The following is a 130,256-nucleotide window of genomic DNA, read 5'->3' as shown; positions in this document are numbered from 1 at the left end:
GGAGGTCCACGGAGGGGCAGAGATCCCCCTGCAGCCCGTGGAGGACCCCACGCCGGAGCAGGTGGAGGCCTGAAGGAGGCTGTGGCCCGTGGAGGGCCCACTGGGACAGCTGTTCTAGAGGGACTGCACCCCGTGGAAGAGATGACCCATGCCGGAGCAGTTTCACGAAGGACTGTGGCCCGTGGGAGGGACCCCACGCTGGAGCAGAGGAGGAATGCGAGGACTTCTTCCCCCGACGATGATACAGCGGCGTAAAACAACGCGTGATGAACTGACCGCGACCCCCATTCCCTTTTCCCCCCCCGTGCTGCTCGGGAGGGGAAGGTAGTAGAGATAATGTTAAGCCCGGGAAGAGGGAGGGGTGGGGGGAGGTTATCTTGTTCCCTGTCTCATTCTCCTGCTAATTTTAGAAATAAATGAATAGTTTTCCCCAAGTCAAGTCTGTTTTGCCCATGACGGTAACTTTAAGGATTTCTCCCCGTCCTTATCTCAAACCTTGAGCCGTTTTTCTTATATCATCTCCCCCTATTCTCTCGGAGGGTGGGGGGAGCGAGAGAGAGACTGCGTAGTCTGGTCCCGATTGGGGCTGAACTACAACAAATTTATAGCATGATTGCTGGGAAATCAGAGCACAAGGCTCCAAGAGGAAAATATACTGCAGTCCCTATGGTGGCTGCTGCTAGGGAAAAATTAGACTTGGCTTCAGTACTACAACTCCTTCCTGTGCAGGGCACCTTTCTGACCTGCATCCACCTCTCCTGTTCCCCAAGGGAAGGTGAGGGAAGGGGAAGAGAGGGGAAGGGAGGGGAATGAGGAAAAATATAAAGTCTGATTAAATTCTACACTGAGCTTTTCATTACACCTGAAATGAGTGGTTGTGTAAGTAAGTAAGGGCTGAGTATTACCCATAGTGATATCAAACCCAGCAATCGTACTCAGAAAATGTGTTGATAAAAGCAGCTGAAAGCTCTTTTGACTTTTTGCAAGAAGAAGCTTTCAAGTAGGGCTGGTTCAGTAATTATCTCAAGTAACACAGACAGAGTTTCCATAGCCTTTTAAGCTGCAGAAGACAGAACTTTTCCTCCTGTTCTGCTGAGCAAGCCCAGGCTTCTATAACCCCTTGAGACATCCCATCACTGATTAACAGAGCATCAGAAAGCCAGAAACTTGTAAAGCTACCTGGGACTGGAACACACCCTCGTTATAAAACCTGTGATTGCTGCAGGACGACATCCTTTCTAGTTCATTTTCTTTAAGCACAGGGCAACAGACAGTGAGATGAAAGCGAGTCACTTAAAGCCCTCCTGCCAAAATAAGCATAGTGAGCAGCAGAGGAGCAGAGCAGGGTCGGGGTGGGGACTGCAGCATTCTCTGAGGCAGATGAACAGGGGTTCATGCTAAGATGTGGTTAATAAGGCAGAGCTGCCACTTGGGGACTGTGCTGTTGCATCAGATATTCAGGCACTTTCATCATGGTTGTTCTGACAACAAGACTGGAATTCAAACTTGTGAACTGATGCAACAGCGCTTACAGCGCTGACACCAAGAGATTAGTTACCTCTGTGATGGAAAGGAATGAAAGAAAAACTACTAAACATATAGTTTAGGCTCTGAATTAGAATGTAAAGCAGGACCTCCAAAATAAATCAGTGTTGCAAAAAAAAAAAAAAAAGTGTGAGAGAGATCAAATTATATCTGCTGTCAAAATGATAAACCGATCTTTTAAAGAAGGATAAAATCTAGAAAGTGCTAGTACTTTACTAAGGCTTCTACGTGGGGAAAGGCTCCATGGGAAAAGCCTTAGGAGTCCCTTGCAGCACAGGATGGGAGATCTTGGGGCATGGAAAGGCTCAGGTTTCCAAGATAAGTCTCCAAGAGTCTGTATTCTAATGACGTTTTATGTCTGTGTTTATATGTTCTATCTCCTGTACATCTCTTTTTGTTATCACGTACGGAATCATGGGATCAAAATACCTACCTTCTTTTAAATAGAATTTGATTAATTTGTGGGTAGGCAATGCTACATGGCTGTTCACCTACCTAGGAGAGAAAAATCTCTAAATTTCAGTTCCTGCTTCAAGCTGTGTTTATGTGTTCTTGTTAGTTGACTGTTTAATATAAATGTTTAAGTGTGCATTGAAGTAGAGGCCAGAACGTAGCTGTATATCCAAATTACCAAATAACAGAATGATGCTATTTCTAGCTCAGTATCTTAAATTCTTTCCCATGTAGTAGTACAACTTCAAACAAAGGAAGAGACCACACTGTCACCATCTGCCCCCATGCTGAGAGTTTTTTAGAGGGCTAGTTCTTAGCTCCAGTGCAGGTGCACCCTTTTCAACTGTGTGATGAAAGGTATTTTCCTTCTGCTTTGTCCAAGAATCAGTCCAGGGGGAGCAGTGCCATTTTACTGGCAAAATGAGCGTGGCAGAGCAGCAGCTGTTCACAAAGATCTGTCTCTTCCAGAGAGAGCAGGGTGCTTTGTGACAAGGCAGGCAGTCGCTGCTGGATTACCCTGTGATGAGTTCTTGCAGGAAGGCTGGAAGTGGAAAGTTACATATTGATTGAAATTTCATTTGAATATTCTTTGAATAGTTTTAAATACTGTAGAAACTGGTAGAAATCTTGTGCTATTCATAGATGTAATGAGTCTATTAGCTGTAGTAGGTACTATTTTCAAAATGTAGATTTAGAATCATAGAATCATAGAACAGTTTGGGTTGGAAGGGTCCAACTTGAGAGGTCATCTAGTCCAACCACCCTGCAAGGAGCAGGGACATCTCCAACCAGATCAGGTTGCTCAGAGCCCCGTCCAACCTGGCCTTAAATGTTTCCAGGGATGGGGCATTGACCACCTCTCTGGGTAACCTGTTCCAGTGTTCCACCACCCTCACTCTAAAAATTTTTTTCCTGATGTCTAGTCTGAATCTACCTCCTTCTATTTTAAAATCATTACCCCTTGTCTTGTCACAACAGGCCCTGCTAAAGAATTTCTCCTCATCTTTCTTATAAGCTCATTTTATTTGTATGTGTTAGTAATAATTCTTTTGAAGTAGTAATAAAAAACAGTAGATATGAACTGTAGAGGGATTCAAGTGACTTAAGTTTTTAAGTTTGTATGATCAAGGCTTCAGATATGTAGAGGGGAAGAAAAATAAAATACTTCAAATGGGCAGTAGGTGCATCTGTTTGACTGATAACACAGTGAAACTTTTGCTTTACTGGTTACCAGGCTCAGGCAGATCTTGTGTATATTTGTACAGGCACGTGTTTCCTTGTGTACGTGTGGCACAACTCGCTGTACTGGTTACCAAGTTTCATTCATGCTTGAAACAGGAATTACAGGATTGCAGGGAAATTATACTGTAAATTATACTGAATAGGTTAGAATATATAGTAGCTTAAATATTATTAAATAAACTTGAGAAAGTCCCAGAGAGAATGTGAAGAAATGTAGATGGGTTGTAAAACATTCTGTTAAGAGAGGCTGAGGGAATGGGGTTTGTTTAAACTGCAAGAAATCAGACTGTGAAACAGTCACAGTCTATCCATGGGGCAAGGCTATTATAAAAAGATCAAAAGTTTTCTCTTCTGAGTGGGAAAAGAACAAGAAAAACCATAATCTTTTGTTGTGGAGAGGGTTTGAAATGAGCAGTAGGAGATACTTCTAACTGGAGTATAACACTGGGTGTGGTTAAATGAAGACTGCTAGTTTTTGAGAGCAGGTTGGACAAACATCTGTGAAACATAATGTTGGTTGTACCTGATCTTGCCTCTGCACAGGCGCTTAGACTGTACAGATCTCTCTGAAGTCCTCATTGCTGTGATACCAGTCTAGCCTGAGCCTGGTAGAATATAAAGACTTGGCAAAAATCAGAAGGAAACAAGATGTGGGGACTAAATGAAATAGGATAAAATGAAGTGTAGATTCATGAGATGTAGATCAAGCTAAACTTGCCTTATTGTTTTCTTTCTAAATACAACTTGTCTTCTTGACAAAAACAATTGACTAGATCTCTTATTTCGTATTCAACCTGGTGTTTGGTGTGATGTCTTGAGGAAAATTATTAACTGGATTGAAGAAGATTGGTTTGTAGAGAACTGTTCAGGAGTTTGCAACACTGGTTAAAAGAGAAGAGTGGCATTGAAGGGAGGGGCTATTAGTAAAGTTCCCCACTTAAGACAAGTCTTAATAATCCTATTAATGACTTTGATATAAAAAGAAGTAAAATACTGGTTGAATGCAATGAAATTCATTTGTGCAAAGTGCAAAGTCATTGCACTTAGGGACTGATAACAAGAATTTTTGCTATAAACTGGGGGATAATTAGTTGAAAATGTTTAAAGGATGACTGCATGTAGAGAGAATGAGATGGCACTAAAGCAGTAAATGAGGTATTGGGATGTGTCAGTTGAGTATTTGGTAGCTATTAGGAAGAATTAATGTTTTTGTGCATCCCTAACTTCATCTGAAATACCATTGGCAATTCTGGTCACTTATATGTGAGACGGGTAAAGGCCCAAGTGTAGAAGAGGACTGCTAATGCAATCAGGGGAGCAGAGATACATAGAAGCAGTCTTGAAAAAATTTACGAATTTACTTAGTCCAGCCAAAAGAAGATCGAGAGGGAATACTGTAACTCAACATGGGGAGTGAGAAGAGCTACTTACATGCTAGAAGGGGTCTGAAATAAGAACAAGTGGATATAAAATAGTTTTGTAAAACAGGAAATTAAAAGGAAATTTCTAACCATTGAGCAGGTTAATAAACAGCTTCCCAGTTACAATGATAGAAATAAAAAACCAAATCCTAATTTCTTTTAAAATGAAGCTTGGTAAGTTCATGACAGGAGATGGATAATTTGGTATCAATGATAAGAGAGTGAGCTCTTGCTCTCTTGCCTTCCTATCCTCCAGTAATAAACATGCATGTCCTTTGCTTTCGTATGCTGCTGCGGTAATTGGGGACATGAGAACTGCCATCCTGGATCAGACCTCCAGTTCATTTAATTTGATAATTTGATTTTGGCAGCAACAGCAAGCCAAAGCTTCAGAGAAAGTGAAAAACTGCTAAAGAAGGCATGTGATCTAGCATGCTGGTGGGAGATTTTCCTCCTACTTGACACACAGAGACTGGTGGGTGTCCTGAGGCGTGAGAATTTCTGTACCTCTTACAAGTTTGTGTATTAATTGAGTATGAATGTTCTCATCATCTTTATAAACATGGGAACTCTTCTGGATTCTACTGAAGTCTTCACCTCAATATAATCTGAAGTAAATAATTGCAATGTGTGAATTTTCAGCTTCTCATTTCATGGATTGCCACTTGCTTCATCATTAGAAGAGAGCATAAATGGCACATTCTCCTTCCACTTAATGGAGATCTTGGCCACTTAATGTCTTCTTTAGTAGCACTCTAACTAGTTCTACTCCTTCTGTGCTCCTTTTGGCTGGAAAGTTTTCCATTCCTCCAATATAATTTCTCTTGCCTTTCTTGGAATGCCCTTTTGCTGTTGTGTAGTTTTTGAAATTATGTGGCCAAAGATGAACATTGAGGAGTTGCTATTCAGCCCATTGGAAAAAAAGAAAAAAACCCAACATAACTGTTTTGTGCTTTTGTCCATCCTTTCTGGGTATTGACTTTTTTGATACTGCATTTCTTGGCAGTAGTTCTTGGGTGTCCTTGAAAATTATAGTTGAAAGAGATATTAAGTCCTTAAATCAGAATAGTCAAAAGTGATGAGTAAGGTACGTAAAATCCAGGATGAATTTCCACATATCACTTGTACTGAGTGCTATGTCTAAAGGTAACAAGGTTATTCCAGAAAATCTATATTTTGACTATTTTTAAAAAACAGGACAATTGTGTAGCATAGTGCAGTTATTTTACTGGTTATGTATCAGAGCTGTTCTTCCACAACATGCTTGTGCACATGGGAAAGACCCATGGCAAGTTATTCTCCTGAATATTGATTGACATCTCTATACTTTTATTTCCATTTTTTTACTTTACTTGAAAAGTAAGCAGAATTCAGATGAAAATACTAGAAAGGGCCACAGGCCCTCCATCTGAAACTGTAAAGTTTCGCATGATGTTCAGACTGTGTATTATCCAAATGGGAAACTTGAGGAAAAAGCCATGCAGAGTTGCTGAAAATGTTTCTGTTTAGGACCACTAGATGTCAGGCAGAACAAAGAATTAATGCTGCCTGATTTGGGATGTGTTTCATCCTGGTGTAAGGGATTACTGCAAAGCCTATGAGTCCATTTGAAGAAGGGTGGAGGAGACAAGCTCACGGTCCTTGGACTGCCTTTCTCTGCAGAACTGTATGTCACATCTATCGCTCAGGCTTTCTTTGCAGCTCTCTGTATGGTGAGCTCTGCTCTTAGGAAGGCTGAAATTAGATATTGTAGGGACAATGCATCTTCTGGACAAAAGCACTCTTCTGAAAGGGCTTTAAACCTGTCATAATTCAGCCCCTATCGGGACCAGACTACGCAATCTCTCTCTCACTCCCCCATACCCTCTGAGAGAATAGGGAGAGATAATATAAGGAAAAAGGCTAAAGGTTTGAGATAAGGATGGGGAGAGGTCCTTAAAGTTACCATTATGGGCAAAACAGACTCAACCTGGGGAAACCTATTCATTTATTACTAAAAACAAATCAGGATAATGAGACAGAGAACAAGATAACCTCTCCCCACCCCTCCCTCTTCCTGGGCTTAACATTCTCTCTGCCACCTTCCCCACCCTGTAACCGGTTCCTAGGATTCCTATGCACAAAGTTCACCCAGCATATGATATTTAAAAGCACAGCAGTATTTATTGCTCTATTATAGCCTTGCATAAGCAGTTATTAGCATAAGCAGCCACAGTTCCTAGCATAAGCAGTTACCAGCGTATTGTTTTCCCTTTGTGAGAGTCTTACCACCCTGACTAAGCTGGAGACACCGCCGAGCAGGAGAATGGTGATCAGCGGGGTCAGAGCAGAGAAGGGAGGTAGGCGCAGCACCTTCAGGGCATCCTGTGTTGGTCGTAGAGTGTGCTCTGGGTCCTTTCTCTCTCCTCCACTCTGAGCCACCTCTGTTTATACCCTCAGCAGATTCAGTGGCAGAGTACTGACCAGGTGCTGGTGCACGCATGGCCAGCGCATGCAGCCAGGCCTGCCAGGTACGTGCCCTGCTGGCTAACAGCGGTTCCCGGATAGCAGCAACATCCTGCTCAGTAACAACCCTCCTAGCTCCCCTCTCCGAGATAACAACCCTACTAGCTCTCCTCTCCAAGGTGGTGTTCCCACAGCTGTGTGCAGCTTGTAATTTCCCACAGCGGCTCTATATGGACCATCACTGAAATCCCTCACACACGCCCTGAGCGGCACAGGGGGCAAGAGGGAATGGGGGTTATGGTTAGTCCATCACACGTTGTTTCATGCTGCTGCTTCGTCGTCAGGGGAAGAACTCCTCGCATTCCTCCCCTGCTCCGTCGTGGGGTCCCTCCCATGGGCCACAGTCCTTGGTGAAACTGCTCTGGTGTGGATCATCTCTTCCATGGGGTGCAGTCCCTCCGGAATGGCTGCTCCAGTGGGCCCTCCACGGGCCACAGCCTCCTTCAGGCATCCGCCTGCCCTGGCATGGGGTCCTCCCCGGGCTGCAGGGGGATTTCTGCTCCTCCGTGGGCCTCCATGGGCTGCAGGGGCACAGCCGGCCTCACCATGGGCTGCACCACGGGCTGCAGGGGAATCTCTGCCGGGAGCAGCGTTACTGCTCCCCCTCCTTCTGCACTGACCTTGGTGTCTGCAGCCGTTCCTCTCACCAGAAATTCTTCATAGCCAGCTCAGGCAGACGCCTCTCAGGATCTCTTCACATCTGCTCTCCTCTCCACTTCTTGCAGCCGGGCGGGGCCGAGTTGGGCCCAGTCGGCCACCCGGCGGGAGGCCAGAGGGTGAGGGCCACAAGGCCCACAAGGCTCGCGCCTCTCCCTCTCTGCCCCAGCTCAGATTCTTCACATCATCTCTTCTTTTTTTTTCTGTTTTCCCCTTCTTAAATACGTTATCGCAGAGGTGTTGTCAGGGAACATTCTGTTACCAATTGGCTCGGACCTCGCCAGCAGCGGGTCCACCCTAGGCCCAGCCGAGTCCACTGGACAAAGGGGAGAAACTTCTAGCAGCTTCTTACAGAAGCTACCGCTCTAGCCCCCCCTCACTAAATAAAACCAGAACAAAACCTCATCAATTTAGTGCAGCTTTTAGATGCAAAGTTTCTAGTATGTGGGAGCTAACAAATTCTGTGCTCCTTCTTACCTCAACCGATGTCATGGCACGACGATAGATGGCCACTCTCCAGTCTCCAAGAGGGATTTCAAGGAGCCCTCTTAACAGGCAATATACATAAATGTACAAAAAATGTCAGTCCTACTAGCTGCAGAGAGCAAGAGGCTGAAGGAAAAACTGAGGAAAGGAGAGAGATTAAATGAGCAGAGCTGCTATTCTTTAGTTTGTTATAAATGTGTGCTTCATTCTGTGATGTTAGCTGAAGGAATGTTTAATCTTGGCAGAAGCAGCTAATTGGGCCAATGAATGATGGCCCCATGATTGGGTTAAAACTGTTTACAGCCCTGACCTGTTAAAGGGAGGAAATCATGAGTGTTGTATTCCCTCAATGCTTGGTATGCTAGTTAAAATAGAGACATCACATTATACCTGGAGCCCCCAGAATTGTACCACTAAAGATATTTGTGTCTACAGTGAATTCTCACAAATAAATGCATTAGGTTCAAAATCAACTCCTAAGTCTGATTTGTCATAAGGTACAAAACTTCTGCATGCTTTTTTTGAGAACTGCTTTTCAACGCAACAAAAACTTATGATGCTCAGGACCTTGCAGGAGAGAGAGAGAGAAAACTTAGCAACTTAATAGTATGCAATTTCTAAATATCCTTATGCTGGGTTTTCTAATTGATATGTTTTTAATAAAATGCTTTCGTAGATTTCCTAATCAAACATGAAAATCCATAAAACATTTGCACAAGAACATTTTAAATAATATTTTGTATTACAAAATAATAATAATTTAATTTATTCAAATAATTATATTAACGAAATGAATTAATTAATTCTAGTTCATTTACATTGTCTTAAATTTTAAACTGAGCTCTTCAGTGATTGATACTGACAGCATTTTCATTAGTAGATGATGAATTACCATACCAAATTGCTGTCTTTCTTTATCTGTTGCTCTCTCCAATCAAAGGAGTGGGATGAATCTGGAAAAAAGTCTGTTTTCTGGTGTTTTTGTTTTCACAGTCCCAATAATTCCCCAATTTCTTTAAGACAATATTGCATAAAGTGGAGAAACATGATAATAACAATAGCAGTGTTTCAGGAAAATGTGTGTAGATGAGCTGAAGTCTCTGCACTTCAGACTTGGAGCTTTCCCTGTGTGAGTGGATTGGCTGGAAAACAGGAGAGTGCAGCTGTATAGCTTTGTTTTGACACTTACCAGGCTACTCCGAAAGGAGGCTGGATTTGCTGAAATTGATTAAGGAATAGAAAAAGAGGAGATTACAAGATGTGACATTTTGTTCACTATTTTACCTGGCCTTTTTTTTCATTGCCCAAACTGCAAAATGGTGCCAGATTTAGGAAGCGGGTTTTGCTGCTCCAGCTCTAGAAGAGAAGTCTGTGCCTGGGGAAGTCGTGGCAGTTTTGTAAAAGGTTTAACAACAGAACTTTGTAATATGCCGCAAAGGAAGATCATACATACGAGCACACACAGCATTGCAAGTGTGAAAGCTGAAAAGAATTCTTCCTGAAATATGTTAACTATCCATTTGCAGCTCCAGAGTGACTCCTTTATGCAAGATGCAGAACTTCAAGGCATGAGCCAGTGAAGTGGAAAGCCACAGAAGGAATCACTGGTGCCATCGGATACTTAGCAGCAGATAGCAGAATGGGCCATGCTGTATTGTGGGACAGGTGGAAAAAGGTAAACACATTAGATATGTCCTGCTAGGTCAGACCAGTATTCTGTTAAACCTATATTTTCTCACTTCAAGTAGTTTCTTGACTACTTGAAAGAACATAATGTCATCTGCACACCTGAAGAGATTTCACTGCACACTTCCTTCTTCAGGGACTTGAGTGTTCAGTAAAACTAGTTCCAGCACCAGTTTCTGGGAAGATTCACTTTGGACACTTTGTCATTCTGAGAAATGTTAGTTAAGCCCTACCATTTGTTTCTTAACTTTTAACAAGTTTTAAATCCATATAAAGGACCTATCCTTCAGTCCATCTTATTTTCTGTATTAATCTTTGGTGTAGGATATTGTCAATGGCTTTTTGAAAATCCCAACATACTGCATCCACTGGTTTCCCTACTGGTGTACTTACAGAAGTCCAGCAGGTCTATGAGGCAGGTCTTCCCTTCCTAAGCTGTAAAAGTCCTAGTGCAGTTTGACAAAGATATTAATTGACAGGAAGGTCGGTATTTGCTGGAGTAGCTCTTGAGGGATATTATTTACATAGGATTCAGTATTGCAAATGTCAAGTGTTTAAATGAATTGGGCCCTTTTAAGACTGACTTAAAAATACTAATTTGGAGCTCTTTTTCTTTGCTTTCTGGTCCTTTATGTCACATCATGTTTTCAGAGAGCAATGAGGGCTGGAAATGTATTTTAAGACAGCGTAAGCAAAATTCTTCTAATTATGACTCTAGGAGTCTGCAATACAATATTTAGTACTGCAACAGTTGGCAGCACTGCTGGTTTGCTAAGGAGAAGCTGAGGCCCTGGTCAGGTGCCACACAGTATTTGCTCCATGCGAGCAGAGAGCAGCCGCATAGCAGGTGGATGTGGCCCTGGAAGGTCTCGCCTGACTCATCTGAGTTCTGGGGTAGTTCAGAGATCTTGAGGCACATCATCAGCCCACCAGGAGGAAACACAAGGAAGAGAAGGGGGGTCCTCATGCTTTGTTTGTTCTCTGAGGGGCTCTGTAACTTGTCGACTGGTTAGAGCTGTTGAGTTGGGCAGCTGGCCTGGGCCAGACTCTTTCTTAGGAGAAAGGAAACGAAAAGTTTTGTATGTTCTTCTTTTCACCAGATATACTAGATGCTCTTTGGCCGCAGCTGACAGCCTGGATGATACTTTTTCAGTTAGGTGTTCATCAAAGGTTCGTGTAGAAGACCAATATTTGGCCTAACTCTCAAGTCCCTTCAGAGTGCATTTTGTTGATGTACAGTGCTTAAGCATCAATAGGGACAAGGTTTAGCAGATACAGATTCCAAGTGTGGAAATCTAGCATTTTCGTAGCACCTTGGGGAACATCAGATTATTAAGAGAAAGCTCCTTCAAAGAGAAACAATTGAGACTGGGAGAGAGATTAATAACTGTATGAAACTCCACCACCATTCCCCCAGTATCTAAAATAATGTTTCAGGAACCGTGGCAAACATTTTCCCCAAGACACCTTCATCTTGCCTGAAAGGTGCTCAGATAAAGCACGGACGAATGAACACACAGAGGAAAGAATCAATGTAAGAATGAAGGTGTTCACAGCTGAACCTCTTTAAGGCTGTGCTGAACAGAGGACAAAATGAATGAATATATTCTTTATGTGAATAAATTTGACAATAATAATAACAACAACAACAGCAATATTCTGCAGCTGAAGCAAACGTTAAGTGTTGTGCTCAACTTTTCATCAGAGGATTTAACCTAATTTTTTTAAACGTAGGGAAAATGGTACTTGTAAAAAAACATTTGCCACACGGTGGCAGTGTAATCCAATGAGACAAAAATTTTGGCTGTCATTGCTGGGAAACATTTTGCAGTTTTTAGGAGGCTGATTGTTACAGAGCCACAGTACATCTAAAAATGAAGCGCTGGCAGCACCTGAATAGCTCTTTTGCGCTGTGGAGGCTAAGTGGCACAGTGGGTTAGTACTATAGTCTTTTTCTTCTGCAGACTCAGCCTTACATCCTGGCTTAGCCTGTAAATGAAAGCAAGTTGGGTGGTCTCATCTCAGTCCCCATTTGTGCATATCACAAAACCACCAGGCAATTTGGCATGGCCAGGAGTTGCTGCCTGGGAGAGGAGCGGGATTCAAATAGGAGAGGAACTGCAGGTCACGAGCAAGGTGAACTGTCTGTGAAGGGAGGTTTGTGTAGCCCCTGCTCAGACCCAGTGTCAGTCACCATCTGTCATCAGTACTGATTTTATTCTGAATATATTTGCACTGTAGTTTATTCCCTTTTTGTGAAATCCAAGTCAGATTTTTTTTTTTTTTGTCCTTCTCCCTGTTGCTTTTCATGGGAGTTTTGCCAGTGAAAGGAGCCAGGAAGCACCACAGGATTTGTCCTGTTTTTATGCGCAATTACGACGAACAAATTCATTTAAATTTTGTTTTGAAGAGAAGGTGGTATAAATTCTTAAATACACCTTAAGTATCTACAGCAGAGGAGATATTAGTACAAAGGTCAGGTACTATGCAGTAGGGGCAGATCCTCAGGATTTGGATGGTGCATGAGTCATGACCCGGGTGTGTGTATCTCCGTTGAGGGGGCTCTCCACAATCTTGATTTTTCTGTAAACAACTGTGGTTTTAGGGCAATGCTAATGTTCCCGTTTTATTGGTCAGGAACCAAAACAGGGAAAGCTGAGTCATGTCTAGGTTTATGAAAGAGACCAAGAATACTTCTGGGACCTGAATCTGGGTTTATGAAGACCTGCCACAGTGGAGTTTGTGGAGGAGAAGCTGTAAAAATGAAGAGAAAAGGCAAGAGAGAAAGTGGAATAGATGGAGAAAGGTATATGCTACTGCAGAAAATGGGAAACTGAGGCATTGAAAAAAACCACAATGCAGGAAATGGACACAGGTTTAGGAGAAAGAGTAATAGTAACAATATTGGAAAAATATCAGGAAATAGCTGGTTTTAATAATTTTATCAAATATCAGGAGTTTTTAAAAGCTCCTTAAAAGCCAATAGTACAATGAAGAAAAAAATCTAAGCAATCAGGAAAAGCAGAAAAATGTGCAATGTCTGGAGAAAGGAAGTTGTAAAAGGCAAAGAAAAAGCATTAATATAAAAATATACTGCTGAAAAATGCAGTTTTGAGGCAAGTACTTGTGAAGCTGTGCCAGCTTCTGTAAATACAATTGACTTTAAAGTGAGGAGATATTATAGAAGAGTTTAAATACTTCATTTTGACATTTTCTTAGAAAATTGGTTCAATGTTTTATTTCTGAGTTACATGTCGTTTTGCAGCTGAGTTTTGTTTTAGTTTAAAATAGAGCAAAAGCAATCCAGAAGTGAGATAGGATGTTTCAAGAAGTGGAGAATGAAACATTTCGTTATAGCTGAAATAGTCTGTTTTCTTTTTTTAAGCAATAAGAATAGTGTTTGATGATGCCCTTGAAGAATTACTCTCCCTAGTTTTTCAGTTCTCTCACTGAAGTGAAAAATCGATTATTTGTGCAGCCCTAGTTGTGTAATGAGGCATGTTGAAGAAAAACTTCAGTTAGAGATGCAAGTGCTCCCATACTAACATTTTGGAATTTTAGATACTTCTAGGTATCTTTGAGACATCTGAGGAGGCAAATGGGGAAAGGAAAGGGCTCACCATGCAGGATGATACCATCTGACTACAGCTCTCTTTGTTATCAGAAGGAATCTTGCTGCCTCACTGATGTTGCAAGTCTGGGTTTTCAGTTTGGCATGGAGATGTACAAGTCTTTCTCCATGCTTCCAGGGTAAGCCCATCTCTTTAAAAAGATAACACAGAAATCCAGACAGGGAGTGATCTGTCAGTCCATCTCAGATTTTTATCCTGTTCTGGGAAATGGTTGATCACACTAGAAGCAAGTTGATCACACACTGTTGATCACAACTAGCACACTGTTGGTCATACTAGAAGCAAGATACAAGCTTCTGTACCATTTTCATTGTAACTTTATTAAACCAAGAGCTTGTTACAGGGTTAGTTGAAAAAAAAATGCCCTAGATTTCTTATCAATCAGTTGTGCCTGTGTTGGTAGAGGAATGTCACTTGTACAAATTCAGTCCTTTGGAAGGGAGGACAGAAATACTTTCCTGTGCCAGTAGTTGATTTTCCACATGCATGATCACTTTGCTTTATACTGGCCACACACTGTTACGGAGACATAAATTCTTGCCTAAGAATGGCATGGCTGTTTTGTACCCCAACTTCCAAATGAAAACACTGCTGAAAAATTATGGAATACCAGAGATCTTTATTCTACATAGTGGCACGGAAGAGTGACCAAGGCCAGTGTGCCACCAATATCTCCAAGTGATACACTAACCCTCTTTCTTTAGCTCTTCCCATAATGAAAGTAATTCTGGAAACACAAAGATACTTACCTGGATTGAGTGAATGAATGTGTAGATAACTAGAAAAAAATTGGGAAAAGTTACACTCATGCACTATAGAACACCATGTCTTCTCTGATTTTTTTTTTACAAAACTGGTTGCATTACATGTCATTTTCACTCAGAATACCACAGACAAATTCATAGAGGTCATTGTCTAGTGGTTTGTTGGTGTATATAAAAGAAGGCAGGACTTCTCCCTATTGCCTCCATCTGCTCCAACCAACACAACTTTCCAGATGCAAGTGATTCGTCTTGTGTCTCCTATACCTTCCCAGTCCTTCTGACAAGACATTCACTTTCATTAGATGATAACTGCTAGCTGAAGTTGTTGCCGAATGAACCCTGACACCACCACAAACCACTTCTGTGAGAAAAACAGTGGATTGTCTAGGATGGCTGTAATACCCCAGTTAGTGAGGGTTTTGGACCATCTAATCATATATCCAAAATGAACTGGCAGCTTCGCAGCAGCTGAATCAATGAAAATGTAAATACTTTTTAAAAAATGTTTTGCAGATATTAATATGAATTTATATACTTGAATTTTAATTAACTTAAGCATTGATTTTTTAAAATTTTTAATGTTACTCTCTTCCTTTACTTATTTATTTTTGATGATGAAAATGTAAACAGGTATTATAAGTAAGGAAGCCCTACTGTGTCAAAGCCTTGCTGTGTAAAATGGTCTGAAATTCCTGAAATCCTACATTACAAGTTTGTTGGCTCTGAGTTTGTGCAAAGCTTCTATTACAGAGCCTTTAAAAGAAATTCTAAATCACAAAAAAAGCAGTAATGTAAAACTATTTTTATTGAAAATACATCTACAAAGTAATATTTCTCAGTCCACTCTGGGTGCATAGCAATGCAGAACCAATTAGGAATGGGGAAGGGAATCTTTCTATAATACCTGACGTCCATAAGAGACAAAGTTAGTATAAAAAAAGATCACATTCTTTGTGACACAATGCATTTTTCTCAACTGATGTCATAGAAAGACAGCCATTTACATTGTCTTTGCAATGTATTTCCAAACAAAATCTTAACAGACAATTAAATTGTTATGCCATAAATTCTACAGTTAATGTTTATACACACATTCTGAATACAGTATCTATATAAAAATATCTCTAATTACATATAAGAAAATGCCTGTCTATATTCTAGATTTGCATTCTCTTAGCAAAAAAAAATCCCCATGCTTGTTTTCTTTCAGTCAGAGACTCATTTAGAGCTTTATTGGTTTGAGTGCTCAATACTCTGTATTAAACCCTCGTCACTTCATTCATTGGAGAGTTCCTGCTTGTATTGTCTGGGTTATGCAACTGGACAAAATGAGCAGGAGTTTTCAGTTCTGTAAAAAAGTCTTGCCTGGGAAAAGATTTGCCTTCAACCAGCACGCTGACTTTTTCACTACAGTTACTTGTGCAGCATATTTATATCCTTTTAGTGACAGAAGCAACATATTGAATGTTTTCTGAGTGGCAATTGGGACATTGCAAGGGAGTCCTTCATTTCTATCATCAGAATATTTTGATAGGGGGAGGGAGAAAGAAGGCAATTGGACATTTTAATAAAAGAGATTATGCAGCACTATTGTGCCTGTCAATTAATATTTTTTCATTCCCCCAATGGTAATTGCATTAGAAAACTTTGCAGTTTAACCTCTATAATAATACAAGGCAAAAAGGAAAAAAGACACAATTTATATTTCTAGAAAAGCGCTTCATCAGGGAATAATCTTGAAATGAACAAAAAAAGCTACAGGCTTGTAAGTGCATTGTCTTCATTTTTTCATTCTTTACTTATCTGTTCCCTGAAAGAAACCTACAATATTGTGCTTTAAAATCCTTTCTAATTAAAATTTCAACATTTATCACAGTATTTACTATTTTGCAGTTTATATTTTTTTTTGCTAGCAAAAAGTAAAAAAGCACCCATTAGTTTTCTTTTCTAAAGAGTTATTTTTTGTTTTTGAGATGCTACTGATCAACACACAAAGATTTCAAAATTTCACATTGAGATAGTAAGCCTTCTTCTCCAGATGGAAAAATGTAAGTCCAGCAAATAGCTCTATTACTTATTAGTGGGATGACCAAGCATTTAGGAGGATTCTGATCTGAAAACCTCCTGTTGGTTTCAGCAGTTCAGATTTAGAATCCAGCCCCTTTAGGATCTGAACATTTCACCCTTCTGCACCTTCTGCAGAAGGCTGGAAATGCCTTCTGTTCTTATTATTGCTTGTTAGGTAGATGATTGGTGTACCCAGAGAACACTATGATTTTTTTTCCAAACAGAGATGGAGACACGTTTTCTGTCCCAGTCTAGGGCCTTACTCCCACACTTACACACATAGATTGTTCCTCTGGGTTGTGACGTTGAAATTAAGGGGGCAAATCCAAATTGGATGTACATACGTACATACATACATAAATGTTTGCAAGTCAGTGGGAGCTGACGACGCTAATTTTTTGTCAAGATCAGCTGAGGCTAATGTGAAAAACTGTGTCTAGATAAAATAACTTCCTCAGAAATATTTTAAAAACTTGGCTGATAAAAGTGCTGATTTGGGTTGTTTTTGTTTTTGTTTTTTTTTAATGTATCTTCTCCCCTTTTATCCTTTCAATTAATGGCCTTCTTTTTATTGTCCTGCTAGTATTTGAACAACAATATAACCCTAAAAAAAATCAGATAAAAAAGAAAAAAATCCTGTTAATTTACTTAGCTGGATGCAGTTACCAAGTTAGACGTAATGATTGTGTGTTTATAGGTGTTAGGAATTTTGCAACAGATTTTTTAAAAAATAAAACCATATTCAGGCTCTGTCATATGTTTTTACTTTCCAGTTCATAAAAAAAAAAAAGTTTCACAGGACAGAGTAACATATACACTGATTTTTGTTTTTGTTTAAGTGACAATTTCTCTTTTTTATCCTCATTTAGCACATGTCTAGCAGGACTGGTGTTGTCTGTTAATTTTTTTTTTAAGTGGGAAGCCAACATATACCATGATCACTGCTAATTTGGAATATATTTTCATTAATTCTTTCCAGTGCTAGTATAAAGGGAGAAAACAAGGAATAAATGAACTTGGTGAATTCAAGGTGTAAATGGCTGGGAAAAGTGTGTGTTTTCCACACTTGTAGTGTTGGACTCATGGTTTCTTTACCCTACATCTTCGTTTCACTGTCTAATGGTTTCTCACTCTCATTTTCTTGTGAGATCAGTTGGTATGGTTTCTTCATTTCATTCTCCTCTATCACGGAATTACCCATTTCAGCATCCCTGTTCTTCAGCTCGTGCCGTGATAAATGTTCAACAATTCCTGCTCCAATAGAGTCTCCCAAAACATTGGTAGTGGTACGGAGACGATCCCTAAGGAGAAACAGCAAGTTAGCCTTGACTTCACCACTTGTTCAAGGATGGCCTTTAAATAGCTACTAGATGATTCAGCTGGTTTATGTATATTCATTTATCTGAACTGTTAATGCCATGATTTCTTCTACAGAAATTAACAAATATACTAGGATTTGGAGTCACAAAATGTGTTAATACTCTTGGCAACTTCACAGCATGAAAGAGCTGTGTGATGAGAACAGCAAAGGAATCATATTGCAGATGCTTCTTGGAGGCATTTCTATACTCTGGTGGTTTGGGTTCATATCCTCGGAACATGTAAGCCAATGAGAATCTACCTTGTTAGAGTAATTTCCCTCCTGACCATAAACTACAGTCAGTAATTTAGGGTGGAATTCTGGTGAAATAATTCAAATTCAGCTACAACAATGCAGTCCTCTTAGAGGGCTCTGCACAGATGTAGGAGGCAGCTTGACAAGGAGTGACTGGCACTGTTACTCGACAAGCGTCCACCTACACAAGGCTGTGGGCGTGTGATTAGATACTCATTTGAACATGTTGTGTTCTGATAACAGCACAGGCAACTTCTTGCAGGGGTCACTTGAGAAGACTGAAGGGTAAAAGCCTCTGGAAACTGTAACTAATAAGGGTTAGATGAAATAGAGGTTGGAGGAAACCTTTTACTTTTGATTTAGTTCGTGGACCTAAGGGATTTCTCCATGTACCTACAGGTGTCAGTCTTCTACAGACAGGAATGGAAAAACTGAGGGGCAATGCATTGTCGTGGCAGAATAGGAGTTACGCAACTGTTTTTCATTTCTGTGTCCATGGGTAGAGATATGAACCTTTCCTATATTGCATAGTCAGCAGGGCTGCAATGAACTGGGTTGGATCTGAAACAGCTCTGAGCCTGATTGATGGAAAGGTTTTCATTGACGTCCTACAAAAAAAGAAGACTAAAGCAATTCTTTGCTAATTAAATTACAGTGTGTCTGAAAGTTTTCTAACTACGCAAAGGATTCAGATTTCTAAGTAACCCTTTTGCATGCAAGAGGAACTATCATTAACTAACACCTTCCACCATCTGCTCTAAGCAAATCCATTAATCGCAAGAAATTGTGATTGTTTTTAACACTTCTTTCCAACTGCCATCAACAGAAAAAGAAGTACACCACTGATTGCAGTATTGCTGGAACATCCCTGGCTATTGCACTTCTAAAGATGTTTTCTTTGTAACTTCATAAAAATACTTACAAGAACCAGTCCACTGCAATGATAAGAGTAATGTCATCTGTAGGCAAACCTACTGATGTAAGTACAATGACCATGGTGACCAGTCCAGCTTGAGGAATGCCTGCAGCCCCAATACTGGCAGCTGTAGCTGTGATGCTGTGCAAAGAGATGGCAAGAGCGATTAATTGACTTCCATAATAAACTGTCCATATCATCTGGCAAACATTAAAAACAAATATGAAGCAAGAAGGCATTTGCTCAGTAGTAAATAAAAAGATGAGCCCAGTCCCTTCTCTGAATACTGCGTAGCTGCAGGGGAGTGTGGATCTTAATCCAGAATGTTTGCACTAAACCTATATGCAGAACCCTAAAACCAGGATTTTGTTAGCTAGTAAATCCCCTACTAGATGCTAAGGACCAGACAAAAACATAGCTACATGCCCCCACCCATTGAGCAAGCTCACTCTACAAGCTCCAACACATTAAAAGAAAAGCTGAGGAGGTAATTTTGTCCGGGCAGATCTAATGCAAGAACTTTTATTCTCTGTCCATCTCATGCCAGGTGAGTTATATGTCCTCCAGCAGTTGGCATTCTGCCATCAGGAGACAGAAAGTTGCCAGAAACCGTGAATCATACAGTCTAGTAACTTGATAGAAATGTGCTTGTTCACACCTGGTTTAGGAAGAATTTGTTTTGTCATGTGATTTGGCAGGGAGCAACTCTAGTATTAATGGATGTGGAACTATTGCCTCAGAGTGTGAAGGCAGAGTTTTGCCTTCTGTTAATGAATGCTGAATTAAGCTGATGGTTTTTATTGAGAGAAGCACTTCTGCTTGAACATTTATGTTCCTACTGAGCTTTCAGTGTTCCTGAGTGATAAATACGTGTCTCTCCATCCTGCAGTGTCCTTCTCTCCCCTTGCTGATGTTTCTTTCTTCTGCACATGTACCCATCACCCTTTTCTCTTAAGCTGTTTGAGTAACATAATGAAATTAATGCAGATCGGTTATCATTGAGTGCTACTTAGTGGGCTATTTGCGGCTCTGTTTCAAACATGTAAGCTTATGTGCTTGAAAACCTATCCATCTTCTCCACATCTATCAGCTGGTGTAGTAAAAGTTATTACTGCTCCTTACACAGCTTGCCCTACTTGTATGCTGAGACCATCAGGACTAGGAAAACACTACGTCTGCTAGCATTAGTGCTGTGATGCTTTTGTGCTACTGCTTTGTACATGCATTATAAACAACCTGGTACTGATTGTAAGTCTGTAGCTCCCAGCAGCTGATGAGTTCTTAAGAAAGAAAATTTAAAAGTCATTGAAAACTGTTCCTGTTGACTCTACTAATTGCAGGCTTAGGTGTGCCATGTTACAGTTTTTTAAAGGTTTACCTAATGAAGAATATATGCTGGAAGACCTCTTCTGTGCAGAAGGTGTAAACCGTTACAGTTAGTCAGCTACTGTAGCAGTTCTTGTTTTTAGCTCTAGACGCTTTTGTTTAATCCCACATACAGCAGCAAGGAGTCATCACAAAGGTGCTTTTATTAGATGTAGGTAATAATGGCTTCTGTACCTGATTGTGATAATCTGCCCAAAGTTCAGATCAAAGTTGTTAACCTGTGCAATGAATATTGCAGCCAAAGCCTCATATAAAGCAGTTCCATCCATATTAATTGTAGCACCAACTGGGAGTACAAATCTTGTAACTCGTTTGTCCACTCCATTTATTTCTTCTAAACACTTAAATGTAACAGGTAGTGTTGCAGAACTGAAACAAAGAAAAGAAGTTAATATGACATAAATTCTTCAAAAAAGGAATGAAAAGTGTTATTCATTGTGATGACAAGATTGATTGTTCTAACTGTCTTAATTTTTATGTGATCTACCAGAATATTTTTTTTTAAAATGCAAAGGCCAAATTTAAACGCTTCTAATGATGGAGGTTCTCCTAATGCTCTTGGTAAGTTTTTCCAATGGCTAATTACACTCACTGTCTATGTAGTCTGTAGTCCAAATGTGTCTAACTTCAGTATTTTGTAACATTCCTGCTTCTCATTTTTTATGTCATGGAGTTATGATCGAATCATCCCTAAGCATTGTTTACCTGAAGGTATACAAATTGAGCTATTCAAGTAAACTGCGTGTTTTCTTTTGTGTATTTGCTGGCTCCCCTGGAAAGGACACTTTGATGGACAATTACATTACTTTACCACTTGTGGGTTAACACCAGTAGGCAGCTAAGTGCAACACAGCCACTTGCTTATTCACCGCCACACCATGAGCAGGACAGGCAAAGAGGAAAGGAACAGTAAAATCGAGAAAATGCAGGGACTAAGATTTAATAAAAAAATTGAGTAAGTGAAGGATAGGTGGAAGAAGAGAGAAAGAAAACAAAACAAAGCAAGTGATGCAAAGGCAATCACTCACCACCTCCTGCAGGCAGACCAATACTCAGCCAGTTCTGGAGTAAAAGATGGCTAGCCTCCCTAAAATCTGCTCTTTTCCCTTTTTATTGCTGAGCATGATGTTATGTGGTGTGGAATATCTCTTTGGTTAGTTCAAGTCATCTGCCTGGTTGTGTGTCCTCCCAACCTATTCTGTGCCCCTCAATCTACTCACTTGGGGAGCAGAGTGGGAAACAGAGAAGGCCTTGATGCTGTGCAAATACTGTGCAGCAATAGCTAGAACATCAGGGTGTCATCAGTATTGTTTTGGTCACAAATCTAAAACATAGCAGTATACGAGCTGCTATGAGGTTAACTCTGTCCCAGCCAGACCCTGTACACCACAATCCTGTTCCCCTGCTGCTACATCCAAATACGATATAAATGACAATTTATTTCAAAGACCAACCTAACTGAACATTCTGGCTTCATATGGAGAATGGATTGAGAGCAGCCCTGAGGAGAAGGACTTGGGAGTGCTGGTGGACGAGAAGCTCAACATGAGCCGGCAATGCGTCCTTGCAGCCCAGAAACCAACCGCATCCTGGGCTGCATCAAGAGGAGCGGGGCCAGCAGGTCGAGGGAGGTGATTCTCCTCCTCTACTCTGCCCTGGTGAGACCCCACCTGGCGTACTGTGTCCAGTCCTGGAGCCCGCAACATAAGAAGGACATGGAACAGTTGGAGAAGGTCCAGAGGAGGGCCATGAAGATGATAAGAGGGCTGGAGCACCTTTCCTATGAGGACAGGCTGAGAGAGTTGGGGCTGTTCAGCCTGCAGAAGAGGAGACTCCGGAGAGACCTGATAGCGGTCTTCCAGTACCTCAAGGGGGCCTACAAGAAAGATGGGGAGAGACTGTTCAGTAGGGCCTGTTGTGACAGGACGAGGGGTAATGGTTTTAAAACAGAGGGAGGTAAATTTAGATTAGATATTAGGAAAAAAATTTTTACAATGAGGGTGGTAGAACAGTGGAACAGATTGCCCAGAGAGGTGGTGGATGCCCCATCCCTGGAAACGTTCAAGGCCTGGTGGGATGGGGCTCTAAGCAACTTGATCTAGTCAGGGATGCCCCTGCTCCTTGCAGGGGGCTTGGACTAGATGACCTTTGAAGGTCCCTTCCAGTCCTAACCATTCTATGATTCTATGATTCTGTATGCTACAGGAGTGCCCATTAAGCTCACATGAAGCCATATTCCTTTTCAGAGACACTGCCTCAGAAGGAAAGATAAAGTGTCCATTTTGTAAGTGCTATCTGGGCTCTTTGTTCTTAAAGATGTATCTCTACATCTCATCACACCAACATAAAGATATTTTTCAATACCCAGCAATTCAAATTACTCTGTCTTAGTGACCTCTTTGTCGCAAACTGCTTAACAGACTTTCACGTCTTTGAAAACTATCAATATTGATAAAATAAAGTACTGATAAAATGTAAAGAAGGGCTGTGGAAGATTGTGCTAGAAAATCTTTTTGATGACAGTCAACTTACAGTTGAATTTTAAACAGCTTTTAAATCCACTCTCAGTATAGTATACTCTCCTGCATCAACCTAGGTTCTTGCTAAGAATCTTGAGCAGCGCCAAGAGGAATATCATACAGTAGCTGGAACACACCCTCTTGACACTATTACTGTTACCCACCAACGGCTGTTGTTTAATTTTATTTTCTCTTAAACTATGTTGATTGCTGTTAGATTTATTGTCTTTTTAAAAAAATCATTATTAATCAAATTATCTTTAAGGCATTCCACAAATTTGCAAGAATTGACATAAAAATGTCAAATGTGACATTAGTAGTCATCCCTCTCAACCCTTTAATATACTGTCATAATTTTTTTTTAGGTCCTCAGGAACTTTTTCAGTTATACAAAACTTAAATAGATTCTACATTAATGGTCACATTGCTTCTCATACAGATCTTCAAAATAATCCCAAACACCAGTTACTTGAATTTGGTAATACAGAATGTCTGACTTAAAACATCTGTCTTTAGGAGACACTTTTAAAGTCTATTAAAATGAAAGGTGTTTTATGAAGGGTCATATGGTATAGACATGCATATTTGATTACAATAAAGTTTCCTTTCATCATAGACACAAATAATTTTTTTATTGGTACGACATACCTATTACTTCATCGACAAAGAGCAGAAGTGGCATTTCTGTTGCAGGTTGTATATCCACCACTGGCTATCAGGATTTTGAGCACAGAATGTCAGCTCCCAATAAGGGCTCTTAAGGTCTCTCAGAATCCCCTCTAAACTTTCCTCTTTGGTGCTCCATTTTGCTATGCATATCCTTTGCCAACTGCATCCTTTACCAGGAAGCCATCACAAACTTCTTAAAAATCTGAAACACCAAGGCTAATCAAAGTCTCAAGGGTTCCACCAGTCTGCATCACCAAACAGACTCATTACATCTCTGTTCAGGGATTCTTACAGAAAATAGAGTTCAAGTCAATATAATGATAATAATTATCTCTATTGGAGAGCAGCAGAACGGAAATAAAGTGTCCAAGTGAATTCCTGAATACAGAGTTAACCAGTTACATTAGGCAAAATTGTTTGTCAAACCAGCAATATTATAAAAACAACATGGCCTTAAATTATTGTATTATACCTGGAAGATGTTCCCAAAGCTGTGACTAATGCCTGGATTAAGCCTCCAATAAATACCCAAGGGTTCTTACGAGTGATCAGGAAGTAGAGAAGAGGTAGGACAATGACCGCATGAATTAGCAAACCAATGATAACTGTTACAGTATACATGGCAAGCTGACCACCGATGACACCCATGTCTTCCATCTCAACAATTTTTCCAGCAATCAAGAAGAGGATTCCAAGTGGGGCATACCTGCAAGAAAGAAATGAAATTAGTATTGTTCTGAACAAAGTAGAAATTCCCTCCCCCATCCATACCTTTTGTGCTTATATGCATGCCTGAATGTAGGATTTCACTGTTAGGATGACACAATTATTCAGAAGCAGCTCAAAAGTTTAACTCTTTAACTCTTAACAATTCATCCTGGATTGAACTATAGCAGTCAGTGTTTCTGTTGGATTCAAGATCTGGTAAGGATTTCAAGATGTATAGCGTGCCTTTAAGACATGTAGGGAGATGAGCTTGCTTTGGAATTCAAGTGTCATTTAAAAGCTAGTTTAGCCAGTTCTGTTATAGTTCTGCCTGAATGAACAAAGGCTCAACCGACATGGTTGTAAACTATACCAAGTGCCCAGTTCTATTATCTCATCAGTGCTGCTTCCCATGCTGTGGAGGAAGGAACCCACACAGAAGGTTGATAACTTCTGGTGATTTCAAGCTGCTTCTGGCCATGCCTCATTTTATCTAGAGGGGCACAGGATAAATACTTTAGCCTGAAGCCATCTGTTTGACAGAGGTTAGCTACATTGTACGGCAGTAACAAAGGTAGTATGATCTGCTTTTTCCTGTTGATAAGCACAGCTACAGATGAAGAAAGAGCTAGTGCTGCACTGAAAACCCTAATGTAATTCTGCTGCAGCTAGACTTTTGGTATAGTCTTATTTCTGTAAATGTCCACTTGTCTTTTCACCCTAAGTCACCACAAAAAAAAAATTTATCCAGCATATCTCAATGCACTTTAAGCCATCAAATCCACGTAGAAACTTCTCAGAAGTAACAATTGTCATCCACTGCTTTATCTTAAGCGTGCTTTTGAAGAAGGAGAAAAGATTTTTGCTCTGTATAAAAGTTTCCTAGCAGAATAGAATTTTAGTTACTGGAAAAAAATACACTTATTTTTAGTTTTGTATCTAGTACTTCAATGTATGTGTGTCTGCTCTTGGGTAGGCTTTTGCAGTTGATTTGTTTGTTTGTTTATATGTCTTTTCATAATTAACCTTGTACCTGACAAATAATGAATCTTCATTGTTAAAAAGATTTCATACCTGATGTTTCAGGGAAAAGGTTTAATTTACCTATTGAGCACAATAAAGAAAGTAGGAATATTATGTGTATGTTTAAGCAGTGCAGCTACAAAGCAAGGACATACGTATACACTACACAGCTGCAACCACTTGTGTTGGAAACTAATGATAACAGATCTTGCTGTGTAGAGGTAAGATTATGGGAGAGGTTTGTCGGTTTCCTTTAATGAATTCAGATTAGGATATAAAGTAACTTTGATAGCATACTGTTGTGATCGCTATCTTTGTGGAGACATAGAATGGCTTTGTATAAGCTTAGCAAGTTCTGCCGTAGACCCTGGTTTTTCTCATGTCAAAAGCTAAACACACTGAAAGAGTAGGTATGTTTGGGCAATTTATTGACCTACAGAATTACAGTTCTTGGGTTAATTTAAGAAAAAAAGCTACAAGGTGGTTAAAATCTCATTGTCTGACTTCCTGCCAAACAGACTTTTGCTATCCAATGCCCAACTGTGATGAAATAACATTGTTAGTAACTTAAAATTGAATTTATCAAAGATACACTTACCACATGATTAGAGCTACCAGTCTCATGATAGCCTCATTAAGGCTATCAAAGAAGTCTTTTAATGCCTGACCTTGCTCCTTCATGCTTCCAATGACCAGGCCAAAGCTTATGGAGAAAACCACCAAGCCAAGGGCGTTGACTCCGTTTACAGAACCTGGAACAGGAATTATTTCCTCTTTCATTCGGGTGAGGGTTTCCATTGCTTCTGACACATTGCTTATTATGGAGGCCACTGTGGATGTGTCATTGGATGGAATATCTACTTTAAACATTCTCTTTTCATAGTTAGTTTTGAACTGTTAAAACAAAAATAAAAGCAAGATAAGAATTCTATGAACTATAGCAAACAAAGGTAAAAATCACATTATATTATTAATTACTATTGTGGAACATTTTAATTCTTTGTGTGATATTTGTTGGTAAAATGTACTGTGATGAAAACCTGGCTTTCCTGGTAGCAGCAGAAATCCGTATTACCTTTATGAGCTAAATCTTCACCTTTAGCTTCTGGAACTCATTTTCTCATAAGTAAGTCAAAATCAAAGACACAGAAATGTCATAGTTATGATTTTGTGACAAAACTATTGATTCTTAATTTGCATTTTTATAAATGGCTATTTTTCCCAACAACATATTTCCAACAGTTAAATAAATAGATGGTTTTTAGCTAGTGAAATTATTTTCATGTGTGCTGGAGCTACCTTACTTTTTCATATTTTTGAACTGGAAAAAAAGTAGACTGAAAGTAGCTTAAATGTAACATACCTCTTCTTTCCTTTGCTATGGCAAAACCATTAGTTTTCTATGCTTTGCAGTAACAAATCATCACTTTTCTTAAATAAGATAAGGGTTCTACTTTAAATTATTCCATTATGGAATGGGGAAATCAATTTCAGAATCTCAGTATGCTCTTAAATGTCTGCTTTGAAAACCAGTCTTGCACTTCCTCATGCTTTTGCAGAGAAATGTACATCCTGAATACTTCTGTCTAGGCTCAAAAAGCCCTGCAGCCCTGTCCTGACTAAATTCTGTTGAACACAAAGAATACTAAATATCACCAGTGAAGTGTTTCTGGTATATGTCAGGATGCTAGGTACCCTATTAAAGCAATGGGATGCTGGTGTCGAGGTTATTCAACAGCTTTGGATTTTTATTCTTTTGAGCCTGCCAAGAGAAGACAAATATTAAGTCCAGGAGCTGCACTATTATTAGTAATATCTGGAGACTGTTCACACTCCAAAAATATTTGAGTGAAATGGAGTACTAATGACTAAGGTGGAAAACCTGAGTATCAGCATCTGTCAACCCTGACCTAATTTTCAGTTATTTTTTTCACACCTGCGTAGTTTTATGCACTCCTTCCACATATTTGCTGTAGTCCCCTGAAGGCTTTAAGTCTTTCAGAATTTTAAGTAAAACTTGCTTACTGGAGATTTATGGGAAGTTTCTGAATAAGATGTAGCAGAACAAATCTCTGGAGGTCTTGAATTTTAACTGAAATTTGCTAAAACATTTTAAGATTTGAACTGTGATTAGAGGAGACAGCTGAGCTGTTCGAACAGTTGGCTGACACGGAAAAGCCCAGTTCCACTCCCTCAGCCACTCACATCCAACCTGTGATAATTTGTCCTCTGTGTCAGTTCTAGTTTGATCTCTCAGCGAGAGAATTCAACTTTTTAAATTGGCAGAAAACTTATGAAGCAAAAAAAAAGTGGCCATTTTTGAATGAAGGCTATGGAGGTGAATTAGCTCACTAACTGATAAATGCCAGAGGGGGAAAAACCGTGAGATTAGAACTACACAGCCAGGGAGAGAGGGATGGGATTGCCTCTTTAAGTGACAGAGGGGTATTAGAGTGGAAAAGGACATTTTCTAAAAGTTCTCACTAAAGGGTTTTGATTCAGTCCTGGCAGGAATGTTAAAATGCTGCCTAACATGGTACATCAGACACTTTTTTTTTTTTTTTTTCCCAGTTGTGTACAGGTATGGTAATTGTACAGATTAGACAACGTGAAAAAGCAAGCTGCATAATGAGGACTGGAATTAAAGCCAGAATTCCTACCAAACTTACTATTAATTTCCTCCTTTCCCTAGAAACATCATAACTGACTTTGTTCTGATTCTCCTTCATTACCCTCAAGTCCTTCTCTCATTCCTACCTATTTGACTAGGTCAAAAGCAACATGTGATACGGCGGTTAGACAGTGTTAGATGTTTGTTGCCTGGCTGGTTGGCTGCTGCCTGTCGAAACAGGCCACAAGCTAAATCATAAACTGCTTTTCTTTCAGTGGCAGCATTGTCTTGATTTGTCTGAGAACCATCCCCCTTATGTCAAATTAGGTTGGAATTGGCCATTGGGCTCAAAAATTATGACAGAGGACTGAGAAGAAGTTGGGCAACTACAGGGAAGAAAGCAGAGTCACACAAAGTTTCCTACATTAAAAAACCCCAGTTAGAAATCACTATAGGTTATAATAAACATGTTCCTTCTTTTTTTTTTTTTATGTTGATTCTGGAATTCTGTCGCAACAGGAAGATGCCTTTAATTCTTTATTAGTTAGGTCTTTTTAGAGGTATAATATGGATTTTAGGACCTCACTTAGCAAAGTCTGTTTCCATTTCGGCTACTAGACTGGTACACAGACATGTAGATCTTATCTGTTGCTCAAACTTCAGTGTTCAGGAATGTTGCTAGGGAGAACGGTCTGTCTAGAACCTCTTCCAGACCAGTGGAGAAACAGTTTATTCAGAATGAGATTCAAAATGGGAATCTGAGCAACAGGAATTAGAGTAACTTTATTTGCTCTGAGTCAGTTACTTGAGTCACCTTTCTTTCATTATTGCTAAATGAGGTTAGGGATAACTGTGGATCTATCTGTCTTCTTATGCCCAAAGTTGTCTATCAAAAGTCATGAGAAGATTCCTGGTGAAGCAAAAGAAATTAAGGAAAACCAAATACGGGAAATGCAAAGGAGAGATCTACTAAGGAAAAAGTGTATGTTGAGCTTTTCAGTTAGCACTTTTTCAGATGACACTACGGCAAAATACAAGAAAAATTCACCACCACAAAACAAATTTTCTGTGTGGAATGGTGAAAAAGCCAACTGTTCATACGAAGTCACAGGATGAAAGACCACCTTCAAGGTGACAGAAATAGATGAGGTAATAGCAGCGTTGACTATTACTGCTCTGCAGAGAAACTGGTGAGAAGAGATCATTTTGTGAGCTTTTAGGAGGTTCCTACTTTCAGGCAGATCTCTGTCTTAGTGGGAATCTTAGAGTTACCAGCTGTTCATGTAGCTGTTATTCTCGATCTTCGTTCTTTTTCAACATTCAGTAATGGAAGAAATTAGACAAAGACAAACTGCTCATGTAATAGATTGTAGGCTTAAGGGTCTCAGAAGAGCTGGTTATGTTTTACTGGATGTCCATACACCTACACTGATAATCTGTGATGATCTAGACAACATCACTGAAGTCCTGTCACTTCTGAGAACTTTTGGTGCATTTTGTCTCCAAGCAAAGGTGTTTTTGCCTGGTAAGATTTAAATGGAAAATGCTTATAATTTTTCCTTGAGTTCATGTATAGAGAACAAATTAGGAGCAAGGTAAGTATTATTTGGAACATATTAATACTAATAGCTTTCTATGAACAACCTTCTCTGCTAGTGAAAATAAAAATGTTTCTGGATTTTTTTTTTATGAGACACAGTGCTAATGAATAATTTTAAAACAAATTTTAATTAAGTTATCTCATTATGAAATAGACAATGTAATTACTTTATTGCATAATATAATGAATTACACTTTTATTGTTATTTTGTTTTCATTAGTGGTACAAGATACCCACAGTTGTTTGACTTGAGTATATTGCATGAGTTTTTAAGAAGCAGCATTGTAGCATGACAGTAGCACATTTCAGTGGGTAACTTGCAGACAAGGTAATTGCAGGGGTAACTTCTCTGAAAACTCATAATTTACTGTCAGTACTCTGAGATAGTATAATTAGCACTGTCTGTGCTAAGTCTGTATGATTATGTAGCTTTTGGTGAATGATGACTTCTAAAGCAACAAATTTGCTTAAATGCAAGCTTAAAAAAATGAAAATAATTGAAAATAAGGCAGTGATATACCGTCTTCATAATTAATTTTTTTTCATTGCTTTCCATGTGGACGTGTGAAAGCGTTCTAAATTGTCTGCAGAGGAGCTGATGACACAGGTTAAAATATATCTTAACTATCCAAAATTGCCATGAGGAATAGACAATTAGTTAGTATTCATGTCTGGATGTGTGATTAACACTTCCAATCCCCTTGATGAGGATGAATTCAGGAAAGAATATTTAATTAAAAACAACTCAGAAGAAATACGTTTATCAGATGCATCTTTCCAGTTCTTTAAGCTTCAGCTGACGTCAAATTCCACCTGTTCACAACAGAATGACCCTCCCCAAATTGGTAGGCTTACTCTGTTTCTTTTGATGCCCCAAGTTCACTTCTATTTCTTTGGATATATCTCCAGAGCATAACACAAAGAACACACAGTTAAAAAGCAGTATCTGTTTAACAAGCAAACTGCTTACAATTGCTTAGCCCAGGCAAGATAGCATTTTTTAGTTTAGCAAAGAAAGAGACATGAAGAGATAATGGCCAAAGCTGAAAGATAACTCCAAAGATTTCTTTAGATATCCCTAAACTTGAGGTGAATATGGTGGTACAGACAAAATTTTGAACAAAGTAATCTAGTTCTAGGTAAGAGTAGAATATTTATCTGCAGTCTGTCTTTTCACACTCTTTTGTTACTGATAAAAATCATGAAAGCCCCCAGTGCATAGTGAAGGTAGCAACAGATGTCATATGGAAATAACCAGCATCAGAAAGTATGCTGTTTGGTTTAACAATCTGCTGTTTCCGGTGATCCCTATCTGCTACTGATTTAATCAGAGGACGTCCAGATAGAGACAGAGTGCCAACAGGACTTTGGTCTTTCACAGGGGCAGAGGGTCTGACTAATGAAGAACAGAGTGAAGCTGAAGACCAACATTTTCCAGATTATTCTTCTTAACTTGACCTGCTAGGCAAGGGTGGCTCTTTGACCCCGTGGGGCTGAATGTCACCACCTAAACCTGAAATGGTTCTGCCGATAATTAGCTGAAAGGTTTGAATGAAAGGTTTTGTTAGCTTTTCTGTGAGCTCTCTTTCTCTTCTACAGGGACTCTTCCTGGCTTCTGGGATCCACAATAGTGTTTCCTTTTAGGAGGGAAAGGGGCATCTTGTTCCACTACTCTTCCTGTTTCTGGGGAAGAGAATGTGCAAAGGAGGAGGAGGAGAAGAAGAAGCAAGAGGAGGCAGCTTTGCTTGCATCACAGACTTGCTGGGAAAGAAGGACAGGAAAGGGAATCCAAAGGACCAGAAGACTGAATGAGGAACAGTAGAAAATTTAGGAAGATACTTCCTAAATAAGTCCTAAGGTCTCAGTCTTCCTTCATGAGTCTTCTCCCAGCAGCAGGCCAATAAAAGCTTTCCCAACTGTATCTAGAAGCATTCCCTACCTTGGTTACCCTCTCCACACAGCTCCATTTCATTTTGCAGGAGAGCAATTCCACATCCAGAAAGCCTACTTTACTTCACTAAAATTAATTATGTGAAGGAAAGTACAGTTTTCCATGTCTTGATGTTACAGAATTTGGGTAACAGTTGATCTTTTGAGGTTAAAAACTTGGGAAATGGTAGTCAGTACAGTGTGCTAGTGGAGCTGCTTTGGGAAGTGCGTGTTATTGATAGGGAAAGTGACGGGTTTAAAACTTGCTGTGAATACTAACACAGTCATTAGAGTCTGCTGGGCATGGTGCGAAAGAAAGAATAACCTTCCAGTGGGTTCCAGTGCAGATCTCTGTCAGGAAAGAAACCTGCCTAAGGATGATAAAAGACAGAATGTGAGCGCCTAATATATCAAAAGATGTGATTTGAATGTGGAGTGCATGTGCCAGTTATGGTTTCCAGGTGTGCAAAGCTGTGGCTCAGTATTACGCCTTTTGAGTGTAGACCACTATGACTGGTTTTGTGTTTTGGCCAGCAAACGCAGTGTTACAGAACCAGATTAGTGCCAGATGGAGCATCCTTCTTTATATATCTTCTAAGAAACATATGAAAAACCTGATGTAAACTTTTATAGAAAAAGCTATGGAGTCAGATATACAAAGTCATCTCAATACCTAGGAATCTTACACATACTTGTTTCTCCTGTTAAATGTTTTTAGTTCAATAAATCTGCTATAACAAAATGACTTATACCTAAAAATCTAGGGTTTGGTACCTGATTCAAAAGGTAATAGTATCAGTATGACAGATTTAAAGTACTGGTGCTTCAGTGAGCATAACTCTTGCTGAAAGTCAGAAAAAAAAAGTAAGTATTTCCTGTTTTTTTAACCATTTTTTTGGAAATCCCTTTTATGCTATAAAGCACATGATAAATACAATATGCTTAATGTAAACAGAACCTACAGGACATCTTTAATTAATTACATATATTTAGGACTGCTATCTCTGAGTCAAGTTTCCTGTTGCTGTAGGGTACTTTATTGAAATAATTTTTCTTAAAACTGCTGAGGTAGTTTGTTCCCACGACTCCCAGTTGAAGACTTTTCCAGGATTTTACCTTTTAGGTAGTGAAAGTTAAAATCCTTACTAATTCCCAGTTTAAATTCCGTCACGGTAATTTCAACTTCTCCTTGCTCTGTTGCCAGTTTGGGTTTTGTACCTGCATAGTTTTAAAGTCAAGCTTCTTTTTGCTTTATACACTGTGTTCTTTTGATAATCCCAGCAACTCCTCTCTCCATTGTGCTCATTTTGTGTGAACCTTCCTATGAATGTAATGGCCCAAATATATTCAGTTTTCCAGACAGTCGCATTCCTCTGGCTTTGTTTCCCCTCTTGGAGTTATGTCACCTAATACATCCTAGAGCTGAATTAGAGGGGTTTTGATTCTTTTTTTTTCTTTCTAATGATGACTTCACATCCCAAACCAGAAATTACTCTTAATTTCTAAATGTTTATTTCACATGTGATGAAGAACTACAAGGAGATAACCAAATGTGCCATTGTCTGCAAGAGCCAATTCACTTTGTTGTTGTGACTTTACAGTATTACAGTGTGCCAGGCACATACCACCTTCTTTGGCATTTGTTAGATATCTCAATACAAAGTACTTGGACTTTCTTGTCATCTGTAAATTTAATTGTGTGCATCTCATGGCAATGTAATTAATCAAAATATCAATTGAGGTGTGCCTAGTCCTTCAGCAACTTTCATTGCTATCTCCACAAATTTTATAATGCTTACAATAATTTTATTGTAACTATTTTGCTTGCTTCATATTAAAACCTTGGTTTTACAGAAGTCCAAAAAGATTAGATCCATTGCACTTCTGTGGCACAAAAAAAAACCCCAAAACACCCCCGAACCAAACGAACAAAAAACAAACAAACAAAAAAAAAAACCCCAAAAAATAAAAGAAGAGGAAAATGAGCAATCTTGTGGAAGAAAGATGGAAAGTTATTCTGATACAAGCTACAAGCTATGTTTCAATAACCTGTATTATTCTTTGTCTTTTTTATTTTTCATTTTCATTTATTACAAAGCCTTTACTCTTTACTTCAATGTACTTACATCCTTCAGTACAACTGACATCAAACTGGTGGGTTATTAACTGTTTAAATCAATTCCAAATTGCAATTGAAGTTGCAATTTGAATGACAGTATTATTGCTTTCAATAGTTGTACAAAATAACTTCCCAACTTGAGAGATTTATTAAAAATACTTGCTGCTAGATCTATAACTTTATGCCCTGATTCTTTCATGACTTTGAGATAAAGATGATATAATTCCCTGACTTTATTACATTAAATTCTTCTAATTTTGTTTCTGGTTTAGATACAGACTTTTGTATTTCCATACTGCTCTCCTCATTACTGTCCTGAGTTCATCATCATCCTTACTGAAAACAGAGGCATAGCATTTGTTGATTTTGGACCTAGGTCTAGCTTATCTTTAATCTTGACTGAATCTTTAATCTAGAAAGCCACTGCTTTTTATTGGTCTCCGTTTATATATCTAAAGAAAATGTTACGGTTTCTTTTCAATTTTTCTGCAAGATGTAACTCAGCTGGACTCTGGAAAGTTTCTACTTTATTCTCTTACTTCTTGACCTCCCCATTTCAGTTTTTTTATTGCTACAGCAATAATTGGTAAATGATATGAGTTCAAGATTGTCTGTGGGGTCAATATGAAGTAATTAGATCACGGAAATACACATTATAGGTTTCACTGAATCTATGTTTTCCCTTTAAAAAAGGAATGTAACTAGTTGCTATTATTGTCTCTATAGAACAGTTAAGGTTGAGACCAGGCTAATGATACATGAATTTGGGAAGTAACACAGAAGGAGCATTCCTATGTACTCCTATCATAGGTTTCATTTTGTTATTACTGTCCTCAAAATTGTCTCATCTGTTTCAGACCTATGTGCATTTCTCACATTACATTTTTTAACTTCTTCCAGTCTTTGTACAGATGGTGCATATCTCAGTATCTCCCAGTTTAACGTAACACTGTTTTTGAAAAGTAAATTCTGTCTTGACTTTAACGAAGCTTGCTGTAGACTTGTGAATTTGTCAGTTTGAAAAAACTTATTTTTTTATTTGCTGTGCCAGGTATGTTTTCTTCACTTCTCGTAGCAAATATTGAGACGATATGATTGAAAAGAGAGCACAGATCTGATTGGTTTAGTTTGGGGTTTTTTTTGACAACTGGCAGCATACATAAGATTTGCTTCTGCTGTAAGTACAAGTATGTGATATTCCTAAAGAAAATGCTATTACATTTCAATTTCTTACTTTGGTATGTTTTAGCTGGAAATAACAAAACGTTTTTACCTGTTTAAAGCAAGCTTCCACCAAATTTGGAGGGAACATATTTCTGTGAAAAAGAAAGAAAATAACATGAGAAGTAGTAAGACTGTAGTAGTATCTTAAGTAGGGGCACAGCTAATAAAAGAATTGACCAGATAATTTTCAAAGGAATCCTAAGACCAATATGTGATTATATATGCAGTGAGTAGAGCTTTGCGTACAGCATTGCCCTGCTTAGCTTTATCAGGATGAAATGTAGTAGAGTTGGATAGATCCTGGCAATTGCAATCTCTTTATCCAATACTGTATAGCAGGTCTGGTTATGGAGCAGAATATTAGCTAAATTACCAAATGAACAAAGCTCTGTGGGTCAGTGCTGACTTTTAATTTTGTATTTATTAACGCTTTCTGAATCCAGATTAATAAAGAAGTGATTAATATTTAATGCATTTCTACTTCTCAAACAATTTTTGCAGTCAGGTAGCCTAGTACATAATGACATTTATCACTTGATTTAGAGTCTCATAATGATTAAAAATAAATATTTCTGAAGTTTGAGTATTCTTTAATAATAACACATACATACACATATAATTATGTATGTCTGTGTATATACTTGTTACATATGGGGGTTTGTTTCTTTGCTTTCCAGAATGGTGACATTTCTGAGAGAATTAGAAGCAGCCTAACTGAATAAATCTTGAGGAATCTGAGTGCAAACCTCTTCATGGGTCTTTCTGAAGTCCCCCTTCCTGGCAGCATGACTCTTGGAGGCCTTTCTCCATGTCTCTGGCTTCTCCAAATGGGTTAGTGGAACACAAAATTTTGGTGGCTTTACCTGTGGAAAAGCTCCCGAGTTCAAAACCTCAGCTTCCCTACTCCCTGGAATACATCTGTGACATATTAGCTCTATAAAAGAGGCATTGCAGAGTCTCTGAACAAGGAGAAAACAAGACTTTATATCTGTGCCCCTCTATTTCAAGCATTTTACTTGCCTGTTCCTGGAATTTATTTCCCATCCATACAGTTTAACAAGTTGAGTAGATGCACCCATATTGGCGGCTAGAACTCAAAATTAAGATGAATAGCTAAATCAGGGATTCAAGTAAAGTGAGAAAACTGTTGAAAGTTGGAAGTAAAGGAAAGCAGAGGAATTTGGTAATAAGGATTGTGCTACGGAAGGAGGGGAAAAGACCCATGCAGACAGAAGAAGACAAGTGTTTCTTTTGTGCGTTAAAGAAAAAAATCTTTCTTTGAATATTAAGCACAGTTTCTTCTCTTGCAACACCTTGATTTGAAAATAAATCCATATATTCTTTTGTAGCGTTGTAAGCATTAGAGATATTGGTATCATGTAGTTGAAAGAAATTTGGCTAGTTTATGCAGTCGCTGCCTAAAATTCTCTACTTTTGTTCTTGTGTGAATCTAAATATTACTGTCATTGCTATTGGTACAGAAAATGTGCAAAATCATAGCCATACCTGATTAAATCAAGAAAGGCATCTGCTGCTGTCACTTGCACAATTTTGCCTTCTCTGTGCATGTTTTCTTTAGTACCTTTCCCAGGGTGGATGATGACCACAATGATTATACCAATCAGTACAGCAATGATCGTAGTGCTCATGTAGTAGACTACTGCTCGGACTCCCATCTTCCCTGATGCTTTACTATCCAGGGCAGCAATTCCTAGTAAATTTAAACACAAGGACATTCACCTCATACAATTGTGAGTAAAGAGTATAAACTCAGCATGATGAAAATTGTTTTGTTGGAAGAATTTTGATGACCAGTACGTTTAAAGCTACCCAAGCTAAGCTGTCCCCCTTTCGCAGGTCATACTACCATGGTCTTCCCATCCCACCCTTAATGTTTGTTATTACATAATTTTCTATTAGAAGAGTTACAGCCTTCTGTGCTTTGATAACACTTTATTAAAATCAAAGATTATTGGTTTGATGCAGTATGGCACTCCCTGTATTCCAGCGAGCCAATTCATGTTTTTTGATTAGCGTAGTTACCATAGTCTGAAAAATGTGCCTTAGAAATGTGCTGCACCTAATTTGTAATAGTAGGAAAGAAAACAGAGTACTCTCAAGTAATGTTGGTAATGTTTGCTACAATTAACGTGTGTGAAGAGTTTTCTTCAATCCCTAATGGAATGACCTCAGTTTACCTCCGTCCCAAGCCGTGGGAGTTTAAAACAGATTAAATGCTGTTAGCTTGTTTCAGAAAATCCTTACTATTGTATGAATAAGCATTTAGAGTCTTTTATAAGCTTTGCAAAACTTGAGACATTAATCCTAATTCTTGGCTCGTCTTAATGCATCTGATCTAATGTGAATACTGGGGTGCTCACTGTGGCATCTGCTGAAGTGTTTGTTCATCGGATTGCACTAACAGGGCTGCACTGTGCTTTTTAAATGGAGGTGCAGTTCTGCCAGGGAAAGGGCTCTGAATCTCTGAGAAGCAGTGTCTCATAAGGACTGTCAGAAATGGAAATGCTCTTTCTCTTTCCAAGCAGGTGCAGTTGGTATTCTTCTTTTTAAAATGTCCCTTTGCTTTTTCAAATTTCAAGTAGTCAATAACTTCCCAAGCTTCTGGAGGGCTATACCATCTATCTCAAAACAGTGCTGGTGCTTCCTGATGGAATCAAGCTTTCAAAGTGGAAAATGAAAAAAGAGGAGAGGAAAGGATCTGTTTGCTTTTTTATCTTCTCCTATGGACCCCTCTTACGGCCCTGTCTTATCCAGACTTCTGTGGACTGCCCACACCTTTATATAGATGCCATCTTTGAACATAAGAAATATAATGAAAGTTGACCACCTTCTGCTCTGGGTACCTGTCTCAGAGGAGAAAGCATTTAAAATAAGGCAACAGGACTGCATGAATATAAATAATATGGAAACATAAAACTAGAATCATGATGTGGCGAAACTAAATGTTTTCTCAAATAGTTGTAGATATATTGTACTTCTGTCTGCCTTCTAAAGGAGGAAATACGTGCTGCTGGAATTACAGTGAAAGTAGTCTTGTCACTGATGTAACTGAGATCAGCAATGTGTTCCAGGCTCTGATTAAATCTTCGAAGTATAAAACCAATCACATGCTTCGTACTTACCCTTTCATTTCAGCTAGCGTTTGCCTATCCTTTCGGCAGAAACCATTAGAGCCAGTGAGATTTGTACCCACAAAATGAATTGCAAAGGGAGATTGCTAGATTTGCACCCTGAGTTGCTTGATTTACATGAGCCATTGCAGTGGAAGAACAAAGTGTTACTGGCACAGTAAGAAGCTGAAAATGGAAATCCAACATTTCTCTTCTCAGCTTTTCCATCTGTAGAACTGGATGATAATGCTTGTGGTAAGTTTACATTTATGTTTTAAAATTCTGTGAGGAAAATAGAAGATACTGCTAAGTAATAAATAGTTTTCTTATCTTTACAAACAGGAAGTAAGTCCTGTAGCCCTTTTGTCGGTGGATGGAGGATCGGTTATTTTTGTAGAGTCCTCAAAGTAATACCAATGCAAAATAATGCAAATATAATTAACCAAGGCATAAAAATAAAGTTAATTTTTGGAGAATTTCAGATCTGCTAATGAGCTGCACAATGTTTATATCAAACAGAATTTGTTACAAATTTTATTTTTAAAGTATCAGTAGGTAACTTACTTAAAATGAAGTGTAACTGAAAAAGTGAAAAATGAATGCATGCATACTAGTCCAGTCAGCTTTATCTTTGTATGCTTTAAGTGCTATTTTATGTTCTTACTTGCTTTTTTTTTAAAGAAGCAGCAATGGGCTATGTATTTTTTTCATTTTAGCTAAGATCAGCTTTAAACTTTGTTTACATCCTGAGCGTGAAAAGATTAACCTGTATAGTTTGGTAGGAAGGTTTGGAAATGCACAGATGTTAAATCAGTCAGTTTCCAGTATCCTGCTCTTGCCAGGTAACAGATTCTGGACCAGAAGCGGAGCACTCTCAGGCTAGAGGGTTTGCAGGCATACGTGCCTACTGCTTTAACCAAGCCTGATCTTTCTGCTCCACCTTTGATACTAGATTGAGTCTCCTACACTCCAGAAATCACTAGGAGTCAGAGTAGGGCATATCTTACCACTGAAGATTGCTATGTTGAAGGATTAGAGCTTGTGATCCTATTTCTTTCTTGGACTGATTCTGGGATTGAGTAGTGAACCGTGTACAAGAGATATGTCAAGGAGCAGAGTCATGCTCTTTTCTTTATAAGCTGTTTTCCAGCTTGGTTTCCTATTATGCACTCTGACTGTGACTACACAGCCCCTTATTTTATGTTACTGAGTCTCATTCCTGCTCTTGCTTGTCATATAAATGACCTCTCAGCTTGAAAGTAGGGAACAGCAATTCCTCTCATCTTGAGCTCTAACCACTTGTGGCATGTATAGCAGCAAGCATTCAAAGCAGAGGGATGGCAGGTCTGAGTATGAACAAAAGCTATATGAGGGGGAAGCAAGTTCCCACCTCAGACAGCCCTTACTGGGAAGTTGCTGGAGTTAACTGACTGAAGTTAATGAAAACTCAGGAAACTCACAAGAGGGACACTCGGTACCATTCAGGGCCGAACCTGCAGAAGCTTCCAGCATACCAACAAGAATTGTATAAAAACAGTTTTTTAAATCTTGTTTTTAAAACATGAGAAAATGAAGGGGTTTGTTTTCTCGACATTTTAAGACATTGACAAGATTTCTTAGATCTGAATGGGACTCTGGAAGGGTCCTTAATGGAGAAGCAATAAAGTTTGCTCCAATACTTTCATTTGTCACAGGCCATTGTATCCTCAGTGTGTCCTTTCACAGCCAGCCAGCAAAACTCCCCTTGTCCCGCGGGAGATGTATGTGCCCCCTTCATCCTGCTTGCTGCTCCCTCCTCCACACACTGCTGGCTCCAGCACCTCTGCCTCCTCTCTTCCTCTCCCTTCCCCTTCCCCAGGGGGCCTGGGAAACTTTGCCGTGCCACTGGTCCCCAGGCACAGGGATGCCTTTAAGTTGTCAAGGCAACGTGGAGCAGAGCACCAGTAATTTCTCCCAGCGTGTGCGCACACACAACATGAATAGGAATGATTTTTTAAGTGTTGATGGGGAGGGAGGGAGGTGGGGAGGTAAGAAGGGAAGGGCAGAAAGAAGGGGGCAGGCGTAAGTCTGTAAAACTACAAGCAAACCCAAGCCCTTACCCCTGTCCTCTCCCTTCACTAACTCTTTCCCTCTCTTGAGAAGTAAGTGGGGAATCAGTCACACCGTGGGTGAAATAAAGACATAACAAGCAGTTCTCCCCAGTGTCAGGGCAGAAAGCAAAGCACTATGTTGTTCTTTAACAAAGGTGTTAGAGAAGAAATGAGAATCTTTTAGGATATAGTAAAGGCAGCAACAAGTAAGTATGTAATTGCAAGAGAAGGAGAAAGAGAAAGGATGCAGGGAAAAGGAGAAAAAAATCTAGTTAGGGCAACTTGTTAAAAATTCTGAATTGTTAGTGTGATAGTTCTGATTGTTCACCTGACTTGATCATGGTTCTGCAAGTTAGCATGAACTAATGATGCAGCAACTTTCCTGAATAGCTCCTGTACTATAGCTGGTTTTGGGTCAATTGTATTTTTTTATATTGTACTTACAATTCTAGATTAAAAAGAATTCTTGCAACTTCAGAACACTTTCTCCCTTTAATTAGCACAACTGCATCAACTGATTTTTTGCAGAATGGTCCAATGTCCTCAAGTCATAAGTTATGAGCTATTTGAGATCTGAGTTTAATCACATACCTAATTTTCCTATTACAGTACCTAAAAGTTTCTGACTGTGGGTTTTTTTAGAGATATATATTTACACAATTAGATGAACTATGGTCAGGAGCTGATATGACTGAGGACCTCTTTCTGTGTGTAAACTCGTCACCATAGCATTCTTGGACTTATATTTGTCGTTAACATTAATCACTAGTGAACACGATTTGCTGAATCAGAGTCCATCACTAGCAATTTTTAAATGGGTTCTTTTTCTTTACATTCCACAATAAGTAGTATGTTACTGAAAAACTAGACAAGTAGTAAGATTCGTTTTCTTTCTAAAAAAAACAGTCACTACTTAGGACTGATTCTGGTACTTTCAGTGATTTTATCATTTGACAGAGCAGGGGAGACTCTGTCACTGGTGGGAGGGGCTGTGCATGTGAGTGGAGGCGTATATGCATGGGTATAGTTTCAGCATGGAAACAGTTTAAATGCTCAGCTACTGCTTTTCATTTTGAAAGTCTGTTTCCGAAATTTTTTGCTTCCATTGAAAATCTTTTGGAAAAAATAAGGAGTTTATGTGTTTGCTTTCCTATACTAAAATTCTTGTGTTTGTAAAAAGAGAAACTAACATTTTGTCCACAATATTTTTAACCTTTGATTTCTTCAAAATTATTTTTGATGGAAAATGATGAAAATTTTAAGTATAGAGTAGAGTAGTTCAGTTGGAAGGGACCTACACCGATCATCTACTCCAACTGCCTGACCACTTCAGGGCTGATCAAAAGTTAAAGCATGTTGTTAAGGGCATGGTCCAAATGCCTCTGAAACACTGACAGGCCTGAGGAGCCTCTCCAAGAAACCTGTTCCAGTGTTTGACCACCTTCTTGGTAAAGAAATGCTTCCTAATGTCCAGTCTAAGCCTCCCCTGGTGCAGCTCAGAAGGATTTCCATGCATCCAGTCCCTGGATCCCAGGAAGAAGAGCTCAGCACCTCCCTCTCCACCTCTCCTCCTCAGGAAGCTATAGAGAGCAATGAGGTCGCCCCTCAGCCTCCTTTTCTCCAAACAAGACAAACCCAGAGTCTTCGGCCCCTCCTCATAGGACAGTAGTAATCCTCCTCAGAATGAAGGAGCCACAGGTTGAGAGCCCTGGTGCGAGCACTTGGCAGAGGAGCCACTGGCGCAAGGCTACCATCTGTGGGTGTATGGATGAACACCTCTAAGTCAGAATCCTGCCAACACATAGCTTGTTGCAAATATATAAAGCAATGAACGAGTTTTGTATGAGTGTGTACAAACAAACTGTGCCTTCTGGTCCTCATAGATATTGACTACTGGAAATAAAAAAGAGAGAATTTTTATGATCATGATGAATTCTTTCCTTCATCAGCATATCAAAACTGAATTGATGGCCTTTCTTTCTAATGTAGATTCTTATATGAATTTCCTTTAAATGTTTTGGACTCAGTCTTTAAAAACAAAACATTATGAACACAGCATCTTTTTATTACTAATTATTTTTCTGTTTATTTTTTATAATCTCTCTATTAGGAAATTGCAGTTGCTTGTTAAAGACTGCTATGGTGGAACAGCAATAATGGCAACTGTTGACTCAGGAGTGTTGCCCTAATTTTCTTTCTTTAATGTAGTCTTTCACTGTCCTAATGAAGCGGTTTTAAATGGGCTACTCCCGACCCCCTGCATCCACTAAGCACTGTGTGATGAGTAAACTCTCAGTGTGAGACCATGAGAACAATCCCTTTTGTGTATGCTGATGAGGATTTATGGAAATAAATAGCATTGTCCAAGGTCACTGTGAAATATGCTGACAGAAGAACTGTAAGGAAAAGCAATAGTTAGGTAAAAATAGTGGAAGTATTGCCTGAATTAATTAAGATGATTAAGCTCTAGAGCTTTATTCTGATAGCTGCTGAGCATGTCTTGAGTGATGCTGAGCATAACTGGAAAACAAAAGCTGAATAATATTTAAAGCTTTGACAATTGAGCCCTTCATAAGATCAGGTCCAAAATTAGTCCAAACTGTCAATTATTATTTTTAATAGCAGTAGCAGTAAAAGGATGAAATTGCAAAGAATAAAGCTAAATAACATTTTCAAAGAACTATATGCACTGGTGAAGTTAATTAATGTTAAATCAATACAGCTAATGACTTCCTTAAGCCACATGAAACACATATCTGAAGTATAACTCTATATACTTTTTTGCATGAACTGATGGGACAAACTGTCCCCAAATCTCAGTTTATTATTTTTTCCAGGTGCATTAAGAACACCAGGCAAATATCTCACAGGAAAATTAGCGGTTGTGTTTGATGCAAAATTATGTGACCGTGGTTAAGCCAAGTTGACTAATGAAACCAATGACTGGGATATAGTAATGCAATTCAGTCAGCCAATTAAATGGCTAAGAGTGGCTCCTGAAGGACCAGACCTGCCCCACAGCTCTGTAGTTCTGCCCCATCCCTTGCCACCAGAAAAGTATAAACTTAGGGATTGTAAGGTTAGATTTTCTGTCAGTTTTGTCATTCTGAACCACCATACTTATTTCTGATATTCATAGAGCATTTATTTTTAAATACATCTGAATGTGGTTGCTCAATACCTCTCAGTGATTCTGAAAGCTTTTGCACATGCAAGAGTACTCCAAACTGAACGCTGTACTCTTTCTGTTGGTCCCATATTTCTTGATGGAAACAGCCTAAAAATATGCTAGCAAATAGGTATAATGTGTGCGAGCTTCAAATATATTTCATCCATCCCCTTCTAACTCTTGTTAAGGAAAATATTTTGTAACTGACCATGTTTTTTTCATCGTTCACCCTCTTGGCTGCAAACACGTGCACTTCCAGCCACAGTTTATTCATTAGAAGGAAAATGTTTGTGAGACGATGGTAAGATAATGTCAGAACATTATTGGCCAGTGTCAATGGTAGAAGCTAGTGGCTTTATAGTGATTTTTACCTTTCAGTTAACCATGAATAATGAGAGAGTTGGAGCTGTTCAATATGGAGAAGAGAAGGCTCCAGGGAGACCTTACAGCGGCCTTCCAGTACCTAAAGGGGGCTTATGAGAAGGAGGAGGACAAACTTTTAGTAGAGCCTGTTGTGATAGGGCAAGTGGTAATGGTTCTAAACTAAAAGAGGGTAGATTTAGACTAAATAGAAGGAAAAAAAAATGTTTAGGGTGGTGGAACTCTGGCACAGATTGCCCAGAGAGGTGGTTGGTGCCCCATCCCTGGAAACTTTCAAGACCAGTTTGGATGGGGTTCTGAGCAACCCAATCTGGTTGGAGATGTCCCTGTGCCTTGCAGGGGGATTCGACTAGATGATCTTTAAAGGTCCCTTCCAACCCAAACGATTCTATGAGTCTATGATTATTCCTTTAAAAGAATTCTCTGTGTCAGGACAGTGCTAGTCAGTGAGGGCAAGGAAGAATTACACAAACCTCCCGAGACTGTGATTGTTGTTGCTAAATAATTTATAGACATCAAAGTATTACACCTCTGAGTAAAATAAAATATCTAAGTATGACATGCTTAGATGCTACATTAATTGAGTGTCAGTGATATTTGCATTACGACAGGAAATATCTTGCAGGAATATGCTCTACTGTTCTGAAAATCATAGTTGATTTAGTTTTTGAGTTTGCAGCAGATCTGGAGAACCAGCAGGAAAGTACATTTCCTGAAACTCACATCTGCCTGAGAAGGACCCTGCTGTGGGGTTGTTTAGATACTCATTTAACTCTTCACATTATTCCATCTTTTGCTCACAGTATTGGAATGTGCCAAACAATATGCTTTTTGAAGGGTAACTAGGGAGTAATTTATCTTCTTTATGTGTGCTAAGCAGAGCAGGAGGGAGAGGCAAGCAGGGATTCACAGCAAGCCATGGAGCAGTGATTAGTAACAGCTGACAGTCCCAAACCAAGACTCTCTTTCTTTGGTTACCTCATTGTAATAACAGAGTACAAAGGACTGACTGTCTTCGAGCCAAGAATCGGAGACCCAGGAACACAGAAAATAGCAGCTCACAATTTTTTTTTTTGTAACAAAACACTGCTGCTACCTGCACAGTGCAATTCTAAAATGACATCCTTTTATGTACAGACATTTGGACTAAGCTTTGCTGCAAATGGGATTCTTGTGTTGGGCATGAAGCCGCTTATTTTCTGCATCAGGAGTGCAAAAATGGACATATTTGCTTTGCATAATGTAACATGGTAAATTATTTCTATTTAATTAGGAAAAAAGTTAATTGTGATAGCTGATAAGCCAAAGCATATTAAGTTAGCTTGAATCCTACAGGACGTCATGTTACAAGACTGAAATACATATGCTAATGCTTGTAAGACTGCTACCCTATTCCCCAAGGATGAAAATACTAATTTTCACTTATTCTGAACATATTGCCAAAAATACCTACTTAAAGCGTGCAACACACCACATCCTGGCAAAATGGCACTGGTAGATATTTTTGCCTTCTGGATGGTGTTAAGCACAGTACTCCATAAAAATCCATAGTGCAGTTTCTTAAAATACTTGTGGAAGCTTTTAATCTACTAAAATGCTGGTCTAAGTTTTGGCAGACTGTGCCTGGAGTCCTTCACAGACATGTTCTTGTATGTGCAGCACTTACTGAAGAACATTCCACAAACATACAGTGCTTCCTGACTGGCTGTATACCATGTGATGAAGCTGTAAACTATTTACTATGCTAAATCCCTCCTGATCTACTTTAGCTACTACTGAAAAATTAATATGACGTACTTGAGAATACAGATTTGAGATTAGAGGTATCTGTAAAGAAACACTAGCTAGTAATGCAGTCTGGTGTAAAAATGCGTTTGCTATTACATCTTCAGTATGTGACAGATGTCTGAAGAGACACTTCTGTTGAATTACTAGAAAAAATGAAGTGAACATAATTCTAGTCAGGGAGGTGCAAGATTTGAAGAACAGAAAATTAAGGTTGCCTGTCTAAAAAAAGATAGAGACCTATCTCTATCTGTGTGCACAATGATGCGAGATTTGGGGTATGGGGTTGTACTGATCTGTAACTTGTCACAGCTGGAGGCATCAATAACTTGATGCTGGAGGCATCACCTTCTCACTCAAAATGGGATCCAGTGTTGTTGGCCAACCAGTTCTTGGCTTCTTCACTGAAACGTCCAATAACAGACTGTATTGCAGCAGTAGTGCCTTTTATTTGGATGATTGTACACTAGGATCTGACACCAGTTAAGTTAATTTTATAGAGTTCATGCAGCAGCCATCATTTGGAAAGAAGCTTTGCCCAGCTGGATGTGACTCAACTAAGATTTGAACTAATGGTAGTGTGTAACTAATGCATCTGGTAGCAACGTGGCCTTTGGATTTCTGGTTGGAATTTTAATTTTATCAGGGTTTTTAAAACCCTGAGATGATGATGTTTCTTTGGTAATTTAGCAATATTAAGGTAATTTGGAAAAGAATGGTGTGACATTGCCTTTAGGTAGATTCAACAAGACTTGATTTTTTTGAGTAATCTGAAGTTACTGTAGTAATTACCCACTCATGAAAGAAGCCTACATATTTTTTGTTGTTGCAGTAGCTGCTATCTATGCTTATGCCAGATTTACTAATAATCAAAATTACTCTGTCTTTTTTTTTTTAGAAATCTTGTCAGTGACACAACACTGATTGGTGCATCTGTGTCCAACTTAAAAGTGATAAATTTTAATTTTGTTTTCAAGCTAGCAGTTCATTAATCTGCTGCTGTTTTATCCATTGATCTTCCAGAGAATTTATCTGAGCTGCTCATGGAGTTGTCGCTTTCCTTTTTGTCTATGATGTTACACACCCTGCTGGTGTTTACATGTTCTTGTAATCCTTTTAGTTTATTACATTCCTTCTCATGTGCTACACATTTTTTTTCAGTTTGTACTATTTTGCAACAGTATATATGCTTCCATAGGCTGTTCTTCATGGTTTCACACTTTGCTGACTTTCCTCCTCTCACACCTCAAGTATAATTTTAATTTCTGCCAAGTTGTAATGCTGTCTGCATTCACATGAAGCAACATAAATCGCTCCATGCTGCCGTTGCTATCCTGCTCCCCGTATTGATGTAAAATTAGCTCAGTTATCTTTCTGTGACAGTGAAGTCAGCAATGTTGACATAACATCTTCTCAATCTGGGGACGTTTGTCTGGAAAGACATTACCTCCAGTACTGTATTAACTTTGGTGTACAAGCTAATATAGTGGGGACTCAGTCTCTCAGATAGTTCAGGTACAAATAAAATGCACCACTACGTAGTATTATCTATCCACATCAAAAGGAAATGCATGGAGCTCTTTCATGTCTCTAAGTCATTATTTGCATGAGAAATTGCAGAACAGTAACTAATTTGACAATACAAAGCACTTTTAGATTCATGTTTTTCAAAGAATAACATTAACTTGGATTTGATGATAAAAATTCTGCATATAAAGTTTTATATGGCATTAAAAAAAGAGATTCTTGTATTAATAAAGAATCTAGAAACAGTCTGAGACTTCCTGTATCAGATATAGAGAAGTCTATTTAAAGAGTGTGGGATCTAATGCAGACATAATTTGAAAAACTCTGTAGAAAATTTTAAATTGATGAACTGGCAACATTTTAGAACACCACTTATAATCCATAAGTTAGTATCTTAATAATAAAAAAGAACATCCTAATGCATAATATGATAAGCATTTTTCCATTTTTTAATGGATCATAGGAGTAAATCATAAAATAATTACACTCTAAATTTCCCCCAACAATTCAATGGGTAACAATCAAATCAACTTTAGGAAAAAAAATACTTCCTATTTGTGAATTTAAGGTCCTCTGGTAGTATGCTGTTTGAATACTAAGGAGTCATTACTTTAGCTGCAATTAGTCTATTACGTTTTAAATTGTCATTATAATTTGGGATTTTTTTCACCCAGTAATTTTCAGTAATGATGTTAAGGCTGTTCTGAGAACTCATTACGAAAGTGTGGAATTGGAGTTTCATGTGAACAGGCTTTTGTTTTCCTTCTTCTCTCTCATTTGTTTCAGTGACCTCTTGAACTCTGGGTCACTGATTCAGTTACAGCCTTGCAACATCAAAGCTGTACGTTTTTTTCTTTGCTTTCTCCACCTTACAGACTTGTAGGAAGCAATGGGAAGAAGTTAAGACTTCCTCTGCAATGCCTGACAGTAGCAATCAGTGCTTTTTCACAGTGTTATTGAGCTCTTTTTCAGGATGTTACCGTGCTAAGTACAGCTGAAAAATAGGTTTTGGGTTCCACAACTCAAATGTTATACTGTTGCCATCTGGGCATCATCTGCTGGCAGGCAGGATTGAGGATATGAATTTCTAGGAGAGGTCTGATGTACTAAAGAATATATAATCTGATTTTAAACTGGATGGAAGAAAGCAAAGAGGTTTTTTTCAGATCACAGTTACTACTGAACTTGATGTTCTGTAGAGTAGAAAAGAAGCCTATTTACTTTCTAATGGACTGTAAAACATCGTATCTTGAATTTGAAAGCCTTATTTTCTTTATGGATGTGGGCCTTTTGCACAGCTTCATTAGCCTTGAGACAGATATGAGCCAGGCTCAGTAAGCTGATGTTCTCTAACTTTGTTTTCAGGGTTTGGGGAGTTAAGACATAGTGCAACTGTAAATACTGGACAAAGCTGATTTTCAGTGCAAGAATGTATTCATTAATGAAATAGCCATTCATTAGGTGAACTCTTGACCAAAACCTATTTTTTCTCTAGCTCTGAAAAGAAACTATATTCACTGGAGAATCTCTGATGTTATCTAAATATTCAGATCTAAGTTAGAAGGGGGTGGTGAAATGTCAGAATAAAGTAAGTATGTAGCTTTGCGTATGAGTAGAGAGAAAATAAGAGAGCTGTTTATGGAGGAAAGAATCAGCACCAGTATGTTACTTCTAGTGCAAATACTGTATTTCTAGTACTATACCGTACTTTTTCTTGTCTACCACCAGTAAGAAGGTAGTGGTATAGTTGTCTGAGGATGAAAAGGTCTAATCATCTGAAAAAAAAATTAATTCTGTTTAAGTACCTAATTATTACAAACTCAAGACTGATCCTGAAAATGTGCTTAACTGAAGCATGTAAATAAATGTTTGTATTAATGTACTTAGTCCAAAAAACTCTTCACAACTAGTGATATGCTTGAAGCCCTTCAAACGCTTCAGTGAAGCAGAGAAGAAGAATATTGCTTGAAAATTAATACCAGATCTGGTAAATCCAACTACTCAGGATCTAAAACTCATGCTCTCAAAATACTGGAATATCCTAAAACTCAACATTTTTTTCATACAGGTTCTTTTTGTTGCATGATTCTTGATTTTTCAGAATGTAATCAGGATCTATTTTTGAGCTTTTCTTTACAGCCAGGGGGTGAGGAATTTAATTTGCTTTGATAGTTAACTTCCAGAGGTGGTGGATCTTTAAGAATAACACTAAAATCTGAAAGCTTCTGTTGGCATGAGAATTGAGCACTTGACTGTTTTCTTTATTTGCATGTTTCTTACTCATTATTAGAACAGAATTGCTATTCAATTGTGTGAAACTGTAAAGAATTTTATCTTTTCATTCCCACAGGATATGACCCCATAAACAATGAGACCTTTTTTTGCGTAAGTCTTTCTGTATCCTAGTAGTTTTTACTTCTCTTTGTAGATCAACAATGGTCTATCTGGTTTTGATAGACTCTTGAAGAGAAAACGGTCCTTTCAAGATACTACCGGCAGAAGGAATATACGGAACTCTTGTATCTGGGGAGCCAGGGAACTGAAATTTAAAAGCTTGCCATCCCAGGTGCTATTCTTGCTGTTTTGCTAGATATAACTATCTTCACAGTAACAGGAATGGAACATTTGTGGTGTACTAAACTGACCTGTTTTGCTAAGTGTACAAATCTGTGAGAAATCTATATTTGTACTGGTTACATATGTCCCTCTTTCAGATGGAAATGCCATGCTTTACAATGATGAATGCTTGGCAAAGATAAAAAATGCTAAACATACAAACTTTCTTGATCTGAGAGACACTGAGTCAGGCCACTCAAGAAAGGCCAGTCTTGAGAACAGGTAGGAGCCTGGAGGAGCTTCTTTTTCCCCGTTTCTGGAATTCAGATGGCACTTGCTGCCTTCCAGAGATGTGTAAATGGGCTTTTAGGTAAATTGCTTTCACTTTGCTGTGATATGTTTCAGCGGCATCATTCGGTCAAACCTGGAAAGATCAAGACCTAGAGAGAATCAAAGGAAAAAGGCCTCATATAAATGGGGAAAAGTGTCATCAAGCTGGGCCAAGTAAAATATCTGAGGCAGTGCACAGAAGTTGCAGAGTATGCCCAGACCAATCCAAAATTTCTGCTTTCTGGAATAAGCCATCACCACAAAAACAGTTGTTTCTGGGTCTGCTGGTTTGTCACAAGTTTTGCATCAAACTTTGGCAGTGTAACAGCACCCTGGACTCACTTGCATGAAGAAATTCAGATCTGACTGTGTACACCTGGTAAAGTTCACATGGAGAGACTTCCATCCAATTAAAAAAGGCTGGCAATTCTGTTCTAGGTTTCAGCAAACATTATGTGGTGTTCATGGCTGCTTCAGGCACTCATCTGGAGACAGCATTGCAACAAAGGAACAAGGAGAAGGCATTTTACCCTGTGCCAGCCACATCTCTGCAAACAGTTATCGACTCTGAAAAGGAACTTTGACACAACTGGAAAACAATTCCTAGCAACCAGGCAAGGTCTTAAATATTTGCATTAATGTATTTTTAGAGACTCTTCGTGCCATATACAACAGCATTGTTTGTTGCTTTTATTTCTCTTCCTCTGAATGGGAGGATATAGAATACATTCAGAAACAGCCTGGAAAGAGAGTAAAGAAAAAATGTGAACTAACAGCAGCATCTGGATGAAAGGAATTGTAGTTGCTGCAGGATCTGCTTTGTGTCTCTCTAATATGCACCTCATATCCCAGATGTTGCTGGTCCTTAGTTACATCTGTAGTCTCAACAAATCATTAGAGATTCCTGTCCCGAGTGTCTCTGTTTTCTCGGTCTTGTCCTCCGTCACCAATGAGAGCTGTGTCATGCAGCTGGATACCAGGATGAACAATTAGCTGGGCAGCCTTCCTCTTCAAGCCAGTCCAATATCTTACTGGAACTCAGACCCAAGGCTGTAGCTCTTGTGGTGCACAGTGGCTTTCTTCATTCTTCATTGCTCAGAACTCAGGTGGTGTGTCCATCAGTGCTATCAAAAGACAAATATCTCTGCCTCCAGAAATGATGATAATGATGGATCTGCCTTATAGAAGTTCATAATCCAAATACATGGCTAGAAGACAGCACGTAGGAGATTCAGCAATTAATTTTGATCATTAAATGGAAATAATATATTATAGGTCAACAACTGCTCATTATCAAAACATGGGAAAAAAGTAATGGGTGAAAACAAGGGTAGAGGACTTAATGATAGCATTACAGTCTCCTGCTTCTGAAATGTGACAACCTTCTGTGTGTGGTTTGGTCTGCAGTTGGTCCTTCTGCAATGATCTGTGTAGCTGATGCAGTGATTCAGAAAATGCTTTGTGTCAGTCAGATTTTACAGCATTGATGCAAGGATGATATGTGATGATACTGCTGGTGTACAAGTGCTCCCACTAATGTTCCTGGTGTCCCCAAAATGCAGCCTCAGGAACTCTCTTGATTAGATTCTTCTGGTCTTCAAGAGCAGTTATAGCAAAGACAAACTGACGAGGAAGCAAATATAATGGAGTTGTGCTACATTCATGTGTAGGAAATGGGGATGCAGATCATGGCGTTCAGGCTGGAGTTAAAGAAGTGAAAGGAGTTGGGGAGTGAAAGCTGTTAAAGCTGGAATGAAGCCTCTGTGTACCTAACTGTCTCTGGGTGTAACTCTTGTTTTCAGGCTGTTTTCTGTCATACTTTGATAATGGCTCTGGCTCTCACACTATTTTTATTTGTCAGCTTCCCAAGAAGTGGCATAATTAAGAGCTGCTGGTATTGTGCATAGTTCTTTCCTTCTTTCTTGACATATCGTTCACCTTATCTCTTTTATTTTTAAGCCTAATTTCATGTCAATGGAGAGAATTTACATTTGTTGAAGGTGAAATGATTCTCAGATCCTGGAAGAGTTTTTCCTTGGTTTTGAACTGGCTCTTGAAAGAGCTATGTGTGTGTCAGAAAGCTGACACTGTTGACAGTAGTCATTGCCTTAGAGCAGTTGATAGGTGCAATCTTAAGAGCTGAAAACAGAGACACCCCTTCAATCTGATATGAAATTCTATGGAGTGCAAAAATAACATAAACCTATGGGAAATTGGTTAGTCTAATGGTTGGCCAACCCATTTCTCTGTCTTCAGCTCTACCTAAAAACAGATTCTTACTGAAAGACTATGAGAAACAGAAAAAGGTAGTGTCACTGCCCTTGTTTGCCCTCTCTGTATCTAGCCACCAGTGAGGACTAGGACCTTCCTAAATTGCTTGTTCCCCAAATTTAATAGTCAATGATGTCCCCATTTGTGAACTCTCTAGTTTCATTTTGAAACTATTAATTTCTGGCTTGTGGCACTGTACGACACAATTTAATTGTTGCTGTGTGAAAAAGTATGTACTTTTCTTTATTATAAATGTGCTCCCTAGTTACTTCATTGGACACCACATATTTCCTTTATTATGAAAAATAATTATGAGGTATAATAATAAATAGTGACTCTATCTAAGCCTCTACAAATGATTCATGATTCCTGTGGACTTTTATGGCAATCTTCTATGATTGTACCTTTTTCAGGCCAAAAAGTTACAGTCTGTTTAATCCCTCCTTGCATTTTACTAGCACTCCATTCCACTAGTAAGCCCTGTCACCTTCTCCAGCATGTTCACAGCGAGTCTTTGAGAACCCTTGTCTGTGTGATGGCCAACTGAGAGGTTGTGATGAGGTGTAGTACAGGTGTAGCACGTTCTCCTTTCCCAGGTGTATTACTTTGCACTTGGCACCATTCTGGTTCATCTATCACGTTATCACAGAGTCATTCATTATTGAAAACATTGTTCCTTACAGTTTCAGTCTTCAATATCCTGAATAAAATGCTTCCACTCAGTGTCCTAATTCCCAAAATGCTGAGGAGACTTGTTTTTGCATTTTGGAACGTTTTGCTGTACGAAATAGAAACCCAAGTCTTTTCCATCTACAATCTAATGTAGCAAATTTTACATTTTGTAATATTGTTGAGTTTTTAAATTTTCACATGTGCTGTTTTTCTGTAACCAACTCACTTTTTTTTTGTATTAAACTAAAAAAAATATTGTTTTGAGTTGTCCATAAAATATTTTTAGTCCTTTTGCCTTTGATTGAAATAGCGACGTTAATAAAGAGACAGTGTGTATTTAGAATGGTCTGTCAGTGCTTAGGCAAGATGCTTTAACTCTTACATGTTCTTCCAAATATTTTTTTGCTTTTTGTTTTGCCAGAGGCTTGTCTGTCAGCAAGCAAAGTCTTGATGTTATGTATTTGAACTAAGATGAAAAATCAAAACTAAGTCTTTGTGGATGGGAGTTTGTTATCTATTATCAACTCAGTTGGAATCCCATACAGAATGCAAACTGAATAAAGGTGTGCAACAACCTGTTACTCAGTACTTAGTGAAACAACTAAAAGCAGTGGTCCACTAAGAAAAGCTATATTTTGCAATGAAATTAAAATTAGCCTTTAATTAAGGACTTCTAGCAAACTTGAATGTTTTTAGAGGTGTTTTTTAGTTTTGCTCCCTTTACTTATTGCAGACTTTGTTCTTGAACACCCTTGCTGTTTGTACATTACTGCTTGTAGAAACCAGGACTTCAGAAACTACACTGCTGCGTACTTTCTACTTTTGGATGCTGTATATCATGCTTAGGTTTTATTTTTTAAAGTATAATAAAATTGTATTTTATATAGAGTGTCATTATATGCAAAAACTTCATCTCTGCTCTTACTGCATTTTAATTTTTAGTGGGATCTGTGTTCACTTAAAATTGTTCTCTCAGGCTTTTGTGAAGATAGATTGCTGTGTATTTCCTATTGCAAAATTGTTTCAGAAATGGTTCAGAATTGAGTTATATTTTCATTTTATGGTCTTTTCTGTAGCTCCTCGCTTTTAGCATTTGCATAGATTAAGATATATAGCATTTTCTGAGTAAGAGGTTCCACCCAAAGCTATATTTATTGTACAAATATGTATGGCATTTCATTATGATTTTCTAACATCCATGCCTTGCACAATGCTTTCTGACTTCCAACTGGGTATAGTTTGTTTCCTCCTGGAGCACTTTCTATACAAAAACTTGTTCAGGAAACATATTCACGAAATCATTGTGAAACTGGTTGCCAATACACACTGAATCTGCCTGTAGTTCTTTTTGTGTTTTGACTTGAAAATTGATGTTTCTAGCTGCTGAATAGTTTCCAACTTACCTTTTTTTTTCTTACTGATTTTCCAAAATGTAGCCGCCTGCTACTTGAACTCATATTTTTAACTTCTAAAAGCTTTTGTCCAAAATACTTATGGATTGTGGACATAAATCCTACATGACAAAAATACTACATGACATAATTACTAAACTTATCCTGCTCACATTCCCTTAAAGACTGTGGAGGGGAACAGTATAAGAAGGTTCCAATCTTTTCATCCTTGATTGCTTGGCTAAATAACGATTATTAGAGGCTACATGCCAGACTTGATAGACATTTGTTTTATACAGTAGTGCAGGTACTGAAGAGTGCATGTTTAAAGTAATTGTGTGTATAACTTCCATGTTTGTATACTTTTAGCTGCTGTTGGCCAGAATCTACCATAAAGATGCTAGCTTGAGATGAGATTGTTACAGAACTTGGATCAACACCAGTAATATTTTTTCAATTGTTTCTTTATCCCTACAGGAAAGTCCATTTACAAGATGACTGGATCTTTATAAACGTAGTAACTTGCTTGCCCACATTTTTAGCCAGTCTTGGTTTTGGAGACACACAAATCAAAGCATGAGTTTTCCTTTATTTATGGAAAAAAAGTCTTTGGATGTTCAAATTAAATAGCACCATCGTCCAGTTATGCAAATTGCATATGTAAATACCTATATGAATGCATAAACTGCTGTGTGCATGAAATGTGCAAGTGCATAAAATTAAAGCTTCCACGGTTTAACAACTTTAACATGCTTATATAGTATTTGGTGGGGGAGAAAGAGGGAAGAGTTGCCCATAAAAGAAGGTAGATTACTTTAAAAATAACATTTTATGTGTGAAAAGAAGGCATAAGTGAAAAACAACACACTCCATGTTCATGGATTGGGTTACCCATAGCGGGCTTACTATGGTAGGAGATATCTATAGCATTCCTCTGTAGAAGGCTTCCAATATACAGGTAGCTCAAATACACTGGCAATCCAAAAGGTGCTTCACTCAGAGAATCTGTCAGTTCTCTTATTTTGCCTATAACTAGAGTCAACTGAGATCAGTGTAAAACTTCCAATTGTTTTGATGGATTTTGATTACTTTGACTTCTAAAATAATTTCTTTGGTATGTGCAAAAAACCAGAGAATTCTGGGAAAATCAGACAATTTCCAATTTTTAGAATTAGGAAAATGGATTATTTGCTCTGATGAGCAGCTAAATTGAGCAAACACCACTTAATTGTTTCTCAGTGTTCATGTATGAACTATATGGACTAAATCAGGAATGCTGTGTTTCTTAAACTGAAACACAGAAGAGTAAGACTGACTTTTGTTAATATTTTTGGCTTCCAGCTTTACTCTGAGTCCCCAAGATGTTGCACAGGCACTGGTTATAGGTCTATTCTGCCAAAATGAATCAGAGGGAATTACTGCTGGGCTCTTCCTTTTTCTCCCTGGGAGAAGGATAATGCTGGTTCTACAGCATTTGTTCCCCTCTCTGGAATCCTGCTGAATGAGAGACTTTCCATCTGTTGAAATTACCATAAACGTTTGTGGCTGATATGAGACAGCACCTGGGGCCTTTTTTTTCCACAATAAACTTGTCAGCAAGCAGACAGGAGAACACTGGGACTGCGTAGAGACCTCATGCAGTGTGGCTCCTGCTTCCACAAACCTAGACACAGAATGGATTCCCAGCCTCTTTTTTTGAAGAGGTGATGCACAGGTCTCTTTATGAGACCTTCGTATTGTGTGCTTTCATGTGACAGGTTACGCTGAGCAAATTCAAAATTCTGGCCCTTTATGTTTACTGCTATTAATTTAATAAGTTAATAACGTGCATTACCTTTGTCAAAATGAAAAATGCTGATAATTTACTAAAGCATAGATGTTTTGATAAGATTTAATAGCATTTGCATCCAGTTACACTTGATGTGTCAATTACTGCCTTGTTCCAAATACTGGAAAGGCAAATATACAACCTATTTTCTTAAATTTAATAACATGAGGCTGTAGTATTTTCTAGAATTATGTCTCTATAGAAGACTGAGTACAGCTGCTGTCTGAATGTGGGAGGCTGTGCTGTTGTATCACAGTTCCCTGTCACCCAACCTAATTTAGGTCCATCACACCATATGCTAACTTTAGGAGAAATTTTTTTTAACCTCATGGCTAACACATTCCTGTTAAACAGTTGTATCTAGTAAAAAAAAAAATGGTCTCTTTATGCATATCTGATTTTTGGTGATATCGTCATAGCTAACTGCAAGCAGTTGCTAGGTAACTTTCAGTGTAGTATTTCTACAGCGACTGTCTCAGTGATGGACCCATATACTATTCTTGCTGTAATTATTTGCTTAAGTTTATTTCCCTCTCTATAGTGATATAACTAAAATAGCTATATACAATGTGTCTGCAGAGCTATGACAACTTAATCTACATGTCTCCGCTAAAATTTCCATCATATGTATTCATCTCTGTTTCTATGTCACAGCATTAATTTTCCACATTTTACATCCATAAGTTGCTTTGGGCAAAATTTGGGTTTTCAGTAGTTGAATCCGTTCATATCTAGTTGCTGTGTTTTTCCTGGTTTACGTAAGAGGTGGCTTGGAGACTGTTTAAAGTTCTGCTGTTTCTTTGAATATTATTTCATTATAGGTTATTTCAAGCAACTGCATCTGCAACTTGGCTGTTAATTGTGATCACTACTTGTGTTTTATTTTATTAATTGAGTCACTTTATGTGCCTTTGTTTTTACCTCAGTGACGGGATAGACCATGTTAGAATCATAGAATAGAATCATAGAATGGTTAGGGTTGAAAGGGACCTTTTTCTTTGTATTTGTACAGAACCTTGCACAAAAGATTCTGGTCTGTTATTAAGATGCATTCGTACGAGTTAGTGTTACTCACATTAACAGTTTGGACAAGCATTATCATCTAATACACAGTGCTGGTGTTCATGGTTGGGGTCTTTGCCTGATTCTGTTACTGCTATCCTGCCGTATAATATTTGGTGAACCAGCAGACCTTGCTGTTTTGCTGTGTCTACTTTCCCTTTCCAGCTTGATTTATGTTAGGAAATAAACTAGTTTCTTAGTATTTATGCAATGTGCAGCAAAAATTAGTCTCAGATCTTGACTGGGCTTTTTATACTTTGCTATACTTCACCAGACAAGGATATTTGAAAGAAATGCACAGAATTTATTCCTAGTTTACCTGCATTTAAAAGTAGTGGTCCCTGTACCACTAAATTCCAAACTTCCAGAACTTTGGGGAAGGACAAGGAGCTTATTTTTTAAACTGATCTATGACCAGAATTGTGTGAAATATTTGCAAATAACCCTTATAAAATTTCTCTAGCTTTAATATTTGTCACAAATGTTATGTTCCAACTTTTTTCCAGCTTTTTGTAAAGACTGGTCATGAATAATTTTTGCAAATGTGATTTCAGGAAAAAAAACATAGTTTGATTAAGAAATGGTACCTTGTTCTGATGCCCTTGAATACAGTGAATAACCGAAACACACAGAAAAATCTTGTGGGCTAGTTTTAAGGGCTGGAACTTAAATTCCTTTATGATGTTGCTGTAAAAGGTTAACAGCTCAAAAAAACTGTAATGCATAATGCTCTTAATGCTGGTGCAAATCTTGCAGTCCTTGCCTATTTCATTATGAGTTGAATTGTTATCTATACTTATATTTTTATTTTATATACCTTTTAGGGATAATGCACATTTTAAAATAATTATCTAAAGAAATTTATTTATGTCAAATGCTTAAAGTTGTAAGGAAATAAGAAATTCTAAAATATTTTTAACTCCCATAACTGCATCAAATTCAAACCAGAAATGGAGCAGAATTTTCAGCCCTGTGTTTGTATAAGAATTCAGGCCAGATTTGGACATAAAATAATCCAAATGGGAATTTCATCTATTTCTTTGGTTATTTATGCTGCCTCTCATATACTGTGCTTTAATTTTGCCTTTGACTTTGTAAGAGATACTGGTTGGGAATGCTGGCTTAAAAGTTCTTCCATTTGAAAGACTGTAGAGAATAAATACCAACATAGAGTATGCAGATAGATTTGTGTCTAAACCACAAAAGATGAAGCATACAGATATTCATATAATCGTATTTTCCTATAAACAGTAAAAGACGGTGAAAGGTGTGCAAATAAAATCTATTTTCTCCCATGTAGATGTTAGTACATGCCTAGTAGCATACACATCAGAAGATAGAATCTGATGGAGAAAACTGCATACTTGCTTGAGCCACATGCAATAATGGTAACTCATAAGTGAAATGTGAGTAAAAACCTCTGAATATGATTCTGCTTTGTTACTTTCATGAAAGTACCAAAACAGGCTATAGAGAAATGTGAGTGTGTTGGCTTCACCTTTTATTTTCCCAAGAGTCTGTGAATAACCATCAGAACTGTTTACCTGGATAGCAGAATTCTTCAGTTTCTCAGTTTAGCTTTCATTTGCATAATAACCCATAGCTTCTATAATTATTGCTTTGTTTTTATTGTTCTAATTTCTTTGACATTGACAAAATTTGTGAAGGGATGTAGTCATCCCCAGCCTATTTCTAATACCTCAGAGACCATATGTTCTGATATTGTCGTAACCAGTTACATTGAGCATATTTACATAAATACGACTAGAAACCCAGAACATCATATCTGGGAGACACTGTCATGCCTGCAAACAGCAAAAATATTTTTTCAGATCATTTACAATCAGAAGAAGCAATTATATTATTAGCATGCAAGACTTCCCCAAGAGAATCTTTCTGAGTTTGGTTAAGAAGCATCCACTTTACTTCGCTGAACAAAATGCAGGAAGTAAGAGATTTGGCTCATGGATACTGAGAGTGGTCTTAAGGCTGACTTGAGAAGTACAAGACTTTTATTGAATGAATTATCCTATAATGTGTTAAAAAAGAAACCAGTAGCTATATAAAACAGCATAGTGGTACACCTGTAAAGGCTATGATTCATTATTGTTTAGATATTCAGTAATACCTATATATTTGAGTATGAGAGTTCTGCAGCAAATATGTAAAAGTATTTTTTAAAAAAAAAAACCACAAACAATTTGTACCCTAAATGAGGTATTGTTCAGTGTAGAAAACAGTTTTCCCACAGTTTTTAGAAATAAATTGGGACATATATTTTAATCCCATGAAAAAGATATAATCCTGTTGTATAATGATTTTTTTTTTAAGAAGAATTAAATCTGTAATTTTGTGACTTGCATTGAGTTTTTTCTGATTGTTCCGTGCCTAACTAAAGAAGTTTAAAATGTTGTAATTCACCTTAAAAATTACCGTCTCTACTTGAAAGGGAAACTCTAAGAATAATCCATTTAGTACTGCAAGGCACTTGTATGATAATAAGACAAATCTTATAAATAAGATTTCTCTTTGCCAAAAGCCTTTTAATAATAAAGGAAATTATTGTTATGAAAAAAAAAGGGCATAAAAAAGGATAAACGGCTCCAAATAATCTAAAAGGGAAAAAAAACCAAACCAAACGTCAAAAAGAAGGGTATTGTTTGAATCCAGAGGTGGAAGACTCTTTTCTGAATAGAATTAGCTGGAAACTCATCGTCTACTGAGACCTGGTGATATAGAAAATGGGCTTGTTTTATCAAAAGGCCAGCTCCTTGTGATGCTTGTGACTGTGAGGTGGATTTGCTGATCTTTGCCAGAACAAAGAGTTTCTACTTAGAATTTTGAAAGTAAATTCAAATCCTTGTATAGGATGATCTACCTAATTTCCTGTTTTACCTTGAGCTCTCTCAGGGAACCAATATGGATGCAGAATTACAAAGGAACTGAGCAGGTAATTTCTCCTGCAATAACTCATCCTACAAACTGGAGCAGCAGTGCCAGTCTCAGCTGACACTGAAGAAGGGTAAATGTCTCTCCTTTTCTACTTCTAACAGTTCTTCTAGCAGTGTTCAGCCAACCTGGGGAATTCTGCAGGTGAAAGGGACAAGAAGACAGCAAGGAGATATGACATGTAACAGAAATATACACTGGTTGGGAATAAAACCTGTCATTGTTTCCCATACAAAACTAATAAATTTATCTCTAGTTTCAGTGTGCATTAAGCTTTCAGTAGCCATATAATGTGTATGCGTAGGAAAAGCTTTACTTTCTCCTTGAAATATGTGAAGGCAAATGAAGTTGTGACTGTGAATACCCTAGTTTTCTGCTTTGGTACTAACAGCTTATATACATACATGGTATCTTCAGTGTCTCTGAAGATGGGGTCTGTGCTCATTTACATTTGTCAGAAGAGATCTTAGTATTAAAATATTTGAAAATTGAAGAAATAGAGAACAGCTTATAGTCTCTGGATCCTCTGACAGTTAAGGTAGTGTATTAGGTGTTTAGAGCCTGGGATTACAGCAGATGGTTTTGATTAAGTTCTCCAAGCTGTACCAGTGGTTTGCTGATAAACCAAAGTCCATGCTTTCTCTTCTTTAGATATTTAGTAGGACAAATACATCACAGTGCATCCTGAACATTCATGAAAAATCTGAGAGTTCTTCCGTGAAACTTAGGTGAAATGACAAGGCATACATCATCACATGAAATTAATTATTATATCTCTAGCTCAAGGAACAACTTAGTAAAGAGGGCTTGAAGCTTAATAGAGTTGCTGACCAGAAGATAGGAAATCAGAACTGATGGGATGAAGTTTATTCCAAACTATCCAATCTGTCCCATTATCATGTATTTTTAATAATCTGTTGCTAAAAGATTAGGAGGTAGACAGATGGCTTACAAGCATGGGTTAATGCCCACAACCAGTAGTTTAAACTTTCTTGGGTCTTGGAATTATTTTTCTGAGATGCATTATCTTTGATAACAGTAGACCAGTGTAAAGGAAATATCTGTTCAGAAAGTAGAAGAAAGTGGAGTACAGAGTCAGCTTCATAGCAGCTACATAGAGTAGCTTGTACAGTTACTGAAAAAACGTTACTGGGGAAAGCATATTTTAGTTACTTTGTACATTAATTCAAACCTTTTGTTACATTGTCTCTGAAGCAACAATAGCAAAAGTGTCTCTTTCTGCAGGTTATAACACTTCTAGGACATTGAATGTTCATTTGTTTTGTGATTTGGTGCGTGCATCTTTATAAAATTATTTAAAAGGAAAAAAAAAAGTTTCTTTTCTTTTTTTTTACCTGTGACTAAGCTGGATACAATTAGTGGCAGGACCAGCATTTGCAGCATTCTCATGAGTAGTTCTCCTGGAAATGAAAAGTACTTGACTTCTCGATAGCTCATCTTATATGATCGGAGAGAAAATCCAAGGATTACACCTGAAGAGAGGAAAAGGATATCATGACTCACTCTTCTAAAGTAGTAGTAACCTCTGAACATGAAGGTCTGTGCAGTGCTTTCCTTACATATCTGATTGTAACACAGTTTTTATTGTGCCCTGCGTTGCACTCCTGATTTGCTCTCTCAAATATCAGCTGCTATTATGAGTAGTCCTATTGAAGCCATTAAATTATTTTTCACTGTAACAGATTCAGAAGGTTATTCATGCTGCTATTTTTAAAAACTGGATCAACGTGAAAGGTTAAAAATCTTGAGCGTTAATGAAAAGGAAACAGTCCCTGCTACAGCAGCCTAGTGCTTTGACTTCAGTGATTTTGAGTGTAATCCTACATCCAATGCCCATAGATACTAACTACCACCCTTCAGAAGTCTTGTCCACGCCTGTTTACTCAGTGGGGCTTGATTTTAAAGATGTGCTTCAGATCAATGAGATAACCAGGATAGACATATTTGGGAATCCCCTTGCAGCTAGGTCTTTACACAGCGAAAGAGCATCAGGAGGTAAGTGGCTTTACACGTGCCTACCTTCAGAACACACGTGCTTGCAAAGAAGCAGCTGATTGGATCTGGTCTTGCTGGATGGTTAAGTGGGGGGTTTCAGTGTCTGAGGGAGTAGGGCAAGGGAGTGCTTGGATCCATGTATCTTGCTGGGAACAGATAAATGGAGCTTGAGACGTATTTACAAATGGAAGCCATAGATGGGCTGACGTGTGGCAACCTAAACTTCTCAGCTAGAACTTTGTAGATTTTGTCCTGTACTTGGCACCAACTGCTTTATTTGTTTATCTTGTTAATTATTTGGTTAATGGACACAACTGCTTACAATTTACTGAATGTTAAATGGTTTGGTGCCTATCTGATGTAGTTCTATCTCCAGCCAGGATCTGGAACACTCCTTAACCATACTGATGGTGAAACTCAACTGTGCCTCCTTCCCATTCCTGACTTCATGTCCCTCCCCACTGTCTGGTACTAGCTTTTGTGCTAATTGTGACTGTATATGAAGCTGAATCAGAGAATTGATCCTGCTGCAAAAATAATTTATTTTACTGGGTTCATTTTCAGCCAGGTCAATTCCTTGAGGTAATTTGTTTGTATGGCTGCACAAATGTTGGTACCTTCACAAGGCAATAGGTAGAAATGTGCCTTGGAGAAGAGTGAGACTGCCCTTTTTGGCAGATAGGCAGACTTAGGTTTCCTAAAGCATTTAATGAAGCTGTGTCCTCAGTAATGTTAGGCAGCAGAGCATGCAAGCTCGCTTCTTGATCCTGTTAGAACTTGCACATGGCTTGAAAATGCTGTAACATTGAACACTTCTAGAAACTGCTAGTTCCAATTCTTAATCACTTTGTGGTTTGTTTTTTTTTTTTTTTTTAAGATCATATTTTAGATTGGTACATCCCCATACAGCAGATAATATCTTCGTGCCAAATTTGCTAGCTAAAATATGCTGTTATGCCTCCTACGCCAGCTTATTGCCATCTGCTGATGTAAGGAAACAGCCGTAACGCTCGTGTTAGTGACCCCTGTCTGTCTGAGCCTGCTCTTAGGGACTTAACAGGTTGGTTAAGTTAGAGAAGTCCAGAAATGTCTTGTGTAGGACAGAAAATCTTGGTGTTACAGGAAGAAAAGTGATTAGAGCACAGTTGGAACTAAGCATGGAGATCACACTACGGAAGAGAGCGCTGGGACTAGAAAGGCATTTGTTTTAGTCTCATTCATGTTCTGTAGACTCAGGTAGTCAAAGTGCATTTTACATAATTTTTACATAAATTATTTTTTTAGGTAAAAGTAGATCATAAACCGCACAGAGGAAGGGCCTCTGAACTATTCTTGATTAAAAGACCTGCCTTAGAGTTTCCCTTCTTTTCAGTGAGGTTTTAAATTCCACTGCAGTGTTACTGATTGTTTTCTTTTTATATGAGAAACACATTTCTCAGATATAAAGAATCCATCAGGACCCTTTGTTTCTGCACTTAATGAGCACTACATTTTGACAACTGGATAACAAGCAAATAGAGCTAGACCAGTTCCTTACTTAGGCCACAGTCCTGCAATTAGTTCCACATGGATTAATCTCTGCAGTAGTACAAAGCCTCACTGAAGTTGGTGAGGGTTTCTGAGGCTGCTATAAGAACTAGTCCGTATGCCATACTATGGGGGCTTGATTATCTGCTCCGCTACTGTCTGAGCAGTACAAAGCAGCCCAAGAGAGAATCAGGGCCTGTGTAGGTGGCTGTTTGAATGAATATTATTAGTAGTGAGAGTAAGTTTCTGAAGCTCCATGTAAACCTGTTGAGCCAAAAATTATTGCTTTTTTTTTTTTTTTTTGTCCTAAAGTGCTCTGTGTGTAATTACACGGTTGCCCAGCACTGGTAGTGTATTCTGGTGAACAGGGTCAGCACCCATAGTTACTAGTTCTGCAGTCTTAATCTTAGCATTGCTATTAATTTATGTACAGTCATGTCTTAGCCATAAGAACCTTTCTCTGACTCAGTTTCCTTACTTGTAAGATAAGTACAGTAGTAGTTGCTTCACAGATGTTTCTGAAAATTAATTGTGTTCACAGTGATCTTAGCAGCACAAGAAGGAATGTAAGCAATTTTTTTCCTCATTGTAGTCTAATGAAAATGGAACAGCATGGTGTTACCAGTCTGTCTTGATTTTAGGATATATGGAGGTGAAACTTTATTTTCTGTTCTGAGTTTAAATATCTAGGTACTGGGTATTACATCCTGTCTGACGAAGTTTTATTAATAGAAATTATGAACTTGAAGCAGAAAAATCGAACTTGGCATGGTAGCTTTGACTTCTTTGAATTCACTTCTCAGAACCAACATTCACAGGTTTTAAACAGTGAGATAACAGGACACAATGATGATTTAAAGATGGACACAATGACAAAGTATCAAAATAAAACTGGGAAGCCAGACTTCGTAGGAGGTAATAAACCTTTGGAAGGTGTGCACTGTTTCAAAAACCATCCACATCTCTGTGTGTGGTAAGACTTGTAATGCTTAGCACCCTCCATGATCAAAACTAAGAAGATTAAATACTGCAGCTTGCCTTCCTCAGTAAAAGTTTCAAGTTTCTGATTACTTCTGAAAATTGTCATGAAACAAAGCCTCGTGTGAAACAGGCTCCCACAACCTGTTGTGCAGGTTTCTTGCTACCCTTTGTAACAGAAAAGAACCACTAATCAACCCTATCAGAGCCTGGCTTCTCAAAGGGTAAATGGTATACCATTTCTGCACTTCAGGGAAGAGTAGATTTCTCAACAGCATTTGTTAGGCTTTTTCTGGACAAAAATCAGTAGTTCTTGTTTAAGTTAAGGGGCTGAATTCCATACATGTGTATGGTTGTATAATAGAACCATATTGCTGAATAATTTATACAGTTCATAATGAAGAGGCAAATCAGATTAGAGTTATTAAAAAATTACTGTGGTGTTCTTATCAATGATATAGTCAAATGTATGGAAAATTTGATTTGCAGATAATCCTCGTGACAATCAGAACAGTCCTTGAACAAAGACACTTTATTGCATTTTTATACCAATGTAGATGTTAAAAAAAAATCGATCTGTATGAATACAGCGAAGAGAGGATTTAGAACTTGAAAGGAGCGAAAGGTGAAAATAAATCTGACAGTGATGGGAATGGGATGGAAATGGCAAAAATGGCAGATACGATTTGGGATTGCTTATTCCTAAGATAGAAAGACATTGATGGATGACCTGGAGTTTTCACTTCTGGAGGCTGCAGAAGCCTACAGCCTTCTATATAAAATTTCTTAAATGGATTAAAATCAAAGTGTGAAGAAGTGAGCATTAAAATCAAGTTCTGAAGCAGCAAGACAAAAATTAATACTTTTATAATACTAATTTTTTTTTAAAGAACAGATTTATTATGGAGATTGTTCTTATTTTTTGTTTATTTGTTTTTTTTTAAAAAAAAAAGTTGTAGTGATCTACCAGAGTATAGTCAACTTATATATAATTTCCTACATTGAATTTGAAAATGAACTTTAAAATCCTTCACAGAGAAAATTAAGTTCTTAATTGTGTTGTGAAATGTCGTGTTCTTGCCGTAGTAGAGAGCTGTTTCACATGATTCTTCATGTTGCATAAATGAAATAGGTTGCACACCTCCATATGGGTTTAAAACACCACATCACTTAAAAAAAAATTGAACCATAACTATTAGAAGATGAGAAATGGGGCTTTACACAGATCTAAATCATCATCCAAGAACTTTAAGGAAGCTTAAGTCTATCCTCCTCCTTGGCCTACTTAGAAGATTTAGATATAAAAATCTAATAAGGAGAAAGGATTGATTTTTTTCACTACTTCAAATAATTAATAATTTTAAGATTGGCATTATGTTTTCAAATGAACAATAGCAGCAGTTTTGTTAAATAAGTGAAGTCTCAATTTCTGAAATGAATCCTTATGAGCTTCGGGTCACTGTCTTCAGAAACACACAGGAATTAAGACCATACCATTATCTGGATTTAATAATTTTTTAAATGTCCATACTCTCTACTGTATTTTCTTGCAGTAGAAAACAAGTAGAAAATCTATCAGTTTTACTTCTTAATTGATAAAAAATCAGTCAAATATATTTCAAGAAGTAACTACTGGGTAGTATATTAATGACAGTGCAAGAGCTGCTCTTCTGGTTTAGTGCTTGCCAGTTTGAACAGAATACACCAGTAACAGTCACATACACCTCTGCTTTTCACTAGTAAATCTCAAAACACTGTAAAATGAGGTCCATATCAGTATTCTTTGCTTAATAGATGCAATACAGACTTATTTTTTCTTTTCCAGCAGGGAAGAGAAAACTTCATAATAACTGGAAAATAACATCTTAGAGTGGGTAGAACAGTGTACTGAAGTAACAGCTGTTAATAGTGCTCTTCCAGAAAACCTTGTAACCGGCAACCAAATAACATTTTGTTCTATAACAGAAATTGATCTGGAGCCAGTAGGAGAATCAGGCTCCTACCAGTTTAATGGGACATTGTATATTTTTGTTAGCTGCACAGCCATTTCATTCTCATGTTCCTGCAGAGCTCTGGAATGAAAGCTTTTGTTCTGTGGGTCATTTGTTTCTGCTTAATTTACCATTTTGTTCTGACACCTTTTCCTCTAACAGCCAGTTTCAGATAAGGCCGCAACTGTATTTACTTGAGACAAACAGGTAAATAACTTCTCCAGTGATAAGAAATACTTAAAGGTGCCGACAAAAATCACAATTGTTCTTAATATCTTTCTTAGTTTGCCACAAGGACCACAGGTTCACCAATTCACTTGCATGCTTTTGATTTTAATCTTCTTTTTTCCATAATTTTATATTGAACCTTCCCTCCACCCTCACCACCTTTGTATATCACCTGCTCCTTCCTTACTTTCTCCCCTCTGTAGGGAGGTATGTTCCCTTTGAAATAATTTTGTTGAACTAGGTCCTAAATACTGCAGCAGACTTTTTTTTTGTGATCGTTTTGTTAAAATTTTGTCTTAAAGGCTAGCTCTTATTATGCTAATTATTGTTTAGTGGCTAGCTAGTTACTTTTCTTACTCAATTCATTTAATTTAGGACTGCAGCAGAGTTACTGCTCTTAAGCATTTGAGAACTACTTCTTGTATTATGCAATCATCACTGCTCTTTGAGATTTTTTTTATCCTAAAGGTATAAGAATATGACCATCTTTAAACGTCCTTCACATACCCTATATTTGATAGGGTAACCTAAAAAGCATTTTAGGAGCCTCCATTCTCTTCAGGAGAGACAGTTACAGGCTCTTTTGTCCAAGTGCTGTCATAGGCAAATAACTAAGGTAAGGAAGGGCATGTAAGGCGTCAAACTAAGGGTGATAGTGCTGTGGAGAGCACTAAATTGCTACAGCCAGGAAGAGGCTACAGTTTAAGCTGATCTTTTTAATAGAATAGAATAGAATAGAATAGAATAGAATAGAATAGAATAGAATAGAATAGATTAGAATAGAATAGAATAGAATAGAACAGAATAGAGTATTTTAAATTGGAAGGGACCTACAACGATCACCTAGTCCAACTGCCTGACCACTTCAGAGCTGACCAAAAGTTAAAGAGTATTGTTAAGGCCATGGTCCAAATGCCTCTGAAATACTGACAGACTTGGGGCATTGACCACCTTTCTAGGAAGCCTGTGCCAGTGTTTGACTACCCTCTCGGTAGAGAAATGCTTCCTAATGTCCAGTCTAAACCTCTCTGACGCAGCTTTGAACCATCCCCATGTATTCTAACACTGGATCCCAGGGAGAAGAGCTCAGCACCTCCATCTCCACCTCCCTCCTCAGGAAGCTGTGGAGAGCAATGAGGTCACCCCTCAGCCTCCTTTTCTCAGAGTCCTTAGTTCAATGCATTTGTATTTATCAGATACTGAGATGAGCTCATGTGGGGACTAAACCAGGGAGGAGCTATTTTTTACTGGGTTAGTTTTCTGCCAGATTAGTTCCCTGGAAAGGTTTACTTGCTGTGCTAGATGATGGCGGTGCTGGTGTGGTGACAAGGGAGGAAGGCAAACATTTGGGGGTGGAAAAATGCAGCCAGGGCCAGAGGTAGGACTGGCTTAATCAATCACAGAAACATACCGTTAAGTAACCTTATCAGTTACTCTTCCTATGGCAGTCTAGAACTGGAGTTAATAAGTAGCTTAAAATTCCTTTAATTCTCTTCTTCTGAGATTGAATTTAGAGGAAATGTTTTCCAGATGAACTTGCTTCTTTGTTTCAGACCTAAAGAAGACCAAGTATCAACTGGCTTAATAAACTAGCTGTTTTTTCTTTACAGCTTTTATCTAACAGAGACCCAGCAGAGAATCTCACATGTATAGGAGTATGTATTTTTGTGTGATATGTTCCTTCTCTTTTAACTGGATAATGCCAGTGCAGTAGAGAGCTTAACGGCCTGTGCTCCGAGTAGGTTTTATAGATGGCTATATTGAAACGGAATATGGGTTAATTTGGAGACAAATAGCTACTTCTTTGCTTGAGAGATGTCATGAGGAGAGTCATAGGAGAAGTACCATAGAAGAGCTGGTTATCCTAGACATGACTGGGATCCAGAAGATCCCAATGATATAGTATATTATGGTATGGGACGGTTCTAGCAGCATAGTGATATCTTACAACTTGTTGACTTAAAAGAATGAACTATGTACTATCTGTACATAAAACATCTATCTACTTTAGTCAGGATGTGCTGTACCTACTCTGCACCGATGAACTACCAATGGTAGTTCTGGGTGGCACATACTGGGTGGCAGGCCTGATGCTTTCTGGGACTGCTGAAGTCATTGTCCACATGCTGCAGAGTCTACTGTGCATGCATACATGCTCTGGGGCTCTCTGAGACTTCCAGACACCAAGCAATTTAGCTGAAAATCCTGCCTCAATTAAGCTGTAAAAGATCAGAAAACATCAGGCAAAAAAAAGCCTCCAATTCTACCTGGACAGAATTCTAAGGCTGTAAAAAGAGACACAACCAGAGAAAAGCAAATGCATAATGAAGTCAGAGTTACATTGATGTCAAAGAGTTGTTCCATGCATCAGAAGAGAGGTCAGTGTGTTACCTTTGCTCAGGGGTCAGCAGAGTGCCATGGTGCTCCCAGCCACACTGAACAGCTGCAGCCACCGTGTGTCAGGAACACCTCCCTCCTGAGCCTGACCCTGGAGATTTTCTTTACCCAGTGAGAGCTATTACCTTCCAAAAAAAAATTGCACCAGCCTTCTAACATCACTATTCAGTTACAATCTGCAAAGACCCAGAGGCATTTTATGATCTTCATGGATTTTATGGGTATTTAGAGCTAGATTAACGTAGATACATAGGCACGTAATTCACAGCTTACAACTAAGACTCTGGAAACCTCTGCCTGCCACTGCCTAACTCTGGAGGTGCCTGAACTCCTGAAACACCTTTGTAGCTATGGCTGGGCACTCGCGTGTTCTTTACGTGAAGACACAGCATCTCCTCCTTGGGTTTTGTGGACAGAAGGCACACAATTAGAATGCGGAGTCTGAAGCTGTAAGGAAAAACTGGGGTAACCAAAGAGTGAGTAAAATCACTGGTTTATGAAGTACTGTCTAAACCAGGAAGCTTCTTATAACAAAGCTGAGAATATAACAGCATCTGAGTGCTGTTAAAAAGTTTTTTAACAAATCAGTGAAAACTATCCTGTGCTACTTCTTGGCTCCAGTGGTAAGCTCATACATTTTTCCCCATCTCTCTCTAGTTCTTTGGTTCATTTGCCCTTCTTCCCCAATTAGCAGGTAATTTTCTTCCTTTGAGAACATGTCTGAAAATTGTTCTCTTTTTATCCAACTTCTGCTTCTCTGTTTACCTTCAATTTTTTTCTTAATACTTTTCCTTATTTTCCTTGAACTGTTTCTGTATTTGTTTCTCATCTTTGATTGGTCTTTTGTTGTTATTTATAAGACAAGCAATTGCAGGGTATTTGTGGAGGATTTGGAATGAAGAGGAGTTTTTGCTGCTGGCACAGAAGCAGACTGTTTTTTTCTGAAATAGGGACATTATTCCTGATTTAATCCTCAGATAAAAAACTTTATTGAAAGACAAACTGCTCCTAGTTTATTCACTCTCATTTGTCTTTAAGCTGTAGAAAAATATTTTTTATGCAAAAAGTAACAAATGATTCTATCAAAATTCTGGAATTCTCTCTTACTATGCATATAAAAAGATCAGGTATTCACAATATGTGCCAGATTATATTTTCTGAAGTATTATTTAGAATTATGGTACTACTCAATGCTTTACAAAGTTACTGTAATAACTGGGGTTTTTTTCATGACTGGGTTTTCTTTGGTGCTTCACCTTCTTGACTAATGTTAATGTTTTTACTCCCATAAAAAATAGTTCCAAACAGATAAGAAAGCTGCTCTCTTAAAGTTTACATAGTTCCTTTCTTGCCTTTACATTTCTTTCTTTCCTGTTTTTCCTCAACTGGAAGTTGACAAAGTCCTTAACAGCACCAAGTTCTGTTTTTTCTCTACTATGGTTTCAGCTGCCTGTCTGTATTATTTTGTCCTTTTTTTACAGTATAGTAACACTGAGGAGTTGCAGTCAATAAGTCTGAGATGCTTCAGTCAATAACTTTGTGCAAACATGCTCAGAAAACGGAGCTCTACTCTGAAGAACTTGTAGTGCAGTTTAACAGAGAGCCTGAGGTTAGACCTTGATGGTTGTCTTTGTTTTTTTAATTCCACCTTAGACACACACTACAAAGCGGTTCATTGTAGGCTTGGCTTCCTTGATCTACAGTTCTACATCATCATTTGTAGGACATTCAAATTATGCATTCATATCTCTATGGAGCTACCCCAACTTTTCATTCCTACAAAACCACCTGTTAATTTAGCTTAGTGCTGATAGTCTAAATCTGTAACGGAGATGTTTGCCACTGAGGATTAAGTATTTTGTTGAATCAAGATATGCTTGTGCCAAAACTGTTTGGGTCATGGAACATAACTCACGTGGCAGACTTTGTTAAAAGATTTTAAAGAATCTTTTTTTTTTTTTTTTTTAAATCCAGTATTTTGCTGGCACTTGCAAACAAACTAGACAGACCGAAAGGAAGAATACCCTGTTGTAGGATACATGACTTTTGCCATATCAGGTGTAAGCATTACCAGAATCCTTTATTTATGTTTGAGTTATCATTTAGTGAATTCTTTCAATAAGGAAATTAGGCTCATGACTGAAATTCATGGAATGGTGTTACTATCTTTTTAGAAGGGTAGCTAGGATACTTTCAGTCCCTAGCTGCTTGATTTTGTTAGTTGAGCCACTTCATACTTCAAACCTTCAATATGACTATGAAACTATTCGTAACCAGAATCTCCCATCTGTTTAGCTTACTGGTCAACAGCCTCTTGACACATGAGTTTCCAAACGTGTTTTATTTAATTTGATTAAAAAGAAGTCTTATGCCTTACTCCTTCAGAGTTAACTCCTCTGAAGGGTATGTTGTAGCACAGAAGATTATTTTAGATGTAGTCTCCATATAGGTTATGATACCTGTCTTCTCACTATTAGGCATTATTCAGAATAGCAGAATTTCACTGCCTTAAAAGTCACAAAAATGGCACCTGTAACAATACTTAATTACATGGGAAGTACCTGAGTCCAAATTGTGGCCTTTGAAGTCTCTCTAGATAAAAAAAAAAAGCTTAGTTCTGGAAATCTACAAAGGGCACTTCTCCATTTTTTTTGGAAGACCCCTCACTTCTCACCATTCCACTTGTGTTTTTTTCAGAATTGCCATGACCTAAACATCTATTTCCCTAATTCCAGGCTAAGTCCTGGTTGATCTAGTAACTGAGCACAACTGACACAGGCATGCAGAGAACCACCTGGATTTGGTATGCCCTGTGTTCCTGTTCTTGCGCAAAGGATTACTTCACAGCCTGGGGCTCCCTGTTATACATGAGTGTTCTAGCAATTAAGTTAGAACATCGGGTCACCTTTTGCTCTCTTGGCATATGTATGTGCCTTTAGAAGTCTTGCATTTCCTTCTGCCTGATGACACAACTTTGAAAGGAATGGTGGAATTGCATCCTCCTGTAACTTGCCTTTTGAAAGGAAAAAGAGTAAGCCAATTCCTCAAGCACTGCTGACACCGTTCCCAAGGTGAGGGCTCTCCTGCTTCTGGATCTTGACTGGGTGAAGATGTCTGGCACAGTCCTGACTCACTCAGAAAGGAGTGGGAGTAGGAATGCAAACCTGTTTATTTGTTTGTTTTTCTCCTGGTAAGTTTCAGGCAGTTTTATGCTTAGCTTGTGGACGTGTGGGGTGACCCTTTTGAGTCTCCTAGCTCTCGCTCCTGCACTAAAAAGACACCCAGCCCTGAGATTTGGATTCCATATGCAGTTTCCTTTGCTTTGTTTTAGGCTTTGAAGGACTAGACTGTATATCCATGTTTGTTTAATGCATGTATTCCCAAGTTAAAATTATTTTAAAAGGCATCAAAATGTAGGCAGTAGCCTTATTTATCATCTGTGTTTGGTTTGTACTCCTAGGAATTCCCTGATTAGTGGTCCTGCTATGTTCATACAAAGGTAATTTTATACTTTCTAAAAATTTACTCCTTGTGGATATTAAACCCAAAGTACTTGCTAGAGCCAGTTTGAGGGACCAGCTTATGTTTCAGTGTAAATAATGCTTAACAATAAAGTGTCAACTTTTGTAGACTTTTTTTGAATAAATGAGTTTTCAGCTATGCCAAGTTGCAGTAAATGGTGAAAACCAAGCACACACTTTGTAACTGTCAAGCTGATTTCTGTTTATGATCTTCTATGCATGCCAATAGAAAACACATAGATGTGTCAAATTTCAAGCAATCAAATGCATTTCTTCAATGTACAGAATTGAAGAAGAATTCAAAAGACGAATATAACCACAGCTAAGAGAAAGGATGTGGAAGAACAACCACAAAATATGATTAACAGTAACACTTTATTATCCTCCTGATTCTCCTCTTATAGTTCTGGTTTTCTTTGCCTCTTTTCCTGCTTTTGACTGCTTTCTTTTTCACTGTTGAAAATTTTACCGGATCTATAGTTTTGTTAAAAAAGTTTTTGTTAAAAAATGCCTCATAAAATTTATTTTGCATGGATTTTAAAAGGTTACACACCTTGTGATTTCATCCTGTTGATTAAAAGTACAAATAGAACAAGTTCAAGTCTGATGGGTTGACAAAATAAACTGAATAATCCAGCTATTAGTAAAATTTCTCTGGAATAATTTCCATTTGTTCTTTCCCTATTTTCCACAGTTTTTTTTCCTATTCCATACCATCTATTTTTGTTTTGTCAATGACTGATTTAAAACGCCTTGGTCAGGAGTCTGGTTGTTTTCTGATATACACTGTAGACACCATAGCATATTCTATGAACAACACAGTTGGAGAAATTAGAATGGGAGGAAGAAATCTCTTAGCTCATTACTAATTATTTTTTATTTATCACTTACATTGCCTTATTGCTCCAAAGTGACACGTTGAACTGAGATGTAATATGTGAGAAAGAAATATATTACAAAATATGCTAAATCCCAAAGAGTCATATAATTGTTTAGGTTAGAAAAAACCTTTAATATTATCAAGTCCAACCGCAAATGATGTCCCTAAGCACCACATCTACATATCTTTTAAATACCTCCAGGGATGGTGACTCAACCACTTCCAGCCTGCTCCAATGCTTGACAACACTTTTGGTGAAGACATTTTTCCTAATATCTAATCTAAACCTGCCCTGGTGCAACCAAAGGCTGCTTCCTCTCGTTCTATCGCTTGTTACTTTAGAGAAGAGACCAACACATGCTTCCCTATGACTTCCTTTCAGGTAGTTGTAAAGAGCGATAAGGTGTTCCTCCAGCCTCCTTTTCTCCAGACTAAACAGCCCCAGTTCCCTCAGCTGCTCCTCATAAGACTTGTTCTCTAGACCCTTCACCAGCTTCGTTGCTCTTTGGATGTGGCTCCGGCACCTTTCTTGTAGTGAGGGGATTACCAAATTGTAATCTGAAACTGAATGACATACAAAATCTGAAGGAAATGCACAGTAAATGAAAGGAATTGGAAGGATGGATTCCTTCCAGAGGATATACACAACTAATGTGACTGCATGGGTTATTTTATGCATTCGGTGGTTCCAGAACATCTGGGTTTTTTTAACAAGGCATGAAAAAAATCTAAAAGTCAGTATCTCTCAGATGTTGATCTAGAAGTCAGTGCTACAGTACAAATGCCTGCATTTATATCTTACTTTTTAGAAGCCTTATTAACATCCAAAAGATCTAATTTCTTTATTTACTTCTCTTTAATACTGAATTTCTTTGTATAGTTTTTCAAATGCACTTTATCTTGATTCACCTAAAAAGATAAGTATTTTAATGAAAATATTTTTTCTCCAGTATCATAAAATCCCTGGACACTTTCAGATGCCTGGTTATTTCAAAAAATTGTGTGAGAAACATAAGCCACATGAATGAAAGCTTCAGGAATTCATAAACAATTGAACATGCCATCTTTAGCTACACCTTCATTGTGGCCAATTCAAAAGCATTCCATTGCAGATGACAACTCGTTCTAGCTTTATAATAGCTGGGGTGCTAGTAAGGATCTAACAACCTTAAATATTTACTCAGCATACAAATCATTGGCATCTTGCTTATGATTTTGTACTGCTTTGCAGTCACCATAGTAACCATAGGCTACAGTGCGTGCCTACTGAAAAGTGGAAAAAACTGAGAAGGCCTAATACTAGTTCATTTGATGCTGAAATGTCTTCTTAGTCCGTTCTGATACTCAACATGATTTTTTTTTACAGTCTTTGAAATGACTGCTGATTTTATTGTAACATATCTTTTGAAAGCATGATTGCTATATACCACATTTGAGCACCACTTTGCAAGTAATTTGACGACTTAGAGCAAATAAGAAGGTCGTAAGTCTACATTTTGTATCTTTACTGTGCATATGTGCACAGCTGCTGTCTCCAGAATACACAACTGTGATTCATAAAGTAGCCAAGTTTATTGTTGTTACTCTGTGCCGTGTATGTTGGTCCAACAACCACACTGGTTCATTTCAGTGACACCAGAGTGTACAGTAAGAAATTAAGACTGTGATAATAAATTAACATTATTTTATTTTGCAAGTAACTGCTAAACTCGTGTACTGTTCATATTTCATAGTCTGACTTTTATTACTGGCTACTTAATAGAAGAATTAAAATTCTTATTATTTCTATACTTTTTCTCATTTTTGAAAAGGAACCTCTCCTTTGAATTTTTAAGTGTTATTTTGGATCTTATGGTGTCTGTTTATGGGGTTTTTTTTTCCCCCAAATTATAACTATTTCTTAACTTCAAAAAGAATTAAGGTTTTGCTTAGCAATTTTTTTTAAGAATGCTACTTAGGAAGGTGTCATCCCTCAATGAGAAAGCAATTGTGCTGGGCAGGTTCTCTAGGAGAGCACTGGGACAGAGGCAGCCCCTGAGTTCAGCATAAATAGGATTAATTTCTCTTTGGTTGTCCCCAAACTGTCTTGATTTTCTTGTCTTTATCTTAATCTTTTGCCTGGTATCACATTTCTCTCTATATTTTAACCTATGCTCTCACCTTGGACTCCCCTCCCGCAGCTACTTCTCTTATAGTGAGGGGTCTTTGCTTTGTTCTCATGCAAATTTTACTGAGGCTGCCTGAGGCACTGTCATCGTGTTCATTGTCCGGCTGCAATGGGGTCAAACACCCTTCTCTGGGTATGTCAACCTCGGTCTTCAGTGGATACAGAGGATCTGCCAGTGGCAGAAAAGATGTCACTTCAACACAGAAGAGATTGTGTCTTTTGTGGGCATTATCCAGGATTCTGTGAATTGCAGACTTGTACATCTTAGGACTCATTTTAAACTATTTTTCAGACCAAGGATGTGTTGAGATAGGACAATCTGCTTTTCTCTATTCAGATATTTTAGCGGGTTTGTGAGGTTTTTTTTTCCTTCTGTATCATGAAGGAACATCTGCAGGCTTTATTTAACTCTGTTTTTTTCAAGGACATAGGGACATTGGCAATGCTTTTGCCTCTCCTGTCTTCTTCCTGTACTCTTAATTAGTTTTATTTTAATAAAGATGTTGCAAGGTTTTGGAATCTGGTAGATGGTGGATGCTGTTGCAGAACAGATGTTGTATGGGTCCGCCCACATTACACATCTCTTGTGAGATTGCCTGCAGTTACAGAAGACCGAGCTCAGTGACACAGCTGGTCCCTTTTGTGGTCAGGTAGCCAGAGAACTGAACTGGATCCATCTCAGTCCTCCTTGAATGTCCCAGTGGGCAATGGCAGTGTATCACTTCGGAGTGTGAAAAGTATTTTAGCTTATGATTTGGAGCTGTAATGGCTTCATAACTATGCAGAAACTGCTTTTTATCGTACCTGCTCCACAACCTCCCTCTGCTTCACTGAGTCCCTCATTTAAAACAGTATTTCTCTGTGAACAGCTATTCAGGATCTCTGCTCAGCAGCTCTGTGTGTCTCGATCTTTCCTTCAGTACAAGTTCAGAATCCACAGGAGATTCTTTGGCATTTAGGAGTCCTGCCAGAGTAAAGTCTGGACTCCTGTGGCATTTTTTGAAAATGGGAGGTAAGTAGTAGAGAATCAAGACAGCCTACTGAAGGAAGGGTATCTGAAAGGAAGGCATTTTGGGGACAGGATGATGGAACTAAGTAGCGTGGGAGAGAGGGCACTGCCTGAGATTTTGCCAGTAATTTGGCTAGCACTTCAAAGTTTGTAAGACTTCCTGCAGATTTTCCATGAGCCACCATGACCCCTTGCCTACCTTAAATTGCTCCTGGTCATCGTGACACTCTGAATTTCCCCAAATTCGCCTCACGTAATTGTTCTCATCTATTGGCTCTTGCCAAGATCCATTGCAGAAAACTAATTTAATTTCTAAGTGTAATTTCTAAGTGTACCAGAAGAATCTGAAAAACTGCATTCTTACTGACCACCCTTTTCTCAAAGTTTCTTGAAGGTTTTGAAAGCAGTTTAAATTTCTCTAAAAATAGCAACAATGATAACGATGATGTACTAGACAGACGCTACCTATGCAGAACATACAGTCAGAAGGGCCTTTCAGGAGGTTTTTGGGAAATGGAGAATAGTGCTAAGTAATTATCAAAATGAATTATAACTTCTCCTGTCTTCATTATTAGGTTTTTAAAGATTAATTGGTTTTGTATTGTAGCAGCTAATAAATTCAGTTTAGTATTCAGTTCAGAACCAAAGTAACAGCAGAAGTTAGGGTAAATGGCTGTATTTCTCCCTATCATGTGAATGCCAGAAAATCTCTACTCTGTCTTCAAAGTATCAGTATGCAACACAAGCAAATGCATGTTGCATCTGCCCACTTTGTAACAAAGTGTGTGTTTCCACAGACACAAACCGAAGTGCCTATTATGAACTGCGGTCCTGAAATTAGGCGAAGACATACCATGCTGTTCACTTGACCTCTACCAGCATCAGTCCTGCTCAGCAAAGAAATCAGAAATGCTCTATTAAATAGGCTTTCTCATGTCAGTCCCTTGACAAAAAAAAAAAGGCCTGAAATAAATGTTTCTGAAGAAATACTGCTCTCCTGAAGAAATACTGCTTTAAAGCTAAAATTTTGCTTTTTGTGAGTTTAGTCTTGATGGAGATTGCTGGACTGACAGTCCTAAAAACTGATGTCATCTGTCCTTTTAGATTACAGATACCATTAAGCATCATTTCTTGTAAATGATTCACCCCTGGCCTGAGTGTAGTTTGGTTTCCACCTACACTCACATCCAAGCATCCCTGATGAGACAGCCACTGGTGCTAATTGGTGGGTTAATTTCGCAATGTTGATTACTGTCTGCTAGGAAAGGGATCAAGCCCATCATCTGATTTTCCACAGATCACCAAACAACTGAGAGATGATAACAATTTAGTCCTTGCCAAACAGACATACAGGCAGATGGAGTTCCACCACTAAGTGTTTTCCAAACTCTTTAGCCACTATTCCCTACTTCTGAATATTTCCAAAACAGCAAAAAACTCTCCAAAACCCCAAATCTTACCTTTTTTTTATGAGCTACTGAGTGTGAACTCACTGTTCTAATGATATATATGTTGTAAAATTTCACCACAAATAACAAATGTGAGAAAATTTTGTAGTATTCTATCATAGTAATGAAAAAACATTTTTTCACATATTGCATCACAGATGTCTACAGAATAATGAGCAGAATTGGAGCCGTGGGCTTATCCTAGGCTGCACATTTTCATTAGGTCTCCAACTTGTCTTCCAGCTTTACTGGCACTCTGCCATTGCTACCACCATAGGTGCTACTACCATAGGTGGTAGCAGAGCTGTGGTAGATACTTGTCACTAGTCATCTGAAGCTAATTGGAACATCCAATAACAGTAAACGCACTTGTCCAGCCTACATTTCTGTTCCCACATTGCCAAATTAACGGGAGTCACGCTGGAGCTAGATGACAGTGAAAAACTTGCAAGAGCACCTTGGTCTTGTGCAGGATAGACAGGAGACAATCTAAGAACTGCATTCCTCTGAGGCTGGACAGTGTTTCAAAACTTGCTTAATTTGTTCTGCCTTTCGTGACCACTGCAGGTAAAATGCCCAAGTTTTTTACTTCTGATGCCAATGGGGTTTTTGCATTAAACAAATTCTTACTTAGGAATTAATATTTTGATCAAATTTTGATCAAATACTGTTGATAAATCTGAGAGTCTGACATTTCTGTTATAGCAACAAAGTACTTTATTTTACCAATATGCAAATGAATATAATTGTCTCCCAGAAAAAAAGCCTTCAAACCTGGAATTAATTTAAAATAACCCTGCAGATCAAACAACAATAATGGTAAAGCCCTAAAATTTTTATTCCTAAAACAAGTTGTAGAAAAACAGCAAGCAGAGTTATGCAGAAAAGCATTATCAAGGACAATAGGGCCTACATAGGTGTAGGATATTTACCCTTAAGTGCTAGCATTTGGGTTCTCGTGAGCAGACCCACAATTTCAAACTAATTAGAAAATAAAAATGCAAATAGTACAGTACAGCCACAATGTTCTTGCTCACCCTATAAGGAGTGGTATTTCATGAAACATATGGTGTTCTTTAGAAAATCTGTAGTTAAAGGAGAATTACTAAAAGTGATCACATAATTACATAAAGGAAAATGTGTTTTGAAATTGTTTCTTTTTCTCAGAAGAGTCTCTTTCTAATGTAAATTTAAAATATATAGCAATATTTTAAATTTATGTTTTGATGCATTCCAAATTTAAATGCTGTTTGATGTTCTGGATTCCTCTCCATACACTCTAAAAGAGCATTTAATCAGGTGCTATCTTGCAGTCCTTTGAATAAGTATCATTGCCATTGTTGCCCCTATTGCATCTGAAAGATGCATGTGTAAGATTGTAGCAACTGAGAGAGTTTGTACTCAGGTTTGATTGTTTGGCATTTATCAAGGGAAAACTGAAAAGATTGAGGCTCTAATATATACCTTTGCTTAGGAATGTAACTTCATTTCATTCATTGAGACTTCTCTTTGTTATTGCAAGGTGTTATTTTTGATAGATTAGGAAAATAAAGGCTATGTACTGAGCATTATGCTGCAGTTGGCTTTGGTAGAAAAAGATTTCATTGACAACATTAAGTCAGTTATTGTATCTGATTCTTTAACAGAAGAATCCATAAAACCACTGATTTTTTTTTCACTAGAATTCTCCTTAGGAATGGTAGAAGAATCAGAATGGCTCTTTCTTAAACTTCAGCATGCAACTGTCAAAGCCAAAACTCTCCAAGCCAGAACGTTCTTATCAGTGCAGAAGAATTTGGATCTCATTTGTAATGCAAATCGCCCAGGCAAATCGTCATTGTCAAATGCACTGGAGAACAGAATATTCCTATTGAACAAATTACTTACCAAGAATCACAGCAACAACGGTGAAGAGCACAAAGGCATTCCTCAATAAATAACTTTTAACATCATCCTTTGTTATGCTCTGCACTTTTTTTTTTGCCAAAAGTGTACGTTTCCGGACTCCTTGTTGAATGCGTTCCATCCTACTTCCAGTTTTCGGATCTTCTCCGTTACCTTTAGTCATCTATCTTGCAGAAAAATTTCTTTTACAATTAACTTCTGTCAATGTCCCTTCAGAGAAGTGGAAGACTCTTTTCTGCGGGAGGTACTGGAGAAACCTGCAAGGCAAGAGATATAAAATATTGCAATAAGATTTTAGAGGGATGATTAGCTGTATGTTTACATGGAAACGAATGTTCTTCATATTTCAGTAAAACCTGTATTATTTGTAATATCTAAGTTATTGATTGCGTTTTCTGATAAATAGCCTCAATGACTTATAAAGAACTGTTTGAAACAAGTATTATATAGACTGATCAGATGTGTCCTGTGTCTTCAGAAGTTAATCTGAATTGCTGTCCTGCTGCAAAACCAAGGAGTAAATTTTTTTTTTTTGCAGTTGCTAGAGATGTACTAATGTAAAATTAGTACAATTCATAGAAGCATAAGGTGCTATAATGTTTAAAACTGTCAGGCTTCATTTTCATCTGTTTAGCAGGCCCTTATCTGAAAAAAAAATTCTAGCTCAACCTTCACATTAACCATTGAAAAGAAATATTTTGCTTGAACAGATACATTTAAAATGTTCTGCATTTGAGATGTTTTTAAATGGTTGAATGCATTGGCTGAATTCCTCCTTTTCGCATGGCAAAATGCAGCAGGAATAGTTTATTTATCCCTCAACCACTGTTTAGAAGATATGCCTTTAACAGTTTTATGTTGATAACATTCATCTTTGAAGTACATAAACTATTCAGAGCACATCTGTAAAACATCAGGAGTTATATTCCACTTAGCTTGTTGCTTCAAACTGTAATACAAGTTCCCATTGCAAAGTAGTGCTTAGCTCGGCCTGACAGCAATTATGGGGACATAATGTGATTTTAAGAAATCACACGTTGAATCATAGTTAAAATGTTTTAATATTAAAAATCCTTCATTAGGACATGATTTTTCATTTTTAATTTTTTTTTTTTTGGGTGGATACTTGGTATGAATTTACTTAATAATTGAGCTGCACAGAGGTATTTTCCAGACTGAGAATCCCACTTTCTGAAATCTTAGTTAATACACTGGCACGCTTTTGTGAAGAAATTAGAAATTAATAAATGGACAGTTGGTTGCTTTCACTGAAATCTTTCTCCATTTATACACAGTCCAACTCTAACATCTTACTCTTTTAGAAACCTAGTGTTTAAATCTTTTTTTTTTTCCCTAGGAAGCACTTAGAATATAAATACATAGGGTTTTCAAACAGAAGTTTTAGAGGAAATACCACGTTGTAGCAAATGTATTTTGACGGGATTTGATTGCTGCTGCTACCGTATGTTTCAAGATTGGCACTGTAGTGCACTATCTTCTGAATTTTAACAGAACGCTGTGTGCATTTATATAGCCATATGCTATATGTTTTGCTTCTTTAGAGAGTGGAAACATTCTGACACAGAGCTAGATATTTGAATTAGTAAGTATAGGAGCTTGGACACAACTGCTGTGTGTAAGCAGGATTATTTTTTTTTTTTTCAGAACAATTAATGTTAGTATTTTGCCAAAAAGAAAGATTTATTCACAGAGGCTTTTCCTTCCAAGATGAATAATGCAACTAATCTGTCCTTTATAACTTACATTGATGTAAAGAAAGAACATGGGCACAGCCGAAAGGATCCTTACATTAAGTGACATACAAAGGCAGAGACTGAAAAATTAAGACTTTGTCCTCAAAACCCACCAAACGAAGCGATCGGCTCACCTTTTCGGATCTCCAGCACTCTAAGAACAGGGTGGTGGCGGGGAAGGCAGAGGTTTCCCAGCAAAGAGAAGCGATCTGCGGGGCTGCGGGAGCGGGAGAGGGAGCGCGGGACGGTCCGCATGTGCTGCGGGTGCAGCAGCTGCCGCCCTGACTTGAGGAAAGGGGAGGAGACTGCCGGCCCCGCTCGGCGGAGAGGGAGAGCGCAGCGGGGTGAGGGACAGCTCAGCTCTTTCAGTGTGAATCAGCCTTGGCACAGGGGAAAGCGGGGTCACTTTCTTTGTTTTTCCTTTCAGACCACTTTCACGCTTTGTCGGTTCAGCTTCGTTAGAAACGGACAATCGGAAGCCAGGGAGAGCGGAGGTGTCCCGCACACACAGGGAGCGGGGCAGGCTGGAGGGGTCCTGCGTCAGGTACTCCAGCCGGGACATCTGAAAAGCCTAAACGCAATTATATAACACTATTCCCGTGCTTTTTCAAATAAATGGTAAAATATGTGAGCATTCTAGCTTGTTCTAAAAAGAAACGTGGTGCGAGGTGATCACGTATTTTCTAATTCTTAAAGACAGTTACTCATGATCTACTCTTCCCAGGGTGGGAAGCAGGCATATCTTTCAGAAGCAACTGGAGCATTATCAAGAGTATAGAAAAACATAATCAGCTATGGTTCCTTGTATGTTTCTCGTAGATATTCAAAACACATGATGAGACTTGCCTCTTGTTTGGCAATGTAAACTCACTGGTACTCAGCCCCATTCAGCCTGCTTCAATAGCATGGAATGAATGATGAAGGAAAAAGGATAAAACATCCGCTTTTGAGAAATAAGAGGCCTTCAGTTTTTTTAGTGTTTAAAAGTCTGTATTATTGAAAAGATATTTGCAGAGGAGAGTCAGGGGAATTCCCAAAGACCTTCTTTCAGTTTTTAGAGGAACACTTTTGTTCTAAATGTTGGTAGAGTCAGTTTAATATATTCACTAATTATATTTCAGTGCATCTTTCATGACATTTTAAGGTGTATTTTCTTTTAAGATGAATAAACATTGTAAATGGAAATTTATATATAACTATGCTAAACATATAATTTAGGAAGTTTGTTTCTAGATGATGTGGCTTCTAATGTGGTTTGTTGTTTTTTTTTTTTCCTGGAAGGTAATTTTAAGTGTACAAAAATAATCTCATGTTCTAGACACACAAAAAATAGTCGGCTTCAAAATAAAATTAAGAGCAGTGCTACGTTCACACAGTCACAGTAATGGTTTTGCTAAACTGTTTTCTAATTTCAATGTGCTTCAAATATAATATATAATGAGGAGAAAAATAATCTTATGGTATAATGCAAACTTGCTTATGATTAATGTAGTTTTCAGATTGAACTACGTACTGTGGAATATTGATCTTAGTTATCTAACTTAAGAAAGAAAGTAAGCATCTAAATTAAGTTATTAATTTACTTTAAAAAGCGAGAAAAAATGTTGACAGCTTGTGTTGCAAAGATAGAAACATATGCTATATTTTCTTATACCTGGCAGCTTGAATGTCTATGTCATTCTTATTTTTCGTGGTGCAGTTTTTAAATACTTTCACCATTTTGCCTGGAGATGAGAACTGACCTCTTAACTGACCTTTGACCCTTCATGATCTGCTTGTTTGATCTTTCTTTTTGGAGTATGGCATGCTTTCTGTGAAACCTCCCAGATAAGGACTTCATTCTGCCCTCTGTTCATATGAATAGTAATGTTCCAGTTGTCTTAATGGGACAGGGGTCAGGCCCCAAATGAGATGATCCAAAGTCTGTCATCATTTGATGCTTTCATTAATCATGGCGTCTATCAGAAACGAGGATAATCCTGTGAGAGAATTAGCTATTCAGTGAGAAAAATTCAAATAGACAATAAGCAGTCGTGCAGCTTAGCTTAACTTCAGCAGTGACACTTTTATTAGCTCACAGTAAGCAACAGACATTGTCACACAGTGCTTAGACAAACTGAATATTAAGACCTTTTTGGCAACATGTTCTTGATAAGAATTTTCTTTCTGCCTTTTTTCCTCTCTCCTTCCTTTCCTGACACCCATTTCTTATATTGATACGGATATTGACCCTGCAATGCAAGAAATTACAATGCATTGTAATTTCCTTTTACATATGCCATAGACTTAACAGATTTAGTATATGGTATTTAATAGTAGGACTAGGACAAATTTAAAATGTTACTGGTTAAGTGCTTCTATCTGTAATTCTCAGCAGTATTGTTAGTTTCTAGGAAGCGCAACTTAAAACATAAGTTTTGCTAGAAACATTGTAGAATTTAGATTGGATCAGCCAACACTAAGAATATACAAAAGCATTGGTATGTTTTGTAGAGTAACACAGAGTAGCTGTCTCTGGTGTTACCACCAATTTTACATTGACAAAAAAAAAGATCTACATGCTTTAAGGTTTGGGTTTTTTTTTCATAAATATCGACACGGAGTGACCTAAGGCCATGATGAGCCCATCTGTGTTGTCATTTTAGCTCCGCACTCTAATGTGCTTTGGGTTTCAGCTTCAGCCCTTCTTTGACGATGCACCAGGTGGCTGGGAGAGCAGGGAAATGCAAGTGCAAGGTAAGAACTGGCTTTAATTCGAACCTCATCCTCACAGGCAGCGTGGATTCAGCCAGCTGAAATCACGTGCTGTGGTAAACTCAAGCCGTGTTTGGTTGTGACTAACAAAATCGGTCAGTAAATGTACTTTGCATGTCGGCAAAGTATCTGAGTGCCTTTGTAAAGTAAGTAAAGGTATTAGTGTGGAAGCTGCTGTTCAAACATAAAGTATTGTTATTTTCAGCTGACTAGAGCTGTCAAACAAAAACCCAGGGAAGTCAGTTGTAGCAAAGTGGAAATGAAGCAACAAATTGTACTACCCTTTCATTTCCCAGGTAGTAATAAATCTAGTATTAGAGTGCATGGATCCCAGCTGAAATAAGCTTCTTAACATTCAAAGTAACTCAGTCTTCACATTAACGGATCAGCATTATAAATTAATACTGGCTGAATCTTTGAAGGTTTGGAGTTTCAGGTAGAAGCTCAGTTAAGTATTGTTGAAAGCACAATGGCAAAATTGGAATGAAATTATTGTGAAATAATATATTTATTCATGGTAAATGGTATGTCAGTATGTTCCCAGTCTTCAATTAAGTTGGACAAAATAAGAATATATATGACTTCCTTGCAAGCTCCAGTCCAGCTTAGAACTGTTAATTACCATTCTACCCTGTTGTACCAATGAAGAAACTGAATCTCTGCGAGGTCAAATTTAATCCATACAAGTCAGCAAATAGTTGGCAGAGCTAAGACACAGCCTTAGGCTCCTGAATGTTTCCACAGAACCACTGCATGTTTTTTTTTCCTGAGATACTTGGTTGGCGCTTGCTTTTTTTTTTGAACATGCTAAAATGAGTATGGGAAATTGAGGTTTGGTGTTTGTTTCTTTCCAAATCTGTTTATTACAGTGGGATTCGACAAATACCTCAGTTTTGGGCGGCCAAATGTGAAAAATATACTTTGTTTTTTATTACAATCTGATGTCATGAAAGTTAACACATTGCTTTATTGAAGATGGTGGGAAGAGATAGCCTGCTGTAATTTGTATATGTACATGTGCTCTACATACATCAAAAAAGGCATAGGCTATGTTCTGTTAGCAAATATAGAAAGCTGCAGAAAAAGATGTGTAGATCCATGGCTGGTATTGAGAATGTGACATTTGCAGTGTACACACTGCAGGCGTTTTACTTTGGATTAGTTCTAACCTCATTTTCGTGGCCCAAACACCCATTAGTGCTTGGGCTGTGTTCTGGCTTCGTTCTTCTAAAGCAATCCCATTCACAAGCATGTTGCTGTTGGTCACCTTTAGTAGGAAACTTCCTCTACTGCTTACGCTGAACTTGAGTTTATCTTTATGTTGCAAATCATTGATCAAGCTCAGCTATCAATGAAAATTACATTGTAAAATGTTCTCTTTATGGTAAAGATTAAATTATTGTTATAAAATACTACTATTCAATCAAAAGAGCATTTCAATAGAAAGGTGTTTTGCTTGAGATTAGGTAGAACGATTAGTAGTAATGGCCAATCTAATCAGCAGGACTCAGATTTTCAGTGATCTGTTTCTATATTTCTACTTGGTGTCCTATTAGAGCCTTAACATTGCTCACTCAAACCAGCCAACAAATACTCTTGGTCATTTTTTTTCCTACATTTTGAGATCTTGTGCCACAAGAATAATTGTGATTTTATGCTTTCGAGCTCTGTCAGTTGTCAGTTGGAAGTTGTACAACAAAAACGTGGCATTCCTTTTCTGCTCTGTGAAAACTCCCATCAGAGAAAGGCGAAGCTCTAGTATCTGCATTCAGCATCATGGGCTGCCTGGGCCTGAGCACATACTGTGTGTCTGACTGCAGCTGAATAGACAACCTTGTTTCCTTTCAACACAGGGAGGCAGATCACCCACTCACTCTTGGGAGAAGGGGGAAGGGAAATGCAGTTATACCAGCAGAGGATGTGGCTCATGAACTTTCCCCCTGACGGTCTTGTCAAGAATGTGAATGTCTGGATGTACAATGGAGCGATTCTCAGCAAAGAATAGGCAAGGTTGTCTAGGAGGGATGTGAGATAGAATGGGATTGTGTCATTGTAAGAAATCTAATGGGATCGCATCGATAGCTGATAGCGTTTCAGATCCAAACCACTGTATAGTGTGGCTTCACTGGCTTTCCCACAGCTCGTGGCAACCCCTCACATGGGCGCCAGGGGACAGGCAGGCTCGTTTGGAAAGTTAATACGGCATTGTGGCTAGTTACAAAAGAGTGTGGCATTGGAGCCAGAAACTTGCTACCCCCTTTCTCTCAGGTTCCTCTCTGTTTCCTCTTCCCGATTTCTTTTTTTTTTTTTTTTTTTTTACCAAACCTTTTCTCCGATCAGCTGTGAAGTTCAGTAGCTTGTGAAGACACTGAGCTGCTGAGAGTCCCCTGGGGAAGCTCTGGCTGGAAGCACACACTGTCACGGGTACTCCACATCATCACCTCCCATCCCTGCTGGTCACGGTAGCAACAGGGCAACCATCCCACAAAGGTCCTGTTTCGGGATAATAGGACCATTGGTGGGTATCCCACTGACTGAACAGTTTTCTGTCTTTGTTCCCTACATGCCCGGCTGTTGAAGAGCCTGTTTGGGATCCTGTGATGCTCTTTATACTGAATGTTCTTTATGCAGGATGCAGGCTTATCACGAGTACATGTGCTAGCCTGTGAAACAGACATGGTCTCAGATTCCTTTTTTCTTTTTTGTCGCTTTGTTTTCTTGACATAATCTCCTTAAACAAAGCAAGGGCAGATAGGTGAGAAACCAGACTAAAGAGAAATGTGCATTTCTGAATTAGAACCTGGTATTATCTGTGTGAAACACATTTCATACAAAACATTGCTTTTAATTTGACATCTTTGCCCTTAATTATTTTTATAATGAAACAATGGTTTATCAGCTGTTTAATACATCTTAGTGTGTTGTTAGCATAGCAAGTAAGATAAATACAATGAAAACCTCTCATTTGCACTAAGTTCATTTAAGGAAACTCGTTTATTTGGAGCAGTAAGCTAACGTGACTTTTTAAATACACATTTACTGCTATGGAATCATAATTGATGCAATCAAGACACATAAAAATCTTTTAAAAAAATAATTATAATTTAAAAGCACACAGCTCAAAGTTGGTGTTATAATAACGACTATAATAGCAACTGTTTAGCATTTGGACATTTTTTTGGCAGGAGGGCTTTGCATTGTTTATTGTGAGAAAGAAACAGGCTCTGAGAAAACATGCAAATTTTCAGCAAGGGAAAAAGCAACATCAGGTTTGGAAAACAGAATGGCAGAAAGTCTTCTTTGCTTCTATCTTTCCAGTCTACATAGGTTGAGATGATTTAGTCATCAGGTTCTTCTGAATTATCTCTGTTTAATACACTATTGAAGATCTCAAAATATATCTGTTTCATAGTATCCCTGGCATCCAGACACTCAGGCTGTGTGGTGGTCAGCATTTATTTTCTTGCTGTGTTTTTAATTCTGAAATTCCATTCTCTGTTGGGATCCAGGGCCCACAGAACTCATTGGTAATCTGTGATTTACTTAAAAGAAAATAGGAACAGTCGTTTAATATTTATTACTCATTGTTCCTCTTGAAATGTGATCAAATGCCTGTCATCACATCTACAGAAAAATTAAGCGTTAGATAGCAGGGTGAACAAGTATGTTTCAAAGGAAAGATGACATATCACTGATGTGATATATTAGATCAATTTGTTCTGCTCAGAAGGACTAGGTTCTTCACCAAGTGTCTGAGAGGATAAGACTATTACTGTTGTAAAAAAGAAATTCAGAAAATTGTAATTAAAAATTAAGAAAAATAAATCTAAAAATGTATTGAGTCTACATTTTAAAACTGTCTTTTCTATAACAACATAAAGGATTGATACACTGTACATTGTTTTTATTTAGATTTATTTGATATACAATGAAATCTGTTCTGACAAATGCATCTGTAGAAAGAACAGAAACAGTAGTCTTTTCATTCAGACCAGAAATTGTTAAAAGAAAGATGTAAATCAAGTATTTCACCATAGTATAGTATCCTAGCCTTCATTTACAGTTTCCCTATATAATGCATACCAGATTGCTTTTTCATGCAGTTTCTTATTCTATCCCTTCTGCTCCCTTCTGAACTTCCACCCCAAGAGAACACAACTTTCCCCCTTTGTCCACTTTTCCTTGGTGACGAAACTACGCTCCATGTTCTTGCAGGTTCATTGCTCTCCTCTTCCCTTTACTTCCATGAAGTCTATCTCCTTTTTTACTCTTTACCCCATCACTACTTTCCTTTGAGTCAGAGAAAAATGATTAAGGACAAGGTTTTTTTTCTCATTTGAATCAGTGAATTGAAGTTCTGAGGGAAGCTTGGATATTGGTTATTTGGTTCCTAGACACCTATTCCCAACTATCCCTTATTTTATGCTCCTTCGGTATGTAGTCTATAGACTTATTTGCTCTTTGTTCTCTCATATTCTCTTTTCTCTGTAGGCTTTCTTGTCCTGCTATTCTGTTCTTTTTCTTTACTTCACCCTATCTCCTTTTTCACCTTTGGCTTTTTCCTGTGTTCTGCTTATCCCAGCTCTCAGGTGGGTTGGGAAATGGGATTGAAGGTCTCACTCATACTGACACATGTTCATGGTGGAGTTTGTGTCACAGATATATAGCTGGGATGTCTCTATAGATGAGCGGATATGCGCTTCCATAGCAGCACGCTGAGAGCTGGTCAGTTAGAAGTCTCTGTCTCCTCCAACTAAACAATGACAGAGGATACGGAGAGTGGAACCAATTTCCGCTTTCTGCTGCGAGGTTGTCAACTCCTCCCCTTCAAACAGGGATGTCTCTTCTGCTTACAGACTGCAATGCCGTCTCCACATGCAAAAAGGAAATTATTTTAATTAATTTGTTAAACCAAAGGGAATGACAGAGCGAACAGCCAGATACCTTTCAAAACAAAAATGTTTAGGCCAAAACAGGGGGAAATAAGAGACAATATATTTGGAGTGCTGCTTTATACAAGCCTTTCACATGGCTCCAAAAATGTCTGTATTTCTTCCAGTTATGTCTACCGCCTAGTGTTAACTTCAAAATGGTGATGTATTGGGTGCTTTACTGAGCTGCTCTGTGAATGGCTCCCATTCACCAGAAGTCCCAGCTCACTCCATATGCAGGCAAAACTCCCAGCGAAGACAATGGGAATCCAGGTCTCCTGACTCCCATTTTGCTCAGGCAAAACCCTCATTGTCCAGTGATTGCTTTGCTCAATGAGCAGTGATTCAGAAGTGCTCAGTAGGAACCCAGTCAGCTGTGCTTTGATATTAATTTCCCGATGATTCATTAATTCTCTAAAATCACCATCAAATTCTTTGCAGAATTAGCGAGGAGTTTTGATTTTCCCTAAGCATTAAAAACTCATCATCTATGAGAACGTGTTATCTTGGGAAAAGTATCCCTAAAGTAGTATTTTCTCTGAGATCTGAATACTTTTTGAAAAGTATTTACTATTCTTGCCTTTCTCTAAGCCCAGGAATATGAAAGCCTTTAATTCTTTGATCAGGTTTTTGATAAATTATTGAAGAGAGAATCCCAGTGATTCAGTGACTCAAAACAGGAGAATAAAATAAGAGATGAATGAAATGAGATTATCACATTCAGCTGCTTTTGTCATGCTGCATTCAAACAGCTTAAAGCAAGATATGTGAGCTTTGTATAATCATGAGCTATTAAAGTCTACAATGGTTCAGTAACAAATGAAACTCAGAATTTCTCTTTGCACAAGAAATGTAGTCAGAACAGTTGAAATCTTGTTTGAACAGTAGGAATAATATTTTACTTTGATGGACCTATGTGAATTACGTAATTTTTTTTTGTTTTGTATTTCCCCCATTTTATCAGTGATGTGGGAATAATTTCATTCTTTTTTTTTTTCCTGTGATACCTAAAATTTCTCCAAATGTAGTGCAAAAGAAGTGTAAAGTGCTAGTAATTCCACCTCCCACTAATTCTGCTGATGTGAATGCTTGTGTAGGTTGTGTGTATTTAATGTTTATTCTGTAAACATTTTGATAAGGGACTCTTTTTTACACATTTGCAATGTACTACAAAATTATACTTTAAGAGCATATGAAGCATAACCCTTAATGTATGTAATTTGCATTACCAGAAACTCCAGGAAACATTTGTAACAATGAGACCTGTTTTCCACAGTATACTTACTGCTCTGTAAGATGTGGGAGCATGATCTGGAAAGTGCAGCTCTCTGACAACCAACTCCCCTTAGATTACATTAAAAAATAGACATTTTGTGTAAGCCCCTCAAAGCCTCAAAAATGACAGTACAGTGTCAAAGTCATTAAGCACATTGTCTGTGTATCAGATGAATGTATTAGTGGGGAATTTATTAAATAGGAAATACAGATAATCCTGGAAAGGCATTTTTCCCAGTATCCTGGGATGATGATTGGCTAGGTATCAGATTTCTATCACCAGTAATCAATCAGGATTTTGCTTTCATTGGGATTCTTGTTCTTTCATTTTCTCCATTAGGCATCCTACCATCCTCTTCAATAAGATCATTTTTAGACATAGTATTTGTGTAGAATATGCCAACACTTCTCATCCTTCAAGATAAAGCTCTCTGGTGATGGTTTTTTTCCCTGTCGGGTTTTTCCTTAATTGTAATGGCTTTTTGATGTGCCTTCTTTTTCTATGGAGGTAACCTTTTCCTACCAGATGACAATCTTGGCTATTATGGTTGATACAGAGTAATCACAGACCTCCTTCCCATCCCATTCCACGTATTGGATTCCTTAAGATTCTTCCAGTAAACATCACAAACTAATTTCCATAATGCCCCAAATTTCCATAATATCTTGAAAGGTAAATATAAACTAAATTCTTTTTTTCTTTTGTGTCAGACTGCTTCCTGAACTTTTTTTCCTCTGAAGTCACACTGGCAAATGTAAAAGGATGTATTGCATCTCAGTTATCAGTATGTTCTAACGTTTCACTTATTTTATTTTTTCATTGTGATTATATAGATTACAGTAAGAAAGCTGTTTTGAGAAGGCTTGCAAGAGATCTTTTAGCTTCTTTATTTTGTAATTTAAAAGAAAAAACCAAAACTAAACTGCATTCCAGAGGGAAGTTTCAGCTCTGGAACAATTGACATTTCTATTCATTTTCGGAGTGCTTCAGATAAGAGCCCTGGAGAAGGGACATATTCAGTTCCCGCAGCAGGCCATCAGTGATTGATAACAGCCTCTCCCAGTCTCAACATCTCAGAACGATTCTCTTCATTCTGGTATTTTTAACGCAGTAGAATATAACAGGATTTTCAGAGTCCTCATCCATCACTTCCAGCTGAGGTCTCAGCACCCAGATCATATAGCAATCTTCAAGCAGCAAGATAATTTCTATTGTTTCAAAGATCTTCTCATGCTAAGATCTTTGAAGTCGTTCACTCTCTGGACGGGAATGTTAGTTTTTCTTTCATTTCCCCTCCTTTTTTTTGAAATTGTACACTTCAGTTCTTATTCAACAGAACATGTCTGTAAAGAAAACTGGTTTTAGAGCATGTTATATTTGTTTGGTTTGCCTCATGTGCTCCTGCTCTCTGAATGTAAACATTTACACATATATAAAACCTGTTTGTAAGTAAGAGTACAAATGTGTACAGTATATGTATAAATTAAAACCCTGGCAATAATTTTGAAAATACTATTTGTACAGACTATAAATGCAATTGTGTATTACGGTACATCAGAGTATAGAAAAAAGAAGATAAATTTTCAGTTATTTTTGCATTATTTTAAATTTTTATTTGCATATACATTATAAGCAAAAGTAATAATAATGTACTAAATAATTTTTAAATTTTAAAAAGTGAAGTTGCCATTTATGACACTTTGGAATCTTTCACTCTTAGCAAAACAGCATATGCTCTTCACAGCTATCCATAGTAAGGTTGTCTATAAAATAGTCAGGTACATTTTGACATAGTAGATAATTTTGTAGACATATTAACATTCAGTAAGTTTTAGGTCTCATAATATATGTAAGTAAATATTATTGCCACAAAACATTGGAAAATGGATCTTGTTTTAGTTAGTATTTTGTGAAATAGAACCGTGAAAGTGCTATTAAGATAATAGTGAACTGTGAATTTTGGTTTGGTTTGGTTTGGTTTGGTTTTTTTCAGATTTCAATCTTAAAACCTGTAGCAGATTGCAGGAATTTGAGTTTAATAAAATAATGAAATTTAGAGTAACTAGTATAATAAAGCAATGACTGTTATGGTTACTACTAAAAAAGTCCAGTATAAAATTTCAGTGTAAATGATTAAAATCAAATAGTAAGATGAAATCTCACCTTACTATGGCATATTGGCAATGATTCTATATATGATGCAACTTTTCCTTTTTACATGGAAAATGTTGTATGAACCAACCACACAGGTGTAATTCTGTCTGAATTATTATGCTCAATCTGCAAATTCAAAGTTAGTTATCCATATATGCCACTATTTTTATAGGCTTGTGAACAAGAAGACAGGAGACATATTCAGCCAGGGGGCTAACCATTGAAAGTGTTTAAACTATTTAAATATATATTATTTAACCCTCACATGGTTGAATAATAACTTTGCATTTTTAAATGTAAAATGAGAGCAGTTATTCTAGTGACTTCCAGCAGATGCTAAATTAACTATAAGGGTTAGAAAGTTTTGAGGTAGTTTTTAAGCATCATAAAAAATAACAGAAACTGTCAATTCCTGGTATAGACGAGTCAACATCTTCCTGCACTGTAATGTTAAGATCCCTTGTAGATAAAAGCTTATGATTTTAGTTGGCTTTAGTATAAGTCAGTATCTTTGACTGTGTTGAAAGTTAGATGGTTTGAAAAGGTGTCACTGTGGAGGATCCTGTGAAACTTTTGTTTAGTAGCTGATTTTTATCTTGTTCAGAAGATATTCTTTAATCTGAGATAACATGTTAAGGTATCCACCTATTGCTTTGGGTATCTCTTGAGAAAAGATCTTTAAAAAAGACCATTGTCCTCATGAATATTCTGTAGGTGGCCATTTGGCCACATTACTTGCCAGGAACAGTCTACAGAAGAGAAGACACTTCTGACATCTGTATTTGCCTTTTATGATCCTGTAAAATTTGTAATTTTGTATTAAGAGCTACATGTGGCTTTTGAATGAATCCTTGACCAACAAGTGAGGTTACTGAAATATAACCCGGGCTACAAAGTCACCTATGAATTGTCTAGGAACTTTCCTGTTTCAGAACTCCTTGTTTCTTTGTAACTTGAACCGAAGCACAAAAGGATTCAACAAATATCAGAGCCAGGTAAGAATAAAGGAAAGGAGAGTGCAGCTGGGAGTAGAAAGGAGGGCACAGTTGAGAGAAGATGACCCTTTGGAAGAGCTATGGTCTTTGATGGTCTCACCCCTCTTATGAAATTAACTGTCATAGGATATGCAAATATTTCCAGGGAAGCAAAGGAGTGTGTTTAAGCACATGTTGTGTTTACTGACACTCACAGCACTGTTTTTCCATTGTTTATTCTTTGCCTATTGGTGTATCAGTCCTTGACTACAGAACTAAATGCTTTCATGTCAAAGATCTGGTCTTAACAGTTCTCAAATGTCATTCATGTAATTTTTGAAATGTCTTTTGGGTGAACTTTGTTTCAGAAACAGCTTTGGTGTTGTGCATAAAGCAAATTCAATGTATCCTTCAGAAAGCTGTAAACAGATGATCATATATATAAGTTTATTCATTCATTACTCAATATCCTTAGCTAGTGAATGTTTTTATCATTTGGGCTGAAACTACAGTATTTGTAAATGCCAAGTGCTGATTTTTTTTTTTTTGTCATAAGGAAGATAACGTATATGTTTGCTGTGATAATAATAAAAAATGTTAATATCATAGATTTTGGTTTTAAAAAAGATGGTGAGTGAAGGAACAGCCAGAATTCTCCTTCTCTTGCAGCCCAAAGCGATGGCTGAGGTGGAAGAGCCGATGAGAAGCTGCGTTGAACGGGCTAGTGCGTTACAAACACGAGGCTGCAGGATAAGCAGAGAGCAAGAGAAAACACGAGCAGCAGTGGTCAGCATGATCCTAACAGGCAGCTGAGTCAGCCTCTCTGGAAAACAGTTGTCAATGGAAATGTATACTTTTTTGAACTTGATCTAGTAGCCTAATACTTAGTGAAACAGGATCTTGTGCACATTTTTGAAAATAGAGAGGTACCTGGCTATCACCTTTGTAGTTAACAATCTGCTGCTGCTCCTGAAACTGGCTAAATGCTGAGGGCTCTACATCTTTAGTTGCCCCTCTTTACCATCATCAACAGATGAAATAGCTCTTGAGTGAGAGAAATACTCAGTGAAATCAGGATGCTGCCATGGAGTGAGTACAAACACTGTGATTCTAAACGTAGGCTTGAATATTAAATAAGCTAGGTGTGTTAATCTAAAAACAATTCTTCTTGTGCTAAGATCTTTGAAGTCTCTCACTCTCTGGACAGCAATGTTAGTTCTACTGCAGGGCAGAGAAAGTAGGCACAGTTCTACTTGGACTTAATGAGAGCAGCCAGACCTGAACAGTTTACATCCTGCCTATCTTGCTGTCCTAATGATAACCTTCTTTTCCTGAATTTGATCACCAAGAGCCTGGCCTTTCCTAAACAAGCAAGAAAAAGAGCCTCCCCTTGCTGATAATGCTTTCTCCTTTTCTAACAATGTATGTGAGATAATTCCCTGGTTTTTTCTGTACTCATACATGTGAAAGTCAGAACATGCACTGACTTTTGGATCACAGGAGTTCTGTGCAAACTGCACAACTGATCAGCAAATACGCAAATAGAAAATTTCTGGACTGATAGATTTGGGACAGAAAGTCTTAAAAAGGATCCTCAAAGAATAAATGCATTAAGACCATACTATTTATCTAGTTTTACTGCCACTATGGCTTATTCTGTTAAACTGAATTGATCATATCATTTGGAAAATGTTTTGTACAGTATTTTGGGGCCATCAGTCTGGCATTCTGTAGCATATTTGAACAAGAGTCTTGCAGATAGGAAAACATTAACTTCCTTCTCCCTGTAGATATTCCTGCGTTGTCTCATTGTAAATTCTACCAAGATTGAAACAAGAATGTTTTTAGAAAAGTTTAATATTGCAATATTTTTGCTGTAGGTGCTCTCAGAAATTTTGGAGGAGACTGTTCCAAATAGCTACAGCACTGCTTTTAAACTAGACATTCTTCTGGATTCAGAAAAGCTTCCAAACCTCCCACTTCCAGCATGTTAATCCATTGCTTATTATATTACACACAAAGGAAACTTGCGGGACAAATCTCTCAGCTACATTTTTTCAACCTCATTAATATCATTCTGCCTTTCCTCTTTATGCCTGCCTCTCCCTTTTGTTCACAAATGCGATAATGAGTGAAATCTTCTTGGTATGAATGTACAATGACTATGTATAGTAAAAGTGGTTTTGTTTTCCTATTCTTCATTGTTTTCTTGATAAATCTGCACTTTGATCTTGAAGCTGCCTTACCCCTGGCACAGCTCTCATTTCAGTGGCGCTTGTGGATTCTTTGTGAATGAAGAGTAAAAAGTAGAGTCTCCAAACACATGAGAATGTGAGAGTTGTGATTCTGATGAAGTATAGAAATTTGCTATTTTGGTTTTGGTTAGATGTGCAGTGTTTGGGTAAACGCAGAAGAAAAGAAAGATATTTCATATAGCTTACAGCAAGAGCTATGAATTCCTTCCCAGGGCTACTGTGAAGAAATTTCACATAGAACTTACATGTAAGTTAACTGAAAGAGTGAAACTGGATTGGAGCAGTTATTCCATGATTTCCCATCATTATGATATGTTTTACCAAAATTTAAGAATGGAAGAAACAAAACAACTTTAGAAAACTATTTCTGTTCCTCAGGTCTGTTTAAAATTAAAGTTCTAATTAAATTATAACTGCAAAAAGAGACAATTCAAATTATTAAAATTTATTTTGTCACAGATGATTTATGTGAAAGTCTGTTCCTACATTGTGCACCTTCTCCATAACCCACTCAACGGCAGGAAGCTGGTGACTGAAGAGGCTGGAAGAGCCATTGTTCTTAAAGACCGCATTGCATGGGTACTGTTTGGATCCAGTTCATTTGCAGACAGTGATTTTAGATACACTGCAGTGAGAAAATAAAAACTGAAAAGGCTGTAAGAAACATATAGACATTCTTAAACTATGTTTCTCTGTATATGATCTTTTTAAACTTGAACAGTGTTCTCATCAGCTGTTGTGCATTTAGAAACGCCTGTTTTTGAAGAAGAATAGCAGTGGAACCCCCATGAAGATCTTTTTATTCAGAGCATATACACTAGAATAATAATTATGGCATGTACTGCTGGCATGATATAGCATTGCTGCTTCTTATTTCTTATCCCATATTTGTGTTTACAAAGGTTGATATGTTAGGCACAGTGAAAATCTTATGTTTGCCCTTTAGCCGTATACAGTTCCATGTGACATGGGCAGCCACACTGGGAGCTCCCTGGTACTGTGCCAAAAACCTCAACCCTGCAATCAAAAGCAATATTTTCTTCACAGACAAGATGTAATTTAGTCTCTGCCTGTGTTCGGTTTGGGTCTAGCATGACGAGCAGTTTGGAAAACGCCTTCTGTATTTACATGGTGATTTCATAACTTCATATGAGCAGTGGAGTCAAAATGCTCGCAGGGATTTGTGTCCCATGTACTTACCACTATAACTATTGTATCTGCAGTACTTGCATGTTCAGAAATCTGTATTTGAATGTGTGTATTGGGAGGTTTGGTTCCTGACTATGGGGCCAGCTGCACGCAGCTGCAGGGTCCTGTGTGTGGTAAATTGTGAGCACAGTTTCAGAGATTGTAAGGGATGGATTGATTGTGCTTAGGCTGACATACAGGGAGAATAAGGACAAGGAGTCTTTTTAAAAGGAGAGGAAGAAATGTGCATTCATTTGTATATGGATTTAACGTCTGATGACAAATGTAGAAGACCCTCAATCAACAGTCTGAGCCCCATGTCTTGTAGCGATGGCCTGATAGTGAGGGAGATCAAAGCATCTGTTCGAATCCAGATAGCACCGAGGTTCCCAGCGAGGGTTGGGCCATTTGTGTCCTTTAAGCACAGAAAAGAGGCAGGCTGTGCCCTAAAGGGCTTTCTGTCTGAAGACACAGAAGGAGGTTAGGCTGTACCACACAAATCAACATGCTGGGGAATTGGCCCTGCTGTCAGAGTTGTATGGAATGCACTCTGTTCCTTTTGTTTTTCCTCTGAGTCTGGAGATGGGGAGGGAAGGAGCATTAAAGGGAAGACAGGGATGGCAAACAGCCACAAAATCTTTATAGCTGGAAATATGCCAGGAGCTTGAGGCCTTATGGTGGGATTTGGTGGAAATAAAGTAACTTGCAATTATTTATTGGAATTTTAAGAGGAAGGTTTTCCAAAGCACCATATCATCATAGAAGGAATTTTAATTGTACTTAGGATTTTGGTGATGAAAGGGAAAAAGAATAGAGTGTAAGGTTCTTACAATAACAGATAATATTTGTGGTGTCTTGACTTTGTGTATTTTATTTCTATAAATTAGCCTGGATCCATGCTGCTTTGAACTCTTAGGATTTATTTAGGAACTAGATATACATGTAAGATTCCCACTGACTCCTGTGAATTTCACTCAGTTTGACTGAAATTTTTTAGGAAGTGCTTGCAGAGAAGCTCTGCTAGCAGGACAGAAAGCGTGGTGAACACTGCAAGGGGAGCACCAGTGAGCAGGCAGGGATCAATAGGAGTGGTACGGGCTTGAGCTGGCACAGCCGCAGCCGGAAAGGACACGCACCTTATGTGTGCCCTAAAATACTCATTTTCTGCTGCTGTGCAAGTACATATCTCCAGTGGATGGTGCCAGGTCAGAGGAAAAAGCAACAGCAAAAGAGCAGAGCAGTCTTGTCACCTGCCCAGTAGTATGAATGACATGATTCAGCTCAGCTGTAAACTGATCCTGACTGCACATCTTACAGGCAGGGTTCAGCATCTTCACACGGTCATACTGACTAAAAATATGGGAGGACCTAGCTGGTGTTTGTACTATCAAGGAATTTTAAATCATCTGGCTGTACTGCTGAGATTCAAAATTAATAAGTTTTCTGCATTCTGCTATGTTAAACAAATAGACTAAAGCACACCCCCCACACATACCGTATTGTGGAGTGGCATATTTCAGATACAGCTTACTAATTGCTGTGTAAGAGAATCAACAGAAATAAATGAAGTGCTACTAATTTAGATATCTTCTTTGTGCTATGGAAAACTCACTTTTCTACAGTACTTTTGATATGGACTGTAATATTTAGTACTAAAGATAATTTAATTCCCTTTTGTTTGGTTCCTGCTATGCAACCACAGTAATTTTTTCATTACTGTTTATGATGGTAACTCTGACAAATGGATGTAAACCACCCTCATCTTTGTTAAGCAGTTACAGTTGAGTGTCACCATTCTTTCTGTTTTTCACACTGCTGTGACTTTTGGACAGCTGCAGAGCATTTTTTTGTTTATATTGATAGGTTTGCACAGCGTCTCCACCTGCTTTAGCCTCCAGGGCTGACTGTAAAATGCTTATATATGGCAATTAAGCAGACAAGAAATGCAAAATCAATAATAAACTCTGCTGACCTTTCTGGACAGTGCATCTTTGATCATTTTATCTTGATTTTTTCAACAGCTCTTTTTCTCTGAGTTGTTTTTTCTTGGGTCTTCTCTTGGCAGAACAGCTGCTTCTCTCTGGCCACTGGGTATAGCCTTATTTTATTTATTCTTGTCTTTAATGTTTGTAGGGCAGCCAGATACATGGGGATGGGTGTTATATAACAAATACAATAAATAAATAGAGCCCTATTTGCAACGTTCTTGCTCTCCACAGTGAAAGCTGTGGTCATGGAGAAAGGAGTTCATTACACAAAAATGCCCTGTTTGATCCTGTTGGGGCAAATGACTGAAAAATAGGAGGCATAGTTTGAAAGCTGAAAAGTGAAATTAACAGAAAATTAGCTGTTTTAGGGACAACTGCTAGACTTCTTGAGTGTTTTTCTTAAAAAAAAAATAAATTTCAGGCATAAAATCCAAACCAGTCACTGGATTTAGATTTAAATTCTTAATCCTTACAAATTTAAAATGGTTGAAACTCAGGTTGCCGCTGGCACTGACCGCTGAGAAGCAATGCCAGAGTCTCAGTGTACTGCAGAGTTGATTATGCAGAGCCAAAAGACTGATCAAGGATTCACGCACTGCAAGCAGTCACTGAGTTTATTTGAAACACTAGGATAGATTTTACAGTGTTTAGAACTTTAAAAGGATTTGAAAGAGGAGGTCAGCAGGGTCTATTTTTGCAGTAGGCTCTAGAGCTTGAGAAGAGGCCTTTGCTAGTGTTGCCAGACTTTCCAGATGCTTATAAAGACTAAAGACTATTTCTTCCCTCGCTTTCACCTCTACAATAATTCTCTTGCCCTTTCCCCTACCTTTTCCCATTTTGCCCTTTCATTAGTCCTTCTTCCTTTTTCCCATGCCATTACTCCCCCTTGCTGCTTCTCATTACGTCTCTCCCCTTGAACCGTTTCTTCCTGTTGCACTCGTTAGTCCTTGGGATCAAATACTGCTTGTACTGTTTTTCCCTTAGGGGCTAAGGAGTAAGTTGCCATCTTGAATGGAAAATGTCTCCTAAGCTGGACAGTAAAGTATAAAAGATGCATAATTGTTTTGTTTGAAATTTGAATAAGAAAGGCATGATGCTACATTTAGGCATACAATCAAAATAGAACCTTTGTTTTTACTGACCTTGTAACTCAGTGTCAGTGCATTCGTATTTTCACCTCTGCTAGGAGTAACATGTTTTCACAGATATGTTAGTCTGCCCTTGCAGAAGGCCAACCACATTAACAAGATGACTAATTTTAGAGTGTAGCCGATGGGTCAAGTGAGCTTGTTTTTCTCTCCTTTTTGGCACTAGTGCTACCTCAGTCACACTGCTGCATCAAGTCCTGGGCTCCCCAGTACAAGAAAGACATCGACACGCTGGGTGAGGCCAGCAGAGAGCTGTGAAGGGGTCATGAGGTTGGAGCATGTGACACATGAGGAGAGAACCGGGATTGTTCTGCATTTAAAAGAGAAGACAAAAGGAGGCAGATCTTACTGCTGTCTTTAAATATTTCTAATACAGGAGAGTGTAGAGAAGATGGATGCAGACTCTTCTCAGAGGTATACAGTGGACAAGAGGCCAATGGACAAAAGTTGGAAAAAGGAAAATTCTGACTTCATGTGAGAGTATTTATTTTTTTCTGCAAAGGTGACTGATAGACTTTGGAACAGGGGACTAGAGAGGTTGTGGACTCTTCATCAGTGGAGATATTCAAAGTCCAACTGGACAAGGCCCTGAGCAGCAAGGCCTTAAATCACGCAAATCTGTCATTCTGTTGACATACTGTTACCTTGCACAGTGTCATTGTGTTGAGGGCATTGCCCTGAAAGACACAGTAGCATGTAATTTGGGCAGCAGCATACCATAGATAAAGACCATAAGCCAGCTCAAAAGAGTGACAGCGATCAAAACGGTCCCAAGCTACTGAGTTTATTTATTTTTCACTGAAGTGAATATAATGTTGTTTAAATTTGGCCTGAGATGTACATCACCATAAAACAGACTCATTCCATTCTCTTGCTCTCGAATTCCATCAGGGCAGGCTGAGGCATCAGGGTGCAGCCCATGGGGGATGTATTTTGCTGGAAGTTAATTTCTTACACTGTCACACAGTCCTTTTGGAAAAAGAGTGGCATACAATGAACACACAAAGCAAAGCCTCCATTATTAACACAGGCAGAATGAATGCCCTCTTGGAGGGCACTGGTGTTTTGCTTCTTGCATTCCAGATGTTCATTCCTCCATTAAGATAACTCTATTTCAGTCACTGTAACAGTAGTTATAGTGGTAGTAGTTAACAGGAGTCACAGTGCTAGTAAACTTAAACCAAGGCAAGTATTCGATAAACAAAAAGGTTAGTCAGTTGGGTTCTGAAATAACAAAAAAAAAAAAACTTAATAGCAGAGATACAATATATTGAGTGAAACCTGCCTTTAGTGATCATCCCAGTTGCATAGATTTAAATGGACCTGGAAAGGTTTTTCTCAATGAAAAGCCTGTACAAAATTAAACTGAAGTACAAGGTGAGAATTGAAGTGGGTAGTTACAGAGGTTTCTCTTTATTTACTTGCAGAGAACATTAGAGAAGCATCACATGTGCAAGCAAATTTCTCTAGTACCGGTCATGATGCCATCATAAATGGCATTAGAAGTTATTTTATAAATTTCTGGTTTTTTCTCAAAGGAAAAAATTGAAATACTCTTGTGCCTCTTTATATGTCTATTGTCATAGTGCAACAGAAGCTGCTTAAATTTGCCTCCATAAACAATGCAATATCAAGTTTTCATCATTGTTACACTAAGTCAATACAATATGAATACAGTCTTTAAGCGCTAGGAACATTTCTCCCAAAGAACTCAATAATATACATTACTACATCGGTATCACAACACCTATATTAGTAAACGGAGCGGAGCCATGGTACAAGTTGCAGCACTGACCTGTAGCTGTTCATTCTGCTTAACTGAAACGTGCTACCTGGTGGTGTTTTGGCTATGGACCAGCTAATCAGCTAATGCTTTTCCATATGTTGTGGTTCAGCACAGGTCAGGATGCAGAACTTGCCAGGAACTGTTACACTGGCCTATTTTAGGAGTGATGGACATTTAGTCATGTAGATGAGACTTGTGCTGTGGCACTATGTGGCCTTTATATGATATTTTCCCCTTCTTCCTCTTTGCCAGGTTTAATGTAGTCTTCAGAGCTTTGTAAGCTTATTATAAGCTCTGGAAAAGTAAAATGAAATCAGAGTAAAATTTTAGGATGGTAATGAAAAACTACACTGGTCAATGTAGTGAGTCAATGGAGACAGCAGTTAGGTAACATTGGCCTCTATTGGATCTGCCACAATACAGCAAATTAGATTCTGTCTCTTTATCTCTCTTCTGTTGGCAGTTTACAAAAGATTTTTGCAGAGCCTGGCTGTGCTACTTTCCTACTTTCCTCCTGCAGAATGTGCTGGTTGTCTGTACGTTGAGAAGTTCTGTACAGGTGTAAAATCTATACTCTCCCATCTTTTAATGAGTTATAACTGTGCAGCTAGATGATTTGTAATAGAATTCATACTCAACAGGTTACCTGTTCAGTTTCAAGATGTACATAACAACATTGGCCAAGCACCCAGGTAAGATTTCCTCCCCCTAAGGTAGGTGTGTAACTAAGACTAGGACTTCAAAATCTCAAGGGAAATTACAAGTTTCTTCTGGCTTCCACTAGAACATGGGTTCCTTTTGGGGGGAAATGCATGTAATTTATTGGTCTGAGTGACCAAAGGACTGCAAGGGCTTTTTTTTGGTTACTCATCTCATTTTTTAAGCACAGATTCTCTGTACGACGCCTACACGACAGTCCTATGTTTCACCACTAATATTCACCATGTAAGGTTGAACACCCTTAAAATTCCCTGGCTTGCTTAAAAAACCAAACCCTGCTGGTAGTGCAGCCTTAGGGCATTCAGGTTTTAGTGTAATCTTCCAAGAATACTTGGAGCAAGTAACAGGCAGTAACACTGGGTGAGCGTATGAGGAAGTCACTGGGTGCTTGCTCTGTTCTTTGATGTTCTGTTCTACGCTTTTCCCTGAGGATCCTCTTTTCGGTCACTACTGGAAACAAAATATTGCACTAGGGAGATCCTCAGTCTGACCCAGTACAGCCATTGTTATGTTCTAACAATGCATTAGAATTGGGCTGGGGGGTGGGGAGGAGGGTGCGGTTCAGCTGTCTTGTGAAAGACAGAGGAAACTGTGTAATATATGAAATATCTATATACAGCTTTGTGTCTCTGTTTCCTTTCCACTTTTGGCATTTGGGAAAATGTCTATTTAGTGTTTAATATTCACAAAGACTTCACCCCTTGCTTTAGCCTTCTCCCTTAGATTACAGTGTTTTCTTTGTTATTTGTGCATATTTCCTTTCACTGTCAACAGGTAAGGCAGTCAAATTTTTTTTTTTTTTTCAGGTGGCATGTCCGTTTTGTCCTCAAACTCTTAGGTCTCAGTTGTTAAAGCTGCTATGAGCAGCTTGGTTCTTTCTTCTGTTCTTCCATGTTAGACACATCTGTCAGATCATAACTATTAAATACTAAAAACTTCTGTGGTTGGTTGGTAATTTCTTTCAGTGTGGTAGGCGGTTGGATCCTTTTTGGCCATTTGTGCATGAAGATTTAGAGTAGTACATGTAATTCATAAACATCAGAATTGGGTCTGCGTAATTTATAAAACTCAAATTTAAAATTTTTTACAGAGACAGCTCTAAATATACACAAAATCAATGCTCTGAACAAGTCAAGTTTCAATAGGATTTAATTAGAAAACTTTTGCCACTGTATTTCCTTTAAGGTTCCTGGAGAATATTAGTTTTTAGGAGGTGGAATTAGACTGAGTGTTCTATTCTGTCTTTGTATTTTTGTAAATTAGTATTTTATCATGGAACAACTTAGGAAAACTCTGATCTTTTGAATAAAAGAGGCTAGAAAACTAGTCATGCCAGCTACAGGAATAGCTTAGTGCTAAGATATCCTAATTCAGTGGTATAGAAGGAATTCCAATTACTGGGGCAAATTTGGAGAAGATAAGAATGAGATAATTTACACCTACTTCTGTGCTGCATAACCCCTCAGGACAAATTCTTCCCTTCACTCAGGATTTCCATCTCAGGGCAAATATTAGCTTCATTCTTTGTACTGCATAGCATACTTTTCTTTCTTTCTTTTTTTTTTTCCCTTCCCTTTCTGAGGACATAGGAATAGGGATGTCTTGCTGTGGGTTCCAAGTGGCCTCAGATGAGAGCTGAATAACTGACAGTGCATCTGGAATGCAGAGTATGTCAAGTTCAGACAGGTAAAAAGTTTTGTCTTAAAACATTTGATAGTTCAGATGCTGCTTGTCACAAACATAAGCTTATAAATTCTGCACAAATTACACCTTGAGTGCTTACATTCTATTTTTGATTTTGCCAACTATGGGGCCTAAGAAGGGAAGAAGTTTAAACATGCTTTACTAGTCCTCCCCAGCATTGTTAAGGCTACAATTCTTTTCCTGCAACCACACTTAGAGTCACGAGAGATGCAAAAATGAAAACTGGGCTTATTTGATTGATGTTTGAAATATATTCCTATTCTGCTGCTTCTTCTGAAGGGGTAAAATGAGAAATCACAGAAGCTGTGACTTTGGTATCTGCATGATATGAATAAAGCTTTAGCAATGACTACACACTGTGTTTTTAGTTACACATAAATTGTTTCAGGTGAGGGATGTTTGTGAAAATACAGGAAATGCCATTACTAGAACTCAATTACTAGAACTCACGTTCTCAATGAAGTTTAGAGAATCTCAAACAATTTATTTCCTTCCTCTGGCAACATGAAAAACAGGTTCTTTTATTTTGCATTTGTGAGCCCTTGGATGTCTATAAAGACTCCTAACAACAAGTAGGCAATGGGCTGAATGCCTTAAAACCTGGAGAAACGTTTTTAGGGCTAACTAATGTTGCATATTAAGTTGCAAAACTGAGGGAAAGTGGAAAAAAGAGATCCTATTTTGTACTCGCTATTCAGGGATTTGTGTACCCAAGCTAAAGCAAGAGCCCAAAGAACAGGAAGGTAAGGTCATAGCTGTACTGAGGGGACAGAATTAAAAAATAATCCGTGTAAATGTACAGACTGTACTTCTATGCAGAACAAACACTAAAACATTATAGAAAGCACAATGCAAAATGAATTCATTTTACAGCAGGAAGCTTTCATCTTTACAGAATTAACTGCATGTACATTTAAAAAAAAAATTTCATTTCTGGTTCCCACATGATTCTGTAGTTACCTCATTTACCTTCTGATGGATAGTAGAATGCTTTACTAAGATATCGTTACCAATTCTACAAAGACCAAAATACTCCAAAATAAACATTTCATGTGCTCTTGTTGTATGTTTTTCTTTCGTGTGTGATGTAAGACCGAAATAAAAAACCCCTGCAATCACTGGAAATCTCACAGGGAGAGATTGAGCACAACCAATATTTTTTAATGACAAGGAAAGTGCTCAGATCACTAGACTGCTATGCTAAAGACAAAACTACCAGTCCCTGCTTACATTTTTCTACATTGTTAGCAATGTAAAAGCAATGATCTGTGTGCCAGTACTCAAATGGATGACTCTGCTTTTTGCTGTTAACAGCTGAAGGGGTCTAACATCGACATCAAACAGTTCTGGCTGCTCTGGCAGTCAGTCCAGCCGGTCCCAACTTTGTTCCCTGTGTCCCGCCCTCACCTCACCTCCCTGACCCCCATTGCCCTCCTCAGTGCTTTGCATTGTATCCAAGTGGATGCAAAGACAGCAGTAAGACCTGATGGGAATGCAACTTTTTTCCTCCTATAATGCCAAGTTTAAGTCAGCTCAGCTTCCTGATCCAGAGCACTAAAGTGTCAAAGCAGCCCCATTGCTAATGCAAGGGGAGGACTAGAAACACCCCAGGGGAGAGCTGTTCTGCCTGTTAGCAGTATTCAGCTATTAGAAGCGATTAGCTCTACCATTTTACCATGTCCTAAGCTGCAGCTTCTTGATTTCTTCAAGCCTTTACTCAAGATGCTGCTCAGTCTTATTTGCCAGAATGAATTCTAGCCAAGCTAAACAGTTGTCCAGTTTTGGGGACTGATCTGGCTGAGAATTAACTTTATTACATCAATAACAAAATGGCAAGTTTTCAGCTCAAACAACTCCTTGACTTGGAAGCAGCTCCCCAGGCAAAAGTGTAACAGCCAGTGGCAATTTACCTCCAAGAGCTCTGAACCGAAGTTTCACAACTGCCGCTTTCAGACAGGCAAGGGACAGCGTTCCAGACCTCTTTTTTCCTTAGCATTTCCTGCCACCTGGATTACATATTGCCTCCTCCTTACACTGGCTGCTGTGTAGATATGTAACTCCCTCCCAGTTGCTATATACGGAATTTATCAGCACCTTGGATTTTAACTTTTAGGCACTGAAGCATTAAGTATCTCAGTATCTCAGTACTAAACTCATTATTTGGACCTCACCCAATGAAAGAGATTAGAGGACAGCTCAGGAAAGATTATGGAAAATATATGAGCTCAGGAAAGATTATGGAAAATATATGAGTCACCTTTAGTGACTCATTTTGTTGGAGGAAAAGGGGTGGAGAAAAGGAATGGCATATTCCTGTGTTATTACTTTTGTCTGTAAAGAAGTTCAGGTAATTTATATCATGCCAGCTCAGACATCACTTAAAGATGTTTTTTCAGAGAGTAGTTCTTGAAACAGGCCTATGGTTTGGAACAATGCTACTTGATACCGTTATGTGGCATCATCTGATATAATACAGTAATTATAGATAATATATAGAAACTATAACATCATCTGATTTCCACACTGAATATGTTACTTTCTCAACAAGACTTTGGTTGGTTGGTTGGTTGGTTGGTTTGTTTGCTAACAGCATATTATAAATGTATGTGGAATAAATGGCTTCCGTGAGTTGTATACATAAATCCTGAGTTTAGACTCCTGTTTACAAAGATAGTAATATAAAAATTACCCTAGTAGTCACAATGCTTTGAAAAAAAAATGTTAATTCTATGTAATTAATTAACTTGTACCTGCATTGTATGTAAATTAAGCATTCTGAAAACTTAGGTATAAAGAGATGGATTTTCCCTCTCATACCAGTACCCGTTGGGAAGATCTTTTTGATGTGAAGATGAAAGATTTGGTACTGTATTTGCCACTGATAGTTACTGATATGTAATAATACAGGTATAACAGCTCTCAAGAGGCAGAAGGTGCAGAGTAACAACTGTCTGTCTGTCTCTTACACTGTCTTGAAAAAAATTTTGCCACAGGTACTTTCCCCATTTCAGTTACTGTTTCACCGATGTGTTGTCTTCCTGGGGTAAATGTCAAGTATTACCTAACAGCATGTGCTTTTATTTTATGAGAGCTCCTAAAGGACAGAAAGTACCTGGACACAAGCTTTCCTCCGAGAATGCTGGAGTCTGTGTGTTTAGTGGTGGTGCTTACCCTACTGATGCAGCTAGGATATAGGCAAGAAGTATGTTTGTGTTTAAGAAAGTGATGAACTTAAAGTATTTAAAGAATTTGACAGGAGCCAGCTATGAATGAGGCACAAAGTGCACGCTGGAGAGAACAGCCAGAAATAACTCTAAAAGATGAGACACAGGAGAGAGCATTTTTCCTAAATGATCCCCTTACAAAAGAAGGTGTCAGAATAGGAGAGTCTGAGCAAGGATGCGCATATATGAACCATCCTTCCTTTGGGAATGCAGGGGAGGGATGTTCCCTAATAGAATAAACTACAAACAGTGCCTATTCCCCCAAACACGGCAGATATCCAGGGACAGAGAGAAGACTCGATGGAGATGGCATGACTCTGTGCTCCCCACACCTCCTGTTGAGCTCCAGAGAGCGCAGCAGGTGCAGGAGTCATTCTGGCCAGTAGGTCTGGTCAGCAAAGGACCCCCATTTTTACAGCTTTAGAAGTTCTCCACAAGATGGAAAGAGAGGATGTGGATTTCATTTACTGCTCTTCATTCTGCCCTTTTACCTCTTTCTCCTGTATAACGAGCAGGCAGAGGGACGGATCTAGGTCAGCTTCCTACAATGTATTACTCAGTATTTCATTCCAGCCGCTATCAAATGTTTTCTGCAGGAGACCGTGACCATAGCAGAGTCACTTTAATGAAGCTTTTTCACTATAATGTCCTTTCATGACCATAAAATACTTTCTCTCTCCTTCATAATTCTGTGCCTCCTGTACCACCATCCAGCCATTACCAAGCCATCACACATTTCATCCCAGCGCTCACATGAACATCTTTCTTCTTCTGTTGATCTTGTCTAACTAGAATCCACCAGCTTTTGAGTGTTGAGTAGGTAATAGTGACAGTAAAATTGTTTCATGTTCACACAGGTTTTAATGTACGTGATTTATGTGTAATGACAATCCATATTCAGGGATTTAAAATGCTGCAGAAAGAAACCTTCTGTTTAGACTTCTGTATGGCATCTTATTTTTGCAACATTTTCCTTTACACATAAAAAAAACATGAAGCAAATATCTGTTTTGGTAGTGCAATTTGACATCCTGGGGGAATACTGAGGAACTCAAAGAGTACTGCATTTGCAAGCAATTCTGTGAGTTCTTATGTTTTATAATTCCATTGCTAACAATTGTTAATTGTGATTGCAAGTTGTAAAATTGCTTTCTTTCATTAGTTTATAATTGTATATTCTTTCCAAGACTGATGACTGAGACCTACTAAATAATACACTAACAAAACAGGTATTCTTAGGAGTTGCATATGCTACTTCCAGAAATAGCTTTGTGTGATACTCCTGTGCTGCTTATTCTGCAAGCCAGATAAAGATTTCTTGCAAATTGTTATAAGAAGGAAAAAAAGTTGCTATTTCATGGTTTTCTGTTTAACAAATTAAAAACCACACTGTTTTTGTATCCAAGACAGATTATATGTTGCAAACTCTCTGGAAAAGACTTTTGGAGTTCAGGTACGTTCCCTGCTGTCACACTGGTGTTGAAGAACCTCTAGTCTACTCACCTAAAGATCTCCCTCTCACGTACCAGAGCCCTTAGACTTGCCCACGCAGGTAGTTGAAGTATCTTGTGACGGCATGGACATCCTTCAGATTTTCACTGAGGTACAAGGTGCGCTCAGAAGGGTCCTGCCTTCAAAGCTCATAAGAATGTGGTGCCCTGTCCTCAAACTGCCTTCTTAATTCAGTTAGTTCACATCCTTTTCTTCAATTAGGATTGCAGTGAACATAATAAGGATGTTGACCCTTTTTGGAAGGGTTTACCACTTCTACATAAAGTATAAAAAGCCTAAAGCCAGCAGAGCCTATTTAGGTTGAAAAGTCCTCTGTTCAAGCAACAGACAAAACCTTATTTCCTAAATAAGGAAAATAGTCTTTTCTACCCTGTGAGTTGGAGTTTAATTTGAAACTTGGAAGCTGAAATTGAAACTTAGAACTTTTATAAATATGGCCATGCTGGTAACTGTTCACTATATGAACAAAAATAACATATACATTTTGTTTTAAGCCTTCTGAGACTGAAGATGGCAGTTATGAAGTATTAATGTAATAGACTTAGATTCTACGACTTTTAACTTAGGCTCTAAGATACCATTATGTCTCTTATACAGCATTTCTGAACTATAAGGTAATGCATTTAATTCCCATTTGCCATGGCTAGAAGTAGGCATAAAGTGGTTATCATGCCTTTATGTTGACTGAAATTCATTACACTGTATGCACACAGCCAAGTGTCAGAGAGCTTACTCTTTCTGTATCGCAATCTTCCCTCTGCAAATTGCTTGCCCAGCATGTTTGTACAGGAGTTTCATGAAACTAAAGACACTAAGAATTGTCTGGTACTTATGAACTGATATGATCCATATAACTTGTAAAAACAGTGATAATGTCTGATTTTAAACTCAAGTCTATTAAAAGAAGTTTTTTAGTCAGCAGTATAGTGACAGTTGAAAAGAGCTCTGTGAAAGAGCAAGTGGGGAAACTTAAGCTTACAGGGTAAATTCGGGTAGTCTAATTCTTTCTGCTAACTTTCTTCTCCATATTCAGTTCTGTGCCTTAACGCACTGAGTGAGAAAGAGGAATGGAATCCTCTCCTTCAGTAACTGTGCTGAAGATAAAAAAGGTTTCTCTTCCTGCAGTTTATACATATTTTATTTGATTTATTCCCTTTTCCTTTTCATCTTTCCCCTTTCCTTTCTCCTTGCCTTGCCTTGCTTCTTGCCTTGCCTTTCCTTCCCTCTTTCCTTGCCTTTCCTTTCCATGCTTTCATGAATGATTCTTCCATTTTTTCCTCTTCCTAGGGATTCTGAAGTTCACATTCAGAAGTTGTAACTTTTATCAATACAAAAAAAAACAACTAAAAAGCTCTATCATTTTCTCGGTAATTTATCTGCTTTTCACACCCAGGGTTTTATTATAGCAAAGATGTAACGTGCTACAATAGCCTTCAATATGAATCAATCAGTGCTCAGTTAAATCTGAAAAAAAAAAACCCAAACCAAAACAATTACAAGGGATCACAATTGCACCTGAAAACATTCTGACACAGTGCATCCTCCCTCTGCTTCTTGACTTGCTGGGGCTGGACATGAGCTGTGAGGACGGTCAGTTTGGACAGCCTTTCCAGAATGGAAGAGAAGGATGAACCGGGAATGTTAATTCCTCTTTGTGGATCCCTGTGCTTGTTTTACCAGCTAAATGCAGAGAAGTTAGTCTGCATGGAAGTGCATTTTAAAAGGAACAACAAATCGTTACAGTGTGCCAGGAACAAGAGCTACCACTTTCAGAATCAAACTCCATCAAAAAAAAAGGGAAGCTGACCTTATCTTTTCCTCTAATCTCAACATCAATATCAAGTGCTAGTGCCACATGGGGAGATTGGTTCTGTCCCTTTTTTTCTCCTGCTGAACTGAAAATCTTACATACAAAATTATCAAAGAAATCAATGATAAGGCTGACATTGCAAGGACATTTGCAGAATACTACAATGAAATTACAGTTTTAAAAGTCAGGGCAAAAATGGGAGACATGCTCTGACTTGGTAGTACTAATGGCTTTATAAAGAGAAATCTGAAGGATTCAAACACAGCCAAAACTTTCCACGTGTCTTATTCTGTCTGAGAGACTTCTGGAACCTTAATGAATTTAATTTTGAAACCCAGATCTCAGAAAAAGCTCAGTTATTTAAAAGAGAAACTGCAAGGGGAAACCAATTATGTTTAGTAAGGTGAAACAGACACAGTTCTACAAAAGCAGTTTCAAAGCAAGTAAACAGAAAGTAACAGAGGATAACATTTGCCTGTTTTTTCTACCTTTATCCGTTGGTCTAATAAAGACCAACTTGCTCTTCCTGTATACCTTGCTTGCCCATTTTTGCATCCATTTATACCCCTGGTTTCAGAGCCTCCTACAGGAATATAAAATTCCCTAATTTTTTTCCATCAGAGAGCTGCCCAAAACCCACGTGTTTGACTTACACCTAATGTAACACCTAAAAATGTAATCTCTGACTATTTGTCTAACTAACAGGCAGTAGGTGTAAATAACTGATTTTGTATTGCTGGAAGACACAAATTCTGCTAATGCTTGTCTCTGTTGTTCATTTACCAAATGGTAGTGCAGCAAAGTTTACTGGAGGACATCCCCATCCTTCTCTTGGTTTTTGTTGTACTTCAGAGCACATAAGGAAGTTACATACCTATCTCATTTTCCTCTTTAATTCTGCCTGCCTTTTAGGGTTGTTCAGTCATGTTTAGAAGCTGCAGGCAACCCAGCTTCATTGGCTGGATTCCTGCAGTAATTTTACGTATGTGTTGGTCTGCCATAGGGCAGCCTCAGACAGTGTGTCGCTGTGCTCTGTTTAGGTTTGTTCCCATCCTCTACGAGCACAGCGTAACCTAGTAACTACACACAAGTAACCTAGAGGGAAAGGAGTGCTGTATTTGTATGAATCAGAGAATCATAGAATCATAAAATGGTTAGGGTTGGAAAGGAACCTTCAAAGGTCATCTAGTCCAACCCCTCTGCAAGGAGCAGGGACATCTCCAACCAGACCAGGTTGCTCAGAGCCTCATCCAGCCTGGCCTTGAATGTTTCCAGGGATGGGGCATCCACCACCTCTCTGGGCAACCTGTTCCAATGCACTACAACCCTCATTGTTAAAAAGTTTTTCCTAATATCTAGTCTAAATCTGCCTCCTTCTATTTTAAAACCATTACCCCTATTCCTGTTGCAACAGGCCCTACTGAGCAGTTTCTCCCCATCTTTCCTGTAGGTCCCCTTTAGGTACTCTAAGGTCTCCCTGGGGCCTCTTCTTCTCCAGGCTGAGCAGCCCCAACTCTCTCAGCGGAGATTTGCTCCAGCCCTTTCATCATTTCATGGACTCCTCTGGACTCACTTCAACAAGTCTATGTCCTTCTTATGTCGGGGGCTCCACAATGGGATACAGTACTCCAGGGGGGTCTCACCAGAGCAGAACAGAGGGGTAGAATCACCTCCCTTGGCCTGCTGGCCATGCTATGAAGCACATATCACAAAATATGCAGCAGATAATATATTGAAGGTAGTTTTTTATATCTGTCGTGAAGTACTGTCTACTTGGACAGACACATGAAATATATTTTTGTTTTGTTCAGCAGAAAATTTCTGAAAAAAATTACAGTAATGAGAAGACTTATATCAGTTTAATTTTTCCCCAGTATGTACCCCAGAATATTTGTGAAGTTTGCAAAAAGCATTTTTTTTCTGTAGAATAGATTTCCACCCAGTAATGATTCAATGTGAGTTTGCATACCAACCAATAATAAAAATCATTCTAGTTAATTAATAGTAGAAGCATACAGAAAACCAGTTTGAAATCCGTAATATTATGAATAACCAAGCAGTTAATACCAAAAACAGTAAACAAATCTTTTAATGTCTTATGATTCACTCTTAGCAGGAAATGTGTGAATTACATTGTGCTTTTTTTGTTGTAGGTTCTTAACCTAGCTAGTCAGAAATACTTACTGCCTTCTGAAAGGCAGGAAAAAAAAACCTTCCTGATCTTCAGAAAGAACAAAGAATTAACTGCTACGTTAATCAAAAGCATTTGATGAAATATATCTAAATTTAATTGCAATCTCAATCTGCAATTAAATCCGAATGTGGGGTGAGGTGTGTGTTATGTATAGTTTCTTATTTAATTTAGAGAGAACAGTTTATGTGCATTCACACAAAGCTATGTTCAGCCAATTTATAGAATGGTACACAAAACACTTAAGGCAAGGGTAGTGGTTTTGATATCTTTAAAGAGATGGAATGGAGGAAAACTAGTGATTGAATTGCAATATTTTTATTTATATTTTGTTTTCAGATGTGATCCTGAGGCAGCATACCTGCACAGGAGCCAACTATTTGAAACTTGTAACCAAGTCACAGTTGAGTCTTCACAAAATTTATAGCTTCCAGTTCCAGTAAAGGGTATGAATTGGTTTCTGTTTTATTCACTAACCTGATAGGCTACGTTTTCATGTGCACTTTCTACGGATTAATGTCATCCTGCTGGAAAGAATTAGGCAAGAGAATGGACTGCAAACTAGTTATGACCCAAATGATATTCAGTATTACTAACATTAGTTATAATAAAAAAACAATACTTAGTTCTTACGTAGTGCTTTCCATCTGCAGATTTGAAAGAATTTCACAAAGGAGCTCAGGATCTTTTACTCATTTTACAGATGGAGAAACAATAGTGAAGGGAGGAGAAGGGACTTGGAGTTTATTATTTCTTGGCATTTCTTTATGTTCTCTAGCATAGGTGGCATGATCTATTTTATGTCATAGATACTGTTCTTGCTGTGTAAATGGAAGAGCAAGTTTCAACTTAGTGTATAACCTATCAAAAATAGTATTCACACAGCGGCAAGAATTAGGGAAATGAGGCATTCCCTTTTTAAAAGAATGACTTCAGTGAGTAGTGAGTAATGAGGGTGTACACTTACAGTGCTGATAAGCTAACTTCAGTGCTAAATTGAGTAAAAATTTGAATGTATGAGTAGGGTAGTGAATGGGTGGGATGAAAATAGAGATCTCTAGAGAGCTTAGCTCCCTTCTTGTTTCGTTGTAGACTATATTTATCTGAGTTAAACTGCAAAGATTTTGGAGATCTCAGGACTGAAAATGAACAGAAGTTAAATTCCATGACAGCAAAGATTTTGAATATATGGTCTAATTAAAATTAAAAATTTAAGTTTCTGTTAAAACTATAATACAAATAAGTGTATAGCTTAGGATCTAACAGATCTCTAATAAACTTAGATTTCATCTCTGCCGTCTAAATGTTATTTATTTCTCATTTGTTTAGCAATTATATAAAGTTATACCTTGCTGTAGTGTTCTATTTAAGTGATCAGTATCTACTATAATTCTTTATACTTAAATAGGCAGAGACAGAGCGATTGTTTCTTTTTCTGGGCTTTCTTCTCTATTTCTTGCTCTTCCATGTGTGGATGAACACATGATTCCTGGCGAAATCTGTCTGCTGGTTAGGTAAACTAGAGAGCAAATTTTCCACTGTAAAATTCTCCTGCTCAATGAGAATCTTTTAATTACTTTCTATGAGATAGGGGCCAATCCCAACCATATAGATCACTGGGGAATGAATGCAGGTCTCACTAACATAAATAGAAGCCACATGTTTTCCTGTCAATATTATTTCAGACCACTTTCAAACATGCTATTAGAATTACCATATTCATAGATCTGGCTTCATCACTGGACTTAAAAAAGGAGATGTGAAAGATTAGCCTTGAGTAAACGACTGGTAAGAACTAGAACTTCAGAAGTGCATTTATAGATTCAGAAAAATATACTTTCTGTTCTTTTGTTTGACTCCTTAAACTAAATAGGTTTTCACAAAAAGCACCTTCTCTCAGTTTGTTCAGCAGTAAACTGCCAAAGTCATAACAGAAAGGAGTGACTTCTTCTCTTAAAGCAGCTGGGACACATACATCAAGTGCACTGTACCTTTTGCTGGCCACCACAGAGCAAATTTAAAAGCTCTTTGAGAGCAATAAACAGGCAATATAGGAGAATTATGTGGCTGAAATGATAGTCAGAAGGGCTATGTTCTCATCCCGAATATTCCACAGAACTGTTCTGTATTTTTTGAGATACTATTTAGCTCAAAATTTTCAAAAGTGCCCACCATCTTTCTAGATCATTTGAGAGACTTATTTTTTTTTATTTTCAAAAGGTCAGAGAATCTGCAGTTACCACTCAAAAAAAAACCAATGAGATAGAGGCTCGGCATGAAGTTCTCACTAAGAATATTTCAAGTAGATTTTCTGAAAAATTAACCTTTCAGAGCTATTTGTGAAACTTTTGAAAATACACTCTTTCTATGTCTTATTCTTTAACAAAATAAAAGTGAAAATGCTTCCTCAGCTCACAAATCTTCGAAAAGCACTTAGTTCTGTTCCAATAGGAAGTGCCACATCAATGTGTATTACTCTAGATTATAAAAGCAGAAGTATCTTCCCCAGAAATTATAGATACATGAATTATTAGTAAGTAATCCAAACACTAGCTGAGTTGCCTCTACGGTTTTCAGAGTGAAAGTAAGGAACACAGAACAGGAAAATTGTCAATATTGCCAAAACAGAAATATGTGTATGTATATCTGACAGAGTGTCAATCTAACCTTTTTTTTTCCCAAATCTGTAGAACAGGCTGACAAAAGGTACAATTCTGGGCATATGACATACTCATATATGGATATGATCTTTAAAATCAAGCACTCATGAAATAAATGTATTTTCAATCTTAGTAGGTTGAATCACTGTATCCCTGTTCCAGGCTTTTTTCTTCATTTCTGTTTACACACAATACATTTTAAACACATGGAAAAAAAATCATAGGTTGGTGTTTACAACTTAATTCAGCTCTAGATACCAACAAAAGTATGTCTGTGCACAAATTAGAGCTCTGCCAAGACTCTGTCACATGTCAGTATGAAATTTCTTAAGATGAATGACCAAGAATCTTGAAAATTTAAAGTTCAGTAAAGTTTCAGTACTCTGTTTGTGTTTGTCAGGGTTTCTAAACAATGACAGTTTAATACTTCTTGCTTTGAAAGTGGAGTAGTAGCAAGAATGGCTCATAAATTTTTTCAAGCCTAACGCTGATTTTCCAGTAACACAGTTTAAAGTGTCACCTTGCAGCTGCTCAACTTTTCTCATTGGAGAAAATGCTGCAGGTGTTACACAGGCTAACCATGTCCTATGTCAGTCTGTAGTCTAAACAGGTCTCTCAAATTATTCTGATAGGTTCAATAGTCATATGTCATAGCTTGGGAAAAGTGTTGCTGCTGTTGCTACCACATGAGTGTTTCAGCTCATGGTCGTTTCTCTGTGCTAGGTATGACCTCACGCACTGTCTCAGCAACGTTACAGCACGCTGGTTGCTCGTACCGCTTGAATTAAGTATGAAATCAAGCCCTCGTCCTCATCTGAATAGTGAAAATATTTACAGCACTATTCTTAAAAGTAGGGTTATTACCTTTGTGACTTTGCCAAGATTAGAAGGAAAAAAAAAAAAGAAAATCCAGTCTGGTTAATATCTGTTGAAGTAACCCTACAATTTTTTCCCACTCTTCACTGAGCTGCTGCACAGTGTGAAATGACTACGGCGTGCCTTTTCACGAGGCAGGGGGCTGAGGGGGGAGGTCTGCATTTCAGCAGTGGGTGCGTTCATTCAAGCAAATTACAGAGATTCCAATGAGTTTTGGGAGGATTTCAGTTCTGGGAGTTAAAAAGCAGAGTATACTTGAGCTTACATATTCCCCAGAGAATTTTAAATCTACTGCTTATCACATATTGAAATTCTTAAAATGTTTACAGATTTCAACCCAGATTTAATGCTTTTAAGAATATAATTAAAATATCCTTCTAAAGTATTTTGTAATGAATGTATAATTTTATAAGTGGCACTTGCAACCAGGATTTTATTTTTATGATGTGAGTTTGAGATATAATTTGATTTTAATATTTTTTTCTTGGCATTAAATTTTATGTTTTTATTTTCATTTTGTTCATTCTTTTATTCTAAGCACTTTAAACCACTTTATTGCTATTAGAAGCATCACAGGCTATTCCATGGCTGGCAACATGAGGACCATATTTCACAGGATGGAAACACAGTTGTTTGACATTCTGATAGCAGAAGGACTTGAGCTCCTTGGCAACATTGAGTACAGTGTAACCAAGGTAAATACTCACATATAACCAAGAGTTGAATATATGGCTGCCATTGTTCTTCCTACATTTTTCTAACCCTGCAGTCCCATAACATTATAAATTATATTTTCATTATGTGCAATTGCACATCTGGTAAACAAAGAAATACAAAAATTCTGTCAGCTCTGCCTGGACAGTATTTTGAAGGGGAAAAATGAAGCCAGGCCCTGGAAGAGTAGTCCGGGGCAGTCTTGCACTCTGTAGAGTAGATCTGGTTTCTGAGTTACATGCCAACTCCTGTATTTCATATAGGTCAAGATGACCCTCAGTTTTTGCCGAAAAATTATGGTCTTGTTATTGGAGCACAGGATAGAAATGAGAGGTTGAGTGTCGGCCTCCAGCTTTGCAAGGAGTCCTTAGTGTGACCCAGGATAAGTTACTCACAATCTTTAAACCTGAGGTTTTTTTCATCTACAAAAAATGGGCTAATAAGAGATATCTCTTTTTAGATCTCTAAAATGCTCTGTGCTCCAAGGAGAGAAGCTAGCTATTATTATTTCACAGTGTCTTTCAACAAGACAAATCCCAGAATATTTGTCAAGCCCTGTAGTTTAAACTCATTTCCTCCAAGTGGAAATTACTTCTTAGAAGATATGGACAAAATCGTACCAGAATAACATCCAGATCTGCAGTCAGGCATAGTGGATGCCATGTTCCCTGCCAGCCCACAGCTCTGCCTCACAGAACAAGATAGATGTTAAACAACAAACTGAAGCCATGTGGTGATGTTTGGTAAATGACATTTTCCAAAATTGAATTTGTGGGAACACTTGTGCCTGGTTTTTTTTGCAAGAAGTACTAAGAGAGGAGAGTCTTAAATGCCCAAGGCTTCATTTTGCAATGACACAGACAGGCCTGTGATTAAATTATTGCAACTTTTGAAAACACTTTCTAACACCATTAATCTAATTTCTTGTACAGACTATAAAGCTTTCCTACAGAAATAATGATAAGCTTTGGTCATTAGCACAACTAAAACACCACGAGGTAAATTTCTGTGAGAAAGTCTGAAGGTTCTGAGCATAAACCTAATTCTCTGATAAAAATAAATAGTTTTTAAAGATAACCATACTTCATGAAAGTGCGTGTTTTGAGTCCCAATCGCTGTTTGATTTTGTACTAGCAATTTAAAGTACAATTTGCAGTAAAATAGCCAGTTGTTAAGGCCACCAATAAATTAAAGCCAGAAAACAATGGTGACTTGTGCTTAGTATGCAGATCATATAAACCCCAACTGCAGAGCCCAGCATTAAGATTCTGGACACCTGGTCTGCTCTGGCGGTGAATAAAGAGCAGGGCTGAATGCTGGGCTTCAGTGGTACACTTCTAGTAGTTAATCCTCTTTGTAATGGTCGATTTACATGTTAGAAGATCTAAAAGACAGGAAGTACAGTGTCTGGCTTTGAGTCTTGATCCGAGAGCTTTCTGTTCCCTTTCCTACAGCAGGAATAGCAATTTATTGCCCGTTATTTTGCAGGTTGCTTTGAAAAATTTTCATACATTATACAGTAATAATGTAACAATCTGAAAGCACGAATACAGTTCAGATTCTGTTTGTATGTTCTATTTTCTACAGATGAAAATAAAACTGTTTATAAAATATGTTAAATACTGAATAGTATTTTAAAAGTCTAATGGCATTATTGAATACGACTTAAATATGGAAAAAAATGTTCAGGTGAATGAGTGTTCAGGTGGATCTCAGGCCACCTCATCCATAATACACTGCATACATTAATGCAGTTACTCTGTTTTTTAAATTGTGGTAAACATTACTAAACCAGTTATAAACCAGCTTGAAAGATAGCAGTCACTCACCATGGGTCAGAGAGCAGGCAGCAATTTGCTAAGGTAACCCCAATCCCTGAACGCACCCTCTGTGTCACAAAGGCCCAGACTCCTTAAATGAAGCCTGTGAGCAAAAGAGTATAAAACCCAAGTCGTGGCACTGCTTGACATTCAACAACATGTCTGTGGCTGAATGTGCTGCAGTGTCCGAGCCCATTCAGTCTCCCCAATGTCCATTCCGTCTCAAACATCAGTTTGGTCTCAAATGGACTGGTGCTTCTCTTTCAGCGGTCGCTTGTTTTCTCCCCAGATACTCTGTGCCTCTCTGGGTCTCCCTGTCTCGCAGAAATTTCTTTTGGCCTGGCAAGCAATTTAATTTTTTATACCAGTTTGAATCTGCATTTCTGTCAGGTATTTCCTGTTACTTCTGTCTTTTCCAACACAGTCATATATGCAGATGGGATTTTGCTTGCAGCTCATTAGTGAAAAAAATACAATGTTATGCTAGATGTTGAATGGTTGCCATAAGTGTATCTTTGATCTAGGGAAGTTTCAGACTTAAGTCAACCTGATAGGTATGTTAGCTCGCGCCCACTCAGTTGAAATGTGGAAATAAGTACATTTATTGTTCTTTGAAAAATTAGAAAATGAAGTGTCATCTGGAAAAGTAATCTCACGTGAAACTTGTTCAACTCAGTAAGTAATTTAATGGATTTTTAAAAAAAATGCAGATTTTTATAAGTTTATTTAATATTTTTGTTATTGTTTTGAAATGCCTCACTTTTCTACATTTGTCTGAAAAAAGAAAAAAACACCTGAAAGCAAGAGGTAGCATTTCATTTTAGCCAGCAAATCATTTTGATCCATCTAGAATGGTCTCTTTGCTGTTCTTCTAGTGAACTGAAGGATCAGTTGTTCACTCACTTCCACAGATTGACTTTATGCCATGCTGGTGTAAAGCTCTGCTAGACTGGTAAGAGAAAAAAAAAAAAAATCCAGGAGTGAAAACAATTTGTCAATTATTTTCAAAGTCAGTCAATATTGGCCTTACGTTACATTGCTTTCACTGATGTCATCCAAAGCTTTAGAGATCTTCCGGTGGAATCTTCCCTACATTTATGCCTATACAAAAAATGTTGTCATTGGTATCTAGTTTCTGTAAACTCAGTCCCTAAGGATGAATAAACTTTATTAGCAAGAAGGCCAAAAGAGAGGTAACCTTTCACATAGCTAAGCTGGTTTTCCAGATCATATTGAGGGTCAGTTATTAAAAGCTGGAGGAAGGTCGGGTTTTAAGAAGGTCTAAATGTAAAATTCTTGCTATCTTAGTATGATACACAAATTGGCTTAAGATAGATTTCTTTAGTAGTAAAACAAACCGTTTGAGTGCATATACTGTAACCCTTTAGAGCTTTCAAAGCAATTAAAGAAATCTTTCTAGTTCACTGTCTGACTACGTTACTTACCTTTCAGAATTATATAATTAGCTAGCTTCTGTCCATCATCTACAGTTCTTGTCCTTGCATTTCAGGCCCTTCATAATTTCATAGTTACGAAAACTGCCTGTTTGCCTGCACAGACTTACATCACATCGTCCCATTACAAATGCTGATAATCTTGACTTCTACCGTGAATTTGTTCTTAAAACATCATGGCTGGTTTTTTTTTTTAATTTTTAATTTGTGTGATTGCACTGACTAAACTAATTCCTGTGGAATTATTTTCTCCTATCAGATCATTCCATGAGACTCACTTCTTTCAACTTGCAAGAAATAGGCTGTAACTTGTGTAAACTTGCAAGAAAACAGACACCCCTGTAGCTGTAATGTACACAACAAAAATTATAGGTAGGGCTGGTAGCACTTTCTTTTATGAAATCTGACTGACATTTGTATTAAGAATCCACATTTGGTTGCTTACAACTTTTTCAAGCTTTTACTCACAGTTCAGACTGAATGTCTGTCATAAATTGAATATTTGGAGGAATGTTTTTTGTATGTAATGCTTCCATTCAGATGGATGAAAGCTTTTGTCTTTCAAATTAAAAAAAAAAAGATATCTATCAAACTTTCTTTTGAAAAGCCCTGCCTTCTCTTTACTACGGTATTTGCAGTTTGGCAGAGCATGCTTGTAGCTGTTCCCATGAAGCCCCACCCACATATAGCCAAGTTACACTTTGAATTATCTCACTTGGAATATGCTCCAGGACTTCTTAAGAGTTCAGCACCTTAATCTGAAGATTGATGGAGACGTCCTCTCTCAGTTCTCAATGCCAGCCAGCCTGTACACGTCATTCCCAAAACACAGCTGTGCGCGCTGTGCAGTAGCCAAGGCACTAAACCTCTCCGGCACAGTTACTCCAGTCTACTGGTAGGCCAGCTCTGTTCCAGGCAAGCAGATGCTAGGAGCAGCGGGGTCCCTCCTGCATGCCACAGTGCAGAGGGTGGAGGGGCAGGAGATGCCTGGCTGGGGGGCAGCGGAGGCAGAAATGGAAGCAGGGGCAATGTGGGGAGCTGAGGGTTGGCTTGCGAGGGCCTGATGGGCAACAGGAATGGCATACTGAATTGGGGGCCGGGGTGGGACACACACACGACACAACATTATGGCTAGGGAACTGGTAAGAAATGAGGCTGGAAAATGCTGAGGTAGGCAGATACAAACAAGATTAAGGCTGCAGTGAGAGTGAGCAAACCAAGACGGAGATAATCCATGCCATATCCCTTAACCACCACTCCCTTCCTGCTTCTCCCCCTTCTTCTTGCATCAGGTACATCATACTAGTCCTTGCCTTGCCTTGATGCTGGGACCTTTAGCTGCCTTAATGCACAGCATTCAGTAGAAACCTACCCCGATTTTTCTACTGAGTTTGCCTTAAGCAACATCAGGAGACTAAAGAAACTATTCAAAGGGTCCAACAAGTGCCAATTGCCACAGGAGGGAAGTGGAAGGAGGATGTAGCCCGTAGCACAGAGGGGAGGAGAATAAAGTGCAGTCATTGAGAAAGTCTCCTTTTTGTGGCAGTTTGTTCCGTGTGTTTTATGGAACTGAGGGAATTGATGGCTGATCAAAGGTATGAGTAATGGTGGGGTGATGGGCTGCAGGTCAGAGGATAGAAATCTGGCAAGATTTAGTCCAGAAGCAAGATGGGCCTGACTGGAACAAAAAGACAAGTGATAAGGTCTGAAAAGGTGATGGAATTTGACTGACACTTAGAAATTTTGCTGGTAATGGTAAAGTTAATGGTAAACCAAGAGGGTGAATTTACCTCCTTTTATCACTGTATATTGAGGGTGCATAAGCTAAAACATGGAGAAAATGAAAAGGGGAGAACAAAAGATAATGTAATTCAATTTGTGATAGTCTGAGTAGGCAAGAGGAATGAGACTGAAATTAAGTGTGTCTTTAGAACTGTTTCCCCTGACAAAGTGGACGCAGTGTAGATTGATAAACAATTTTTGGAAGACCCATGAGTGTGAATACATGACACATTCTTCACAGCATTCTGTTAGCGGCCTTTACTAAATGCAGTACGGAGAACACAGGAGAAGATGTGAAAAGAGTACATTAAAGGACACGCATGTCCAGATTTTCTGTGTTTCACTGTTCACTCTCAACAAGTATCTATGCATCTGGCCAAGTAGCAGCTTGTCTTGGTACCTCGCAGGGCCGTATTAAGGACAGTAACTGCTAATGATGAGAGTTACTTCTTTAGCACAGCTGCTGTGCCATAAGTTCTAAAATTCTTGTTCTCTCAGTTTAAAAAGACATAAAAGAACAAACAAGAACAAACTAATTAAAAAAAAAAGAAAGGGAGAAAAAAAAAAGCAGGAAACCCCAGGATGAAACTTTGGAGCTTTTTGTTATTTGTTTCTTGTTTCTCATTTGCTTTCAGGGAAAGCCTAGAAAACACTGCGCACCCCAGAATAATTGCCTAGAATCAGTAAGTATCTACTTGAGCACTTTATTGTATCTGTAACGTGATACATCCCCCTTCATTTCACATGAGTACAGGAAAAGTTAAATTAACAAGAATGAACAACTTACATATTATATTAATAAATGCCAGAGAAAACAACACAAGGCAAGTAGTAATTCATGTTATCAGAGAGGATTTTAATAGTGTGTGTTAATTAATTTCTAGAACTACAACTAAGTAAGCAACATTCTCATCAGTATTTGAACAAGCAGAAAAAAATATTTGTGATATGTAAACAATGCAAGATAATGCTTATATGTGACAAAAGTTTATTGCAAAAAAAATTGTTACCACTGATATCACTAAGAGGAAGAAAAAATACCAAGGTTGTCATGTCAGTGGTGGTGTTTGGGACCGGCTGCCTTAGCATTATTCCCAAGCACAAAGCGCTGTTTTGCAGTTTAGGCACTGGCCTCAGACCCTGGTGATCTAGGATCATGTCTTGGCTTAGTTACAGATGTGCTGTATGACACTATAGTTAAGACACATAGACTCAGAGGCCTTAGTTTTCATCTAGTTTCTCACGTAATTTCTTTTCTCTTTTACGTAAAAATTTCAGACAATAAACTCAAGGCAAGAAACTCTAGAAGGCCTGTATATGCTGCCACGAGATTGGGAGGCACTTGGTGTTAATTAAAGTCATATGGAAAGACTTGAATGGCCTTGAGACTGGAGTAATAGAAATGTGATAGTATGAAGTGTAAGGTAATATATTTCTAAATCATTGAAAACACTTCTAGGAGCTTAACAGTTCAAAAAGGCTGCTTCCAACAGGTGAAAAAGGATTAAATGTACTACTCAGACAAATGTAGTGAATCCAGTATTACAGGCATGGCTGCAATATAATTGTATAGAGTGCAGATAGTCCTTTTTTGCTTAATGTCAACTTCCTTGGGAATAAGCACTTCAAAAATTACTGGGGTTTTAGCCACATCTCTTTGCATACTCATAGCTTATTTCCTATCTGTTATCTGATTTGGCTATGTTGCCACTTTTTCTCATTCCTCTTTAGGTGGACCACTGGGTGGATAAGGAGTTGGCTGGATGGCCACACTCAGAGAGTGGTGGTCAATGGCTTGATGTCCAAGTGGAGACCGGTCACGAGTGGCATCCCTCAGGGGTCCATGTTGGGCCCAGACCTGTTCAACATCTTTGTCAGTGACATGGACAGTGGAATAGAGTGCACCCTCAGTAAGTTTGCCATCGACACGCTGGAAGGGAGGGATGCCATCCAGAGGGACCTTGACAGGCTGGAGAGGTGGGCCTGTGCCAACCTCATGAAGTTCAACCAGGCCAAGTGCAAGGTCCTGCACCTGAGTCATGGCAATCCCAGGCACAAATACAGGCTGGGCGGAGAATGGATTGAGAGCAGCCCTGAGGAGAAGGACTTGGGAGTGCTGGTGGATGAGAAGCTCAACAGGAGCCAGCAATGCGCCCTTGCAGCCCAGAAGGCCAACTGCATCCTGGGCTGCATCAACAGGAGCATGGCCGGCAGGATAAGGGAGGTGATTCTCCCCCTCTGTTCTGCTCTGGTGAGACCCCACTGGAGTCCAGTTCTGGAGCCCCGAACATCAGAAGGACATGGAACAGTTGGAGAGGGTTCAGAGGAGGGCCACGAAGATTATCAGAGGGCTGGAGCACCTTTCCTATGAGGACAGGCTGAGAGAGTTGGGGCTGTTCAGCCTGGAGAAGAGGAGGCTCCAGAGAGACCTTATAGCAGCCTTCCAGTGCCTAAAGGGGGCCTAAAGGAAAGATGGGGAGAGGCGGTTCAGTAGGGCCTGTTGCAACAGGAGTAGGGGTAATGGTTTTAAAATAGAAGGAGGTAGATTTAGATTGGATATTAGGAAAAATTTTTTTACACTGAGGGTTGTAGAACCCTGGAACAGGTTGCCCAGAGAGGTGGTGGATGCCCCAACCCTGGGAACATTCAAGGCCAGGCTGGATGAGGCTCTGAGCAACCTGATCTGGTTGGAGATGTCCCTGCTTCTTGCAGGGGTGTTGGATTAGATGACCTTTGAAGGTCCCTTCCAACCCTGACCATTCTATGATTCTATGATTCTATACGCTGGATTTATACTTTGCTTGTATAGGACTATATTTACATGTGTTTCTCTGTGTTTGTATAAAAGGTACATAACAACGTATGTGTGTGAGATGCTTAATCACTTCCACAGTGGATTAGCTTTTATTTTCCCCAAATAAATCTTGTTTTGTTATTTGTGTTTATACTTGTGTTTTGTCAGTGTCCCTGTTCTTTGTTTCCTTGCCACCTTTGATACTTGGATTTCTTGCAAAATGCATTATTGCAGCTGGTTCTCTTCCTCGGTAGGTTAGTAACCTTTGGCAAGGGGCACTGTGCTCCTCTCTTGACATGAGACTAAGTGCAGCATTCAGGCTTCAAAATACTGGTTTTATAGTGCAAGGATTGCCTTCTGTTCTAGCTTTGGACACAAATAGCCACATTGCCATTGTTCAGTAAACACACTAATAAAGATTTGCATTAGAAATGAATGGGATGAGTATACTGTACAGGAAAATGCAGAAATAATGAGATACTTGTTTTCTGGTCAGTTATTGACACATTTTTAACAAACTTACACATTCAAGTATGCATTTGTGCAAATAATGCACAAATCCAACAGGCAGAACTTCTATTGTCTACATAAAGGGGTTATTTTCATTATATTACTTCAGTTTAATGTTAATATTAAATACAAATAAAATACAGCCCACTGATATACGTTATCAAATTAGCCAATTACCTTAAAACTCTGCTGTTTAGCCTTTGTGGTTTATATCCCTGTTTTTCACTCTGCAATTTTGTGAAAGACAAGTACTTTCATTACCATAGCAACCACAGGAACATGTGATACTGTACATATGAAACGTCTTTTAAGAAAGTACACAGCACCATGGGAACTGAGCTGTTGACTCTTGGGGGCAGCAAATGCTTGCAATAAAAGCAATTCAGATAATTCAAACAAATGATAAAAGTCTCACACTAGTGATGCAAGACAAACAGAGACTGAGGATCTCCACTACTGTAGGACCCTTCAGATATTTCCTCTTATTGCTTGTGGACTGGAGGTTTTAGGCATGCTAGTCAGAAGATGGAACACTATGCTCCTTTTGCACTGGAAAGTATTTTCCTAAACCCACTGTAATCCAGGCATACTTGCCTTTCTAAAGCTTCCAATAGTCTTCTGTTTCCAATGTTATGCTCTTTCATTTACTTTTATTAAACATCTCTGATTCAGACAGTGCTTAATATGTTATTGCAGATAACTTTGTATATCTACAGATGCATCTTAACTTTATTCCATTGATTATATAGAAGAATGGAGCAAACACCTCAGAAGTCCCTTTAGAAAAAGGTGGGTATGTAAGCCATGTGTTCAGAACTTTGCAGATCCTTTTACTTAGGATTAATTTGTAATTCTCACTTCTTTAATTGTAGCTATATTTCTACCTTACGCTCAGTTGTGCACCAAAAGTGCGTTGCTAAAATGACACCTCAAGGAGCAGATACAAGGAATCAACAGTCCTCCATGGAGTACAGACTTATTCACTTCTAAATTGTGTAGGGAGACATAAACACATGTTACCATAGTAAGTTAGGTTTGGCATGTGGAATTACAGCAGAAGGAAGTACTAGCTGGACCTCTGTTTCTATGATAATGTCATGAATTGATTTAAGACTCCCAGATACATAATCTGCATTTTTACAGACAGGATTTGAGTGTAGTGTAAATTAACACTGCTAAAGCGACATCAAATGTCTGAGCAGAATCAAGATTAGCATATTGCAGTGCGGTTTCCATCCGCTAAACTTCACCTAATCACATCACTCGAAGGATGACCACATCAGAATATGAGAACGGCCCTTCCATGCCACACAAAAAGTGTCCATCAAACTTGTCTCCAGTAGTCGTTATAAATGAAAGCCAGGAGAATGGAAAGAGCAGGCAAATGTGCTCTCTACTACCACGCAGCTCCTTTCAGCTCAGAGACTTCTTGTGCCTGTTGTGGTTCAAGAGAAATATTAGTATATAAGAATTCTAGTCATAAAATGAAGTGTTTCTTTTCCTGAAAAATGTGCTTAGTGGATAAAATAAGACCTGCAGTCTAAAGGAATAGTGTACGTATTCATCCACCAAAACAGAATGAATTTCTAAATAATAGAATATGAACTTCAATTGTACTTAGTCAATCTGTAAATTCACAGAAGAGCTACTTTTACAAACAACTAAAGATACCCTATCAGAGTGAATAGCTAGTCTCACTGAATCAACTGATTTCGCAGGAACTCCGACTTGACCTCGAAAAACCTATTTCCTTCCTTTTTAGATAAATTACTTAAATTGCCTCCTTTCATTGCCAGCCTTATCATCTGGTGTTTTGTAAGAACTTTTGAACCATGTGGCAGAGAAACGTAACACTGTGGCATCACAATTACCTGTAAATAAATCTTACATCTATTATTTAATCCTTCTAGCCTCCTGAAGGCAGATTAGGGAGTGCCCATCCTCAGGAGACCACCTGCATTGATGCTGAGACAGGGGATAGGAGCCCTGCAGGGTCACGCTGAGGACAGAAACATGACCAGCACACTAGAACTGGTGCTGTTACTGTGATCCTCCTGCATTGAACTTTGAATAAGCCCTGCTGTTCTCTTCAATTACTATTGACTAGCAATGGCTACAGCTTGTTCTCATGTCTGAAAGAGAACAAGATCTTGTTTTATCAGGACCTGCTTAGTAGCAGGTATGTGATTTTGCCCTTTTCTTAGGCAATCAGTGAATTTGTCCTTAAAAAAATCAGTCAGTCATACAGTAACTGTCATCCCTTTTGCAGCAAAGGCAAATTAGAGACCCCCAAAACAAGGGAGAGAGCATAATCTTTCAGATTAGTTGCAAGATTTAGCTTTGCTAGGGTATGTGCAAATGATTCACTGTGGAAAAGAGAACAGCACTCTCAGAGGGAGCACACTGTGATAAAAGTACCACTGGTCTAAACTTCAAAAAACATTTTATTTCACATCCAATCACAATTTAAGTGTTGCCACAAAAATCAAGTTGCCTCGACGTCACCTACAGAACAAATTTATGTTAGAGATATTTCATGAATATTTTAAAAAATAAAAATTATACATTTGCCTATTTTAGTAGTATTGTACGACCAGAATGGTACAAAGTTTCTCTACTATTATTGCCAGTCTGGAAAAGTTGTTGTACACTGCATCCTGGGCTGCATCAAGGGGAGTGCGGACAGCAGGTCGAGGGAGGTGATTCTCCCCCTCTGTTCTGCTCTGGTGAGACCCCACCGGAGTCCAGTTCTGGAGCCCCGAACATCAGAAGGACATGGAACAGTTGGAGAGGGTTCAGAGGAGGGCCACGAAGATTATCAGAGGGCTGGAGCACCTTTCCTATGAGGACAGGCTGAGAGAGTTGGGGCTGTTCAGCCTGGAGAAGAGGAGGCTCCGGAGAGACCTTATAGCAGCCTTCCAGTGCCTAAAGGGGGCCTACAGGAAAGATGGGGAGAGGCGGTTCAGTAGGGCCTGTTGCAACAGGAGTAGGGGTAATGGTTTTAAAATAGAAGGAGGCAGATTTAGACTAGATATTAGGAAAAACTTTTTAACAATGAGGGTTGTAGTGCATTGGAACAGGTTGCCCAGAGAGGTGGTGGATGCCCCATCCCTGGAAACATTCAAGGCCAGGCTGGATGAGGCTCTGAGCAACCTGATCTGGTTGGAGATGTCCCTGCTCCTTGCAGAGGGGTTGGACTAGATGACCTTTGAAGGTTCCTTTCCAACCCTAACCATTTTATGATTCTATGATTCTCTGATTCATACAAATACAGCACTCCTTTCCCTCTAGGTTACTTGTGTGTAGTTACTAGGTTACGCTGTGCTCGTAGAGGATGGGAACAAACCTAAACAGAGCACAGCGACACACTGTCTGAGGCTGCCCTATGGCAGACCAACACATACGTAAAATTACTGCAGGAATCCAGCCAATGAAGCTGGGTTGCCTGCAGCTTCTAAACATGACTGAACAACCCTAAAAGGCAGGCAGAATTAAAGAGGAAAATGAGATAGGTATGTAACTTCCTTATGTGCTCTGAAGTACAACAAAAACCAAGAGAAGGATGGGGATGTCCTCCAGTAAACTTTGCTGCACTACCATTTGGTAAATGAACAACAGAGACAAGCATTAGCAGAATTTGTGTCTTCCAGCAATACAAAATCAGTTATTTACACCTACTGCCTATTAGTTAGACAAATAGTCAGAGATTACATTTTTAGGTGTTACATTAGGTGTAAGTCAAACACGTGGGTTTTGGGCAGCTCTCTGATGGAAAAAAATTAGGGAATTTTATATTCCTGTAGGAGGCTCTGAAACCAGGGGTATAAATGGATGCAAAAATGGGCAAGCAAGGTATACAGGAAGAGCAAGTTGGTCTTTATTAGACCAACGGATAAAGGTAGAAAAAACAGGCAAATGTTATCCTCTGTTACTTTCTGTTTACTTGCTTTGAAACTGCTTTTGTAGAACTGTGTCTGTTTCACCTTACTAAACATAATTGGCTTCCCCTTGCAGTTTCTCTTTTAAATAACTGAGCTTTTTCTGAGATCTGGGTTTCAAAATTAAATTCATTAAGGTTCCAGAAGTCTCTCAGACAGAATAAGACACGTGGAAAGTTTTGGCTGTGTTTGAATCCTTCAGATTTCTCTTTATAAAGCCATTAGTACTACCAAGTCAGAGCATGTCTCCCATTTTTGCCCTGACTTTTAAAACTGTAATTTCATTGTAGTATTCTGCAAATGTCCTTGCAATGTCAGCCTTATCATTGATTTCTTTGATAATTTTGTATGTAAGA

At 38.3% G+C, this 130,256-nt stretch overlaps 1 protein-coding gene and 1 long non-coding RNA gene across 2 annotated transcripts; one reads left to right on the top strand and one right to left on the bottom strand.

The window, feature by feature from the left end:
- The first annotated feature begins 12,697 nt into the window (after positions 1-12,697).
- LOC147596260 (uncharacterized) lies at positions 12,698-15,045 on the top strand. The gene is made up of 3 exons (XR_015261414.1): positions 12,698-12,801; positions 13,557-13,745; positions 14,511-15,045. It is a non-coding gene; the product is annotated as an uncharacterized LOC147596260 (long non-coding RNA).
- A 133-nt stretch (positions 15,046-15,178) lies between these two features.
- Positions 15,179-82,019, bottom strand: SLC1A3 (solute carrier family 1 member 3). Its single transcript, XM_086770053.1, has 10 exons — positions 81,872-82,019; positions 79,966-80,240; positions 61,272-61,409; positions 36,281-36,485; positions 34,824-34,866; positions 25,890-26,185; positions 24,036-24,269; positions 20,550-20,744; positions 18,996-19,130; positions 15,179-17,759 (listed from the first exon to the last, which is right to left on the bottom strand). The coding sequence occupies exons 2-10, from the start codon at positions 80,144-80,146 to the stop codon at positions 17,555-17,557; spliced, it is 1,632 nt and encodes a 543-aa protein (XP_086626179.1). The 5' UTR covers positions 80,147-80,240; positions 81,872-82,019; the 3' UTR covers positions 15,179-17,554.
- Between the last annotated feature and the right edge of the window lie 48,237 nt (positions 82,020-130,256).

This window comes from Chlamydotis macqueenii, chromosome Z, assembly GCF_036417535.1.
Source record: "Chlamydotis macqueenii isolate bChlMac1 chromosome Z, bChlMac1.mat, whole genome shotgun sequence".
Taxonomy (NCBI): domain Eukaryota; kingdom Metazoa; phylum Chordata; class Aves; order Otidiformes; family Otididae; genus Chlamydotis; species Chlamydotis macqueenii.
This window is presented reverse-complemented; position numbering and strand designations above follow the sequence as displayed.

Coding starts and splice junctions, on each gene's coding strand:
- SLC1A3 (XM_086770053.1), bottom strand. CDS start 80,146: ATGACTAAAGGTAACGGAGAAGATCCGAAAACTGGAAGTAGGATGGAA. Junction 34,867..36,280: donor GCCTTTCTTGATTTAATCAG/GTATGGCTATGA, acceptor TCTTTTTCACAG/AAATATGTTCCCTCCAAATT. Junction 20,745..24,035: donor GCTTTGGGAACATCTTCCAG/GTATAATACAAT, acceptor TCTTTGTTTCAG/TTCTGCAACACTACCTGTTA.